Consider the following 144,179-nt stretch of genomic DNA (forward strand, 5'->3'; position numbering starts at 1 on the left):
ATTGTAGGGCAGTGTGGAGGGTGAAAATCGTAGAGGGAGACCAAGAGATGAATACACTAAGCAGATTCAGAAGGATGTTGGTTGCAGTAGGTACTGGGAGATGAAGAAGCTTGCACAAGATACACTAGCATGGAGAGTTGCGTCAAACCAGTCTTAGGATTGAAGACCACAACAACAACAACAACAACAACATGTGTTATGCTTCTGAATTTCTTTGTGAAATCCACGTATACTCTGCATCGTTGTGGATTTCCTCCTATACATTATTGTTCTATTTTTCTCGTTGCGATAGCTCTCTGCCTAGTCGGTGGCGCGTGGGGGACTACACAGCCTTGTATGTAATGGAACAGCGGTGTCTCAACGCGATGGGCTTCGGGGGAATTTACAGGGATCTGTGACTTGGCGGGGGATTCGAATGCTACATCTATATGCATACTTCGCGAGGCATTATATGGTGCGCGGTGGAGGCTACCGTGTACAGCTACTAATCATTTCAGCGACCACGATGCGGGACGACGGTGGAACGTTGTGTGTCTCAGAGAACGGGGATCTTGCCTTGACAGACCGGATCGCGAGGACGGAATAAACCTCTATAAAAAAAACCTAAACCTCAAGGTGTTTGCGCGCTGATAGGATGGATGGCTGTTTAGGTGGAACAGTCATTAGCGGGCAACCTCTGGGGAACCTGCCGCACCTCAGTTGTATAAGGCTTACCTAGGCATGCGGGGCTCCGTCTACGTGGACTTCTAGTTCCCTAGCTGCTCGTGGGACCGAGATGGAACCCTCGAAACCTTATCTTCCTCCTCCCAGCGGAAAGGGTGTGCCGCTGGTAGGTACCAACACCCCAAAAAAAAAAAAAAAAAAAAAAAAAAAAGAGCGCTCGTGTAGGCAGTCCTCCAAAAAAAAAAAGGTTCAAATGGTTCTGAGCACTATGGGACTTAACTGCTGAGGTCATCAGTCCCCTACAACTTAGAACTACTTAAACCTAACTAACCTAAGGACATCACACACATCCATGCCCGAGGCAGGATTCGAACCTGCGACCATAGCGGTCGCGCGGTTCCAGTCCTCCAGACTTGGGGTTTACACAGACTCTTTCAGGTACGAGTAACAGAACGCATGATGATGGCTACAATATGTTTCTTATTGGTATGGCGATTGCACACTCTAACCTTGCATACCAGTAACACAACCAGTTTGTAGTTGCAACACTTCTTTATTGATTACATGAATTCATCAGCAGTAATAATCAATCAACAACATTTGCATATCAAGGCCCTTTCCACAATTAGTATTTACAATATTAACCGTCACACTTGTGATAGCCGCCCCTTTACGTGCCGGTAACAACAACCAAAATAATAGATGAAATAGATAACCAAATGTTTACAATGTTGGCTATCGCCTTTCTCAATCAGTTTTACACTTACTGAAAAGGTAAAATTAATTTGATGCTATGTGACCTGAAGGGTAGTATTAGTTGTTCTGTTTACATTTAGCATTCGACTACACTCAACGTATGAAAGATTCTAGACTTTATGCAAGCTTAAGGCAAAACGTCAATTTTATGAACATGTGATGGACGCGAGCAATCGTTAATCTATTACGATTTCACAAACACACGATCGAAAGGGTGAACTTATACTCAACTTTGGGCAGTAGGAAATCTTCTGCCTAAAACAAGCCTCTCGTTGAATGGAATAGAGAAATCGGGCGTTAACGCGGTCCGTACGGCACTTAACGTGACAATCAACCATCAGATAGGTATTTGAAACTGCAATAGAAAACTAATGTCACTTCAATAGGCCGCTAATGCAATAAACACGGCCCCTATGGCCACAGACCAAAATACACACGGCCTCTATCCGACCATAAAACACAATGTGGCCTATATTCAGCATGGCCACTTGCCTTCCATACACACAAGAAATTATTAAGAAACAACAACTACCACTAATTCGTAAAACCAGAAAATTCTGAATCTATAACTAAATTAAGAAATGACGTTCAAATGAACCGGCTACCTTCAGCGTGCCACTAAGCACCAAATCCAAACTTACAAATTCAAGGCGCTATTTCTAGCCACTTTAGTAACATAATTTCATGGCCGCCTCGGCACCACTGCAGTGAATGTTCTGCTGGCCACTAGTACGAGCAACTGCAAGAGTCAACAGCCCTTAAGTACACAATAATATTCAGTATATATGGAAGGAGGAACCCAATACGAAAGCTTGGCCATTAATTTTTTATTCTTCATGTGAAATTCATACGCCATCCATCCACATAGCACTTGAGGTATTAGCAAATCCTGGTCGCCACTGGTCAGCCGTTTCAGTACAACTTTAATACTTTCCGGCAGCGGCCCATGCTTCTTCGTTGCTCCAACTCAACTGGTCCTTACGGCATACGGCCGTGCCAGGTGACATGGTGTCGCCATCTCCCCACAACAACAACAACATCGAAAGCACGTCACGTCATAGAATGACTCGGCTCATGCGCGGACCCACTCTCCTCGAACGGCACACGCGCGCCACCATAAATAGCCTGCCTCAAAGGCACAAGGACAATGATCAATGATGGAAGTAAGAATCGATATCACCGGGCGTCAGAAACCCACTGGCTCACTTATAATTAAACGGAAAGAGGGGAGCTTTAAGAAAGTTCCACCTTTTGACATTCAAAAAGGGTTAGAGGGAATCGCTGGAACTTTAAAAGCTTCAAGCGCTTGTGGAATGGGACCCTGTTGATCGAAACGTCCAATTCTCAATAGGTCAAGAACATCCAGAAAGCTCAGTGCCTCGGGGAGTATGCAGTCAAAAGTAAACTGCACAACCCCTTAAACTATACCAAAGGGATCTGGTTGACATTCCCCAAGAAGAACTGAAAGCTTGGTGGTCCCAGGAAGGAATTGTTGATGTCCAGAACATTATGAAACTGGTGGATGGTGACCTCGTGAAGTCGGACTCATTTATACTGACTTTCAGCAGCATAAAACATATTGAACACATTAAGGCTCGTTTCCTCCGTCTCAGTGTGCGGCCTTATTTTCGCTGTTTTACCTGCCAGCGCCTTGGGCACACCACTGTGGGTTGTAAGGAGGCTGCCACTTGTGGAAAATGTGGTAAGGCTGCCCATGATGGTGTTGGTAGTGTATCTCCTAAAAAGTGTGCCAACTGCTCTGGTGATCACCTTGTCTGGAGTAGGGACTGCCGTGTCTTCCTTGAAGAAAGAAAGATACAGGAAATCAAAACGACTAGACATATTTCATATAGAGAGGCCAAAAAGATCTATAAGGCCATGCAGCCCCCAGCATTTGCTACCTCTCTTTGCTTCTGCTCTTAAACAACCAGTTCCGTAGACCGACGCTGATATGCAAACAGAAGTTGCTAGTGGCAGCACTAGCACCTGCTTTTGCCAGTGCACTTGTGCTGCTGCGATCCCCTCAAAGTCCACACTAAAAACATTGGACAAGTATGTTGTTGCTGACATTGCAGAGCTCCCTGCTCCCTCAAAGTCCAGCGCTGCCACTACCCCCGCCGTGATTTTAACCCAAAACCTACCCAAGGGCAAAAAATCGAAGGCCAAGCGTCCACCCGCCGGCCGAAGTGGCCGTGCGGTTAAAGGCGCTGCAGTCTGGAACCGCAGGACCGCTACGGTCGCAGGTTCGAATCCTGCCTCGGGCATGGATGTTTGTGATGTCCTTAGGTTAGTTAGGTTTAACTAGTTCTAAGTTCTAGGGGACTAATGACCTCAGCAGTTGAGTCCCATTGTGCTCAGAGCCATTTGAACCAAGCGTCCACCACCGCCAGAATCTGGACGTAAACAGTCTGAAGATGTGGCTGTCCTCTCTGACGTCTCTCTTGACTCCTCGGTAGAACCAATGGAGCCTGATGTCGGACAGGGGCAATCATTTCGCCCAAAGACTAAGCCCCCACCCATTACATGTTCCCCACCCCGCCACAAAGACAAGGTGAAAGTACAACCCCCATGATAGATGTCTTCCACATTAATGGGTTTAGGACACATGTGGAGGAACTGAAAATCCTGGAAGGCCCTCTGTGCCTGTGTTTACAAGAAACACATTTTAAAGCCACTGACTCCCCCATGCTATGTGGCTATAACATTTACCAGAAGGATGACCTGACCAGGGACAGGGCAAAGGGGGATGCTGCTGTTTTTGTCAATGATGTGCATCACTCCTCTGCTCTCCCCCTGGCTACCAACCTGCAAGCAGCTGGTCGAAATTTATGGGTGTCAGAGGATCACTGTTTGCTCACTGTATCTCCCTCCACAATATGTAACCAACTCTGAGGCTCTTACAGCTCTCATGGAACAGCTACCTCGACCTTTTTCTTCTCCTGGGAAATTTCAATGCTCACCGTGTTTTGTGCGGTTTGACCTCTACTTGCCCTCGGGGTCGAGTTTTGCAGAGCCTCAGGACATCTCACAAGTTGTGCATCCTAAACACAGGTACTCACACTCTCTTTTGTATTTCTACTGGGCCCTTCTCCGTCATCGACCTCTCTTTCTTTTCTCCAGCAGATTTTGTTCAGTGGGCGGTCATTGACGACCTCCATTCCAGTGACCACTTCCCACTCAGCATTCACCTCTTTGACAGAGCCATACGTGAAGAGCAGCCACCAGCATGGTTTGTCAGCAGGGCTGTTCAGCCAGTTGGCTGTGTTTGAACATCGTGAAAGCGTCCAGGAATTGGTGGACCATATCATACAAGTGATCCATCATGCTGCTGACTTATCCATCCGAAAGACCTCAGGTCATCTCCAGAGGCGGCCTGTGCCTCGGTGGACGGATGAGTGCCGTTCTGCCATTCGGAACAGGTGTGCGGATCTTCGATGATTTAAAAGCTGCCCTATGGCAGACAAACTTATAGGCTTTCGAGTCGCGAGAGCAAATGCCCGACGTGTGATTAAGGAGAACAAGAAACGATCATGCCAAGAGTTCCTCGACTCCATCAATCGTTCCACTTGTTCTATGAAATTATGGGAAGCCATCAGGAGGATTTATGGCAAGCGCAGTCGTTCACCAATAGCTGCAGTGCTGACACGGGGATGTCTCCAAACAGCACGTGAAGACATCTTTCTGATGCTGGCGGAGAACTTTGCACATACTACTGCAAATGCCAGCCTTTCGTCGCTACCGTGCGAATGCAGAGAGGAGTAAATTGGACTTTGGTACCAACGATTCCGAAAGTTACAAGTCTTTCTTATCTATGTGGGAGCTGTAACCAGCAGTGTCTCAGACTCATGACATGGCACATTGGCCAGCAGTGTCGAAAACGATCCTTGAATGTTTTAATTTTATATGGCAGACGGGTCACTTCCCCAACCTGTGGAGAGAGGCAGTTTTGATACCTCTTCTTAAACCAGAAAAGGACCGCATGTCTCCTAGTAGTTATTGGAGTATCGCCTTAATGAGCTGTGTAGGAAAGACCCTGGAGCGAATGGTTAACTGGCGTCTTGCCTGGCTATTAGAGACCAGGCAACTCCTTAGCCGCTCTCAGCGTGGATTTCGTCCCACTATTGACAACCTGACTCTGCTCGAAGAGGCTACTCAGCAGTCTTTCCTATGCAGACATCACTGGATTGGAATACAATACCACTTGGCGACACTGTATTCTCTCTCAACTGCATCAATGGGGTTTTCGTGTCATGTCTACAGTACGGAGTCCACTACAGTGCTCCTTATTTGTAGACGATTTTGCTGTTTTCTGTTCCTCCTCCAGTGTTGCACCAACAAGCCGTCAGTTGCAACTTACTGTGCGGTGGTTAGAGGAGTGGGCTGCAAAGACAGGTTCCAGTTTTCTGTGGATAAGTGTGTGTGTGTATTCATTTGAATCGTTCTCGTAGTATTTTTCATGTACCTGCCTTGCATGTGAGGGACACCATCCTAAGTTTTAGAGATTCAGTGCGGTTTCTGGGCCTCATTTGTGACTCCTGATTCTCGTTGTTGCCGCACCTGCGAACACCTGAACCCCAGAACCCTGCAGGCACTGAATATCTTAGTGCCTTAATCACAGGTCCTGGGGAGCAGACAGGGCGCGTCTCCTCCAGTTTTATAGGACTTTCGTGCGTTCCTGGCTGGATTTAGGGTGCAAAGTGTATGGCTGGACGAAGTCTTCCTATTTGAAGGTCATTGATGCTAACCATCATGATAGGCTTTGGCTGGGCACAGGTGCTTATCGGACCAATCCCACACACAGCCTCTGTGATCAGCTCCTCCTGGTGCGGCAAGCGTATAAGTTTCTCGCAGCTCCACCTGCTCACCATATTGTTGCTCATCCAGCTCTGGATCATCTTTTTCCCACCATCCCCGAGCCACAATGCCATTTGGGATCCGTGTGCAACGTGTGCTGGAGTCCCTCGGTGTGGAGCCCATACAGCCCCAAATCCATGGTTTTAACTGGCTGCCACCGTGGTTACTGGAGAGGCCCAGAGTGATTATAAATTTGGTGTAGAGATTGCACCTCTGCTTCCGTTTTTAATGCTACATTTTCTGCCATTTTATTTGAGCACCATGACTATTAGCAGTTTTTACGGATGGGTCAAAACAGGAGGATTCTGTTAGTTGCTCTGTTGTTTTTCCGAATCGTGTCCTCAGGGTCCGACAGCCTCCAGCGTTTACTTTGATGCAGCATTATCTGCGATCTAGCAGGCATTGGAGTGGATGAGACGCTCTTACCATCCTAATTTCTTGTCTGTTCCGATTCACTCAGTGCCCTTCACTCGTTGCAACGTTTGTATCGAGCCGTTAAAATGGTCCAACCCATCCAGGATGCCCTCCTCCAACTACAACGACAGGGCCAGGAGGTGGCTCTCTGCTAGGGTTCCAGGGCACGTCGGCATTGCTGGGAACGAAAGGGCAGATCTCGCAGCCAAGGAGACATGTCTCGATCCGCAAGTAGTCCAGTGTGCCATAGCCCTGCACACTCTCACCTTGCTGTTGAGCTCAAGAGTCTTGCGTCGGTGGAAGGATAAGTGGCTGGAAGTGACTGACAATAAGCTCCGTGAGCTGTGCACAGCTCGTGTTTGTGCCATTTATTGTTTCTCATCTTCTTTACCTTACTGTCGCCTCATTTTCTTATCCCATTTACTGATTTCATATCTTCCTGCCTCACTTGCCCGTGAGCGGCGGCGGCAGCGCGTATCGATAAGTGCACTGTCGTACCATCTCTGAAGAGACCGATAGTATATCTGGGTCGTCGTGTGTCTGGCAGTCAGTTCAGGACGGACCAGCAGTGCAGTCGGGACGCAGCAGCAGTGAAGTTGGGGGACGGAGCGCCGGTGAGGCGCCGACAGCCACTGCTCGCCGACCGCTGGCGACACACACGAACTGTCCGACAGGGAGAGGGAGATCGGAGCGTGACGACCGTTGGTTGGTCGTTCGGTAGGTCGCCTCATCAGCCGACGTATATTTGGTCCTTTCACCGTTTCCGGGCCTGGGCAGTCGGTCGGTTGGCGTGGAGCAGCGAGGACTTCTCCGCAGGACATAGTTTGGCCGAGGCCGCTGGCGGTCTCTACGCGGTGTCAGAGTTTGTGGGGCTGTTCCCAATGGTCCGTGGTTCACCGACCCTGGACACGAAAGTTGGGTTTTGATTTAGTCTACCAGCAAGTCAAGGCTGTTCATATTGTGTCGTTTGGAGTTCATTGTCAGCTGTTGGGATGTTCCAGCGAGCAACAACGTGGTTTTCAAGTTGGAAAATTCTAGCCACCCTCCAGTGGAGTTTCACTGTATTTGGTTATTTGATCTGAAGTGCACCAGCGGAATCTTCTGCCTTGTGGCCGTTAACGTTCCGGTTACCTGCCCTGGCCGTTGACGTAATTTTCAGGCACTGTAGTTTCCTCATCGTGTTGTTGCTGTCCAGCACGGTGTGTAGTTTGACAGCTACATGTATGATTGTTTGTGGGCGCCAATATCTTCTGCGTTGTTCCGTTGAACTCTCTGTTGTGCCCGGTTCTGGTGAGGTGGAATTTATCCTGTCGGTGGATCCGTTGACTGTGTGTTTGGTTCTATTTATTTTAAATATGAATCCTGCTTATTATTTAGCGTGTATTTCATTAGAAACACCCTTTTCATTTCTAATCGAGCCTGGATTTACGAAATTTTCGATTACGTTTTGATGAAATGGATGAGAGATTTGGCGACTGTGGAAATGTTTAGCATGTTTGTCTTGCCAATGCTACAAAATTTGAAGAACACCATTCGCTTTCCTTCTACTGCTCTTGGAAACTTGCAAAATTTTGTGGGTCCGCTGTTCTGGAAGACAGAATACTAAAGAAGCTAAGCCTCTGTTTTGTACGCAGACGAGGAGTATAGAAAAATTTCTACCGGAAGAAAAATGTCAGAAATGATTAATGAATATAAAGACATTTTTACGGATACTTGTAATTTGTTCCCCCTTATTCTGTCCATCTCTTCTACTATAGGATCTGTGGTCGAACCTTTTCTAGCCCTAACAGTATAAAGACATACTTAAGGTATGCTATTTCAGAAGAGAGACTTTCTTCTTTAGCGAATATTTGAAACCGGAAAGAACATGCAGCGCAGTTAAGTAATACACAGCTATTCTATGAAGAGATCACCGGCAAATTTGCAACCTTCAAGGACGAAATGATTGATATGGTGTACAAAAAGTAGGATAGTTGAATTATTAAGATAAGCTTGGGTATTACAGGAATATTTTTCTTCCCTGTCAGCTCTTCACGGAAGTACCAAGCCATGAGCCGCCACTGACTTGGAGCAGTGAGCAAACAGACGACAGCGCGGGGAAAGAGATGTCGAAGCGTAACGTACGCTGTGTGTTGTTTTTTGGCGCTGCCGTTGAAGAGGTGAAGCTGATTACCTTACATTCCTCAGATCACATTGTAGTCGCAGAGAAGAAGAGACTCGTGCAATTTGATCTAGGGAAGGAGGAATTTAGGTGTTTCAGTGTGTATGTAGACTCGTGCAACTTGATTTAGGGAAGGAGGAATTTAGGTGTTTCAGTGTGTATGTAGACTCGTGCAACTTGATCTAGGGAAGGAGGAATTTAGGTGTTTCAGTGTGTATGTAGACTCGTGCAACTTGATCTAGGGAAGGAGGAATTTAGGTGTTTCAGTGTGTATGTAGACTAGTGCAACTTGATCTAGGGATGGAGGAATTTAGGTGTTTCAGTGTGTATGTAGACTCGTGCAACTTGATCTAGGGAAGGAGGAATTTAGGTGTTTCAGTGTGTATGTAGACTCGTGCAACTTGATCTAGGGAAGGAGGAATTTAGGTGTTTCAGTGTGTATGTAGACTAGTGCAACTTGATCTAGGGAAGGAGGAATTTAGGTGTTTCAGTGTGTATGCAGACTCGTGCAACTTGATCTAGGGAAGGAGGAATTTAGGTGTTTCAGTGTGTATGTAATTATGGGTTGCGCGCAGTGGCCGTTTAATACTGAACAGCAGCATGCCTTGTCATAAGTCCCAATCTTTGCGCGTATGGCGGTTAACGCTGCTAGCTGCGTGTTGGTGTAACTTGTCTCTTACTTATCACTGGAACGTTCAAATCTGACGCCTCAGCGCCCTTCTCTCCAGTGCGTAGTAGCCGGAGAGGCTTAAGATTATCCACATTAGCCTCAACAGTGAAAGAAATTAATACGTAAAACAACGATCAGTAGCCCTCACAAAAAAATAAATCCAAAATATATGCACGAACGAAAAAAGTGTTCTTACCTTGCTAATGCTGTGTGTGGTAAAAGAATTTGTCACGTCAGCAACAGAAAATCTCGATACAGCTAGTACTCCACAACACGCTCCTAAAAATTCTAGGCAGAACGGAATTGGGCTGTAATTGCGGCACTGTCAGTGTTGCCAGTGGCTGGGAGGATGGCGATACCAACTGCACCCTATCGCGTGTTCAGAAGAAAAAAAAATGACGTGATGGAGAACCGTAATCGCAGACCTCCAGGATCAATAAATTAAAAGAACTTTTTTATTTAACTAAACGCTGGAGCTGTGTTAGTGAGAAACGAGGCGATGAGATTTAGGAATACAAAGAGCGATCAGAAACTGAATCATGGAAAAACAATAGAACTGAAATATTCCAGAGTAAGTAGAAGGTCAGTAACAGTCGTTTCTACAGTTCAAAATACTGACGTACAGCACAGCGCAGCATTTCACGTGACGAACTGGCGGGACACGCTTCCGGCGGAGCTGCGAATAGACCAGAGTGGCGGAAAGTGTAAGAGGCAGTCTCGCAGAAGTGGGAGCGCTACATAGGCATTTGCTCTATATTCCTATTTTCGTCAATTAATTCTCCTTACTGAAATTTTGTAAGAAGACAAAAACACGATGTACCACAAAGGAATTGTCAAATGGAACGGAAATCGTCAGATGTCATGTACATGTAGACAAACAAATGATTACAGTTCCAGGAAAAATGTGTGACTTATTCAAGAGAGAGCTTCATTTCTGGCCAGAACCCTCTACCAGAGTTAGCGTTTTTGTTCCATTCCCATGTGTTTGTTTGACGTGCATGTGATCCCCCGAGACTGACTGATCCGACCAACAGACATTTTCGCTGATCAGCAAGAACATATGACCACCTACCTAATAGTCTTTATGCTCACCGTTGGTATAGATAACATCGGCGATAGGTCATGGCGTGGAAGCAATGAGGTCTTGCTAGGTGGCTGGAGGATTTGGCACCAAATCTGCCCATACAAATCACCTAATTACCGTAAATTCTGGGAAGGGTGCGATGAGCTCTAACGCCCCGTCCAATCACACCTGGATATGTTCGATCGGGTTCACATCTGGCGAGTTGGGGAGCCAGAACATCAATTGGAACACGCCACTGGTCTCCTCAAACCACTCCATCACACTCCTGGCCTTGTGACATGGCGCATTATCTTGCTGAAAAATGCCACTGCAGTCGGGAAACATGATCGTCATGAAGGGGTGTCAAGTGTGCCGCAGAATACCGTGGCAGGTACAAGTGCAGAAGTCAAGGAGCGGTAGTGGTGGGGGTTGCGGGAAGGTGCTGCATGGGAAATACAAAGCACTGGAGGGTACGTGCCATTCTAAACTGAAGCCTACATTCAGATTTTTTGTAAATATTAAGTGGGGCTCCTCCACAGCCACACTTGCATGATGACTATTCTGAAAGGTCACAGTCACCCATGCTTTGGTTAGTAACTGAAAAAGAATTCCGCCATAGATGCGGCGATTTATTTTCGCCTTGTTTCTTAACTATTTTTAATTTCAGAGGAGCATCACGAGTGGCAGATTTTGAGCAAAACCTACACATTTCTCTTGCTGCCATATTAAAATTTGTTTCTCTTGCCAAAACACAGCGGGGTTTACACAGTCTCGCCGCACTAACGTGTTGTGCACACGCGGTTGCGAGAGAATTGTGAAACAGTGGTTTATTAAGTTCATTAAGTGAGGAGCTGAGGAAATTCAATGTGAATATCTTATGAAAAAGCACATCGTCGATACAAAATAAACATGTAATGTATTCACTTACGTTGTGCCAAAACCATAGCATTTCTCGTTTCACCAGCTACCGACAGCCCTTAAAAATTTCAACTAAAAAGCCTGTAGTTAGTATGTGACTAGCCGTTATTCCTCGTCAGGTACGCTGCCGTCGCTTGGACATGTTTATATATACAGCAGGTCAGCGGTCATAATGTTCTCGCTGGGCAGTGTATGCATATATTAATGTTAAAATCACATTACATATTCTGTAAACAGACTCGTTCCACATCACTTCGATAAAAGGATCTTTCAAATATTCTGTGGCGCTAACTAACTGACGAACCAAGCCGAGTAACTGCTTACATAAGGGCCTTATTTGCCCTCACTGACTTGCTCAATTTGCGAAGCTCTTTCTCTTGAATAAATCGTCTATTTCTTTTCTGAAATTGTAATCATTTGTTTGTCTGTACATGTACGTCACATCTATCGATTTCCCTCTCATTTGGATAATTTATTCTTGGTGCGTCGTCTCTCTTTTGTCTTAATTGGCATATACCGGCGTCTACCATTCGGGTTTTTCGGCATCTCCGTGACCCTCTGCTGTGAATGAGACTCACCTTTGTTTATTCGTGCTCTCCTTCTGCGCATACGTTCAGTGTCCCGCACTGCTCCCAATTAGAACTAATCCCACAGTCTCGATCAATGTCCTACAAATGAGTCTCTTCTGTAGACTACCAGCCTCCGTAGGTCAGTGGTCGGTGTGCGGAGGGCCCGGGTTCGAGTGTCACTACTGTCAGAGAGTTTTCCTCGACGAGACGACTGGAGCGGCGTGCACTCAGCTTCGTGACGCCATCTGAGCAGCTGCTTGAGTGACAAGGAGCAGCTACGAGGTCAACAAAAGCAACAATGGCCGGGAGAGAGCTGTGCTGACCCCACGGCGATCGGTTGGTCCACATTGGCCCACCTGGCCCAGAATGCGGAGCTTGGGTTGCTTTGCTCCTTCCCACACTGACCGCATTTACGTAGTAACTTGCCAGTGAATTGAGCTCACTAAGTGCAGGAATGACTCACTATAACTCTACAGCCACAGGATGTACAACTATGCCTCTTTTTTATGTGAACAGTTTTACATTTCTCTACATTTAAAGCAAGTTGTTATTCCTTGCTTTCCTATCAAGTTTTATGAAGATCTATATAAATACTGGCTTAGCTTATTTCAGACAGTACTGCATTGCAGATAACTGCATCGTATGCAAAAAGTCTGAGGTTACTACTAATATTTTCAGCCGGTCATAAAACGTACAACATAAACAGCAAAGATCTCAACACTCTCCGTTGAGGCACACCTAAAGTTAATTCCACAACTGTCAGCATGTCTCCATCCAAGGCAACGTGTTGGATCCTACCTAAGAGGAAACGGAGATGGCTCGTGCGAGCTTCTGTAAAGTTTGGAAGGTAGGAGACGAGTTACTGGCAGAAGTAAAGCTGTGAGGACGGGGCGTGAGTCGTGCTTGGGTAGCTCAGATGGCAGAGCACTTGCCCGCGAAAGGCACAGGTCCCGAGTTCGAGTCTCGGTCCGGCAGACAGTTTTAAATCTGCCAGGAAGTTTCCTCTTGAACTTGTTCGATCAATAAAAGTGCAGTAAATGCTGTCTGTGGATGTCGCTGAAGTTGTCGTCCGACGATGTCCCATATGTACTCGACTGGAGAGGGATCTGGTGCTTGAGTAGGCCAAGGCAACATGTCGACACTCTGTTGAGCGTGTTGGGTTACAACAGCGGTATGTGGGGGAGCGTTGTTCTGTTGGAAAACACCCCCTGGAATGCTGTTCATGAATGACATCTCAACTGATCGAATCACCAGGCTGACGTCTGACGTACGATTTTGCTGCCAGGGTGCATGGGATAACCACAAGAGTCCTCCTGCTGTGATATAAAATCGCACCCCAGACAGATTGGTTGCAGGCCCTTCTGACCGACACACGGCCATCGCTGGCATCGAAGGAAGCTCAGTTTTCATCAGAATATACAACAAGCCTCCTCACTGCCTTCCAATGAGCTCTCGCTAGACACCACTGAAGTCGCAGATGATGGTGGGTTGGGTTCAGTAGATTGCACGTTGCCGGGAGTCTGGCTCGGAGCTGTCCTTGACGTAACCGATTTGTAAAAGTTGGTTAGACAGCCGTAATCTAGGGGTAGCATCTTCGATTAGTAATCAAAACATCATCGAAACCCGCCACCGCTTAAATTTTGATTAATAGCACTAGGCCGGCATAAGTAGCCAACCTCATTCCACCTTGTCACAAAAGACGGAGGAGCAGACAGAGGTTCAGTGCACTCTCTTGTCCTTGGGGTGGGAAACTGCCCCTACAGGCGGAAGAATCAGCAATGATCAACGGCATGAGGACGCAGAAGGCAATGGAAACCGCTGCATTAAAGACACACAACGTATACTCACAGGACATGTGGCCCGTAATTGAAAAAGTGTCATCATGATCTCTCCATTGACAAAAAATTCCGGAATAGACCCTCATTCGGATCTCCAAGAGGGGGACGCCAAGAGAGAGGTGACCATGAGAAAAAGATTGAATAATCAACGAAATGATAAGGTTCTACGAGTCAGGTCCTGATATGTCAGAAGCTTGAATGTGGTAGGGAAGCTAGAAAAATCTGAAAAGGGAAATACAAAGGCTCAAGCTAGATATAGCAGTGAAGTGAAATGGAAAGAAGACAAGGATTTCTGGTCAGATGAGTACGGAGTAATACCAACAGCAGCAGAAATTGTATAACGGGAGAAGGATTCGTTACGAATAGGAAGGCAGAGCAGAGAATATGTTACAGTCAACAGTTCAGTGATAGGGTTGTTCTTGTCAGAATCGACAGCAAACAAACACCGACTAAGATAGTTCGGGTATACGTGCCAACATCGCAAGCTGAAGATGAAGAGCTAGAGAAAGTATATGTGGATACTGAAAGGGTAATACAGTATACAAAGGGAGATGAAAATCTAAAATTTACAGGGGACTGGAATGCAGTTGTAGAGGAAGGAGTAGAAGAAAAGGTTACAGGAGAACATGGACTTGGGACAAGGAATGAGAGAGGGGAAAGATTAAATGAGATCTGTAACAAGTTTCAGCTAGTAATAGCGAATACTCGGTTCAAAAATCACAAGAGGAGGAGGTATACTTGGAAAAGGCCGGGTGGTACGGGAAGATTTCAGTTAGATTACATCAAGATCAAAAACAGATTCCGAGATCAGATACTGAAGTGTAAGGCTTAGCCAGGAGCAGATATACTCGTAGACTCAGATCACAATACAGTAGTGATGAACAATAGGCTGTAGTTTAAGACGTTACTCAGAAAGAATCAATACACAAAGAACTGGGATACGGAAGTACTAAGCAATGACGAGATACGCCTCAAGTTCTCTAAGGCTATAAGTACAGGAATAAGGAATAGCTCAGTAGGCAGTACAGTTGAATCGACATCTCTAAAACAGAAGCTGGAAACAACAACATACGTGCAAAGGAGGTAACTGCGAAGAAACCATGAGCAACGGAAGAAATACTTCAGTTGATCGCTGAAAGAAGAAAGTACAAAAATGTTCAGGAAAATTCAGGAATATAGAAATACAAGTCGCTGAGGTATGAAATAAATAGGAATTGCAGGGAAGATAGGACGAAATGACTGGATGAAAAATGTGAAGAAATCTAAAAAGAAATGATTTTCGGAGGGACTGACTCAGCATATAGGAAATTCAGACATTAAAAGCAAGGGTGGAAGCATAAAGAGAGAACCGGGAATCCCACTGTTAAATTCACAGCAGAGAGAAGATAGGTGGACAGATTATACTGAAAGACCCTATGAAGAGGAAGATTTGTATGATCTGATAGGAGAAGAAACGGGAGTCGATTTAGAAGAGATAGGGGATCCAGTATTAGAATAAGAATTTAAGAGAGCTTTGGAGGAATTAAGATCTAGTAAGGCAGAGGGGGTAGATAACATTCCATTAGAATTTCTAAAATCATTGGGGGAATTGGCAACAAAACGACTATTCACGTTGGCGTGTAGAATGTATGAGTCTGGCTACATACTATCTGACTTTCAGATAAATATCATCCACACAATTGCGAATACTGCAAGAGCCGACAAGTGAGAGAATTATAGCACAATCAACTTAACAGCTCATGCATCCAAGTTGCTAACAATGGTCATATACAGAAGAATGGAAAAGAAACTTGAGGATGTGCTAAATGACGATCAGTTTGGCTTCAGAAAAGGTAAAGGCACCCAGGAGGCAATTCTGACGTTGTGGTTGATAATGGAAGCAAGACTACAGAAAAATCAAGACACTTTAATAGGATTTGTCGACCTGCAAAAAGCGTTCGGCAGTTAAAATGGTGTTCGAAATTCTGAGAAAAATAGGGGTAAGCTATAGGGAGAGAGGGGTAATATACAATATGTAGAAGAGCGAAGAGGGAATAACAAGAGTGGACGACCAAGCTCTCAGATTAAAAAGCGTGTAAGGCAGGGATGTAGTCTTTCCTCCATACTGTTCAATCTATACATCGAAGATGCAATGATGGAAATGAAAGGAAGGTTCAGAGGGGAATTAAAATTCAAGGTGAAAGGATATCGATGATAGGATTCGCTGATGACATTGCTATCTTGAGTGAAAGTGAAGAAGAATTACATGATATGCTGAATGGAATGAACAATGTAATGAGTACATAATATGATTTGACTGTAAATAGAAGAAAGACTAGAGTAGAACAAGAAACTTAACATCGGGTCTGATGGTCACGAAGTGTATGAAGTTAAGGAATTCTGCTACCTAGGTAGTAAAATAACCAATGACGGACGTAACAAGGAGGACATCAGAAGCAGACTAACACTGGCAAAAAGGGCGTTCCTGGTCAAGAGAAGTCTACTAGTATCAAATATAAGCCTTAATTTGGGAATGTACGTCTGGAACACAGCATTGTGTGGTAGTGAAACATGGACTGTGGGAAAACCGGAACAGAAGAGAATCGAAGCGTTTGAGATATGGTGCTAAAGGCGAATATTGAAAATTAGGTGGACTGAAAAGGTAAAGAATGAGGAGGTTCTGCGCAGAATCGGAGAGGAAAGAAACATGTGGAAAAGACTGACAAGGAGGAGAGGATGATAGGACATCTGTCAAGACATCAGGGAATGACTTATATGTACTAGAGGGAGCTGTAGAGGGCAAAAACTGTAGAGGAAGACAGAGATTGGAATACATCCAGCAAATAACTGAGGACATAGATTACAGTGCTACTATGGGATGAAGAGGTTAGCACAGGAGAGGAATTCGTGGCGGGAACATCAAATCATTCAAAAGACTGATTACCTAAAAATAAAAAGTTCGTCTTCCCCCATGAACCATGGACCTTGCCGTTGGTGGGGAGGCTTGCGTGCCTCAGCGATACAGATGGCCGTACCGTAGGTGCAACCACAACGGAGGGGTATCTGTTGAGAGGCCAGACAAACATGTGATTCCTGAAGAGGGGCAGCAGCCTTTACAGTAGTTGCAGGGGCAACAGTCTGGATGATTGACTGATCTGGCCTTGTAACATTAACCAAAACGGCCTTGCTGTGCTGGTACTGCGAACGGCTGAAAGCAAGGGGAAACTACAGCCATAATTTTTCCCGAGGACATGCAGCTATACTGTATGATTAAATGATGATGGCGTCCTCTTGGGTAAAATATTCCGGAGGTAAAATAGTCCCCCATTCGGATCTCCGGGCGGGGACTACTCAAGAGGACGTCGTTATCAGGAGAAAGCAAACTGGCATTCTACGGATCGGAGCGTGGAATGTCAGATCCCTTAATCGGGCAGGTAGGTTATAAAATTTAAAAAGCGAAATGGATAGGTTAAAGTTAGATTTAGTGGGAATTAGTGAAGTTCGGTGGCAGGAGGAACAAGACTTTTGGTCAGGTGATTACAGGGTTATAAATACAAAATCAAATAGGGGTAATGCAGGAGTAGGTTTAATAATGAATAAAAAATAGGAGTGCGGGTTAGCTACTACAAACAGCATAGTGAACTCATTATTGTGGCCAAGATAGACACAAAGCCCATGCCTACCACAGTAGTACAAGTTTATATGCCAACTAGCTCTGCAGATGATGAAGAAATTGATGAAATGTATGACGAGATAAAAGAAATTATTCAGGTAGTGAAGGGAGACGAAAATTTAATAGTCATGGGTGAATGGAATTCGTCAGTAGGAAAAGGGAGAGAAGGAAACATAGTAGGTGAATATGGATTGGGGGGAAGAAATGAAAGAGGAAGCCGCCTTGTAGAATTTTGCACAGAGCATAACTTAATCATAGCTAACACTTGGTTCAAGAATCATAAAAGAAGGTTCTATACCTGGAAGAATCCTGGAGATACTAATAGGTATCAGATAGATTATATAATGGTAAGACAGAGATTTAGCAACCAGGTTTTAAATTGTAAGACATTTCCAGGGGCAGATGTGGATTCTGACCACAATCTATTGGTTATGAACTGCAGATTGAAACTGAAGAAACTGCAAAAAGGTGGGAATTTAAGGAGATGGGACCTGGATAAACTGAAAGAACCAGAGGTTGTAGAGAGTTTCAGGGAGAGCATAAGGGAACAATTGACAGGAATGGGGGAAAGAAATACAGTAGAAGAAGAATGGGTACCTCTGAGGGATGAAGTAGTGAAGGCAGCAGAGAATCAAGTAGGTAAAAAGACGAGGGCTAATAGAAATCCTTGGGTAACAGAAGAAATATTGAATTTAATTGATGAAAGGAGAAAATATAAAAATGCAGTAAATGAAGCAGGCAAAAGGGAATACAAACGTCTCAAAAATGAGATCGACAGAAAGTGCAAAATGGCTAAGCAGGGATGGCTAGAGGACAAATGTAAGGATGTAGAGGCTTGTCTCGCTAGGGGTAAGATAGATACTGCCTACAGGAAAATTAAAGAGACCTTTGGAGAGAAGAAAACCACTTGTATGAATATCAAGAGCTCAGATGGCAACCCAGTTCTAAGCAAAGAAGGGAAGGCAGAATGGTGGAAGGAGTATATAGAGGGTTTATACAAGGGCGATGTACTTGAGGACAATATTATGGAAATGGAAGAGGATGTAGATGAAGATGAAATGGGAGGTAAGATACTGCGTGAAGAGTTTGACAGAGCACTGAAAGACCTGAGTCGAAACAAGGCCCCGGGAGTAGACAACATTCCATTAGAACTACTGATGGCCTTGGGAGAGCCAGTCATGACAAAACTCTACCATCTGGTGAGCAAGATGTATGAGACAGGCGAAATACCCACAGACTTCAAGAAGAATATAATAATTCCAATACCAAAGAATGCAGGTGTTGACAGATGTGAAAATTACCGAACTATCAGTTTAATAAGTCACAGCTGCAAAATACTAACGCGAATTCTTTACAGACGAATGGAAAAACTGGTAGAAGCCGACCTCGGGGAAGATCAGTTTGGATTCCGTAGAAATGTTGGAACACGTGAGGCAATACTAACCTTACGACTTATCTTAGCAGAAAGATTAAGAAAAGGCAAACCTACGTTTCTAGCGTTTGTAGACTTAGAGAAAGCTTTTGACAACGTTAACTGGAATACTCTCTTTCAAATTCTGAAGGTGGCAGGGGTAAAATACAGGGACCGAAAGGCTATTTACAATTTGTACAGAAACCAGATGGCAGTTATAAGAGCCGAGGGGCATGAAAGGGAAGCAGTGGTTGGGAAAGGAGTGAGACAGGGTTGTAGCCTCTCCCCGATGTTATTCAATCTGTATATCGAGCAAGCAGTAAAGGAAACAAAAGAAAAATTCGGAGTAGGTATTAAAATTCATGGAGAAGAAGTAAAAACTTTGAGGTTCGCCGATGACATTGTAATTCTGTCAGAGACAGCAAAGGACTTGGAAGAGCAGTTGAACGGAATGGACAGTGTCTTGAAAGGAGGATATAAGATGAACATCAACAAAAGCAAAACGAGGATAATGGAATGTAGTGAAATCAAATCGGGTGATGCTGAGGGGATTAGATTAGGAAATGAGACACTTAAAGTAGTAAAGGAGTTTTGCTATTTAGGGAGTAAAATAACTGATGATGGTCGAAGCAGAGAGGATATAAAATGTAGACTGGCAATGGCAAGGAAATCGTTTCTGAAGAAGAGAAATTTGTTAATATCGAGTATAGATTTAAGTGTCAGGAAGTCGTTTCTGAAAGTATTTGTATGGAGTGTAGCCATGTATGGTAGTGAAACATGGACGATAACCAGTTTGGACAAGAAGAGAATAGAAGCTTTCGAAATGTGGTGCTACAGAAGAATTCTGAAGATAAGGTGGGTAGATCACGTAACTAATGAGGAGGTATTGAATAGGATTGGGGAGAAGAGAAGTTTGTGGCACAACTTGACTAGAAGAAGGGATCGGTTGGTAGGACATGTTTTGAGGCATCAAGGGATCACAAATTTAGCATTGGAGGGCAGCGTGGAAGGTAAAAATCATAGAGGGAGACCAAGAGATGAATACACTAAGCAGATTCAGAAGGATGTCGGTTGCAGTAGGTACCGGGAGATGAAGAAGCTTGCACAGGATAGAGTAGCATGGAGAGCTGCACCAAACCAGTCTCAGGACTGAAGACCACAACAACAACAACAAAATGTGCCTTAAAAGTTTGAACAATAAATATTTTTTTAGATAAAATTAGAGTTTCATCTCACACCTTATGTCGTTCTCCGCATCCTGTGCTTGCATTGAACCAAAAGGTACATTAAAGTAAAGTTCCCATGAATAAAGCTAATAATTTCATTTATCAGAGTAAAATAATCTATATGTCATTGCACAGTTGGCAAATTATTCAGATCAGGGCAGAATTTTTATTAAGTAACAAACAGGGCCAAAATGAGTAAAGTTATCTAGAATGACAATTTTATGCCATTGCACTACGGCTGAGTTGAATATATGTTTTATTATCGGCTAAACGGGAAGGAGTGCACGAGCTAAGTCCACAGACGCAGTCAGATGCAGGTTGGTGACTTTCATTTATTTTTACCACTAAACTTTCATGCAGTCAGATGTGTATTTTGAGTATTAATTTTCCAACAATATTTTCATGCAGTCAGATAAAGTTGAGTTCAGTTAAATACGCAGTCAGATGCATGTTTTATTAAAGACTAAAGCAGTCACATGCAGTTCAGTCTAGTTTAAATAGAGAATTTTTATTAACAACACTTTCAATATATATTGTGAAAATCAATGGTCCCATAACACTCCCCTGTGGCACGTCCCCTGTAGACGTCTCTCCATTGAGAACAACATGCTGTGTTGTGTTTGCTAAAAACTCTTCAATCCAGCCAACAGCTGGTCTGATATTCCGTCGGCTCTTACTTTGTTTATCAGGCGACAGTGCGAAACTGTATCGAACGCCTTTCGGAAGTCCTAAGTGGGTGGTCTTCTCTCTCAGTAGTACCACGTGGCCGTCTGCAGCCCCGTCTTCTTGGGACCGTACGTTCTCGTGACTATCGCTGCCAACATTCACGTACAGTGGCTACATTCCTGCCAAGGCCCTCTGCAGTATCGCAGAACAAACACCCAGCTTCTCGTATCCCTTTCACACGACGTCGTTGAAACTGAGTGAGGTGTTTATAATGGCGTCTTTGTTGGCTTAAAGGTATTCTAGACCAGTATCAACCCACTATGTCAAATCTCAAAACAAATTAACGCTCACGACCGTTAAATCGTGTATTTGAAGCAAATGTCATTCACATTCTTTCAGTGGCGTTACTATTGCCATCCTTATGCGACTCGCGTGAAATTTGAATAAACATCGTCTGTCAGATTGTAACGGAACCTATTAAAGGCTTTACTTTACCGAAGTATGCGATTCCCTCCAAATTCAACCAGTTTAACGAGTATTTATGATTATAGAAAAGTTATTGTGTATGTTAACAATGATTGCATGACAAGTCTCCATAAACAGTCAACTCATTAAATTATACTGAATGACTGACCCACACAAAAGTTAATATCACTTGATCTCTGATACAGCAAATGTCATCATGTAAAAACACTAAGTTCATCTTAAATAATTAATATGAAGTACGAAAAATAGTGGCCAACTTACGTATTTTGGATCTCGTTAAATAAAAATCACCCAGTGTAACGTATTTGTTCACTAGGACCGTTTTCACTCAGTATTCACGTAAACACTCCTATTTTGGACGAAAACCAATGCAATTGTTAATAATTCATGTTATTTACTTATTTATGCAAATTAGAGAAGTCAATTGACAAACTTCTAAAAAACGGCTTTTTTGTAACAAAGAATTATTCTGTCAAGTCAAAAAATCTGTCTGTCATTTCAATAACCTGTTAAATTATGTCACTTGATATAAATTAATAACGTTTCTGCACAAATTACGATAACAGATGTACATGTGACTTATAAACTATATCTCTTTTTGAAACTTCCTGGCAGATTAAAACTGTGTGCCCGACCGAGACTCGAACTCGGGACCTTTGCCTTTCGCGGGCAAGTGCTCTACCATCTGAGCTACCGAAGCACGACTCACGCCCGGTCCTCACAGCATTACTTCTGCCAGTATCTCGTCTCCTACCTTCCAAACTCTTTTTAGTAGCTCTTTGACAAGGTTATAAATACGAGCAGCAAGAAGGGTTGGGGGCGCAGTCGGAATGTCACTTTGGTAAAGTGTGTATGTGTGTTGTTGTTCGAGGTGGATAAACAATGCAAAGAACATGTAAAAAGAAGTACTACTTTGTGTTGTGTCATTGTCTTTGGTGGACAGTGGAATTAAGATGGCCACCAGAGTAATAAATATTTGAAGTTTAAATATTTGTTCGTTTCGCTCGTTATTTATCGTCAAAAGCACATCAAAAACCCAGGACCTCATCATTTTACGCCTAGACAACCAGATTTAGAGCCAGCATCAGCATCGAGACACAGCAGTGATCCAGCAAGCAGCAGCGATTACCACAATGCATTTTAATGGCGCCAACCTAACATCAAGTGCTAACAAGCTCCGTAAATGGGAGTGAAATAGTGCGAGTATAGCAATATCTACGACTAGGCGACCATTATAAGATGTAGAAACACGCCTATCAACATCCGCTTATGTCGCACCGATCCTTATTGGTGCTATGATTTTTTTCCGTCGGTGTAGATTCTAATTGGTGCATTGATGTTCGGGAACTGCCTGTGGTATCAACAGCAAAGCTTTCCGAGAGTGCAAGTTTTCGTGTCTCTTCGAAACCCTTCATGTTTAACGCTTCTCCCCTACTGTCCAGACATTAAAGCTAATGCACGGCTAACTAACTACCCAGGCGCGTTATTTGGGCTGCGTTGTCAGGGTCAGTGGGTTGCAGGGGGGTCACAGTTTCGTTGTTCCCATTCTGTCCTCCCTCCACCTCCCCCAAAATATAATGTGCTGTCAAACAGCTTCAACGCACGACAGTGCTTATGATTTTAGTTATAATGAACAACTGAACTCCATCCACACAGAGCTCTGCAGGCCCAACACTCCCGACCGACCGCCGTGCCGTCCTCAACCGATAGGTATCACTGAATGCGGATACGGATGCTCATGTCGTCACTACTCCCATCTCCCCGCCATTGTCATTTTTCGTAGCTCGTCAGCTGCCTCACAACGGCTGAGTGCACCCCTCTTGACAGCAACGCAACCAGACGGTGACCCACCCACGTGCTAAGCCCGAAAGAGCTTCGGTGATCTGACGGGAACTAGAGCTACCACAGCGGCAAGGCCATTGCCTTTAATTGTAATAAGGACAATAAAGTATATAAAGTGTTTTGACACAATAATTTCTAAATATTAGTATTTAATAGCCCACTTAGCATAAAATGCAAGAAATTAAAGTTCAGAGAATCACGTCATTTAAACGCATTTTACTTAAGATTTGAGGAGGTGGTATGTCTTGTTTTCGATATAAGAACTGTAATAGCAATAAACTCTCACGACTGAAATGCCGCAAGTGTAAGTGTGCGCTCTCCGTTACCAGTGTTTCATTTAGCGCTTCCAGTTAGAACACAGGTCTGGAGGCTACTGATGTGTATGCGAGGGGAAAACCGTTCCTTTCAGCCATTTTCGCCTGCGTCGGGAAAAGTCCATCGCCCCGTTATTTTCTCGTTCTTAGTTGAGGGTTGAGGACGTTTACCTTTCTGCCTCGTCACGCTCACCGTACTGTGGTCTGCTAGAGTAGTTCTACCTGTGGACTCACGGACAGCTTCAGATATGTTGTTGGCAGGAGGTATGGTGGTGATGTGAATGCCCACCTTTCCCCGCATAGCATGGTTTCTACTGTTGTCCCCTCACGTACAGGTCATTAGAGACGGAGCACAAGCTAGAGTTGTTTCAACGATGGGGAAGAAATTCTACCTTGCTTTTTGAAACGTCCCCTTAGAAAAATTATTGAATTACTGTGCTGGTAAAACCCCTTCCGTTATTTGATTTTCAAACAGCTGAGCAGAACTGAACGTACTCAGACATTTCGCTCTTTACTTATTCTGATCAACACTAAACTCACACACAATATTTTTAGCGCAACGTAATCTGACTTTCAAGAATTCCTACAAAAGAATGGCCCTGACTAACAATAACCTACACCTTTCATGAATCACTTACCTCACAAAAACCTTCGTTACTCGAACTACTGCAATACAGCGAGCGCCACTACTGCCAGCTAAATAAAAGATTCTAACTACTGAAGGGAGTAACTACTGATAGGCATAGTTAACAAATGAAAGATTTTGATAAAGAACAAACAACGTATTTACCTTAATAGTGTTCAAAAGTCATGATATATATATATATATATATATATATATATATATATATATATATATATATATATATATATATACACTCCTGGAAATTGAAATAAGAACACCGTGAATTCATTGTCCCAGGAAGGGGAAACTTTATTGACACATTCCTGGGGTCAGATACATCACATGATCACACTGACAGAACCACAGGCACATAGACACAGGCAACAGAGCATGCACAATGTCGGCACTAGTACAGTGTATATCCACCTTTCGCAGCAATGCAGGCTGCTATTCTCCCATGGAGACGATCGTAGAGATGCTGGATGTAGTCCTGTGGAACGGCTTGCCATGCCATTTCCACCTGGCGCCTCAGTTGGACCAGCGTTCGTGCTGGACGTGCAGACCGCGTGAGACGACGCTTCATCCAGTCCCAAACATGCTCAATGGGGGACAGATCCGGAGATCTTGCTGGCCAGGGTAGTTGACTTACACCTTCTAGAGCACGTTGGGTGGCACGGGATACATGCGGACGTGCATTGTCCTGTTGGAACAGCAAGTTCCCTTGCCGGTCTAGGAATGGTAGAACGATGGGTTCGATGACGGTTTGGATGTACCGTGCACTATTCAGTGTCCCCTCGACGATCACCAGTGGTGTACGGCCAGTGTAGGAGATCGCTCCCCACACCATGATGCCGGGTGTTGGCCCTGTGTGCCTCGGTCGTATGCAGTCCTGATTGTGGCGCTCACCTGCACGGCGCCAAACACGCATACGACCATCATTGGCACCAAGGCAGAAGCGACTCTCATCGCTGAAGACGACACGTCTCCATTCGTCCCTCCATTCACGCCTGTCGCGACACCACTGGAGGCGGGCTGCACGATGTTGGGGCGTGAGCGGAAGACGGCCTAACGGTGTGCGGGACCGTAGCCCAGCTTCATGGAGACGGTTGCGAATGGTCCTCGCCGATACCCCAGGAGCAACAGTGTCCCTAATTTGCTGGGAAGTGGCGGTGCGGTCCCCTACGGCACTGCGTAGGATCCTACGGTCTTGGCGTGCATCCGTGCGTCGCTGCGGTCCGGTCCCAGGTCGACGGGCACGTGCACCTTCCGCCGACCACTGGCGACAACATCGATGTACTGTGGAGACCTCACGCCCCACGTGTTGAGCAATTCGGCGGTACGTCCACCCGGCCTCCCGCATGCCCACTATACGCCCTCGCTCAAAGTCCGTCAACTGCACATACGGTTCACGTCCACGCTGTCGCGGCATGCTACCAGTGTTAAAGACTGCGATGGAGCTCCGTATGCCACGGCAAATTGACTGATACTGACGGCGGCGGTGCACAAATGCTGCGCAGCTAGCGCCATTCGACGGCCAACACCGCGGTTCCTGGTGTGTCCGCTGTGCCGTGCGTGTGATCATTGCTTGTACAGCCCTCTCGCAGTGTCCGGAGCAAGTATGGTGGGTCTGACACACCGGTGTCAATGTGTTCTTTTTTCCATTTCCAGGAGTGTATATATATATATATATATATATATATATATATATATATATATATATATATATATATATCGGTTCATGACATCCAGTCTTACAAATTTACTGTCTCTGATGGACACATGTCCAGATCATCCGCTCTCAAAACTCCGCCATCTGTCTCCCCACATCCACCACTGCTGGCGGCTCACGTCCAACTGCGCAACGCTACGCGCTGTTCACATCCAACAGCCCAACACTACAATAGCAAATTCCATCAATGCAAAACAACCACAGAATGCACACAGCACAGTCAGTGATTTTCATATAGAGCGTTACATGGCGTTACCAACATAAAAACCTAAACAGCTTACTTACACCTTTCAAATGAATCATTCCGGCATTTGCCTGGAGCGATTTAGGTAAATCATGGGAAATCTAACTCAGGATGGCGGGACACAGGTTTGAACTGTATTCCTGCTGAGTACAAATCCTGCGTGCCAACCACTGTTCCACCTCGCACGATAACACCGGTCTCTCTTCAAGCCCATCTGAGTGGGCAAGCTCGCGCACAAGTGACGGAAAACTTATCCTGCGCTACACGTACGCTGTAAATTTCTAGAATTGCTTGACACTTTGGAAACAGTTTTCGATCCACTATGTTTTCTGATAGTTAGGTGAGCACTGTGAAACTGTTATACCTGTATGTGAAAACATAATGGTGTTTCATGTGATCCTTGAAGTTTTCCCAGCAGACAGAATATTCTGTCATCTTTCGCTAGGAGGAGGGGGGAGTCATGACCTCTACAACTACGATTCGTGCCTGTAATTGTTGTGATCTTACTTTACCCTTTACCTGCTGTGGGCGGTTTAACTCGTCCTGCTCCATCGCTCGCCAAGTGCTGTACTTGGCCCTGGTTTTTCCTGAAGTGCTGTTGACGTGTTTATGCCTCCCATTCCACAAGGCTATGAGTGCTGTGAACGAGTGACTTCTGTATCTTGGCGAATAAAAACGTTTCGAGTGTTTATCTTTGTGTGCTGTCACTTGCGGAAAACCTCGTTTCGATATCTTGAATCGCTTATGAAATATGACAATTGCTATGATCCCATAATTTCTGAAGCACAAGGGCGGAAATGGGTTCCTTGTGCACAAGCGTCCATTGGATATAAAAATCAATTACTCGAGAATGAAACGAGATATCGTTCTACTGTCAATTTTAAATGAAATATCAATATCTTATCTATATTTGCATGCATGAGCTAAAATGAATCATGCGCAAAGTTTAAGAAATATGTTTTAACTTATGCAAACTCTTTCAACTTCCGAGCAACGTTTTACTTTGATGCAGCGCAGTAAATATGACGAATAACGAAAATAAATTCAATCTTTTGTTGAGACTAGATACCTGATTGTAAGACGTGCAAAAGTAAAATATTTTCACCCAATAGCTTTTTTTAAAAAAAAAATCGAATGATAAGTATTTCATAGAGGACGGAATGCCAGCACATACAGCAGCATCTGGCGAGCAGTACAGCTATAACGAAGTTACGCACAGCATGGAATGCAGAGAGCACGACTGTAGAGGCGATAGGCTTAAATAGCGATTTTTTCGATAACACAGTTAGGACCCACGACAGTGCTACGGTGCAGTCTCTAAGTCGCTAGATGGAAGGGTGTGGTTTATGGAACACTCTATAGGTGGCAACTACAGTAAGTGTGAAGCCTTTGACATGGAGAAGGCAGTTAAGGCGCAATCTAGGTTAACGATTCTATAACCTTCAAACTTTTCATTGTTGTCATACAGAGGTTTCAGCCCTGTTGCTGTCGAAACCATTTAGTGATTTGATAAAGAGGGTAAGAAGTCAACACAAACGGCTGCTGTCGCACCAGTAAGTACACATTTCTTACTTTCATAATGAGAAATGCTTCTAAAGAAAACTGCATTTCATATTTTATGGTCATTTGTAAGTCATCTACAAGTATCAAGAGAAAAAAGTATTCGACGAACGTAAACTGTTAATGGACTAATGAAAACAAGCTTGAGAAAAAAGTTTTCTCTCCGAACTAATAAAACTTTCTACCAGCAGAAAGACTACGGCAGCGTTTTACCATCGTGAATGTAAGACGTCCAGAGCCCAGGAGTCAGTCAGCCGTATTTTTGTTACACCTGGCGGCCTCGCTGGGGTGTGTGGGTAAGCAGCTCTAAATTATTTTAGGACTCTCTGACGACAGTTTTAACTCTTTGATGCAGAAAATAGAAGAGAGGTGACGAAATTGGCAAACCCTCCCAAGTTTGGTCCCTAACAGCTATTGTCTCAAACTGTAACACACAGTGTGGTTTTTCAATCAAGTGTGACATTTCCTCTTCACCGACTTAAAGCAGTCATTATACACAAGTCAGCCGAACCATACATAAGACCAGAGATAAACAACTATTGGCAGTAGAACGCGTTTGACATGGCTTGTTCCACAACGAACACTGATCAGCGAGTCCACAGCCAGGTTATAGGAAACGCAACAAGAGGCATTCGTGCCGCCGCCTTCACTCCTCAGTGACTGGCTCGTCATATAAGTCATGGCCACGAAAGAAAAAGTAACTGTGCATCGGAGAAGTTCAGGTGTAAACATAAAGAAGAGCTACATCTACGAAAAGGAGAAGTATTGCAACAGACAATCTCTAATTGGTTCACACGCCATCTGACATGTTAATGGATATGCAGCAAGCGATATTCATCCTAACGTAACTACATTCAAGCATGTTCTACAGCAGAGAGTTATCCAGATACCATCAGTGCCAGCAGATTGACGATACTGCGACCTTGTATTTGTTTTCATTTGATGTAAGTCAGTCAAAACACACGGTGCATTGAGAAGTGTTGCTCAACGAACTTGAGTCGTAATTAAGTCGAAAGTGAGTGTACGAATGAAACTGAAGAGCAATATAAAAGCACCTACTCGAGACAGACGACAAAAACAAATGCACTTGGTGGTCATTTAGCGTAAATTGCACTCTAACACGTACCTTTAGAGCAAACTGCATCGTCAGCTTTTAAAATTGTGGCTGCTTGGTGCTGTGTATAACCAACATTCTGCATTAACGTTACTTCCTTCTGTGTTTCAACAAAATGTTGGGTTTCAAGCAGAGCCATAGCTTGTTTTTAGTAGTGGGACAAGCCAGTTTCTGAGACAATTGGTTACTGCAGGTTGCGTGGATTCGAGGACAAGCTTGATTGGTTTATGACTCCCTCCTCCTCCCCTTAACCTACTGTTTTGTTAATTAGTTTATGACCTCCTACTCCCGCGCCCGGGTTCGCGGGTTCGATTCCCAGCGGGGTCAGGGATTTTCTCTGCCTCGTGATGACTGGGTTTTGTGTGATGTCCTTAGGTTAGTTAGGTTTAAGTAGTTCTAAGTTCTAGGGGACTGATGACCTCCGATGTTAAATCCCATAGTGCTCAGAGCCATTTGAACCATTTCACCTCCTGCCTATAATCTGTCTTTCTGAGAACGCCCCCACTCTTCTGCCTCCCCTCTTGCTCCCCACCCACCTGGAAAACTCCTCCCGCACCGATACAAGCACACCTTTCATATCAAATTAATTGACTAATTAATTAAATCGTTAAATTAATAAACTCGTCCCCATCTGGGAATTCCCCACCTTCCCCTCCACACCCCCCCAACTCCCCTCACCTTCCCCATCTGGACAGTGGCAGGAAAAGGACTTAGTCTGTAATGGAGAGGAAGGATCTCATGGTAGTAAATTCAAATCATTGCCAATTACATAGCAAAGTATATACGGTTTATTTGAGAAATTCAGTTCAAGGGTTGGATATCTCTCTTATTTGGTGGGAAATGCTCATTATTCTCTGCTGTTTTGGAAGGTGCAGGTCTTGCAAAATGCAAAGAAAAGAAGTAAAGAAGTAATTAAATGTATCACTTTCTTTCCAATCGCACAAGAAATACCACCACGAAACCGATGTCAACATAATTCACCACACGTAATTAGACCGTCGAAAACCTTTTGATGGCATCTTCGCACCAAGTGTAAGGCAGATGTGCTGGGAGCTACACCAGCCAGGACGTTGTGTGCCCACACGCCAGCCGCCTTGCATATTAGAACACACACAATGCTGACTCAAGCAGAGCACAGACCGGAGGTCGCACTGGTCCTCGAATAAAGTGTCAGGGGACGAGAAACCTCTGCGCAGTTGTGTCGACAAGTAAGAGCCGGCACGGAGCCACATTTCTGAAATGCTGACTAGCTTTAGTTTATATTTGGTGCTGGAGTTTGGGATTTTTTTTATTTTTTATTGTTCCCACATTCAAAGCAGACGTGTCTAAGCACAGACAGGACAATCAGAAAAATTACATACCTAAAAGTTCATTACACATTTCGAAACCCACAAAATGTCGTAAAAAAAACCGCAGACACAATTCGAAACACTGTCCTACAGACGAGAAAAATGGCTGGAATTTTCGGTCAATTCTCGATGTCCTACAACTACTGGTCACAGTGGTGTGTGGGGGACAGCATCCGACCTGTCTGAACTGTAGGCAGCTGGTCTGCCTCGACATGCCACTGAACGCCTGAACAAGGAAAAAGAAGACATCATGTGACTCTCAGACATCAGGGAACATTCCATAGATACCTTGCCTCTGTTTTGTTCGAACCATTCTGTATGGACCTCTATTCCCCCCCTCCCCACACACACAAAAGATGTGACTCTCTAACATCATGGAACTTACTGCGATTAGAGCGTTCCGATCGGTTCTTATTGAATTTACCCAACAAACTGCTGCTGCTGGTGGTGGGGGGACACTGTCCCCCGCTTCAGTCTGGAACTGCCCGACTGCTACGGTCGCAGGTTCGAATCCTGCCTCGGGCATGGATGTGTGTGATGTCCTTAGGTTATTTAGGTTTAAGTAGTTCTAAGTTCTAGGGGACTGATGACCTCAGATGTTAAGTCCCATAGTGTTAAGAGCCATTTGCACCATTGAACTGTCCGCCGCTTTCCGCTGACAGAAAATTACGAAAATTTCAGCGCAAAATTACTTCGTACAGACCGAAAACATATAGCAGTCATACTGCACTGACAGCTAAACCCTTGCAAAAGTAGTCTACAGATCATAAAACACGGAAACTATCACCCAAGACACTTCATCAATTACACTGTTCTGCTACTGTCGATGAGAGCTTGAATTTTTCGGTGTGAAACCGATGTCCAACCAGGCTATATAACCACAGAGGAATGTAACACCATGCCATATCGTTGTAGTGAACACAATTCGAAACTTATACCATACAAAATCATCACTTTTACATCCTATATGTAGGTATCGACCAACAGATGCTCATACGTGTACTGTGAAGACAGATATATCTCAAAAAACATAATCTCATGCACTGTGTATAGTCGCAGTACTAGATATTTCACATAAGGTCCATCCACCACGGCCAAAGGTCACGAGAAAACAGCCCCCCCCCCCCGCCCCCCCACCACCCACACACACGCTGGCCTGACAGGCGAGCTCCCTCCACAGACAGTGGCCACTCTCCAAACTGCTGCACAAAGGCTGGGCTGGTTCCCCCAGCACAAAGTCGTCTGCTAACAGTGTTGTTTCCGGTACGGCCTGCCTGCTGCCGTGGTTTCTGCAACGAATTGCGATCATCTCCAGACTCTGACATTACAAGAACATTTGCTTTCTGAGCTCTGTCGATGAGAAATTCTTCGTCAATCACGAATTAGTTTACCGATCTGGAAACAGATATCAGATGCAATACCCGATTTTACAAGCCAAAAAAATGGGTCTGAGCACTATGGGACTTAACATCGGAGTTCATCAGTCCCCTAGAACGTAGAACTACTTCAACCTAACTAACCTAAGGACATCACACACATCCATGCCCGAAGCAGGATTCGAACCTGCGACCGCAGCGGTCGCGCGGTTCCAGACTGAAGCGCCTAGAACCGCTCGACCACACTGGCCGGCTTACAAGCCAAAAAGGGACGTATTTATTACACTTCTAGCTGAATTTATCGAGTAACATACGAAAATTTCCGGCATTTCATGTATTTCGACATGGTTTGCCAGAATATCATACCAATTACGCGACTGTTCTCGATATCAACCACAAAGCAGTATGTTACCGATCGCTTGCACTTTATAATTCCGAATATAAAGAGTGGAAATTATATCTCTGGAAAAGTGAAACTTTAGCGAAGTCATTATATGGGACGTGCTGCAAACCACTGAATATCTAGAAACTTATCTCCTTTGCCAAGGTTTTTATGTGAAAACTCGAAAGAAGAGGAAACTGGTTGTTCCACTCGTATTTTCTAACTAATATCGATGTTAATGATGCAACAGATTCTAGATCATCCTCATACTTTACAAAGTCAACTAACGTTTTAACACTTACAATCGTTTGGTGTTTCTCATTCCTAGAGACTCAGCAAAAGGCCCCACCACCTCTTATTCATCATCTAGATGCAAACAACATATCAAAAACGATGTTCTCTCAAACAAATAAAGACGCGCAATGTGTAGAATGGCAGTACAAGCAGTCAGATGGTCAATTTACATGGGAAGGAATAGTTGTCCAGCGCAAACACTCCCCATATTGAATCTTCCCAAATGTCCACATAAAAATCGGAGAAGACTGGCAACACGTGCGATCACGAAGGCTGCCCAACCACGTACTGAGTATTATTTCGCTGTTAACCCGCCTAGAGGGCGGCAATGCTAGGTCAGCTGCACACGTGTTCCCCGACTATCCGCTTCGGGCAACTCAGCAGCAGTGCGTACCTTAAGCAGAAAATGTCCATTCATTCCCATCTCCGGCTACGTCGACCATACACCGAACGCTAGGCACAGCCGTCCTAGAAAACCAACATCATATTTATCGTTGCTATTACAATTAAATATTAAGACTGTGGCCTCAATCTAGCGACATTCGACAATGACAACCCTAATCACACTATTTTGTGTGCTAGATGTCCGTTGGACGGAGGGAGACAGTCCTTCGTGAATATCATTCTTCTGTACGAGATAGAACAGCACATTACTTGGATGGAATAGTATAACAGTGTACTCGAATGCCTCCAGTCAGTTCTAACCACATATTCTACAGTTGCTCTATTTTCTGCATGGCTGTCGTCTGTCATTCTTATGGGCCAAGAAGCTGTCTGCAGTCGACCACTGTCAACTGACGAATAGCTTATTACTGTGGTAATAAAAATAAATAGCCAAAAACTACAGTTATGAGCCGTGCGTGGCTCGTGTTCCCACCATTATGTATTTTACACCCTTTTTTTTAACGTACTTCCACCTCACTACGTTAATTTAAATTACTACTGTCACTGAGTGGCTGCTTTGACTGACCGTTAGCGGCGTTACCAGCGCGTATCGATATATCCCCTCTCATAGTATCTTTGCTTTACTGCTATGACTTCCCGGTCGTTGTCTGCCGTAAGAGAGTTCGGGTCGCGGTTCGGATAGGCGAGTTCGGGTCTGCCAGTCGTGTCTGGAGCGCAGTCCGGACCTGCCAGTCGGGAGTTCCAATGCGGAACTAGTGCAGTCGGGTTGGAGCAGTGGGGACTGAGACGTCATGGCTCGCCCGACTATTACCACCACGCATCGCTCGAGCCGGGCCACGGACTTGATGGATCGTCGGTCGGTCTTCCAAACGGACGACGCGTTTTGGCTCGTCGGTCGTTCATGAGACGGCTGTGTGTGTGTGTGTGTGTGCGTATCGACTCCCGATTCGAGTTCGTGCGTGCTTAGTTACTCTTGTATATCGTTCAGGTCTTCGGGCAAGTGTTTGTCAGGTTGTGTGTGTGGTTGGCGTGATTTCCTTTGACAAGTTATTTTAAGTGTTGACGGCATACTGGCTCTGAGAGGTCGGTCGTCTCATCGCGCGATGTGTAACTGGTTCTCCGAGCGCTTCTGGGCCCCTTCAATTACCATCTTGTGGAACTTGGGTCGGTCCTTTCCTGGTGCAGGGATGTCGTTTTGCCAGTGGGCGTGTTTCCTCTGCATGGTTGGGTCCGAGCCAGTATTTCCGCCGTCGTGTGTCTGGAAGTGAGTGGGAGACGCACCAGCAGTGCAGTCGCGACGAACCAGCGGTCGCGGACGGACCAGCAGGCAGTCGGTCGGTTGCGGTGCAGTCGCTGGGTCTGCTGCCGGTCCCTGCGCAGTGTCGGAGCGTGTGTGGAGCTGTCCGATCGCTACGAGCTTTGTGGTTCACCGAGCCAGGACGTCAGAGTTGAGTAGTAGTTTCAACTACCCAAATCACGTCGATTCATGTTGTGTGCTTCGTAACTTTGGTGTGTTTGAGTTCTCGTATACCGGTTTGTGGCAAGCAAGTCGTTTTGTCGGTCGGTCCGTGGCTGTCCCTTGGTTAGGTTCCGACGGATCAAGTATAGTTGGGCTCACCACCTGTCTGACGTAAGTGAACGAGGGCAGACCGACCTCCCTGGAGGCTTCTGAGTGCCACCGGTGTTTAATTATCTGTTGTCAGCTATTTTAAATTAAAGGCTTAGGGTTACTTTTTAATTTTCTTAAAATTATGCAAAATTAATTTTTAAATTTATCTTTCAAGCCTAATTGCGGCCTTCTGCCTTTAAAAGATTATGGTAATATATATTAAAATTTTGAAACCGAGTTGTGGCCTTCAGGCATTGGTATTGCACCTTGCATATGTATGTTCTATCTGCTTAGCCTTAAGGTTTTGCACGTAGCCGTTATACTTTCTTTTATTTATTTGATTTGCCTCTTTAGTTGAACTTTAATCTTGTTGATTTAAAGATTTCTTGTTGTTAAACATTCTGGCCTTCTGCCTTTAAAAGGCTATGGTAATATATTCTAAAAATTTGAAATTTAATTGTGGCCCTCAACCATTTTGCTGTTTTTTAATTATTTTAGTGCTGTCTTAATTGGATTTTTGTCTTGTTGATTTGTTAAGATTTCTTGTTTGGAGGCCTTCAGCCGTGAAAGAGGTGCATTTGGTAAAAGTTCGGCTATGTGCCGCTTTGGTTGTAAAAGTTATTAAAGTACAATAAATAACAATTAAAAGGAGAAACTGACCTCAAGTTTTGGCCCTTTCCTCAATCCTCTTGCCTGTTCTGCCGAGCGGGTTTAGCGGTCGAGAGGAGTTCCTGGCAAATTTCAAGTCTGTGCGCTTTCTTTTCAGGAGTCAGCATCTGGGATAACCATCATGCACAGATCTTCCGATAGCCAAGCAAAGCAATAATGTAACCCACACGATCTTGTGAAATGCCGATTGTGCTTGCAATTTCTCTCCGAGTCATACGACGATCGTTCTGAAACAATCTGTCAACATTTTGCTTGTGAAACTCGGTTATTGCTGCCACAGGACGTCCAACTCTTCTTTTGTCGTGCAGATCAGATGTTCACGTCTTAACATCTTTAAACTTACTCGCCCAACGACGCACAGTACTCATATCAACACAGTCACCATAAACTGCTTTCATTACCTGATTAATCTCCTTTGGGGTCACACCTTCTGCTGCCAAGAATGCAATGACTGCACGTTGCTTAAATCGCATTGACCGAACGTCTGCGCAGTGTTCCATACTTTACACTGTAACAACACGACCGTTCAATGGTAAGGCTTCCCGCCAACTGGGGCTGTAGAGAAGAGGCTACGGAACAAGCCAGTACCTGCCGCATACCAATGCTGCCAACAGTTGAAGAGTTACGGAGGTGGAGGCATTATTTTTCAGTCAACCCTCGTAGAACTGCTTCCTGACTTTGGGTTTCCATCAAGTACAGCACTACACGAGCCTGCAGATTGGTTCTCTGATGGCTTGGAGCAGTACAAGGAATTGTTCCCAGACTTCGAGTTTCCATTGTATCCATTATCTGCACTACTCAATGAGTCCCGTATACGTACTTTATTTTTCAAGAGCGTCCTATCCTAAACGCATACATATGGATCATCAGAAAGATGCAAGTCTTAGGTTTTTTAGAAGATTGGTGTATAAAACACAAATATTCTCGTATAAAATCAATTAGTTCATGGGTATGGCAGTAATATGACCATATTCTTATGCGTAACTATCGAAATAATACGAAAAATAGCATAAATTTGGAAAAATTCGTAGAAAACCTGGTTTAATCACAAAAAATTGACGGGAATACGATGAAATATGTAAAATGTCGAAAATCCAGGAAAATTACAGAAATTGACAGAGAGTACATAAAATTAGAGAAAACATGCCGAGAAATGAGTACTGACGGAAATCAATAAAATTGCGTGTTCTGGAGGAGTGTGAACTGATGCTGCAGATACACACCTTAATAGTGGAAAGCATTGTAGAGACGTGGTGTTAAGGCGAAATGGTCATATTATTCCGCACGTGAAAAATACAGCCTAACATCGGACCGCAACTTGTGTGTGTAAGAGGAAGGTTACCAGGGGTGGTGATAAACTGCGATAAGACTGTTACGTCTCCTCTGACTATTGCATTTTCAGTTGCGGACGATCGCTTTATAGTGCTGTTGTGAACATACCATAGTTTCTGAACCGTAATCGGGCTTAAATTTCGCGAACAGCTGGCGTCAGACGCCTCCGGAAACCTATGTAGTGTTTGTGTTACAAAGAATCGATGTTTTCTTTGGTGTGCGAGGTAGTTGTTTTATCACACAGTTTGCCACCATAGTTTATCGGAGAGTAACTGGCGGGGAGAATGTATGTCAAGCGATGGAAATCTATTTCTTACAATAGTATATTAACAGCGTTTCATTCCAAGCGACTAATAGATCGGAAACCGCACGAATCTAGTATCATAGTATGTTTATGTGCAGAACAGTGTAGCCCTTGGAATATGCTTTTGTGATGTGTGACTGTACATTTGTTTACAGGATATAAAACGACACTTTGCAGTTATGTGTATAAACCGTTTAGGTTCGTTAGAGAATACAGGGTGAATACCAGTTGATTAATGATGCTAACTTGAGAGTAGCATCTAGCAGAGGGCTATCATATCCACGAAGAGTGAGTGCTGCCTTGCATGAGAAAAATAAACAGAAATATTAGCCAGCAATGCCTGATGTGGCAACAGGTGAGGAGTCAGAACACACATGTGATGGTCCTGGTGTGAGGAACTGTAGGCAGACAAGGAGCGAGTCTAGCATTCACATATGCCATGGAGCATGAGAATTTGGCATACACCAACGAAACACTGTCATTCACCTGCAGTCAGCTTGAATTACTGCAGTGTCAGGCTCACTAACTGTGTAGATAGAGAATTCTGTCTGGGATTAAACTGTGGATAGAATGATCGGCCACAGAAATGAGATGAGTAAATCGATGCATTGGCAAAATGTGCACACACTTGAATAAAGTATACAACAGGAATGTACATGACCTTCTATATAATAGACTGAAACTGTATACAGTTTGACATGGTATAAGAAAGTTATATATTTATATTCTTACTATGCAGATGTACACTATATGATCAAAAGTATCCGGACATCTCGTTGAAAATGACTTACAAGTTCGTGGCGACCTCCATAGTTAATGCTGGAATTCAATATGGAGTTGGCTCACCCTTAGCCCTGATGAGAGCTTCCACTCTCAGAGCCATACGTTCAATAATGTGCTGGAAGGTTTCTTGGGGAGTGGCAGCCCATTCTTCATGGAGTGCTGCACTGAGGCGAGGTATCGATGTCGGTCGGTGAGGCCTGGCACGAAGTCGGCTTTCCAAAATATCCCAAAGGCGTTCTATAGGATTCAAGTCAGGACTCTGTGCAGGCCTGTCCATTACACGTATGTTATTGTCGCGTAACCACTCCGCCACAGGTCGCGCATTATGAACAGGTGCTCGATTGTGTTGAAAGATGCAATCACTATCCCCGAATTGCTTTTCAACAGTGTTCTTAAAATATCAATATATCAATATCTTAAAATATCAATGTAGGCCAGTGGTGTGATAGTGCCACACAAAACAACATGGGGTGCAACCCCCATCCATGAAAAACACGACCACACTATAACACCACCGCCTCCGAATTTTACTGTTGGCACTACACACTGGCAGATGACGTTCACTGGGCATTCGCCATTCCCCCACCCTGCGGTGATTTTCCAGCACCTAGCAGCAGAATAAGGAAGAACAGTTTATGGGACCAGATATTCAGTCACCTATGGCATGAAACTCGTTCACTGTATCAAACTGACACAAGAGATGCTAACAAATTATCATGAAGTGACGCAGAAGTGTTGGCTCACCAGAAACATAACATTCGTCTGACAGACACTGGGGGCTGTATAAATCCTCAGACAGCTATTTCCTATTATCAAAATCTGTCATTTAGTTCACCATGTACTGTACTATGTGAATATGCCTCTATACTGCGTGGCTGGTGTTCTCCTGTCGATGGTTTTCCCCTGTGGTGATTTTCCAGCACTCAGCAGCATAATAGCGAGGAACAGTTAATGGGACCAGATATTCAGTTGTCTACAGCATTAAATCTCTTCACTGTAATAAACTGAAACAGAAGAGATGCTAAAAAGCTGTGATGAAGATTGACATAGAAGTGTTGGCTCAGCAGAAAGATAACATTTGTGTCACAGTCACTGGGGGCAGTGAGGCATCCCCAGGCAGCTATTTGCTCTTATTAGTAACTTTCATGTAGTGTATACCCTCTTCTGAATTAATTATTGATGCAAATGCAAATGCAAATATTTCAACAACAATCATCGTAGTAGTATTGTAGTATCTCATTCTTCTGTAATGTGGAAGCAGTCCACTGACAGGAATTATATGACCACAAGTATTTATGAGAGTACTCATACTTTACGAAAAATACCACAGAAAAAGTATCACTGGAAGCTGCAGAAGAAGTTCTTTTACTTACTGCTACGTTAGCCTCTAAACGACAAAATATTGGCAATAATACGAAAGGAAAATGCAAACATACTGAGTGAACATTAATAAAACCGACAAACTGCAGGGACGGATGAAAATGAGTCCAGAAATGCATCGTTGCCACAGTAGATGGCGCTGATGTATGACAGTTCATATGACCATGAGTAGTGGGGCAACCTATGTACGATGACACGCTGCATTGTTGCCAAATTTATTCAAGATGGCGGAGATGGCGTCATCCAAAATGGCGGCATGTAGACTTGGCAACAGTGCATGACGTCATCCAAGATGGCGGCTTTGATGGGAAAATAGGCCAATTGAGTTACATCCACTAACCTAACCTTCAGAAAAAATGGCGGAAATACTGAATTTTAGCGGGAAAATAGGCCAATTGGGCTACGTCCACTAACCTAAGCCTCCAGAAAATAGGCACGAAATTCAAATTCCAACAGGATAACACGTGCAACACCGTACTTGTCTTTATTATCATTTATTATCATTTATTATCATTCATTATCATTTATTATCATTCATTATCATTTATTATTATTTATTATTATTGACCTGCCTCCACTAGAAAATTCCCTCCAAATTCAAATTCCAACACGATAATGGCTGCAAAACCTTACTTTTGTTTATTATTATTCATTATTATTCATTATCATTTACTAAATTTCATTATCATTCATTGTCATTTATTATCATTCATTATCATTTATTATTATTATTATTATTTTTATTATAGGCCTACCTCCACTAGAAAATTGTGCCAAATTCAAATTCCAACACTGTACTTCTATTTATTATTATCATTTATTATTTATTCAAGATGTCCGATTTTCTCGGCGAGAAAGTCCTTTCCCTTACATCCATAATAAAAATCTATCACAACTTCAAATCCCAACACCATAATCGATCACACGTACGAACTTTCTCCGTCACTTACCTTTTTTCACTGATAACCTATCAGAATCGCGTCAAATAATAAACTGCACTTATAATAACCTAATTTGATTTTGCAGGGGGGAAGGGACTGAAGACTTTATTTCAAGCAGTACGGTCACCACTTGTTCTCCAACACAATCAGCACACATCTTTGATATCGCAGTGCAGTCGCCACGACGTCCACGCTCCAACTGAATTAGTTCAAATCCTCGCAACCCCCTGCCCCGACCGCCAGCATGCGGAGCCACTGCCGACGCCTGTCATGTGAGGTGGCCCCACGCACTGGACTGCCGGTACACTGCGGGTGAGCCCAGCGATCGCTCCCACGTCGTAAACATGTTTTGCTGGACACGCTGGAACATGCCGAGTTTGACGTCACAGCAGTCCCTTGTCCACTCACCACGTGTATTCGTCGCCTCTGCACGTTTCCTGCCAAAATTGTTTGCCTCAGAGCTGAATCACACAACGGTCGGCCGTTCCCTGCCACACTTTTGGCGCCAAAGTAGCTTTCCTGGGCACGTTCAAACCTGTCAATGTCGACCGCTCACCGTCCAGCACGTGTCCTTGTGCGAGTGAGAATGCAGTGCTACACTTTTGGCGGCAAAGTTTGCTCGAGAGTGGAATCCGCCATGACTGTATAACAGCACGTTTGGTCGGCACTAGAACGCTCGCTAATTGCCTCTCTCTCGTGCGCACGTTATAAGTGGATAATCGCTGCGCCGCCACCCCGCTTACGTCATACACCCTCCATACACGTGACGGACATAGTCTTCGTAATGCCAGTAAACAAAGCTCACTAGCGCTTCCGCCACCAACATAAGAAAATTGTTGCAAACGAAGTTCATCCCCACTAAACTAAGCCACCAGCACTCAACCTCTTCCTACACGTTTCGGGTAAAAGGACTCAACCTGCACTAGGCCCATGGATGGAGGAACCAATTTACTTTATTTAGGAATGGAGTATATGTATCACACCGACATGTCCCACACCATACAGACCTGCAAAACATTCCTACATAACTCATTTATAATGCTCTAGACACACGCTTGCTAATTGTAAACAGTTAAAAATAACTCATAGCACAGCCTACAGACATGCGAACCGCTCGTAAATAATGCAAAAACAACTTCTAATTTTCGGAAATAATCTCAGTCCATAGGCTGATGGAAGGAGGAAGGAGTGTACTTTATTTATTTGGGACATATCTTTTGGAAACTTTTGCATCTCATAGGTTTCGATATGTAAGGCTGACATATGGCAGATTCTGAACTCCAGTAGTGCACTACACGTGACGACACAACCACACCCATGAAGATATTCGTTCCAATCCAGATCTCTAACTCCTCTACAAATAAATTTGTCCAGTTATTTGTTGATTCACTCACAGTCTGATCAGATTGCAGTTTTTGCGCAAAAACCGCTCAGACTGCATTGTGCTGCTCGGGGAAGTAAGGAAGGACTGCACTCTATTTATTTGGAGCCCTTTTATTTAGTCATGGAGTATATTTGTCTCAAAACACCCGCACTGATCCGACTGTGGTCATCTGACACAGGCCACAAACACATAAACAACTCCTAATTTCACTACACAATAGCAAGCAGCTCTTAAATAATGTAGTACACAATATCAGCAGACGAGCTCTGTACTCTTAAACTGTCCAAATAAAGCACAGCACAGTGCACACACATGCCCGCAAAATAGTGCAACAGACGCGCCTAAACACCCCCAGCTGCCAAACCGACCAAAAGTCTCTGCTCGGCCTCCCCCAAACATGACCTCAACACAATCGCATTCGCGCCTAACACCGGAGAAATTGATATCGCCTACGCGCCTTAGATTACGCTCCAAGGCAGGCCACGCGCGCGTGCGTTCGACGCGGGAGGGGGTTCCAGAGCCTCCAGCGAAGTTCAGCATCCGAGCGCTGGTGACAGCCGACCAGAAAGGGCACTCTCAGCCACGTTTAAATTAAAAGTGCCAACGAAATAGCCGACTATGCTGGTGGCGGAATAGCCCAATCAGTAGAGACCAAATAACGTCATATATCGGGAATAGTTCGTGTAGTCGGAAATTTTTGTCCAGTGGTAGGAGAGACTGCCACAAACGACAAACTAGAAACTGTGACGTGACAGATGAGTTTAAGTGTGGAGGCGTGATTGGAGGTCACTTTTGTACATTTTTCTTCAATAATTCGAAAACTATGGCCTCTAGCGAACCAGTATAAAATCTAACCACACTAATTTTCTTAGAAAAAATTCCTGGCCGTTTTTTCCGGAGGACCAATATCTCGCGAGCGAGAGAATATGAATATCTCACACGTCGTTTTTGGAGACAAGGTATAGTATTGAAGGTTACATAAAGCGAATCATCCTGTATAAACTTAACACACTGAATTTCCAGTCTTTCTAAATAATTGTTTCCTGATATACTAATATGAGATAGTATAAATATCACAGAAATCTTCTAGCTCAACCCTTTATCGTGAAATGATCGTAAGAACAACTTGTAACAATGAAGTGCTCTTTATGTTATTGTAAATAATTGGCAACATTCACGCTCATTTGAAGTTACTTGTACTTAATATTATAGTTTGAACGTGCTGTCGAAATATCTGGTGCAGTACCTCAACAGTGTACTGGAACAAATAATCTTAAAACTATATGTATCTAATTACGTACACACACATACATATTACTTTATTATTACATCTGTGTCGTTTACCAGCCATGACTGGACAGACTGCGTGAAGATTAATTACATATATACATTTAAAAAAATTCACAAAATTAAGACATTTATACTTGATAGAAACAATATTTGTTTGTCCATTCACTTTGGTCGCTATTAAAGAATTCACCAATGGAGTACAATGGGAGTTCTTTCAGGTCCTGTGCTACTCTCCTTCTGAATGTTCCTAGCGGCAGCGATTGCACTTCTTGAGGCAGTGAGTTGAACATCTTTAGGTAACCACTGGAAAGCTGTCTTGCATTCCCATCAGTTGACACCCGGGTATTTCGATGCTCCTCTTGTTACGAGTTTTGAGATTGTGTATATCTTGCCTTATGCTGAAGACTCCTTGGTTTTCTTTCACGCTGATGAGACATAAAAACACATACTGGCTGAAGACTGTCATAATTCCTAACTGCTTGATATAGGCATGCAGTGCTCATGTCTTTTGCTTAATGTGATTATTCTTAGAGCTTTTTTATGTAGAATTAGCACATCCTTACAACCTGCAGAATGTCCCCATAATAGTAGGAATAGGGCATAATATACTGTTATGAGATATTGGTCACTTAGTACACCTTTTAACCTTCTCAGAAGGTACATTACGCGGGAGAGCTTGGAGCACACGTACACTGTGTGTTCGTTCATTGTTAGTTTCCTGTCTATCATGAAGCTCAACAGTTTGACAGCCTCCATATTATCATGGCATCTGATGTTGTTAAGGGTGCATATCAGATGTTGTGTTTTTTCTTCATTCATGTTCATTTTATTTTTGATGAACCATTCTTTAATGTTTTGGAAGAGTTCATCTGTTTCTTGGAGTGATTCTGCAGCAGTTCTACCTTTGGCAAAAAGGGTGGTGTCATCAGCAAACTGTAACATATTGTTGTTATAACCCATATCATTGACATAAATAAGGAACAGGAGAGGCACTATGAGGGACCCTTGGGGTACTCCATGTTCCAGCTATTGTTCTTGTGATGTTGCTCCATGAATTGATACCACTTGTTCCCGGTTTTCCAAATGGTTCAAATGGCTCTGAGCACTATGGGACTCAACTGCTGAGGTCATTAGTCCCCTAGAACTTAGAACTAGTTAAACCTAAGGACATCACAAACAGCCATGCCCGAGGCAGGATTCGAACCTGCGACCGTAGCGGTCTTGCGGTTCCAGACTGCAGCGCCTTTAACCGCACGGCCACTTCGGCCGGCCCGGTTTTCCAGATAAGACTGAAAAGTTGCCAGAACAACACCTCCGACACTGTAACACTTCAATTTATTGTGCAGTATCTTGTGGGAAATGCAGTCAGATGCCTTGCTAAGATCACAAAGTGTCAGTGCCACACTTTCTCTGTCTTCAAATCCTTGCCTCATTTTTCCGGTTAAGTCCAGTGCTTCTGTAAACGTCGACTTTACCTTGCGAAAACGATGCCGTGTGTCCTGGAAGAGCTTATTTACTTCAAAATAATTCTGTAACTGGAGTTTCATAACAGACTCCATAACTTTAGCTACAATAGGAATGATAGAAATTGGTCTGTAGTTGGACACTTCACACAGGTCACCTTTTTTGTAGATTGGTACTGTCCATGCTAGTTTAAGAAATTTTGGGAAGACACCAGAGGATAAGCATTCGTTAATTGCTATAGATAATGGTTGAGCAAGCTCTAGAATAATTTTCTTCAGCATTGTGCAAGACATACCATAGATATCTTCGCTCTCTGAGTTCCTGTATGACTGAACTATTTTTAAGATATCCTTAACGTGCACTTCCTTCCAGTTTCCAAAAGTGCTACTGGTTATGTTTTTCATGTGACTTTTGTGGACCAAGCCTGAGTCAGGTATTTCACTAATAGTATCTTTCACTATCCTAACAAAGTACTGATTGAAGGTGTCGGGGCTACCAGAATTTAAGGCTGAGGTGGGCTTTTTCTGCACTCGTTTACCAGATTCCAAGCTACTTTCATGGATTGTGAGCCTCTTTAATGAACCTGTCATTGTATCTCTTTTCTCCTTCCTCCACTTGCTTTCTGTAAATTCGTTTGGCTCTTACATAGTTACAGTGAAGCAGGTCTCTAGATGGGAGATCTCTAGCTGCTTTCATACGGTCCCTGAAAATTAGCACAATGCATTTTAATCTGTTTATCTCAGGGGTATACCACATCTTCCCTGTAGGAGGTTTGTCCCTTCCTTTAGCTTTGCCTGTAGGATACTTCTTGTGAATTTCTAGAAATAAATCATCAAATTTAGTTTTAATGATTGCAACAGACATTCGAATGAGGCAATGGCCCCCATTCCTGCAATTTTTTACTGCCAGTTTACACTCGACAGGGCTATTTTAAGATCATTTAGTCTTTCTTCTTTTATGATCCTTTTACTAAATGTGTAACTGGAGTGTTATGAGCTTGGTTGCAGTTGGCTCGAGCATTTCATACTTATTTCCATTACTAATCACTATGGTCAGCAATCATTGGTTCAACTATACTGATATTATAGTCCCAGATATTGAGGTTAGTGATAACTGTGTCTAGGCAGGCATCACCTCTTGTTGGCAGTCAGTTTTATCAAAGTCACGAAGACTCTCTCTTTAGTGCTTCCATCACCTATATGTATGTTGAAATCTCCACACAGTGCAATTTTAGATTTAAGACGTGTTAGGTAGGACAAACAGGTTTCCATTTGTGCAATAAAGTTTTCAAAATTACCATCTGGTGAGTGGTACACAGAGACAATAATAAGGTCAATATCTGTTAACACTAGTGAAGCTAATTCTAGATCTAGGTGTGTGGAAAAGTTTTTTAAGTCTATTTCCTTTACACTAAGAGTCTTCCTTGCATATACAGATACACCACCATGAATTGTAGTAGTTCGATACCATGAATTTACCATGTCCAAATATTCAATGGGTCTGTAATAGTCACCTTCTGCTTCATCTAACCAGTGTTCACAGATACACAGATAGTTTGACTTCTTCTACAAAGAATGATAGAAGGTCCACCTTGGTTCTTAAACACTGTATATTAAGAAATGCTATAACTATGGGCATATATCTATCATCTCTACTGTTACATCTGTGAGATATTATGAGGCCTTGTGGTTTTATTTCAGGCACTATTTTACTGGGGCACTGGTCGATCTCCGGAATAAAAAACGCCTGACAGCAATAGTCTTTGGCCATAGTGTTGTGTCCATCACCTTGACCTTTAGATTGAAGTCCACACCAAACTTGAAGCTGCTGTTCACACCCTTTGTTTCCAGTTTTTCTACATGAAAGTTGCTATATCCTGGAAAGATTTTCTGGAGGAATTTGGTTACATTTTCAGTTGTTGTGCCGTTTTTCACTTTTCCTAAATGAAACCATGTTTTCTCGCCATATAGCATTCCTTCTTCTTCACCAGTGCCTATTATCTGATTTTTTCTTACTCTAGTACTTGAATTTCTGACTGATGCTATGGCAGATGCTTGAGGTCTTTCTTCCTCTACAGTTTTCTTTAGTGCAGTTGCATACAGCATTTGTGGTTGTGCAGATGCATTCTGCTTCGATTTGTGTATGTTGTACGTTTGTTGTTTTCGTATTGTGAATGATACTTGCTGATCGGTAGGTCGAAAAGTTCTTTTCCTACACTGTACATCACACCAATTTGTATCTGTATAGGGTGAAGGTTTCTCATCTGAAGGTCTGGCGAAGATGTAGGGACTGGTTTCATTTATACTGGCTCCAATTTTTGAATTGTTCAAAGAAGTATTGGTAACACATCGATCTTCTGTCGCTTCGTGGACTGTAAGCTCTTTATTGATAGGCCTATTTGTTTGTTCCGATTTGTTACATGCATCTATCGTTGTTGCAATGTTTTCTTGCCTTCTTTTTGTTTTGTAAGAGGAAATACTGGTAGTATTCACACACAGATTCTGGTTTACACTGTGGGTTATTGATTCACTATGGTTTATTTGTTCCAACTCGCCTATTGTGGTTAATTTTTTTTTTTTTTTCGTTTGCACACTCAGTTTGTTTTTCAAGTAATACAGGAGGTTGTGACGAACTTACATTTGCATTTCGAATAAATGGAGCAGAGCCGCGTGCTGCAGGCTCAGTAGTCGACACTAGATTTGCTATTGGACATTTAGTGTTGCTATTTTTAACAATCAGTGTGATATTTTTTCGTGGTTTTCAACTTTTTTTGCGAGGTGATGCTAGCTTTCCTAATCTACAGTTTGTGGCGATCACTATACTGAGTTGCATTCTCATTTTCGAACTGTCTTTTATTAGTTGATTTACTGTTTTTGTTAAACCTTCAACTGCACTGGTCAATCTCAGGTGGTTTTTCGTATTATTTACATCACGAGCACTGTTTTCTATTTCCAGCAGTTCAACTCCACTTCCATTACAGGTTTGTTTTTCTGAGTTGTCTTGAATATCAGAACTTTTGCATTCATCGCTGATTGTTATATCGTCACCTACCTACTGCTGCTATGACTGGTTCCAGCTGTTGATATGTTGCTGCAGACGCCATTTTCAAAGGTGTGTAAACTAACTTCACATGCACCACAGCAGAACTTAATTTTTCCTCTTGAACTATTTACTAGGCGAACCTCACTGTTGGTAAGTTCAACACATTCACTGTGAAACAAGTTCCCGCGCCATAACCCACAAATCACACTTATGTCCGTTTGTTTTACTATTTTCTTACACGTTTCACATAATCTGCTAACTTCACTTTCCGCCATATGCTGTGCTGTGCTGTGCAATCTGGTGGTGGCTAACATACACTGTATGAAACGAGTTTCGTAAAAGATCCCATTCTAGAGCAGCTTTCATGTAAATAGATGTGCTTACCAGTGCTGTAAAAGTATTACAAATGTGCTGAGTCATGTAGTTACACACTGAAGCGCCAAAGAAACTGGTATAACAAAAACAGAGATATGTAAATTGACAGAATACAGCGCTGCGGTCGGTAACGCCTGTGTAAGACAACAGGTGTCTTTCGCAGTTTTTAGATAGATTACTGCTGCTACAATGGCAGGTTATCAAGATTTAAGTGAGTTTGAACGTGCGTTAAAGTCGGTGCACGAGAAATGGAACACAGCAACTCCGAGGTAGCAATGAACTGTGAATTTTCCCGTAAGACCGTTTCAAGAGACAAGGACTACCATCTTAACGTTGGTGGGGAGGTCTGTGTGTATCAGTGATCCACTGAGCTGTGCTGGCGGGAGCTATGCACCCGGTAGGGTCACCCATGCCAGACAGGTCAATTGGTGAGATTCCAGACAAGGAGTAGCCTCGCAGGGGGCTTCTGTCTTGGGAATATGTGGGTGGCAACAACATAAGCCCTTAGCTAAGTCTGACATTACTTCCACTTACTTGTATCAGGCGTCTTCTGTTTTCTTTCATATTGGCCTCCCCTGGCCAACTATTACTCTTTCGACCCCAATGGTATTAGGTTTCGAGGCCTGGGGGTGTATTTCGTTTCTCTTTTCTATTCTCCAAAAATCAAATGTTGGCAAAGAACTCTGGTGTCTGCTCAGGCCGCCGATACCTGTTTGCAGGAACAAAACTCGGGGAAATGTCAACTGAAATTTGAGAAATCAATCAGACCTCAAGGATTTCAATGCAGCTCTGCCAACAAACGCTACTCCCACATCCTTGAAGGCATGAGTCGTGAGACCCCTAGACAGTGAATGACACACAGTGGATACTGGCTGCAAAGCCAATGGGGAGGATGAAAGGCGAACTTATTTCGAGCGCCTTTAACTATCGGGAACATATCTGCTAAGAGAGATAACCCCGAAAGAAAATCGTGGTCCTCCTAGAAGGGAGTTGAGCAAATGGTTGGTAATCAACTCTCATAAAACACGGACTACTCCCAGTACCCAAACGAGCTTCGGAAACAGCTTAGTAAATTCAGCTGGGTATGTGGAACAATTAACAGAAACCTAAAAAATAAAACCAGGAAAGACACTCAAATTAAATTTTACAAAGCTGTTGCGGTTCCCACACTGCTCTATGGAAGTGAGACCTGGGCGATTACCAAGAAGCAAGAAAGTCGGATTCAGGCACAATAAATTAAATTCCTTGGAGGTGTTAAAGGTTGCACAAGAGAAGACATGCTAAGAAATCAAGATATTAGAGAAGAACTGCAAATCTTTAGCCTCAATGATAAAATTCAAGACTACAGAAGAACATGGAACGAACATCTGCATATAATGGAGAGTGAGAGACTTCCCTTAAAGGCAAGAAATTATACATGCCGTGGGAGAAGAGACAGGGGAAGACCCCGACAGAGATGGGTACTGTAACAGGCAGTTCCTGCCTAATACCTGAAGAGAAGAAGAAGAAGAAGAAGAAGAAAAAGATTAAGATGTAGAACACCATTTAACGAGTTTACCGTGAATATCAGGAATCCAGTAAAACATAAAATTTCCGACTTCACTGCAGCCAGAAAAAGATCCTGTAAGAACAGGACCAACGACCTGTTAGAGGTTATCTGATGACTGAAGAGAATCGTTCAATGCGGCAAAAGTGCAAAAGTGCAAAAGTCCATATATGTAGAACACCATTTAACGAGTTTACCCTGAATATCAGGAATCCAGTAAAACATAAAATTTCCGACTTCACTGCAGCCAGAAAAAGATCCTGCAAGAACAGGACCAACGACCTGTTAGAGGTTATCTGATGACTGAAGAGAATCGTTCAATGCGGCAAAAGTGCAACCCTTCCGCAAATTACTGCAGATTTCGATGCTGGGCCATCGACAAGTGTCACCATACAAACCATTCAACGAAACATCATCGATATGGGCTTTCGGAGCCGAAGGCCCACTCCTTTACCCTTGATGACTGCATGACATAAAGCTTTACGCCTCGACTGGGCATGTCAGCATCGACATTTGACTGCTGATGACTGGACACATTTTACCTGGTTGGACGAGTCTCGTTTCAAATTGTATCGAGCGAATGGGCCTGCACGGGTATGGAGACAGCCTCATTAATCCATGGACCCTGCATGTCAGCAGGGAACAGTTCAAGGTTGTGGAGGCTCTGTAATGGATTAGAGCGTGTGTGGTTGGAGATATATAGGATCCCTGATTCATCTAGACGACAGGTGACACGTACATAAGCATCATGTCTGATGACCTCCATCCATATATGTCCATTGTGGTTTCCGATGAACTTGGGCAATTCCAGCAGGACAATACGACACCCCACACGTCCAGAATTGCTACTGAGTGGCTCCAGGACCACTCTTCTGAATTTAAACACCAAAATCCCCAGACTTGAACGTTATTGAGCATGTCTGGGATGCCTTGCAACGTGCTCTTCAGAAGAGATCTCCACACCCTCGTACTCTTACGGATTTATACACACCCCTGAAGGTTTCGTGTTGTCATTTCCTTCCATCACTACTTCAGACATTAGTCGAGTCTAAGCCACGTCTTGTTGCGGCACTTCCCATGCTCATGGGAGCCCTACACAGTATCAGGCAGGTGTACCAGTTTCTTTGGCTCTTCAGTGTGTAAAGAGCAGTGTGACTAATGTTAAGCGCTCACAACAACTACGTCCGATTCAAGCAGACTTATTGGTGGTTTTTGTACGTCAAATTGTAAAGTGTGTACCTTCCTACTAGTTGTAATTCTTCACTTGCTTTGTAATGAGCTAGCTCGCTATGAACTCATGAAATATTTTGTATAGAAAATATTTTCATTGACTGCTGTGAGAACAGGCTCATTGAATTAAATAAACATTACAATTTCTATCAAGAACAGAGCGTTAGAGACATGTACTTACTGTGTAGCACCATATTTGTGGCAGTATTCCTTACTATATGTGAAAATATAACATATCTATTTTTAAATACTTCAATTAGTTAGTCAACGTAGAGGAATCTTGTACGACAAAACTAGAGCAGATTAACAATCAAAGCTACACAGTTTTGGGACGTGACCATTTCAGTCGATTCGTCAACAGATTTTCGGTACTGCCACATTTGATTCGAGTGCAGACAGAGCGTGTTAACGGGCACGGGACTCCACTGGCCACCGTCAGGTTGAACGTGGGTTCTCTGCTGGGCGCGAGGAATAGGATGGTGGGAGTGTGTCCACGGATGGCTCCTGAAGACAGATTAATAACTTTAATCAACTGCAATGCGTTGGTTGTGGGTTCCCTGAGCAAGGTTTGCTTCCACTCGCAATATTCTTGCCGGCGACGGACGTGGCTGGCGGACGTTCACATGTGCGACCGCTAATGCGTCTGTATCTGCGTTGGCGTAACTCGAAACAGGACCTACAGCGGTGGCTGGAAGCACGTTCCATTGTTGTGATCGCGGTTGAGGGAGCTTGGCGGCATTGCGAAGAGTAAGTGCCCGTCTCACCGGCCATCTCAAGTGGCAGCTGCGTGGCGTCAGCAGGGGCAAGGGTCCCCGGCCCCTGCCCCGGCAGCATCCCAGAACGATGGCGACAGTGCGTTACCACCACGCACATCCAACAGCGACTCCCTTGACAGGCGGCTGCCTGTTGACGGTGTCCGTCGATGGTTACGGCGGTTGTGTCACTCTGGCGCCTCCTAGGCGATAGCCTGCATTACGACGGTGATCAGTACTAAGGTTGCGACAGCAGTGACGATTACGACCTGGTGGCGGCGCTAAATGACCGAGACTCCAATGCCCCACGACAGACGATGTTGACGACCAGGCTGCCGGTCCTTAAATACGGTTTTCTGCCTCTGATGTCTGCGGTTCTTCCCCAGTCGGTCGGTGGAATATTCTGGTGTCGCTTAGCTGGGTAACTGACCCGATTACTGCCCTGCATGTTGACACCCTGGCGTGCGGCGAGCTGGCCAGAGACGCAGTCTCCTCCCTTATGCTGCTTAAATCGGCACTCCGCTGACCCAATGACGCCACGGTATTGTAGCACTGAGCGGCTTCTGGCTCCCAGTAATCCTTCGCATTTTAACCACCGTCATTACTGCAGAATTCCTCCCTTAATCACTCTCATCCTTCGACCCTGTACACTGAGTTACACTCTTCGCCGCCCAAGGTTGGGGAATAAATCTATGCAACACACAAGAGTGTGTGTGCACAAATAGACGATGCCATATCACATCTTGACAATGCACACATCTCACATGGCTTTCTACCTACTGCGCCAAGGAATTTCGAACCTTTCCACAAAACCCTATTGTGTAAATGAAGAGAACTGGCATTAAAGGTATAACGTACAAAGTTTTGGCTAGATGCTTTGTACACCAGTGTAGAGATTTTTGCTGTAATGGAAGCCCGATAATACCACATGTAGAGACATTACAGACAATCTTTTTCGCTGGCCCAGTAGTGAAAGAAATCAGTCACAACTGGTGTGGTGTACACTCTGCCCTTTACTGTACATTACTCAGGAGGGATTCTGCATATTTCCTCATCTCTACAAACCACTCGTGCGTATGGCAAAGTGTACCTCCGTGGTAGTGTCTCTTCCACTTCCATTTGCATATGGAGCACAGCGAGAATGACTGCTCAGTTGCCTATGTGTGCACTGTAATTACCCTGACATTGTCTTTGGAGTCCCTTACGTACAATGTAATAGTATATTCCCATGACCTTCACGTAATACTAGTTTCTGAAGCCTTAAAGTGTGGGCATTTGGTAGACACCACCCGCCTGCCACTTCCACTTATTCGGCATTTGCGTGACACTCTCCCACCCACTGCCCTTTTTGATTATATTCAGTATCACCTGTTAGTTTTATTCCGTTTGGATCCAACACACCAGAATAATATTCACGTATGAGTTGCACAAATTATTTGTATGCAGTCCCCATTGTAGAATCACTGAATTTTTATGTATCCTGCTAATGTGGTCTGCCACCTGCCTTACCTATGACTGAGCCCATGTGATCACTAGTTTTATATCCCTGTCTTTTATTACCCACGTAATCATATGAGTCAACTGATTCCAATTTTGATCCACATGCATTGAAACCGTAGGATCTTTGTATTCTGTGAAATGCACACTTTTACATTTCTGACTATTTTCGAACCACACATGTACACCATGGGCTGTGTGACACTTCGGATGCATTCTTTTGTTGCTGCATGGCGCCTTCCAGAATGACGAGATGCCACGGAATGCCACAGAAACATATCCCAGGTCATAACGCTCCCTCCCCCAGCCTGGACTCTTCTGACGATTGTTGCAGGGTGGTTTCCACCTGTCTGATGGACATAAAACGTGGTTCACATGAAAATGCCACCTGTCGCCACTCAGTGGGCAGTAAGTTGCAGTACTGACGTGCAAACTGCAACCTTCATTGTCGATGAATAGCAGTCAGAATGGGTGCCTGAACCAGGCATCTGATATGGAACCACATACGCTGCAACGTTCGCTTAACAGTCGTTAAGGACGCACTGTAGGTAGCCCATTCATTCATCAGGGTGGCCAGTTGCTCAACTGTTGCACATCTATTCACATATAAATATTTCCACAGCTATCGCTAACCCATCAGCTCTGGCTCATGGTGCACCACAGTTGACTTCGCACCAAATGTGGGTGTCGTCATTTTGCCATGCACGGTATCTTTAACAACGGTGGCATGTGAATAGTTTACAAACTTCCCCATTTCAAAATGCTTCCATCTTTCACCGCAAAGCCAATGATCATGCGGTTTTGGACGTCAGATAAGTCATTCAGCTTCCGCATGATGACAACTTATCAATTTTCTGTGTGCCCGAACATGATTTATGTACCCCTCTGCCCCATACACAATTCCTACTTTTGCCAATTGCCGTTTGTGAGTAGTTATAGCATGTTGATATACGTCAAACATAGATGCTGGCCGCATTGGGGAGACTGCACAGTGCAATTTTATTGTGGGTGGTACAGGATAGAAATTTTATTTCTTACATGTGTTACCTTTTATTACTGACTGTGTTCCTGTATCTGCCACTGCATAAACTGCTTTATTGCAAAAAAAAATGGAACTGTGGTATATATTTCTTTTTAGACTGATCCACTAGCTCCTAATTTTGTAGCTGTATTTTCTAAGTTTTGAGCAGCATTACTTTGCAGTGTTCTTCTATTACAGTTTTGGAAGACAGGTTGCAGCTAGTACCCATGAGTCTGCAGCAATACCCTGTTTTGAAAATTCAGACTTTTATTATTATTTCAACACTGCCTTTGGCAAACTGCGAAGTTCATAAGATCTATATAGCCATTTAAAAAAAAAAAAAAAAGATACGAGCACCATTGCTTTATGTTTCTTCAGAGCAGCATTTACATATTGTACGTCATGTGCAGTTTTCTGATTCGGTTACCTATACAAATAACTAAGTTTTACAGCTCCTGCGGTCTATAGCTCGGCAGAATGCTGGGTCAGGCAGCGAGAGCGCTGTCAGAAGTCCCACTCGTGTGGCGTTGCACGGCGAGTTGCGTCACAGCCCCTGCAGAGTCCCTTCCAACATGACGTGAACATGAAGGAAATGCACTGAAGATGGACAGAAAGAAGATGTGGATAGAGGGAAAATCTGCTGTAGCAGTGTGATAGTACTCTGTGTATCTTGAATATTGCAGTGGTTTCAAATGCACCAAACATGCTCCTATCAAATAATTTTCAGCAATCAAAAATTTATAGGAAACTGGTGTTTACTACAAATGGAGTATTTTAGTTGAGTTTTCGCAGTAGGAGTGTTGCTCATCTTACATTATTTAGTAGATATCGATCATTGTCGCCGTTGTGCTGATACTGGAGTAATTACATGTACTACATTGTACAGATGGAAAGAATAGGTGAGAGGTGTATTTTTAATTTAAAAAGTAACGAAAAGTGAGGCAGTTGAGCTCATTTTGCCTTACTGCCGCGATGTTTGTCGGACCGCTTGCGTCACGTCAGCATGTCTACCAGCTTCTGCTTCTTGCTCTGCCTGGCCTTGTCCAGCGGTGTGTCCCCGTCGGCGTCTCTGGCCCCTCTGTCGGCGCCCGCCTCCAGAAGCGCTGCCGCCGCCTCCGCGTGGCCCCAGTACGCCGCCCAGTGCAGAGGCGTACTCGCATCGTCAGCCCTGGCGTTGGGGTCGGCAGAGGACCCAACCAGTAGCCGCACCACAGCCGCACTGCCGTTCCATACGGCGTAGTACAGAGGCGTCTCGCGCCTGTTGTTCCTGGCGTTCACAGACGCCCTGGCCTGCAGCAGAAGCCTCACAGCCTCCACACTTCCACTCGCTGCCGCCCAATGCAAGGCGGTGTTCCTGTTCTCGTCAAATGCCCGCACATATGCACCAGCTTCGAGCAGCACCCGCATCTCCTGCACTGCCCCCTTCTTAGCTGACTGGATCAGTCTCCTGTCCCTCTCTCGTTCAGGGAGCCTCCTGCGCAAAATCCATAAATGCTCAGCTTCTGCCAAAGCACACACCCCTGATGAAGAAAAGTGTCATAAATACAGAACTGTTAGCACTTCTAGAAACACATCTGCCCAGTGAATCTACAAATTCTCCCTTCTATGATACTTAACAATGGGAAATATCTGTATATTACAGTACAGGTAAACAACTGTACCATACTCAGTCACGCACATTTCTGACAGTGGAGCATGCAGACGTTAAACTCCATTGATACAGACACTTTATGCATACAACACTACTGTTTTAAGTGCAACAGTCCTTTCTTAAATAATCAGATCTCGAGGTATGTAAAGAAAATTTCCTGCCATGGCAGAAAAAAATTTTACTTAGTTATTCAGAAAGTTTCTTGATACAGTCTTATCAATCATAGAAAGCAACCATTTACCTATAAAGCAGTTATCCAAAGTATTCCAGACGTAGCAGTGACACACACCCAAACACACAAACTTCCCACCTAAATTCACGTGGCTGCTGTGTTTCTGAAGACAAGAATAAAACTTGTTGGCTATGGGAGTAAATTAATGTTTCATGCACTTGTCTAGAATACCATACAAAATACTGCACTAAGTACACCTTGGCTTCCTGAACACACTGTGCACTTCGCACCACTGATGTATGCACTGTGAAAGGCAGCGTGTCATTGGCATGTCACAGCTTCACTGCAATGAGCCTAATAAAAATACCTATTTTTATGATGAAAATTGTGTTTTGCATGTGCTCAGGAGGAACCTGAGTAAATGCTTTATCATCTAAAGACCACTGCCACCAAATTCGTTCTTTTGCTCCGCTAAGTGACATATTGCAGCTGTTAAATTCAACAATTATGAACTGATCAAGTAATTACTTCTTTTCTATTACATAAATAGTGCACATGCAGGTACTAATTTCAGTGTTTGAACTAAAACACAGACGCTTCATATACTGAAAAATCGATCACAGTGTTCTGAGAACTGTGTAAATTCCTATCAAATGATGTGACAGGAAGTGTGCTTTCTCAATGACTGTACAGAGGCCAAAAGCCTGGAAGCGCTTTTGACCAACACCGCGCCTCATTAGTAATGATACTAGTGCGGGCAGTACACCTTCGCCTGCATCTGGTGTGTGGACCCACAATCTGATGCAGACTACTGGCAATGGTGCAGGTTCAGTTATACAACACATACAGCACCTAGTGAGGTCAAAGTCACACCCACATATTAAAAAAAGTCGTACAAGTCCGAGTGAAACCCTTAGATGTAGCACAGGACACTTTAGTATGGAGCAACTACACTGACTCATGTAGAGATATTTGTCTATCACCACTGATGTTATGGTAATCACGATTAGTGACACTGTCAGACATTTACCTTACCACATGCTCTCAGTGGTATTGTACATTTTCTGGAAACCACACTTTAATTAGCAACTGGTTCCCTCATCATCAGTTCCAAGGCAACATCCTCTATGCTTCAAGACAGCTGATTTTCTTGGTGACTGAAGTACCGGAAGTCTGTATTCTGTCAGGAGAATCATATGTGCGCTTCTGCGTCTCAAGCGTTTTGGCTGTTACAAGGAGGGGAGCTATTTGCACTAAAACTATTGTTCAAGCAGACACACACGTCACGTACAGTGCGTGGAGATTCTGCTATACACGTGTGGTGTTACACCACTAATGGTGTGTCTCAGCTGCAAACCGGGTACAGGCGCATGTTACACCCAGGTGAACTGTGAAAGGACACCACACCAGGCAATTTGATGAGTCTCGTTCTTGCCACTGATGTCAATTTGTGGACCTGACGAAAAATCACATCTAAGAAACTCAATACTGTCAGCTCATAAACTTTCTTAGCATTTTTTCTGGAGTTTTTCCGAATACTATACACATATATACCTCATTAATCACGACGGATCAGTCCAAATCGTTGCAGCATTACCAACAATCTGGTTTTACATATTATTGGTTGCTTTAGCGTTCTTCCCTTATGGTACATACAAATACTAAAGAAGATGATTTAGTCAGAAAAATACCAATGACACCTTATAAACAAATAAATTTATGATAATGTAGTTTTAACTTTATGATTCTGCGAACGTTTTTCATTTATAATTTTTAGCTTTCATTTTTTCTCTAACGACTCTTGTAAAATATTATCAAAACGTTCCATCTGATCGTAGGCGGCAGCAACCAGAAGCTAACGTAAAAATATCATTCTGTTGTGGTTAGTAGTTTCGATAAAATGTACTTTGCATAAGCAAAAATGTAACTGATATCAATTTAATTCACTGAATAGAGATAATTAAATCATTCACCATAGAATGAACAAATATGCACTGACTTCATTGAAAACCGTTCTGACATGCTTAACCTGGACTATAATGTAATGTATTTGTAGTGACAGTTTGAAATTTGTACCACATCACGACTAGACTGGAGATTTGTTGTTTAGCATGATCAGATATCTTAAACTTTGTTTTAGAGCTTTCAATTTAGGAGATAGTTAAAAGTAGTTATTTATTGCTCAAGCATGAGTGTCTTTAACCATCCTATCCCTGAAATAGTGGTTTAGGGCCAGGGTGATCATTAAATTTTTTGTTTCAATTTTATGTGAATGTACGTTTCTCTGGTATTTAAAGCTATTTTTTTCCAATCATCCAGCTCGATACTGAGTTTAGCCTACTATGTGGGATTACATACATAAACTTAATACAATCCGCATAATTTCTCTCTGAGATCGGTTATTATCTGCTACCTAACAGCCTTGATTTGTGTGTTCAGCATAACATTGTTTGTTTTATTCCTTGTCAGTACCTGGTGACCTTGTAATATCATCTAAGATCATCTAGTTTGTGGGTCATCAGGCCTACGATCATAAAACTGTCCTTCCTGGGGTGGTCCAATGAAATGAAAAGCCGTATGGATCTAGGATAGATGTTGTTTTCCACTGTTTTCTTGTCTTCTATGACGTTCAGATACATTGCTTGACGTCCATGGCCTGCAACTCTCAGCAGTAGTCTTCTGCTATGGTACTAAACGCAGTCCTAAAGATCTGATCTGATCCATTATAAATGTTTTTTGAAAGCCTGCGACTGTGAAAACAATAGGTTTGTTTATAAATAAATCTTGTGCTACCTGTCACGATTGTTCTTTATTTACTTTTCGCACGACGCGTTTCGGGAAATGATTCCCATTTTCAAGTGCGATTTTTATGTGTATTAAGCCATCTTTGTAACTGTTTTGTTTATATAAGATATTTTCGATGTGTAATGTGTACAACAAATTGTGTGTGACGTTTAGTGTGTGTGAGACTCTCCACAAATGGACCATTAGAAAACTTAAAAGTCAACGAAATGAAGTAGTCTCTCACACATTGACAACATCAATAGAAATGTCTTAATGCACACAAAAAGCGCACTTGAAAATGGGAATCATTTCCCGAAATGCGTCGTGCGAAAAGTAAATAAAGAAAAATCGTGACTGGTAGCAGAAGATTTATTTATAAACAAACCTGTAGTCCTAACGATGTCGTGACGTCATATGAACTGATATAAGACTGTGTTCTGTTAACACATGTGGTGGTCAGTAGAAGGCGTGCTGATTGTAATGTCTTATTTTGCTCATGATATTCGCGGTCATGAAGGCTACCATGTGGACATGATCAGGTATTTTGTTCATGAATGTCCATCCTTATTGCACATTACTGTACAATACACAACGAGCAGTAACGGCTTACAGCCATCATCAGGGAGGTTACTAAATGCAGAAAACGCTAATGCCACAATAATAGGATTAATTGGCAGCAGAATAATCTACGAATATATAGAAAAGTTGATATGCCTCAAGCCATAACATACCATTAGGAATATTCTGATACGGATATAAACATGACGCAGTTTGTACACGTAGTTACATGAGCAAGTACTGGAGATGGCCTGAAAGCGTCCTGTAGATATACAGACACGAGCTGTAGCTGGCAGAAGTCGCTACTGAGATAGTAAAACAAATTTCCTGCGTCAGTGTCCCAGTTGTTTAAAGCAAATATGTATCGTCATTAATTAAAATGTTTCCACACAGCTAAAGTGTGTATCCAACAGTAAATTGTGAAGTATATTACAAAGCTAAAAACAAAAGAAAAAGAGAAAGAAATATGTAAAATCAAAGTAAAACCTAAAGGAAACCTTTTTAGCGAGCACTGTAAAAAAACTGACAAAATGGGACTAACTACAGTGGCCACTGGCTGCATAGAAAGCCAAATAAAACACTCCATAGAGAGGCCACGAGGTAGTGCTAGGTGGACAGTCCTCTGAATGCACTATCGAGCATTGACAATTTTAACGAAATAACTACTGTTTCGCATAATGACCTTTCATGCAGCTTCATATTTTATTTACATTCTCAGTCTAAGAGGTCATACCCGTTTCGGGATACTCCTTTTTGGTATGTTATGGCATGCAGGGGTTACTTCTTTATAAATTCTTAGATTCTTTCTAATCTTAATCTTCAGCCAGTTGAATCTATTATTGTTACAGTAGCGTTTCTTCCGTTTTGTAACAGATCGGCAATAAGCTGAAACCAGGCATTGTGAATTCTGTGATGGCTTAACTATGCTATTTACTAGCCATGCCAAAATATTTAGTCAGCATAGCGTAATATTGTCAATCTAGAACCTTGCAATTATGATCTGTTTCATTTCTCTGTCATGGACACTGCAAGCCCACAATAAATTCGCTAGGAAATATTGGTTCTGGTAAAATGTTCATAACACTCGTATGTACATGTAAACTCTCTACCAATTACAGCCAATAGCTGCTTTTAAAAAATCCACATTTATTCTATTGACACTCGTTACTTTATTTTCAAAAATGATTTCATCATCTTACATATTTCTTCCTGGTAAAAGTAAGTACGATGCTGTCTTGGCCTTCCACAGTACTTCCCCCTGTAATGATATGCTCCTGAGGATCCACTCATCTCTGGATTCACAAATAGGGTTATAGAAAGGTAAAGACAGTGCGTAATTGCTTCCCACGTCGAGGACAGCGTTCCGTCCTCGTCCATTGTCTCTTCCATTCGAGGCTACTTTGCCCTTCTGCTGCGTAATGCGTAAAGCCGTATTTCATCTTCATTGCAGTTCTTTGCCACACGTAATGGCACCGCTTGTAAGTATTACTCATATTATGCTGATTATCATAGCCTTTGTCCACTTAATCCTCTAAATATAACGTCGTTGTGTTATTTCAGTGTTTATTTATGCCTTGGAGGCACGTGGAATAACGTTTTGTGGTTTCCTACTGTCGCCCTTTTGTCACAGTGTCGTTGCTGTGTTTACATGTGTTGTCACCATTTGTGCAACGCTACTCTCAAAGTGCAGATGGAATATGTTCAGTCGCCACATGCTTCTGCCATGGCATATTTTTCCTACTGATCGGTTGATCCAAATTTTATAAGCACAGCACTGTTACGCACAGGTTACACAATTCTCATAAATTATGGATTGGTGGTTTGGGGACGTGAAACTGACTTCCAGTGGCATCCCACACGTTGCTATATCGGATTCAGATTAGGCAAATTTCGCTATGATGCTGCTCAAAATAATGTACCACTAGTCTTGCATTGTGACACAGAGTGTTGTCCTACTGAAAGACGACATCGCCGCTGCAAATCATGCAAAAAGATGTAGCTGGTCATCATTAATGTTCACGCAGTCATACGGCGTCAGCGTGCCGTAGATCCTTACCCCAGAAAGCGCTGGTGAATGTCCCCTGCATCACAATACAGCCCTCAATGTCCTGTGTCTGTGGCACGGTGCGCGTTTCGAGCAGCCCAAAACGTAATTCATCTGACCAGTAGCACGTTTACATTGCTCTCCGCTCCTATCTCAATTATCCTTTCCCCTCTGCAATTGTTGGGTCAACATAGGAAGTCGCAGTGGTCGTCTGCTACAGATTTCAATTTTCAGTGATGTGCGTTGAACTGTACACTCCAAACCACTTGTGCCTGCAGCAACTTTGTACCCTATCGTCATATCTGCGACAGATCACCGCTTATCCTACTTTACAGACTTGGCAGGCCTGAGCACACAGGCTTCACAGTCCTTCTTTTATCACTTGCTATAGATGGACTCTAGGACGTGTCTACCAGAAATGGCAAAGCTAGATGACTGTTCACATGCTACAATCCCTCAGCATGTATAGCAAGTGATAAAAGAAGGACGGTGCATCTATAGCAAGTGATACAAGGAGGACAGAGAATTATATATATATATATATATATATATATATATATATATGTGTGTGTGTGTGTGTGTGTGTGTGTGTGTGTGTGTGTGTGTGTGTGTGTGTGTGTGTGCATGGCAAAGCAAGATGCTGTTGTTGCAAAGCTAATATACTCAGTCTCCTTTCTCAAAATCGCTATGTCAGTGGAGTTCCCAGTTTGTGGTTTGCATGCACCATCGATAGAATTATTCCTTTGTTCCTGCTCCAATTATATACTTTCTTTATCACGTCACGTGCCCACGGCGTCACTGGCAAGTGTACGGTGTCAATATACTCCTACTGTGGCCTGCTGTATATGTACAGTGAGAGGTAAGTGTTGTGCATATACAAAGTTTTCTCATTTGTACTAAAATTAAAGTTTGGTTTCTGTCTTATTTTCTAATCTCACGATTTACATGTTGCCCCAAACAGAGAGCTGAATCTGTGGTGCCACCGCCAGACACCACACTTGCTAGGTGGTAGCATTTAAATCGGCCGCAGTCCGGTAGTATACGTCGGACCCGCGTGTCGCCACTGTCAGTAATTGCAGACCGAGCGCCACCACACGGCAGGTCTAGAGAGACGTCCTGGCACTCGCCCCAGTTGTACAGCCGACTTTGCCTGAGATGGATTACTGACAAATACGCTCTCATTTGCCGAGACTAGTTAGCATAGCCTTCAGCTACATTTGCTACGACCTAGCAAGGCGCCGTATTCAATTGATATTGAGATTCTATTAATGTATCATCAAAAGCGATGTTCTACAAATGTGGATTAAAGTTAAGTATTCCAGAAGCTACGTACTTTTCTTTATAGAATTCATTACGTATCCTGTTTCAGACCTCACGCCAGCCTGCGTGAGTTTAAGCGCGTGCCTTTCGGCTTCCTCTCATTGTGTCTAGGCTGTCTCGTCTAGACACAACATATTTGGGGACGAGTCTCAAAAGAGGATTTAGCGTTCGTATTGCCCTAATTTACTTGTGTCATGGCTCGCCACATTCTCCAGATGTACTGTCCGAATTTTATCGCTTGCAGAATCAGCAGACGCATTCGTTATTGGATGCCCTTGGACAGCTCGTCCGGGGTCAACATGCAATGCAAAATGATGCGGCCGCCTCCGCTCGACCGCTACCGCAGCCACAACACGCAGTTGCACCACCTTTTCGTCAATTCGATGCGGCAATGGAAAGCTGGACGGAGTGGTCACGCCAATTTGGATTCCATCTCGCCGCCTACAGAATTCAAGGTAACGAGCGGCAGCCTCACTTATTGGCGTGTGTAGGGGTGCAGACGCACCGTGTGATAGTGAAATTATTTCCCCGCCGCGACGTAGCAACTCTGTCCTACGAAGAAATTTTGTCTGCTTTAGATGCATATTTCAAGGAATCAGTCAATGTAGTTGCAAAAAGGTATACTTTCTTTCATACAAAATGTACGGCCGGTCAAACTAATCGGGAGTGGGTTGCAACTTTGCAAGGCCTTACTAGCGATTGTGCTTTTGAGTGTGAATGTGGACTCCCTTATTCAGATACTATGGTGCGTGCTGCAATTGCACAGAACGTTTCTGATGTTCGTATCAGGGAACGGATTTTGAAACTAGTCAATCCCTCCCTTCAACAAGTGATAGACATATTGGATAGGCAAGACACACTTGACTTTGCTCAGGAATCATTTGAAACTTCGCCAGCTGTGTGTCATATTAACTGGCCCGCCGGGCGCGCTGCACGAAACGGTAAACAGCCCTCGCGCCCGTCCGCGCAGCCACGTGTGCCGCGCCAGCATGCAAATGCAGTGAAATCATGCCCGTGGTGTGCAACCAGACATTCGCGTGAGAATTGCCCATCACGCCAAGCTATTTGCTTTTTCTGTAACAAACATGTTCAGAGTGTTTGCCAGAAAAAGCTCAGATCGGACATTCACAACCATTCCAGGCCCTTTGCTTCACACCTGAATCGGAATCGAACCACGAACACTCAGGCTCGTGAACCTTCGCCCATGGACATTCATGTAGTTAATTCCACTCCGCACAGTGACACTCCCTCTACAGTGACTGTGTTCGTCCCACAAACAGTGTGCGTTGAAGTTGCCGGAAATCACGTCAATTAGCAAGTGATTCTGTACCAGTGTCTGTTCACGTTGCACAAAACAGTCGCTCTTGTCGTCAGCGGGACAATAAACTTTTTGTAGACTTGGACATTCTTGGCCACGTGGTCCCATTCCAGCTCGATACCGGAGCTGCAGTTTCATTGATCAATAAAGACACGTACAAACAACTGAGCGCACCTCCGTTGCGTGCCACAAATGTTAAGCTAACTACATATTCAGGTCAGAATATCCCTGTGTTAGGACAGTGCAGCCTTCTTGCAACATACACGGGACAAACAAAACTTGTGTCATTTTACATTCTTCTTCTGCAGTGAACTTGTTTGGTTTAGATTTATTTCAGTTGTTTAACTTGTCTATAGTAAATCAGGTCCTATCAGTGAACCGGACTCTGCCTTCAGCCAGTGTATCTCGTCTATGTGAAGAATTTGCAGACATTTTTGCACCGGGCCTTGGTTGCGCTAAGAACTATGAAGCACATTTGGAACTGAAAGTTGGCGCGCAACCGAAATTTTTCAGAGCGCGCAATGTTCCCCACGCATTGCATGATGAGGTCGCAAGAACATTACACGAATTGGAATCACAAGGTGTGATTGAACGTGTGCAGGCTTCTCTCTGGGCATCACCCTTAGTAATTTTGCCAAAACCTTCCAGAAAATTGAGACTTTGTGTGGACTTCAAGGCAACAGTGAATCCACAACTAGTGATTGCAACTTTTCCTTTACCCCGCCCTGAAGATCTTTTTGACAAACTGTGCCCGGGTAAATATTTTTCGAAGTTGGACCTAGGAGATGCGTACTTGCAAATACCAGTGGACGACGAATCCCAGTGCGTCTTGGTGGTTAACACGCATCTTGGTTTGTATCGGTCCAAAAGACTGCCATTCGGGTGTGCATCCGCCCCTGCATTGTTTCAGCAATATTTGCAAACTGTTTGTGCCTCGGTCCCAACTGCAGCAAACTGTCTGAACGATATTGTGATCTTCGGAAAGACAGAAGAAGAACATTTAGCCAATCTCAGTACATTATTTCAGGTTCAAAAAATGGTTCAAATGGCTCTGAGCACTATGGGACTCAACTGCTGTGGTCATTAGTCCCCTAGAACTTAGAACTACTTAAACCTAACTAATCTAAGGACATCACACACACCCATGCCCGAGGCAAGAGTCGAACCTGCGACTGTAGCAGCAGCGCGGCTCCGGACTGGAGCGCCTAGAACCGCACGGCCACCGCGGCCGGCCATTATTTCAGGTCTTGCGACAAAATGGTCTTCGCTTGCGGAAGGACAAATGTGTGTTTTTTGCTCGTGACTTACCATATTTTGGACATGTAATCAATGCCCAAGGCATACATCCCAGTCCCGAGCACCTCCGTGCCATACAGGACTTGCCTTCGCCGCAGAATTTGAAGCAGCTACAGAGTGTGCTGGGAAAAATTAATTATTACCATAAATATATACCACATGCCTCTTCCATTTCAGCTCCGCTTCATCGCTTACGCCGTAAAGGTGTTCCGTTCGTCTGGACGACGGAATGCGAACGCGCCTTTCGCCAGTTGAAATCGGCGTTGCTTTCCAATACTTGCCTTACGCCATTCGATCCTCAGAAACCCATTTTGTTGGTGGTGGATGCATCGGATTTCGGGATCGGTGCTGTGCTTGCGCACAAAGATGGATCGCATGATCGCCCTATTGCCTTTGCGTCCAAATTGCTCTCGTCTGCGTAAAGACATTATTCACAGATTGAGAAAGAAGCTTTGGCTCTCGTATTTGGTGTTACAAAGTTTCATGATTTCTTGTATGGTCGTCACTTTACCATCATCACAGACCACAAACCTTTGACATCGCTTTTTCATCTGAACAAGCCTGTACCTCCACGTACAGCGCAGAAATTCATTCGCTGGTCAATTTTCCTCTCGCAGTACCACTACGATATCTTGTATCGGTCCACTGCTAAGCACGGCAACGCTGATGCGTTATCCCGTTTGCCTGTTGCTGAGGATAGAGCATTCGATTCTTCCGAACTTGCTTGCATGTTCATTGATTCGGAAACCGATGACGTGGTCGAATCGTTTCCGATTGATTTTCGTCGTCTAGCTACAGCTACAGCTGCAGACCCTGTCCTTGCTACCGTTTTGCGCTTTCTTGCTACGCAATGGCCCTTGTCAAAGTCACGGATCGCGGATTCGTTGGTTCGCCGATTTTTTGCTCACAAGGAGAGACTTTTTGTCCGACGTGGTGTTTTGCTGTTGCGCTCTGATAATGATCAGTCCCGGGTCGTGGTCCCACGTTCGTTACAGTCCTCTGTCTTACGGCTTCTCCACCAAGGACATTGGGGTATAGTGCGAACGAAACAACTTGCTCGTCAGCACTGTACTTGGTTCGGAGTCGATGCTGCAATTACGAATATGTGCTCTTCTTGCATGGCGTGTGCCGAACAACAATCCGCCCCACCGCGGAAATTCTTTGCATGGCCAAAAGCCACTTCCCCTTGGCAACGCTTACACATCGATTTTGCTGGTCCATTCTGGAATGCTCGATGGTTGGTTGTGGTCGATTCCTTCAGTAATTGTCCTTTTGTTGTACGGATGTCTTCCACGACGTCATCTGCCACCATCCAAGCGTTATCCGCTATCTTTTGCATTGAAGGTCTTCCACAGACTATTGTTTCCGACAATGGCCCACAATTCATGTCCGCGGAATTTCAGTCATTCTGCAAGGCCAATGGTATTCAACATCTGACATCCGCGCCGTTTTCGCCTCAGTCAAACGGTGCCGCTGAACGATTGGTCCCGACTTTCAATTCCCAGATGTTGAAGTTGAAAGAGTCACATTCTCGGGAGGACGCGTTATTGCTCTTCTTGTCTTCGTATCGCTCTCAGCCCCGAGATGGTCGCTCGCCGGCTGAGTTGCTCCACGGTCGTCCTCATCGAACCTTGATGTCTTTGCTACATCCGCTGCGTCAGGTTCCTGTGCAGCGGCAGCCACCTGCTTTTGCTCCAGGCGACGTTGTATACTATCGCCACTATCGAGGTTCACGGCGTTGGCTCGCAGGGCGCATTCTTCGCTGCCTCGGCCGCGCTATGTATCTGGTTTTGGGGGCCGCTGGTGAGGTGCGTCGGCATCTGAATCAGCTGCGCCTCTGTCGTCGCCCGGGTTCTGCCGCTCCCCGTCTGCTTTCAGCGACGGTGCCGTCCGGTCAGCGCCCTGGGGACCCATCTACTGGCTTGCCTCATCCCCAGGTGTTACCGACGATGCCTTCCATTTTGCCACATGGTGACGCGCCGCCGCCGCCGCCGCCGCCTGTTCTCCCGCCGGCGACTCCCGCAGTGGACGCTTCGCTGCAACCGCCAGGCGCCTCCCTGGGTCACGCGCCGCCGATCGCTTCCCGTGACCAGCTATCATCCGACATGGAACTCTTGCCCGCTCCAGACCAGATGTCGTATTCGCCCGTCGGGTTCCCCGACGCGATGGAGGTCGACCCTACGGCCCCTCCTGTCTCTTTACGGGCGCATACACCGCATGTTGGCGTGCACCCTGGACTAGGTTTTCAGGCGTTTCCTAGCTCCCCTCGGACCAAATGGCCGGGTGCGGGTGGCACGGCCTCGCCTGTTGTTCGGCTCCCCACCTCGTCGCATACGTGAACATGGGGTCCTCCCCACGGCGGGCGGAAGCCTTATAATACCACCGTACGCCGATTTGCGGGGAAGGAATGTGGTGTCACCGCCAGACACCACACTTGCTAGGTGGTAGCATTTAAATCAGCCGCGGTCCGGTAGTATACGTCGGACCCGCGTGTCGCCACTGTCAGTATTTGCAGACCGAGCGCCACCACACGGCAGGTCCTGCCACTCGCCCCAGTTGTACAGCCGACTTTGCCTGAGATGGATTACTGACAAATACGCTCTCATTTGCCGAGACGATAGTTAGCATAGCCTTCAGCTACATTTGCTACGACCTAGCAAGGCGCCGTATTCAATTGATATTGAGATTCTATTAATGTATCATCAAAAGCGATGTTCTACAAATGTGGATTAAAGTTAAGTATTCCAGAAGCTACGTACTTTTCTTTATAGCATTCATTATGTATCCTGTTTCAGACCTCACGCCAGCCTGCGTGAGTTTAAGCGCGTGCCTTTCGGCTTCCTCTCATTGTGTCTAGGCTGTCTTGTCTAGACACAACAGAATCAGACAAAATAGCTGTATATTCTGTAAGTAAACTCTTCTTGCTTGTTCTCTTTTACGTCACAGAGTGTAAAAAAATATCCACTAGCTACAGATCCTGTAGCTATGATTCCACTATGCAACTTACATATTTTAAAAGTACGCATGTTTTGCACATCACTGCATTTCTAAATAAAATTGCTTTCCCAATTATGTCAGCAACATTACATACCGTGTCTTAACCAACTGTATAGTGTTCATTCGTTTGTATCTAATTCTTTTGTTTCAAGATAATCTTCATAGTTTCTATTTAGACTTACGAACGGACACTCTTTACATGTACATCTACATTAATACTCCACAATCCACCGTACGGCTCTTGGCGGAGGGTACTCCGTACCACTACTAATCATTTCATTCCTCTTCCACTCGCAAATAGCGCGAGAGAAAAACGACTATCTATGTGTCTCCGTATTAGCCCTAATTTCTCATATCTTAACTTCGTGGTCGTTATGCACAACGTATGTCGGAGGAAGTACAATCATTCTGCAATTAGCTTCAGATACCTGCTCATTAAATCAGTTGTGCTCCTCCAGGCATTTCGTTTTGTTTGTAATGATACAAACATTGCAATAAATAGCAAATCAAGTGTAGTCTTAGAAAGATCAGCTACTAAAATATTTGTGGACATTAATCACTGGTTCCTAGCCAATTCTTTATCACTAAACTTTGAAAAAATACACTCATGCAGTTCAGAACTTGTAAGGGGTGTCCCACGAGTATATGCCTAACATACGATGACAAGCAGATAGAAGAAGTGGACAGTGTTAAATTCTTGGGGCTACAGGTTGGTAATAAATTCAGCTGGGAGGAGCACACCACAGAACTGCTGAAGCGTCTTAACAAATCTCCGTTTGCAACGCGAATTGTGTCGGAAATAGGGGATACAAAAATGAAAAAGCTAGCATACTATGCTTACTTTCATTCCACAGTGTCATATGGGATTATTTTTGGGGTAATTCATCAAGCCAAGCTAAAGTTTTCCTGGCACAAAAAGTTAAGTAAGAGTTGTATGTGGTGTGTACTCAAGAAAATCTTGCAGAAGCCTGTTTTGGGAACTAGGGATACTAACTACTACTTCCGAATATACTTGCTCCTTAATGAAATTTACCATTAAAAATATATCACTTTTTCAAACCAACACCTTTGTTCATGGAATCAATACTAGAAATAAGAATAATATTCACAAGGATTTAAAGTCACTTACTCTTGTACAAAAAGGTGTGGATTATTCAGGAACACACATTTTCAATAACTTTCCAGCAGCCATAAAAAGCTTAACAACCAATGAAATTCAGTTTAAGAGAAGCCTAAAGGATCTATTGGTGGCCAAATCTCTCTACTCCATTCATGAATTTCTCAGTAGAACCAACTGTAATAGTCGCAAACGTATAAGCACGTGGTATCACGTAACATTCCGCCAGTGCGGACGGTATTTGCTCCGTGATACATTACCCGTGTTAAAATGGACTGTTTACCAATTGCGGAAAAGGTCGATATCGTGTTGATGTATGGCTGTTGTGATCAAAATGCCCAACGGCCGTGTCCTACGTATGCTGCTCGGTATCCTGGACATCATCCAAGTTTCCAGACCGTTCGCCGGATAGTTACGTTATTTAAGGAAACAGGAAGAGTTCAGTCACATGTGAAACGTCAGTCACGACCCGCAACAAATGATGATGCCCAAGTAAGTGTTTTAGCTGCTGTCGCGGCTAATCCGCACATCAGTAGCAGACAAACTCCTCGAAAATCGGGAATCTCAAAAACGTCGGTGTTGAGAATGCTACATCAACATCGATTGCACCCGTACTATATTTCTGTGCACCAGGTATTGCATAGCGACGGCTTTGAACGTATACAGTTCTGCCACTGAGCACATGGGAAATTACGGGACGGACAGATTTTTTGCATGCGTTCTATTGAGCGACGAAGCGTCATTCACCAACAGCGGTAACGTAAACCGGCATAGTATGCACTATTGGGCAACGGAAAATCCACGATGGCTGCGACAAGTGGAACTTCAGCGACCTTGGCGGGTTAATGGTGCGGCATTATGGGAGGAAGGATAATTGGCCCCCATTTTTTCGATGGCAATTTGAATGGTGCAATGTATGCTGATTTCCTACGTAATGTTCTACCGATGTTACTACAAGATGTTTCACTGCATGACAGAATGGCGATGTACTTCCAACATGATGGATGTCCGGCACATAGCTCCCGTGCTATTGAAGCGGTATTGAATAGCATATTTCATGACAGGTGGAGTGGTCGTCGAAGCACCATACCATGGCCCGGACGTTCACCGTATCTGACGTCCCCGGATTTCTTTCTGTGGGGCAACTTGAAGGATATTTGCTTTCGTGATCCACCGACAACGCCTGACAACATGCGTCAGCGCATTATCAATGCATGTGTGAACATTACGGAAGGCGAACAACTCGATGTTGAGAGGAATGTCGTTACACATATTGCCAAATGCATTGAGGTTGACGGACATCATTTTGAGCATTTGTTGCATTAATGTGGTATTTACAGGTAATCACGATGTAACAGCATGCGTTCTCAGAAATGAAAAGTTCACAAATGTACATGTATCACATTGGAACAACCGAAATGAAATGTTCAAACGAATCTACGTTCTGTATTTTAATTTAAAAAACATACCTGTTACCAACTGTTCGTCTAAAATTGGGAACCATATGTTTGTGACTATTACAGCGCCATCTATCACAAAGCGAGAAAAGTGGTCCAAACAAAACATTCCAAATAAAACATACACGAATATGTAATAAAAACTGTGGGTTCCTATTTTAAAAAAGCGCATTTGCTATCCATTTGACGTATGGCAGCGCCATCTAGCGGGCCAACCATAGCGCCATCTGGTTTCCCCCTTCAAGCTAGACAAGTTTCGTTCTTTGTAGTTTTTTCGTTTGACGCTTATTTCGTGAGATATTTGGCCAGGTCACGATCAATGGACCACCCTGTATATATAACTTATGCACAATTTCAGTGCAGTAATGTGTTCATTGTAAATAAGTGTGTGTGGAATGGTACATTAGCTTATTTGTTTGAGTTGTAAATATTTGTCATGTACTATTGCTTTTCTGACATGTTGTGCATCCTGGAGGACCTCCTCACTACAGATCAATTGGAATGGAATTAAATCTAATCTAATCCCATTTGAGTTCCTGAAGCATTTCCATTGTTGTTGTTGTTGTGGTCTTCAGGCCTGAGACTGGTTTGATGCAGCTCTCCATGCTACTCTATCGTGTGCAAGCTTCTTCATTTCCCAGTACCTACTGCAACCTACATCTGTCTGAATCTGTTTAGTGTATTCATCTCTTGGGCTCCCTCTACGATTTTTACCCTCCACAGTGCCCTCCAATACTAAATTCGTGATCCCTTGATGCCTCAGAACATGTCCTACCAACCGATCCCTTCTTCTAGTTGTGCCACAAACTTCTCTTCTCCCCAATCCTATTCAATACCTCCTCATTAGTTATATGATCTACCCATCTAATCTTCAGCATTCTTCTGTAGCACCACATTTCCAAAGCTCCTATTCTCTTCTTGTCCAAACTAGTTATCGTCCATGTTTCACTTCCATACATGGCTACGCTCCATACAAATACTTTCAGAAACGACTTCCTGACACTTAAATCAATACTCGATGTTAACAAATTTCTCTTCTTCAGAAACGCTTTCCTTGCCATTGCCAGTCTACATTTTATATCATCTCTACTTCGACCATCAGTTATTTTGCTCCACAAATAGCAAAACTCCTTTACTACTTTAAGTGTCTCATTTCCTAATCTAATTCCCTCAGCATCACCCGATTTAATTCGACTACATTCCATTATCCTCGTTTTGCTTTGTTGATGTTCATCTTACATCCTCCTTTCATGACACTGTCCATTCCGTTCAACTGCTCTTCCAAGTCCTTTGCTGTCTCTGACAGAATTACAGTGTCATCGGCGAACCTCAAAGTTTTTATATCTTCTCCATGGATTTTAATACCTACTCTGAATTTTTCTTTTGTTTCCTACACTGCTTGCTCAATATACAGATTGAATAACATCGGGAATAGGCTACAACCCTGTCTCACTCCTTTCCCAACCACTGCTTCCCTTTCGTGCCCCTCGACTCTTATAACTGCCATCTGGTTTCTGTACAAATTGTAAATAGCCTTCCGCTCGCTGTAATTTTACCCCTGCCACCTTCAGAATTTGAAAGAGAGTATTCCAGTCAACATTGTCAAAAGCTTTCTCTAAGTCTGCAAATGCTAGAAACGTAGGTTTGCCTTTCCTTACTCTAGCTTCTAAGATAAGTCGTAGGGTCAGTATTGCCTCACATGTTCCAATATTTCTACGGAATCCAAACTGATCCTCCCCGAGGTCAGCTTCTAACAGTTTTTCCATTCGTCTGTAGAGAATACGCGTTAGTATTTTGCATCCGTGACTTATTAAACTGATTGTTCGGTAATTTTCACATGTCAGCACCTGCTTCCTTTGGGATCGGAATTATTATATTCTTCTTGAAGTCTGAGGGAATTTCGCCTATCTCGTACATCTTGCTCACCAAATGGTAGAGTTTTGTCAGGACTGGCTCTCGCAAGGCCGTCAGTAGTTCTAATGGAATGTTGTCTACTCCCCAGGCCCTGTTTCGACTCAGGTCTTTCAGTGCTCTGTCAAACTCTTCACGCAGTATCGTATCTCCCATTTCATCTTTATCTACATCCTCTCCCATTTCCATAATATTGTCCTCAAGTACATCGCCGTTGTATAGGCCCTCTATATACTCCCTCCACTTTTCTGCTTTCCCTTCTTTGCTTAGAACTGGGTTTCCATCTGAGCTCTTGATATTCATACATTTCCATTAACACTTATATTTGTTCGAAGCTATCAGTAACAAATCTAGCAGCCCGCCTGTGAATTGCTTCGATAGTTTCCTTTAATCCTACGTGGTAACCATCCCAAACGCTCGAGCAGGGTCCTATATGGGATCTCCTTTATAGATGAAATACACTTTACTAAAATTCTCCCAATAAGCCGAAGTCGACCACTCGGCTTCTCTTCCACAGTCCTTCATATCGCCTTGTAACGTTACGCTCAGATATTCAAACGACAGGACTGTGGCAAGCGGTACACTACTATTGCCGTGTCAGAACATTACAGATTTATCTTCTTACTCATACACACTAACTTACATTTTTCTACATTCAGAACTAGCTCCACTCATCACACCAACTAGACATCTGATCTAAGTCATTGTGTATCCTCCCACAGTTACTCAATTTCGACACCACAGCATCATCAGCAGACTACTGCCGACCCTGTCTGCCAGATCATTTACATATTAAAGAATAATATCGGTCCTATGACACCTCCCTGGGACGTTACTGACGATATCCTTGTCGCTGATGAACACTCGCCATCGAACATAACATGCTGGATCCCATTACTTAGGAAGTCTTCAAGCCACTCACATATCTGCGAATCTATTCCATATGCTCGTTACTTCTTCAACAGCCTGCAGTGAGGCACCGTGTCAAAAGCTTTCCGGAAATCTAGAAATATGGAATCTGCCTGTTGTCCTTCATCCATACTACGCAGTATATCATTTGAGAAAACAATGACCTGAGTTCTGCACAAGCGATGCTTTCAAAAGCCATGCTGACTGGTGGACATAAGTTGCTTAATCTCAAGAAAATATATTATATTGGAACTGGGAATGTGTTCGATTCTGCAGCCAACCGATGTTAGGGATATCGGTGTGTAATTTTGCGGGTCCGTTCTTTTACCTTTCTTATATATTCCATCCAGACCTTATGACCCTAGGTTTCAACTCTTTCAAATGTTTTCTCTACGCTAGGGATGCTTAGTACTACGTCGTCCATATGGAAGTCTGTCCAACGGTCAGACGGCGGTATTTTTGTACGATTCTCCTGCGTGAACGATTTTTTGAATGTGAAATTTAAAACTTCAGCTTTCGTTTTTCTATCTTCAACTTCCACACCAGATTGCTCAATAAGTGACTCACTTGCCAATTTTACATAGGACTATAATTTTCCCCGCCTCTCCGACAGATATTTTGCTAAGGTGTAACGGTGGAAGTTGTGTGTTTCATCCTTAGATCTTTTCACAGACGCACTAATCTCTACTAACCTTCGCGTGTCGCCATTTGAACCGAGAGTCACTGCTTCCTCAGCATTTTCCGAATTTCTTTATTAAACCATGGTGGGTCTTTTCCGTCCTTAATCTACTTACCAGGCACATAACTCTCCAGACCACGATTTACAATGTGATTAAACTTTGCCCATAATTCCTCTACGTCATCTTACTGGAACTAACTGATGTCAGTTCACTATCTGAGATGCTAGCAACTGCTTAAAGTAGTTCAGTTTAGTCTTCTGTAGTTTGTAATTTTTCATATAAGGTCTTTTATTATCTCCCACAACCGTCTACCGCCCAATAAAGAGCGAAATCTTCACTTTTTTGGCCTACATCGTTTTTCCTATTAGTACCTTGGCTACATATTGTTTCCCAAAACGCGCTCTGCTTCAATGTTGATTTTTTTTTCTTCACCAACTAATTTTGGTGTTGTTTTTCAAGTCTTGTCCTGGTTTGTTTTATTTCCCTCTCCATCTCTTTTATTTACTCTACCGATTGCTCTCTTATCGCTTTTTATGGTTTTTTATGACCATCCGCAGTAATTTCACTTATAATGATATCCTTCTGAAGCTTCAATTGTCTCTTGATACACGTGTAGGGTTGTAGAATGGCTAAAACGTTCTTACATTGAGAGATTCCTGACTTTTTTGGAAGTAATGTTCACTGTGAACTGTCTGTTTAATCTCTTCCGCGATACATTCTTCTCTTTTTTTGTTAGGACACACTACATCCTGTGACTGATAACTCACGATATTTGTATGCACCAAACTGTGCAAATATGTGTCGAAGTCGAGCTCTCCAATTATTTTCAGGATCAGTTTTCTGTCTGTTCAACGAACAGCAGACACCGTTGGTGAAATTCTGTTGTCTTACTGCGCTGCATTAGGCTTTTAGTCAAAGCCCGAAAGTTTTAATTCACTATGTAGGAGGGAATACTTCTTAAGTCAAATAAAAAAATTTTAATCCATTATCAATGTTAAAATTCTTGTTTTGCTGCCATTTGTCCCCTTGAATAGTTGCAGAGACTACCATATCACATAAAAGTTTGTTGTTTTCTGCTCTGATTAAGCCTAAAGACATATTGAATACTGTGTTGCTAGTCATGGTCCTCTATATCTATTTTTCAGGTACCAGTTGGACTGCCTTTGACTTTAACGTGAAATGACTGGCATTGAAGCCATGTTGCCACCATACCAATTCACTGTCATATAGCAGTTTATTTCGATAAAGACGAAGTCAAATATCAATGTCTGGTACCAGTGGCCTTTGATTTCCGAAAGGAGAAGGTATCCGTAGAATGGATTTACGCAGAAAAATACAAAAACTAGCCAGACAGGTGTGAAACTCTGTGAGCTACAAGGAGTCGTTTACAGCTGGTGGGGCGTGTGCTGTGGCATCAAAAGGACTGCATCGCTTTCCTGGCCAGCACTGACATCCCCCTTAATCAGTAGCACACCTGCAGGTCTGACTCTCGCTTTCATTGTTGGTGATGTTTTCACTGCCACCAGAGGTTCTCGCATACATCCCTCATAGTAAAATAAGCCCCAATCCACTGTGCTATTCCCACACACTGTGTATCTTCAAATCTGATTCTAGTGTTTTGAAAAAAAAAAGGAAGAAAAGAGTAACTATAAGCGACAATGGGAATTTCAGCCAGGAGTCTACGTGAGATGAGGAAGCCTAATAGTTAAAGCGGCTGCTTGTGGTGTGCAAGATATCCGCTTTTGACTAGCAATGTGGCATAAATTTTCCAATGGTCACTGCGTATGGAAGAGTCTGAACAAGTGATTTAAAGTAAAATACGCAAATTTTACATATTTAAACACATAAACTACTCAACATGTTGCTTATTGCGCTGCTGCATATTATTTTGTTTTTCTATCCATACTCATCAACGTTCCAACATTTCTTTTGAAGGCCTCCATAGACGTAAATTAACCTTTACATATTCGGATAGCATCAAAATTTTGAGGAGCTGAAGCGCGTCAAAACCGTTTTTCAGATCCATTCCCTGTAGAATTAATTCTCAAGATAGAAAAAAATCTTTGGAAACAGAAATTGCACCCAACACATGAATGTATCACGAAATAATTTAGTTTTATTGCATTTTCCACGTGCAGGTACACCGGGTGACTCATTTCTGTTCCGAACTGAATAGGCAGAAATTTATAAAAAGAATAACTGTACATGAAAACCATGACTTGCGCTTCGTCAGACTACGATTTTTATACGGTAACACTTGTCTAACGTCCCCTCACGTTGGACTGTGAGTGTGGACAATGCGTGCACAAAGCGAGGGTACCCACCACAGGAAAGAGACGGCCTCGTCAGAAAGTGGTGTACTGGCCTGGGAAGCCGTGGGCGGCGCGGCTGTGGCGGGAGTCCGTCCGCGGTCGCTGTGTGTCCGGGGGGCGGCGCTGGTGCCGCCGTCCCCAGTGGGCGGCGAGCTGAAGAGAGACACTGCTGGGGAAAGGGTGCGCACACAGAGGACAGGCAGGTGGCAGTGCTGCTGAGAGACAAATAATACACCGAAGAAAACAATGTTCAAATGTGTGTGAAATCTTATGGGACTTAACTGCAAAGGTCATCAGTCCCTAAGCTTACACACTACTTAATCTAAATTATCCTAAGGACAAACACACACACCCATGCCCGAGGGAGGACTCGAACCTCCGCCGGGACTAGCCGCACAGTCCGTGACTGCAGCGCCTTAGACCGTTCGGCTAATCCTACAGTGAAGAGCCAAAGAAACTGGAACACATGCTTAATATTGTTTAGGGACACCGCGAGCACGCGGAAGTGCCGCAACACGACGTAGCATGGACTCGACTAATGTCTGAAGTAGTGCTGCAGGCAACTGACAACATGAATCCTGCAGCGCTGCACATAAATTCGTAAGAGTGCGAGGGGGTCGAGATCTCTTCTGAAGAGCATGTTGCAAGGCATCCCAGATATGAAACTTCCTGGCAGATTAAAACTGTGTGCCGGACCGAGACTCGAACTCGGGACCTTTGCCTTTCGCGGGCAAATGCTCTACCACTGGCTAAGCCATGTCTCCGCAATATGCTTTCTTTCAGGAGTGCCAGTCGTGCAAGGTTCGCAGGAGAGCTTCTGTAAAGTTTGGAAGGTAGGAGACGAGGTACTGGCGGAAGTGAAGGTGTGAGGACGAGGCTTGAGTCGTGCTTGGGTAGCTCAGTTGGCAGAGCACTTGCCCGCGAAAGGCAAAGGTCCCGAGTTCGAGTCTCGGTCCGGCACACAGTTTTAATCTGCCAGGAAGTTTCATATCAGCGCACACTCCGCTGCAGAGTGAAAATCTCATTCTGGGGGCATCCCAGATATGCTGAATAATGCTAGTGCCTGAGGTGTTTGGTGCCCAGTGGAAGTGTTTAAACTTAGAAGGGTGTTCCTGAAGCTACTCTGTAGCAATTCTGGAAGTGAGGGGTGTCGCATTGTCCAGCTGTAATGGCCCAATGGACATGAATGGATGCAAGCGATCAGACAAAATACTTACTTACGTGTCACCTGTCAGAGTCGTATCTAGAAATATCAACTGCACATGGCCCACACTATTACAGAGACTCCACTAATTTGAACAGTCTCCTGCTGACATGCAGGGTCCATGGATCGATGAGGTCGTCTCCATACCCGTACACGCCCATCCCCTCGATACAATTTGAAACGAGACTCGTCAGACCAGGAAACAGGTTTCCAGTCGTCAACAGTGCAATGTCAGTATTGATGGGCCCAGGCGAGGCGTAATGCTTTGTGTCGTGCAGTTATCAGGCGTATGCGAGTGCGCTTTCGGCTCCGAAAGCCCATATTGATGATGTTTCGTTGAATGGTTCGCACGCTGACGCTTGTTGATGGCCCAGTACCGAAATCTGTAGCATTTTGCGGAAGGATTGCACTTCATTCGTCGCTGGTCCCGATCTATGCAGGATCTTTTGTCGGCCACGCATGTCGGGGATTTGATGTTTTACCAGATTCCTGACATTCACGGTAACTCGTGAAATGGTCGTACGTAAAAATCCACACTTCATTGCTACCTTGGAGATGCTGTGTCACCTTCACTAGTGCGGCGACTACAACACCACGTACAAACTCATTTAAATCTTGATAACCTGCCATTGTAGGAGCAGTAACCGATCTAACATCTGCGCCAGACACTTGTTGTCTTGTATAGGCGTTTCCGACCGCGGCGCCGTATGGCTATACCAGTTTCTTTGGCGCTTCAGTGTATGTACGTAATGTAACAGAAATAATTACTAAATAAGGATAACATAATACTCGAAGCCATGAAAAATCTGGCTGCTCCGAGATGTTAGTTAGCTAATCTATTTGCTAATAAACACTGTTTTACTTAGAGATTCGGTGAACTTGTCGTAGGCCCGCATCTCGTGGTCGTGCGGTAGCGTTCTCGCTTTCCACGCCCGGGTTCCCGGGTTCGATTCCCGGCGGGGTCAGGGATTTTCTCTGCCTCGTGATGGTTGGGTGTTGTGTGCTGTCCTTAGGTTAGTTAGGTTTAAGTAGTTCTAAGTTCTAGGGGACTTATGACCACAGCAGTTGAGTCCCATAGTGCTCAGAGCCATTTTTTGAACTTGTCGTAGATGTTGTAAGGTCGCACTATTTTCCACCTTACTATAATATAATAATTGTTGCAAAGACGAATTAGATATCGGTTATTATGTTATTTATCAGGCAATCACCCTGTTGAAACTAGGTAGTATCAGACGGCATAAGAAGCGTATTAACTTTAAGAAATTCGCATGTTGCATGAGGTCGGTTCAAATGGCTCTGAGCACTATGGGACTCAACATCTGTGGTCATAAGTCCCCTAGAACTTAGAACTACTTAAACCTAACTAACCTAAGGACATCACACACATCCATGCCCGTGGCAGGATTCGAACCTGCGACCGTAGCAGTCGCGCGGTTCCTGACTGAGCGCCTAGAACCGCTAGACCACCGCGGCCGGCTGCATGAGGTCGGAGTTCAGGTGATATTTTCACGGAGTTTGGCTGGAGCGGACGAGCGGCACTGCTCAAAGGCAGGGCAGAGGGTTGCGGAAGTTTACAACCGACCATTACGAGTCGGCATGCGAAAGCCTCCCACTGGGGGAGACGCGCCGCCGGAGCAGGTAGGCACCCATTGCGCCTCGCTGGCGCTGGACGTTACGCCGACGCCACTATGTCGTGATGAGCTGGCGCCTAAGGGAGCCTTCCCACGAATCTTAACGTTTTATGAGGCTTTCTAAGAAACGCGGTTAAGCTAGTGCGCTGAGCTTTTCCCGCGCGTGGGAGAACAGAGAGACACGATTGGTGGGTTCAATTTTGAACGGAGTTTCAGTTTGTTCCAGAACATTCTAGGCGCAGTAAGGCGCAGAACGTTTTAATTGGCTGGAAGAAGCCAGGAAATAATAGTGGGAGCGAACTGTGCTGGTCTAGAGCCACGGGATTGGCCAGCTCGAAAAATAGCGTGGGGGTGTTGATGTTTGCAGAGGGAAGCTTTTGGAGCTGTTATCGAGAAGCGTCTTGGCTGCTGTAGCGAGCGGACGTCGTGCTTTCGGCTCTGCTGTAGGAGAGTACATTCTTTTCAGTGTGCTGTGCAGGACTTTGAATAAGTCTGCCAGCTGCAACTGAAACTAGTATTCAGTTAGGGGAACTGTCATGTTTTGCTGTTAGAGACAGGCTGATTCCGCTAGTTACGGTTGGGAATACTGTCTCACAGGAAGCAGACAGGAGCAGAGCAATTTCCTTGAGCCACACTTTATTAAACACGTTACTGGATCCCGCCTTTGGGCTGGTGAGTCCCGTCTTAACGAGTGCGAGACGACTGGAAAGAAATCAGAATTAGCTTCTGAATAGGAGTTTACGAACAGGAAGCCTGTTCGCGAAAATAAATTCATTTTGTTGCAATTGAGGCTCCTTGACGATGCAGACGCCATCGGCAGCTTGCTGACCTGTCCACGACGCTGCATTTGGTAACGTGATGCTCAGCTTCGGCATTTAATACGATATTATGCACGCCTGTGATTACCAGAGCTCAGTTTTCCAGCCACGCTCTTATTGAAAATTTGGTAATTGAAGTAGGTTTGTCTGACGTATTTTATGCCGTCTGACAAGCTGAGGGAGTAGAAAATGACAAGTACAGATGCGTTATCCGACCTTAAGAGTTAGTTTTGGAATTTAAGGGCCATTGCCATTACTAGCTTAATTTTATCACTTATAAATGTATGTCATTGTTCAATTTGATGTTAGGAAGATTGTTGTTCAATAAATGTGTTCAATGCTATCCTTGTTTGTTTAGTAGTGATCAGTTCCCTGAACACTATTTAGTTATTAAATATTAATCAAAATTAGTGAAGGGGCAATTTTAATTAACAGGTTGGGTCTCTTAGCAGGCCTACAGCCAGAGCCAATGACCCGATCGAGTAGGCAAAGTGAACAAGTGAAAGCATTCGTGTTAAAACCCGCCGACATTTGGCTGACCGACCTACGGTCCCTAACTTTCATTTTATTGAAAGAAACCCCTTCCAATGTCAATGAAATCAGTATTAGCTACTTGTGGTGTGCGTACTGTAAGACCTTCGGTACACACACCATCAGATTATTTGACTTGTCGCTCTAACGAAACAGGCGAGTGTCAGCAATATGTCTCGTGGTCTTATCGTGGCGTGTTTGTCTTCTGCCGTTAGGTCAGACGATAGAAATGCCACTTGCACGCTTAGAGTAGCAGATTGACGGTGACCAACTTTAAACAGAACTTGATTAATTTTCACACACATTTATTAAAATAATAAAAATCATAAACCTTACTTAACTTGTTTCTGGATGCTATTAACAATTGACAATCTGAAGTTCCTTTGGTCTTGGTACGTTAATCTTATTCTCACATATCTCTGATACTTGACAATGTGTCCGTAAATTTCTCTTCATGGCTATGTACAGGAATGTGATAATCTTATTAGGCGCAGACTGAAACTTGACTACAGACTGCTACAGACTAATGCAGACTGGTGGAGACCAATGCAGACTCGTACAGACTAAAGCAGACTGACTGATCGGAGGTCTGTACACTCGTTATAATACCTCGCGCGTTCAGGTATCACTGCGCGAGTGTGATCCGCGAGGAGAAAAGGTTCTACGTTAGCAGCAATCTCATTTTTTTAAATTTTTTTCCTTTAGTGATTTTCAATTCCCCCCGAAGGGGGCGGGCTGGCAGCAGCTTAGTACACTGCTCTACAGCCTACAGACTTTTATTTTAAAAACGGAAGAAGAAAAGAAACAAGAAAAACAGGCGATAAATCGGTGACGTAAAGTGTAAAATGGCGGAAAAATGCGGAAAGTTAAAACAGAAAGCAAAAGGGTTTGGCAATGTTAATAAAAGACACAGGAATCAGACAACTCACATAGTACACACACAATTAAAAAACACGGCGACAGTCTGGTTTCTGTTCCCAAGAGATAAAAAGCACACCCAGCGACAGTATGATGGCCGTTCGCAACACTGCCCAAAAAACACAACATGGAACACTCACTGTAAAACACTCACTGTAAAACACTGCACGAAAAGGGCGGCACAAAGATGACACTCCCGAGCCAAAGGCAGATGGGGGGGGGGGGGGGGGGGACCTGAAGGAGGGGGAAGAACAAGGAGGGAGGAAGGAGAAAAAAAACGAAAATGGGGGGGAACCAAGGAGGGAGAGGACTAATAAAGGGGGAGCGGGGCAGGGCAGACGCGAGAGGGAATGAGAGGAGGCAGAGGAGGGAAATGCAAAAGGACTCTGGGGAGAGAAGGGGGCAGAGAGAGGGGTGGTGGGGAAAAAAGAGAATGGAAGGGGGGAGAGGGAGCCCGGGAAAAGGACAGAGGAAAGGAGGGGGAGTGAGGATCAGATAGGAGGGATAAATGGAGGGAGGGAGGGCATCATCCGGGAGGGGGAGTTGATGGAAGCCACCATGGGAAAGGAGATGAAGGGTGTAGAGATGGAGGGTAGGGGGGACACAACAGTGAAGGCGTGGCAGGGGGCGGGGATGGGAGAGGAGAGGAGCAACCAGGGGGTGAGGGGGATCAAGGCAGCGGGAGGTGTAGAGGATGCAGAGATGTTCGAGAAATAGGAGCAGATGGGAGAAAGGAATGAGATCATAGAGGATCCACGTGGGAGACGGGAGGCATATATGGAAGGCGAGGCGGAGTGCATGATGCTCAAGGATCTGGAGGGACTTATAGAACTTGGGGGGGGGGGGGGGGGGGGGCAGATATCCAGGCAGGACTGGCATAACAGAGGATGGGACAGCAATCTCATTGGCTGCAAGACATGTTAATACGCGGATCAGCAGAAGCAGAATTTGGTCCGTCTCTAAGAAAGCGCCATCTCGTAGAGTGGAGACGGACGAGCGATGCGCCTGCGCTGTTGTGCTTAGCGGGGCGCGCTCTAGTGGGAAAGTTGTGTACGCGCTGACTACGCGGAACTATGTACACAACAATACTAAAAACCGGATGTCAATGATGGCGTATTTCATGGCATAGGTACATCTAGCGAAAGTCAGTGACAGACACACACAGCTCTCTCGCTTACCTGGTTGCTTCTGGCAGGTCTGCAAGCAGGCGAGACAACTGTACGACGAGGTGCGGGTAGTGGAGTACAGCGATGGCCCAGCCCCGCGTGGCCATCACGGGGAGCAGGTTCTCCCTCAGGAAGGCGATGGCGGCCTCGCCGAGGCTGCGGCACGAGTAGTTGAGCGCGATGACGCCCGTGGCCGCCGCCGTCTGCACGTTGAGCGGCGCCACCCCCCGCCACCCGCACTCCAGCGGCTCTGGGTCTCCGCGCCACTCGGCAGCCCTCTGCGACCGCGCGGGGGCGGCGGCCTCGGTGCTCGCGTCAGCCAGCAGCAGGTCTGTGCCGAGCAGCGGTCGCTAAGTGCTCTCCGTCGTACGTCACCGGCAGCTGAGCCGTGCGTGGCTCGTGTTCCTGCCGTCGTGTATTTTACACCCTGTTTTTTTTTTACGTACTTGCACCTGACTCCATTAATTTAAATTTCTACTGTCACTGAGTTGCTGCCTTGCCTGACCGTGACCGGCGCTAGCAGCACGTATCGATATATCCCCTCTCGTAGTATCTTTGCTCCACTGCTATTACTTCCCGGTCGTTGTCTGTCTTAAGGGGGGTAGGACGTCAAACGGGCCGACTTGGAGCAGGAGAGTCACCACAGGACATTTTTATTTGTACTGTCTACAGGGTGTTACAAAAAGGTACGGCCAAACTTCCACGAAACATTCCTCACACACAAATAAAGAAAAGATGTTATGTGGACACGTGTCCGGAAACGCTTAATTTCCATGTTAGAGCTGTACCAACTGAGCTACCGAAGCACGACTCACGCCTGGTCGTCACAGCTTTACTTCTGCCAGTATCTCGTCTGGTAGGAGACGAGATACTGGCAGAAGTAAAGCTGTGAGGGCCTGGCCTGAGCCGTGCTTCGGTAGCTCAGTTGGTAGAGCATTTGCCTGCGAAAGGCAAAGGTCCCGAGTTCGAGTCTCGGTCGGGCACACAGTTTTAATCTGCCAGGAAGTTTCATATCAGCGCACACTCCCCTGCAGAGTGAAAATCTCATTCTGGATGACATATTTTCTTTCTTTGTGTGTGAGGAATGTTTCCTGAAAGTATGGGCGTACCTTTTTGTAACACTCTGTATACTTTTACAAATAAATTCATAAAACTTTGTGACCATGACCAGGAAGGATTGAGGACTCACACTCATCGCAGTGTAAGTTCAAAAACGTAGCTAAATACCTTTTTTTACATGTGAAATTTCATCATTTTTTCACTTATTGCTTGCTGCATTTGTTGCTATAGGTACACTTTTCTTCCTGAGTAAGAGAGATTCTTCGGCGAATTTTTCATAGCATACAAACAGTAGTTACAGGTGTATGAAACTCTAGAATTTCCCAAATCTATTAAAAAACTGTGGAAAACCTAGAGATAATTAATTATAAAACTTGATTTTTTTCTAAAAATGAAGTTTAAAATGTAACAGTTCATTCATTTCTTCATAAATTAAATAACTTCTAGAGTTTCATACGCCTGTAACTATGGTTTGTATGCTGTGCAAAAGTCATCGAAGAATCTCTCTTACTTAGGAAGAAAAGTGCACCTATAGCAACAAATGCAGCCAATAGTAAGTGAAAAAATGATGAAATTTCACATGTAAAAAAGTGTTTTTTTACGTTTTTGAGTTTCCACTGCTATGAGTATGAATCCTGAATCATCCCTGGTCATGCTGTTAAAGTTATATGAATTTATTTGTAAAAGTATAGACAGTGGAAATTAAAATGTCCTGTGGTGCCTCTCCTGCTCCAAGTCGGCCCGTTTGATGTGCTACCCCCCTTAAGGGAGCTCGGGTCGCGAGTTCGGCTCTGCCAGTCAGTTAGAACGCGTCTGGAGCGCAGTCCGGACCTGCCAGTCGGGGAGTTGCAATGCGGCACTGGTGCAGTCTGGTTGGACCAGCAGTGAGGTCTGCACTGACATGGCTCGCCTGGCCATTGCCGCCAGACATCACTTGTCCCGGGCCACGGTCTCGGTGGATCGGCGGTCGGTCGTCCTACCGGACGACGCGTTTTCGCTCGCCGATCGTTCACCAGTCGGCTGTGTGTGTGTGCATCGACTCCCGATTTGTCTTTTTGTGTGCTTAGTTACTGTTGGGTATCGTTCAGGTCTTCGTGCAAGTGTTTGTCAGGTTGTGTGTGTAGTTGGCGTTATTTCCACTGACGACTATTTTAGTTGTTGTTGGCATTCCGAGGGCAGTCGGTCGGTTCGTGCGGACCAGGCAGGATATCTCCGCGCGGTGCAGTCTGCTGGCGGTCCCTGCGCAGTGTTGGAGGGTGTGAGGAGCTGTCCGATGGCTACGAGCTTCGTGGCTCACCGACCCAGGACGTCGAACTTGAGTGTGTTTTAAGTATTCAAGCTGTGGTGTCACTGCCAGGCACCACACTTGCTAGGTGGTAGCCTTTAAATCGGCCGCGGTCCGATAGTATACGTCGGACCCGCGTGTCACCACTAGAGGCAAAGGTGGAAAAATGGGCCCCTGCTGGTATTATGGGCCCCTACATATTTGGAAGTACAGACCATGAATTCTAGCGGAGAGCACATGAGCTACTAGAACTAGTTGCCAAACTTCACTGTAGAGTATGCAGACGTACTAATTGTCAAGGTTTGTGAGTAGTTGTGCTGTGAATTTTTTCGCTGTCATCAAAAGTTTGAAAGGTTAGTGTTTATTTGAATAAAACTCAAATTTCTAACATGTTATTACTAAAACTAAGGTAACGTACGTATTTGGCTTGTTGTTGGGATCCCGTTTTACATTAATTAACGTCGGTTGCGAACCAAACTAACCGTAGGCAAAATTGTTTTTCCCAAGATGTCGAGGGTGGATATATGGGCCCCTTTTGCTGCTGGTATTATGGGCCCCTTAAAATCAATCAGATTTTATGGGACCATGTACAAATATTGCTTCTCTTTATGTTTCAGATGCCTCGAAGACATCTTGTACCATCAAAAAAATCGAAACGGCAATCGTGGGACAAAGAAAATATGTCAACTGCTATTGTAGCTATTAAAGAGAAAAAAAATGGGGTTGAAAAAAGCGGTTAAAGTGTACTCTGTCCCTCGTTCTACGCTCCAAAGGCTTTCACGAATCGATAAACCGGTCGAAGAAATAGTTAATATTAAACTGGGCCGTCCACCGGTTTTACCACAGGGACTTGAGGACGAACTGGTTAAATATCCTCTCATTATGGAATCCAAATTCTACAACCTTACCAGAAATGACGTCAGGCGCATGGCCTACCAGCTTTGCACAAGAAATAAAATCCCTCATCCATTTGTAAAGGCCGAAGTTTCTGGTCGAACTTGGTTTGACCATTTTATGTCACGGCACAAAAATATTCTGTCTATTTTGAAGCCATCCGCAACTTCGATTTCACGTGCTAATGAGTTTAATAAACAAGTTGTCGACAATTTCATCAGTTTACTTGAAGCTGCGTTCAGTAACTACAAATATCCTGCAGACAAAGTTTTTAATGTAGACGAATCAAAAAATGGCTCTGAGTACTATGGGACTTAACTGCTGAGGTCATCAGTCCCCTAGAACTTAGAACTACTTAAACCTAACTAACCTAAGGACATCACACACATCCATGCCCGAGGCAGGAATGGAACCTGCGAACGTAGCGGTCGCGCGGTTCCAGACTGTAGCGCCTAGAACCGCTCGACCACCCCAGCCGGCAGACGAGTCAGGTCTTAGTGTCGTTCAAAGAAAAATTTCTCGTGTCATCGGCCTCAGGGGAAAAAGGCAAGTTGGTGCATTATCTACAGCTGAAATAGGATCGCTTGTAACGTGTAAAAAGATGCTTATGTGTGTGACTATTGTGAATAGACTAGGCGTAGGTTGTGAAAATCATCCCACCAGTAGACTAATTAACAATGGTCAGAGTGAATCTTTCTTTCATTACATACAAAAATTAAATAAAACTATTTTTTTCAAATTTTTGTTTCTTTTTATTTCAAACTACCTTGGGGCCCATATTACCAGCACAAATTCTTGACGCAACAAAATGCAGACTATCAGGAAAAATAAAATTTTGTTTCAACTATTAAAAAGTTGAACCAAAACACGTCGTAACTATTTGCTGGACATACTAGAGAAATGCTTTATGTTAATTTCAGGTGATTATACTAAAAATAAAAGGTGTTATATAAAAAAAACAAAGTGGGGGCCCATTTATCCACCTTTACCTCTATCAGTGATTGCAGACCGACCGCCACACGGCAGGTCTAGTCTAGAGAGACTCCCTAGCACTTGCCCCAGTTGTACAGCCGACTTTCCTAGCGATGGTTCACTGTCTACACACGCTCTCATTTGCAGAGACGACAGTTTAGCATAGCCTTCAGTTACGTCATTTGCTATAACCTAGCGAGGCGCCATATTCAGTTACTATAATTACTATCTTCAGGAATGTATTCTGGACAGATAATGTGGTGTCACCGCCAGACACCACACTTGCTAGGTGGTAGCCTTTAAATCGGCCGCGGCCCGGTAGTATACGTCGGACCCGCGTGTCGCCACTATCAGTGATTGCAGACCGAGCGCCGCCACACGGCAGGACTAGAGAGACGTCCTAGCACTCGCCCAAGTTGTACAGCCGACTTTGCTAGCGATGGTTCACTGACAAATTACGCTCTCATTTGCCGAGACGATAGTTAGCATAGCCTTCAGCTACGTCATTTGCTACGACCTAGCAAGGCGCCATTATCAATTGCTATTTATCTTGTGATGCATGTACCGTCAGACCGATGTTCACCAATTATGGATTAAAGTTAAGTATTCCAGCAGCTACGTACTTTTCTTGCTAGTATAATTACTTTACCTGTTCCAGACCTCACACCATCCTGCGTGAGCGTAACGCGTGCCCTTTCGGCTTCCTCTCCTAGTGGCTTGGCTGTCTTGCCAAGTCATAACAGATAATATAATGAATCATGTACCGTCAAGAGCGACGTTCATCATTAACCGATTAAAGTTAAGTATCAAACTAATTACGTCCGCTTTCTGAATTCTCATTCCTTGTCATGTTCCAGACCTCACGTCAGTATAGTTCTTCCCTCCTCACGCCAGCCTGCGTGAGCTAAAACGCGTACATTTCGGCCTCCACTCGTAACACGGTGTTGGCTCTTCTGCTAACACGAAACAAGCCACATCCATTCATGTTGTGTGGTTCGTTTCGGTGGTTCGCTGTGGTGGAGGTTTTCCTGTGAGCGACACCGTTTGTATCACTGAAATTTAGCCGCTGTGCGGCGGAATTAACTATATTTGTTGAGTACAATTGGAGTGCACCAGCGGAATTTTCTGCCTTGTGGCCGTTAGTGTTCCGGTTACCTACCCTGGCCACTAACGTAATTTCAGGCAGTGTCCTTTCCTCACCTGTTGTCGCTGTCACACGCGGTGTGTAGTTTTGACAGCTTAATACTTATACATATTTGATTGTGGTTAATTGCGCCCGTAACATTTTGTGTGATTTCTCATATACTGATAGTTGGCTGTCCCTTCGTTGGGTTCCAACAGATCAAGTGTAGTTGGGCTCACCACCTGTCTCACCTAAGTGAACGCCGGCCGGAGTGGCCGACCGGTTCTAGGAGCTACAGTCTGGAACCGTGCGACCGCTACGGTCGCAGGTTCGCATCCTGCCTCGGGCATGGATGTGTGTGCTGTTCTTAGGTTAGTTAGGTTTAAGTAGTTCTAAGTTCTAGGGGACTTATGACCTCAGCAGTTAAGTCCCATAGTGCTCAGAGCTATTTGAACGATCTCCCTGGAGGCTTCTGAGTGCCGTTTTCTGTGTTGTCCTTCTCACCGGTGTTTAACTGTCGCTTTATAATCTATCACAGAAAATGATTTAAAGATTCCTGTTTTTACGGGAATTTCTGAATTTTGAAAAATCAATTGTGGGCCTCAAGCCGCTTAAAACCTTGTTTTTGAAATTACCCTTTAATCAAAAACATTGTGGCCTTCTGCCTTAAAAGATTACGGTAATATATTTTAAAATTTTCAAATTTAATTGTGGCCCTCAACCGCTTGTGTTGCACCTTGCATATGTTTGTTCTTTCTACTTTTGCCTCGAGGCTTTCCAGCCCAGCTGTGATACCATATATATTTTAATTATTTTATTTGCTATTTTAACTGCACTTTCTTATTTTGTTGACTTTTAAGATTTCTTGTTTGGCGGCCTTTAGCGGTGAAATAATTGCCTTTTTTCGAATCTTGTAGTTCTAAAGGTTCGGCTATGTGCAGTTTCGGTTTAAAGGTGTTATTAAATTATAATAAATTACAATTTTGAGTGAACCTGGCCAACACCTGACTTGGCCCTTTCCACAATCCTAATCACCTGTTCTGCCCCGCGGGTTTAGAGGGTGTCTCAGCAGCCATATCACATCCTAACCATGCCAAATTCATGCCACAGCTGAGTAGCCCTAAATCTCTAATTCTGTCGCTTAAGGAATTTCCTAATTTTTTTTCGTCTACATCTACACAGATACTCTGTAAATCACATTTAAGTGCCTGGCAGAGAGTACATCGAACCCCCTTTACAATTCTCTCTTAATCCAATCTCGTACAGCGCGAGGAAAGAACGGATACCTATACCTTTCCGTACGAGCTCTGATTTCCCTTATTTTATCATGGTGATCGTTTCTCCCTATGTAGGGCGGCGTCGACAAAATATTTCCGCATTCGGAGGAAAAAGTTGGTGACTGGAATTCCATGAGAAGATTGCTCCGCAACGAAAAACGCCTTTTGTTTTAATGATGTCCATCCCAAATCCTGTATGTTTAGTGCCTGTTCTTTGAACGACGATTGCCCTTTACTACGTTTCACTGAAGACGGGATTTGTAGCTCCATGTCGGACAAGAATGATGAACTACATAGCTCAAGATCTGTTTCAGTTTCACTTTCAGTTGTTAAGCACGTGTCGTCGTCACCGTACTACTCATGTACATGGTCCGCACAGTTGAACGTATACGACACCACGCATTCCACTGACTCACCTTACAGAAACGCTAACATTCATCTGCCACGCCTTTCCCACTCTCCAAAAGTCCTGACGAAGTGTCAACTTCGGCAACTGTCGTTGTAGAGATAATGCAATGTTTGTTTTGTTTATCGTTGCCATTGCTCTATTTTGTCTCAACATCACTAGCACTGTAGCACCAGCACTGTAGCACTTTAACTATGCAAAGTAGCCTCATGCTGTGCTTGCCATTGGATACCTGCAGACCCGAGCAGCCAATACTGTGGCTGCGTGGCAGACAGTATGTGAGGGTTGAATGCGGTAAACATCGCTGACCTTCTGCAACCTCGCACTCAAGGAGTTCCTTGTCAGAAATTTATCCCTCACATTAAGATCTATATTTGATAACAGCAGACTTTCCTTGGCCGGGAATGTCGTTTATAGCCGTAGTAGTCTACTTATTTATCTTCTCCTCGCTCCGTCCATCATGGACTAATTTACTGCCTACTTAGCAGAATCCCTTAATTTCATCTAATTCGTGATCCCAAATTCTGATGTTAAGTTTCTCCTTGTTCTCGTTTCTGTTACTTCTCGTTACATTCGTCTTTCTTCGATTTACTCTCAATACATATTCTGTACGCATTAGGCTGTCCATTCCATTTAACAGATCCTACAATTCTTCTTCTCTTTCGTTCAGGACAGTAACGTCATCAGAGAATCTTATCACTGATATCTCTTCACCCTAAATTTTAATCCAACTCTGGAGCCATTCTTTGATTCCCGTGATCGCTTCTTCGATACGTAGATTGAACAGTAGAGGCGAAAGGTCACATCCCTGTCTTAGACCCTTTTTAATACGAGCACTTCGTTCATGGTCTTCCAGTCTTGATTCGTGACACGTCTTTCCCTGTAGCTCAAAATTTCGATCGTTTTGCACCCTCTTAAATTATCTACCTATTTTTTCCAGGTCAACAAATCCGACGAACGTATCTTGATTTTCCCTCAGTTTTCGTTCGATTATCAACCACGACGTCAGAACTGTGTCTCTGGTGCCTTTAACTTTCTCAAAGCCAAACTAATAGTCATCTAACAGATCCTCAGTTTTCTCTTCCATTCTTCTGTACGTAATTCCTGCCAGAATTCCTGTCAACAACTTGGATGTATGAACTGTTAAGCCGATTGTGCGATTATTCTCACTCTTGTTGGCTAATGCTATCTTCAGAATCGTATGCATGATGTTTGGTAGTCTCATAGTATAACGCCAGTCTTATACATTCTACACATCAACCTGAATGGTTGTTTTGTTGCCGCTTTCCCCAATAGTCTAATAAATTACGATGAAATGTTGTCCATCCCTTTTGCCTTATTCGATCTTAAGTCTTCCAAAGGTCTTTTAAATTCTGATTACAATACTGTATCCCCCATCCCTTCCCCCTCAACTCCTTTTTCTTCTTCTACCACTTCATCAGACAAGCCCTCACCGTCATAGAGGCCTTCAGTGTACTCCTTCCATACATCCGCCCCCTCGCTGCATTTCACAGTCAAATTCCCGTTGCACTCTTAATGTTAGCGCTCTTACTTTTAATTTCACCGAATGTTGTTTTGAGTTTTCTATACGCTGGGTCAGTCCTTCCGACAATCATTTCTTTTTCGATTCATGCGGCCACTTCTCCTTAGCTTCTCTGTAGATCCTATGTATTTCGTTCCTAAGTGACTTTCATTTCTGTATTTCTCAATTTACCGGAACATTTTGTACTTCCTTCTTTGGTCGATCACCTGAAGTATTTCTTCTGTTATAAATGGTTTCTTCGTGGTTACATTCCTTGTACCTATGTTCTCCTTGCCAACTTCTGTCGAATATACTTTTTAGAGCTGTCCGTTCCTCTACAACTGAACTGGCTCCTGAGCTATTCATTATCACAGTGTTTATAGCCTCAGAGAACTTCAAGCATATCTCTTGCGCATTGATTCTTTCTGACTAGTCTCTCAAACTTCGGCCTGCCCTTCATCGTTCTGATTTGAATCTATATTACAATCCAATATCTGATTTCAGAATCCCTGTCTAACTATGATGTAATCTAAATGGAATCTTCCTGATTTTTCTAGTATAGCTCCTGCTCTTGCGATTCTTGAAATGAGTATCCGCTATTACTAACTGATACTTATGGCAGAATTTAGTCTTTCTCCTCTCTCGTTGTCAAGCCAATACTCTTCCATAATTACTTTTTCTAGTCCCTACTACTTTATCATTGGCTGTGAAGTCGAAAGAGGAAATTATAAAAGGGCTGTTAAATGATATAGACGCTTTGAAAAGTGAAATACGACTATTGACGGAAGGAAATAAAGACCTGAAGCGTCAAGTAAATTGTAATTGTATGAAAACACCTGTTGTTCTGGAGCATACACAAGAAAATGAGCGAAATATTAATAATGAACAAAGTCGCGAAAATGGGCGAAGTGATACACTTCCGCAGTCCTCGAAAGAATGTCTAACATATTTGGAACAAGTTGAAGACTTTAAATCAAGGAATAAATATAATTAACAAAAGTGACACAACTAAAGATTACACAAGCAGCGCAGTAGTGAAACGAATCCCCTTAAAGAAGAGTTCCTCGTTATTGGCAACAGTATGCTGAAAAACATCGAAGTATCAAACACATAAAATGGTGTACGTCCTCAGAAAATGAATAAACATCTGAACATCTGAGTTATTAAACTCGGAAGGAAATTCAAGAGACGAACCAGCTGGAGCTACAAAGCTAAATTCCTACATGAGGGTACGAATTCCCTTCGAAGCAGTAGCTAAGAAGAAAGTGTCACTGAGGCAAGAAACGTGATTCGAAGAGCAAGACACCTCTACAAAGCTTCTAGTATTGTAATAAGTGCCATGATATACAGAAGGTCAGTGAGCAAAACAAACATAGCAAGAATAAATTCCTGAATCAAAGAGAACTGCAACAGGTTAGGAGCTGCGTTTATAGATCCTAATAAATTATTAATAAAGGTCTGGGAAAAGATGATTTACATCTTAATAAATTGGGTTCCAAAACACTTAGCAAAATGTTTGCTGATACTTATCAAATAATAAAAAACAAGCGAAACTAAAAACTGCTGATTGGGATGTTGAAGAACCTTAACGACTTCTGAGCAATAGCAAACATAAAATTTTAAATAGAACTGAGTGTACATATAGCATGCACTGGCTTAGCGAAGGAATAGTAAAAATCTTAAGTAAAATTGAACACTTTAAGGTAGCTACCAGCTTTTCTAGGAAAAGTAAGTTTCGTGGAGCTTCATGCATACTTATTCATTCAGATCTAGATTACCATGTAAGGAGTGACTTCAACTGTTTAAAGGGGTAGTGTATTTTTTATGGTTGCTGTGTCAAATTAAGGAACCCAAATATTGTTATAATCTCGATTTATAAAATCTTAGGGAAAGTCACAATTGAGCGTTCCTATGTAAATTTCAGTTTTTTCAGCAGCACCTTAGTAAAGAAAAAAAGAAGGAAATTGTTATTGCTGTGGATTTGAATATCAATGGGTTCACCGAAAACGGTGAAGCATCAAAATTCATTGACTCAATAAAAAATACGGTTTCAAATCAAATTTTTCAAAATCAATGAGCAAAATGCTCAGTCAGCTACATGTATTGACAATATTTTAACAAATAACGTTTTTGAAGATCTGATCATTCAGTACTATTCATTGAATTGCCTGGGTCACGTAAGGAAGTTCTGTGTAAAAAGGTCTATGCAAAATGAAACTTTAATAGGGAAAACATGATTTCATTTCGTGACAAGCTGAATGAGAGAGAATGGTAGTTTGACAAAAACATTTAAAGCACTGCAAATTTTGAAACATTCTTAAGTAGTTTTTTAAATGTTTTCAATGAAACGTTTCCACCTGAAACTTATTTTAGTAAAGCTTCAAAAAAATTGAATTAGATCACTAAAGGTATAAAAATCTCCAGTGCCAAGAAAAGGCAGCTACATGATGAACTAAGATATAATAAAAGTTCTCATTTTGTTGAAATGAAATTAGATTTAAGAAAGTTGTCAAGGCAGCTAAGCAAATGGCAATCAAAGGCAGTGTGGTCAGTTGTGAAATCTGAATAAGGTATTAAAGCATCTAGTCATGAAATTTGTAAAATCAAGCCGCGCAGGATTAGCCGAGTGGTCTAAGGCGTTGCTGTCATGGACTGTGCGGCTGGTCCTGGCGGAGGTTCGAGTCCTCCCTCGGGCATGGGTGTGTGTGCTTGTCCTTAGGATAGTTTAGGTTAAGTAGTGTGTAAGCTTAGGGATTGATGACCTTAGCAGTTAAGTCCCATAAGATTTCACACACATTTGAACATTTTGTAAAATCAAGCTTGAAGATAAGGTTATTGTAAATCCAGCTCGAATTTCAAAATGCTGCAATGAATTCTTCATTAGTGTAATTAAGTCATATATCAATGTTTCAGATTATGACTATATAGTATGTCTCTTTGGACTTGATCTAATGTCTGAATGCTTCACAAAATTTAAAGTGGTGTTAGTGACAGAAGAAGAAAACATTATGTTAACACTGAAAAACAAAAAAATTTAAGATTGGTATTGGATGCCCACCAAAATTCTCAAATTTGTGCGTAAGATAATAGGACACCTGGTATCTTTTATAATAAACCAGTCTTTTGAACACAGATGTTTTCCAGAGGTACTAAAGTATGCAGAAGTAAAACTGCTGTTCAAAAAAGGGTCAAGAGAGAATATGGGAAATTATCATCCATATCTCTTCCCCCAGTACTTTTAAAAGTATTCGTAGAAGCTGCTGCCATCTCCAGAAAAAAGTTTTATTGAAGAATATGCGATTATTTTGAAAACTCAATTTGTCTTCAATGCGGAAAAACACTACAGATGGAATAAACAAGTTTGTTGATAAGATTAGCTTATCATTAGACAATCAGAATTAAGTGAGCGGGATCTTTTGTGATCCCACAAAAGTTTTTGACTCAGTAAATCGTGCATAAATCATGCACTTCTTAATCACAAACTTAACATGTGTGGAATTAGGGTTGTGCTTTACAGTGGCTTACTTCATAACTGTGCAACAGGAAACAAAGAGTGGTTGTCTCTACAAATGCAGCAAATTATCCAAATGAAAGACAGCAACGCAAGGCGTCCCTCAAGGTTCTATCCTAGGACCTATTTTGTTTCTATTCTATTTGGATATTTGTGGTATGGTCTTACGGGACCAAACTGCTGAGGTCATCAGTCCCTAAGCTTACACACTACTTGATCTAACTTAAACTAAGTTACGCTAAGGACGACACACACACCCATGCCCGAGGGAAGCGGGAGGACTCGAACCTCTGATGACGGTGGGCGGGGGTGGAGTGGGAGGAGGAAGCCGCACATACCATGACAAGATTCCTCAGAACGCGCGGCTACCTCGCGCGGCGTCTATTCTACATTAATAACCATCAATCAATATAAATACCCCATCTGTCTTATTTGCAGATGACACAACTGTATTAATTGAAGAACAGGACCCAGAAACTATTCCTGTCAGCATCATCAATACAATAGATCATTCAGAAACTTGGTTTCATCTCAATGGATCAATCCTAAACATCCCAAAAACCCATGTGGTCCAGTTCGGAACAAAACATTCAGCATCCCAGGAAATTAAAATAAATCACAAAAATCGAAATCTAGAAAAAGTGGATTCTGTGAAATTTTTAGAATTAAACCCAGATAACAATTTAAACTGGAGTAAACATGTTGAATATCTATGAAACACACTATGTAGCTTTGCATTTGCAATGCAAGTGCCACTGAAATGAACACAAAGAAAATTGCATACCATAGCTACTTACAGTCAGTTATAAGGTGTGGTATTGCTTTTTGGGGAAACTGGAGCGAGTTAAAGTGCATACTGAAATTACAGAAAAAAATTGTTGGAAACATATGTGCTCTACATTCAAGAAAATCATGTCACCCATTATTTGAAAATCTGAAATTGCTAAGAGTGCCCTCCTTTTATACCTATGATATTATAATTTTTTTACATAACAATTTAGAATTATGACAGGAGAACTGCTTTGACCACATTTATAATACAAGAAATAAAGAAAGTTTTATGCTGCCCACTCATCATTTAAAATTATATGCTCCAGCTCCCTAGTACATGGGAATGAAAATTTACAACAAACTAAAAGTCAAGAACATTCTGAGTATGAACCTAGATTGACAGAAACGAAAGCTGCACAATACCTCAGTGATGCTCCTACTCAGTTGAAGAATTTATGAACGATGAACTGAATATTTGAGCAAGATGTAGCTTATCAATTGTCTTATTATGAAAACATGTGAAAGTATCTTTTGACAAAAAATTAGATGTTTAAATCCTCTTATTAACTATAATTTTATATCAATGAAATTGTATAAATCATTCTCCCTTATCCATTAACGACCTTTTGTCACAAAAGATCTCCCAGGTGGGTCATACAATGTTGGATAATGACACATCTTCTTAAGACGTGATTGAGTAATAGAGTATATGAGATAGGCCATACACTCCAAATAAAAGTCATCAGCAACGATGGCTGAAGACTTCTGGCATAAGAAGTCGCCATCATTCTGCCAACAGCCGTGTCAATGAGGGCGGAGGAGCAGAGAGGTTCAGGGCATTCTCTTACATATGGGATTTTAAACGGAGCCCAAAAGGTGGACGAATCAGTAATGATCAACGGCATAAGAATGCAGAAGGCAATGGAAACCACTGCATTAAAGACGAATAACGTGTTTCCGCTTGAAAAGTGGCTTATAATTTAAAACCAGTCGTGTTGATCCCTCCATCGTCAAAAGATTTCAGACTGGTCGACCATTCACATCTCTGGGAGGAGACTGCCAAGTAGGAGCTGACTGAAACTTCCAGGCAGTTTAAAACTGTGTGCCGGACCGAGACTCGAACTCGGTCCAGCACACAGTTTTAATCTGCCAGGAAGTTTCATATCAGCGAAAACTCCGCTTTAGAGTGAAAATCTCACTCAGGAGCTGACTGTGAGATAGAGACTGAATAACCAACGAAACGCTAACTTTCTACAAGTTGGGATATGGAATGTCAGAAATCTGAATGTGGTAGATAAGCCTGAAAATCTGAAAAGCGAAGTTCAGATGCTGAATCTAGATATAATGGGGAGTCAGTGAAGTGAAATGGAAAGAAGGCAAGGATTTCTAGTCTGGCACATATAGGGTAATGTCAAAAGCAGCAGAAAATGGCATACTTGGATTAGGAAAGTAGGGCAGAGAATGAGTTACTGTGAAGAGTTTAATGATAGGGTTGTTCTCATCAGCATCGACAGCCAACCGATGACTATTAAGAGGGGCGGGGAGCTGGGCGAAATTTGGAACAAATTTACGGAATAATTGTCCATGCCAATAAACCAAACTATTCCCCTTTTGAAACTTCCTGGCAGATTAAAACTGTGTGCCGGACCGAGACTCGAACTTGGGACCTTTGCCTTTCGCGGGCAAGTGCTCTACCAACTGAGCTACCCAAGTACGACTCACGCCCGGTCCTCAGAGCTTTATTTCTGCCAGTAGCTCGTCTCCTACTTTCCAAAATTTACAGAAGCTCTCCTGCGAACCTTGCAGAACTAGCACTCCTGAAAGAAATGATATTGCGGAGACATGACTTAGCCACAGCCTGGGGGATGTTTCCAGATTGAGATTTTCACTCTGCAGCGGACTGTGCGCTGATATGAAACTTCCTAGCAGATTAAAACTGTGTGTCGGACCGAGACTCGAAGAAAAACTGTGAGGACGGGGCGTGAGTCGTGCTTGGGTAGCTCAGTTGGTAGAGCACTTGCCCGCGAAAGGCAATGGCCCCTACTTCGAGTCTCGGTCCGGCACACAGTTTTAATCTTCCAGGAAGTTTCATATCAGCGCACACTCCGCTGCAGAGTGAAAAACTCATTCTGGAAATATTCCCCTTTTATTCCTTGGGGATGGGAACCGTCTCAAGGCGGATGTGCGCTCTTGGTCAGTCCTGATTCCGTCTTCTGAAACAAGATGCACCAGGTAGGGGGGCAGATGTCTAGTTAGGGTGACTTTTGATGGTTTAACCATTAACCCAGCTGTCCAAAGTCGCGATAACACCACCTGAGTATGACACACTTGCTGGTGTAAAGAACTATTACAGACGAGCCTACAGGTAGTTACACATACACCTAACACATGGTCCACCAGACGAGACAAGACCGCTGCCCCACTTGATAAGCCAAAATGAACCCAACTGAACTCATACAGACCCCAGTCAGTACAAAAGTCAGTTGCCTGGAATCCTTAATAAGCGCCTTAATAAGCACATTAAAATAGCTGGCTTAAGTGAAACACTTGAAACAATCGTGCAAATCGGACAACAGCACGGATTCAAGAACTACCTTTTGATAATTGACCACTGGCCAAAAATCCTTGCCTTGTCCATGGGAACGAGAAACACTGGCAACACATAAGGTGACGTGGATAACCTCTGATAACCCAGTCCGTCAACATTTGTTTCACTTCCTGCTGCAGTATCCTCATTTTGGGGAGGGCGGGGGTTACAAACGGTGTGGAGCTTGCCACACAGAGACATCGTCCAATAAACGAATTTTATATGGAATTTCGTCCATTACGCCTAAATGTTTAGTGAGGAGATCAGGATAGTCTCCCAGCGGGGGACCTGACCTTGCTCAAGATGGTTAACGAGGAACACAGATTGGCATAAGTAATTTGACCTTGCCATTGCTATGACAAGAACAAAGGACCTTTTTTGCCCAAGGATGAAACTTGAAGGAAAAGGCCTTACTGTCGAAATCAAGCACCAACCCTTTTTTGCTGAATAAAGTCGCAACTGAGGAGTTGTTGTTGTGTGTGGTCTTCAGTCCTGAGACTGGTTTGATGCAGCTCTCCATGCTACTCTATCCTGTGCAAGCGTCTTCATCTCCCAGTACCTACTGCAACCTACATCCTTCTGAATCTGCTTAGTGTATTCATCTCTTGGTCTCCCTCTACGATTTTTACCCTCCACACTGCCCTCCAATGCTAAATTTGTGATCCCTTGATGCCTCAAAACATGTCCTACCAACCGATCCCTTCTTCTAGTCAAGTTGTGCCACAAACTTCTCTTCTCCCCAATCCTATTCAATACCTCCTCATTAGTTACGTGATCTACTGATTTACTGAGGAGTAAATGGACAAATTCTCAACGTCGACCAATTTAATTGGCCATGAAAAATTACAAATGGGAAGTTTCCTCTGCACCTCACCTACTTCAGTAATGTTCTGGGGATAAGCGCCTTGTCGCATACTCCTAGGAGCTAGACACCAGCTGAATTAAAATACTCTGTTTATGAGGTGAAGTTCTGGCCGCACTCTGTGTACTACCTGGAGCATAGCGAGTTTGATCTCGAAATTCACAATCAGGCATTAAGCTGGGTCGTGGCCTGTCTCAGGAAAACTGGTAGAACTGCTAGATGGGCGATGCGCATAGGGTGCGGCATTTAAGAGGGGCTGCCAGCCAGATGGTCGACGCACTTAGCCGAGTGTTTCGGGAGAACGGCGAGGAGATAACAGAGAGTGACAAAGCATCCAAGGAATTGGCTAGTGCTATCTTTACCCAGTGCCGGAGCTCTTTGCTGATTTCGGCGTTAAGTAGGACCAGAACCACGAACTGGGCACTATTAGGAAGTGTCTGCTCGCTGGGAAGCAAGTGCTGAGGTATTGTTGATTAAAGGAATTTTGTCTCGTCAGTTTGGGAGACCACCTCAGCCAAGAGTTTGTTTGCCTGTGGAAGTTGTTCTGTCCATTTTCCCCCATTTTCATGACTCTTTCCTAGAGGGCCATTTCGGGTTTCACCATCGCTAAAGTGAAACAACACATAACTTTGCCGTCGCTGAGTAAGAATGTCCAACGATTAGCGGTGGAGTACGAGGTATGTAAAATGAGTCGGCCTGATCAGTTTTCTCAAGGGACTTCTCCAATCAGAGAGCGAACGACACACTATGGACAAGTTATTCATTGATTACATGGGCTCCTTCTCCAGGGAATCGTTATATCTTGGTTGTTGTGGATGGCTTTTCAAGGTTCAGATGGCTTATTTCTAGTAGGAGAGTTACATCCGCAGTTACTATCTACCTACTTTCTAAGGTGTTTTCTGTATTTGGTCCACCCAGGGTCTTAAGTCAGTGACAACGCTCCAACGTCAATGGGATGTCTGTTAGCGCTAGACACACAGGAAGATGGCGTCATGTAGCGGACACTGTCGACTGTTGATGAATGCCGTACACTGGTAAGGTGCAGTATTTGTATCTAGAGAATTTTTTTTTAATGAGCAGTCAGTCTTGACGCTATTCCAGTACTGAATGGCTGAATGTAGTTTTATTAAAGCCACGTGTGATCATTTCAGCGTATGCTGACCTAGGTCCTGGTTGTCCGAACAGCCGACAAACTGTTCTGGTGCCTCACCGGCCGGCCGATTTGACGACAGGAGAGGAAGCGGGCGCTGTTCTAGGACCTCATTGGGACCACTGTCCGCCCAAATAGCTCAGTGATCAGCGTGGCGAATTGCCGTCCTACGGGCCCGGATTCGATTCCCAGATGGGTAGGAGATTTTCTCCACTCAGGGACTGGCTGTTGTCTTCATCATCATTTCATCCCCATCCGGCGCGCAGGTCGTCCAATGTGGCGGCGAATGTAATAAGACCTGCACCAAGGCGGCCGGACCTGCCCCGCAAGGGGCCTCCCAGCCAATGACGCTGAACGCTCATTTCCATTTCATTTCCATTGGGACAACTAGTCCGTGCTCAGTTGTGGTTTCGAGTCGTCAGTCAGTTCTTACGCTTATTGCGATGCTCTGTCCTGAGAATCTTCTTCGTTTTCCTTTCGTCGATAAATTAGCCCTTGCCTGCTTTCCCCTCCTAAAATCAACCCTCAAGATTGTGCAAACAGAAGGGTTTCAAGTTATCAGGCAGTTACTAAATTTCACGAAGGTAATATCTATTGCAAGTTTAGTTAAGTACAGGCATATACAATTTATCAAATATTTAGGCCGCTACAGGCCTGCTTGTTATCACTGTTTTTACATTTGTTGTATTCCTGTTAGCCACCACCATGGCCTAGTTGTTTTGAAGCGGGGCATTTACCAATTGTTTTGGAAGAACTGTAAAATATCTTTATCTATTTCTGTTGAAGGGAGTATATCTAAGGGAGTATATCTAAGCCTTTGGGGACTCTGTATTGATCTCTACTTTGTTGTATTACCTAAAAGTTTCAAGGCAAATACCAGCCCTCTAGCGCTTGGTGATTATTGATTTCGAACTTGTAAATTTTTTAAAGAGGGAAATTTAAATTCTAAGTCTTCTGGCGCTCTGTGATTATTGATGTGGATGTTGTAATTTTTCTTTAAAATAAAGTGATAAATTTCAATGTAAATTTTAAGCCCAACTGGCGCTCTATGATTGTTGGTTGTAATTAACTGGCTTTTCACTTCATTCCATTCTAAAGGAAACTTTTTGCGAAATAAAACTAGATGTTGTAAACCATAAATGATCTTCAACCTGGGGCTTGGCCCTTCAATAAATTCCTGCCGTCACTAGTGAAAGAACATTTTGTATCAGCGTTTGGGTTGCATCTGTCCAAACATGGCGGACGCTTGAACGCCACAACCACAACGTGCTCCAGCCTCAAGTATAGGCGAAACATCCATCACCAAGCGTCCCCCTTCCTCTCCACTTTCCGGTGACCATGAAGACCAGCATCACTGGCCACTAGCAGCAACTCCTCACAAGTGCCTTCTGCTACCATTGGCACAAGTGCCTTCTGCTACCATGGGAATTGCGAAAACTCTCCGGCGCCCCCACCTCCAATGATGTCATGATGGGCACCACCGGCCACCAACCCTTTGCTCATCCAGTGGTCGATGGGTCCTGGTCGTTACCCATTCCTTCTTTCCGCCCCCGCCCCCTGCATTATATGAGGTGCTTCCTCCCATAAGTGCCCGTTTCGTGGGGGAGTGACCTGGTATCTCTTGAATCCTCTGAGAAGGATCTAGAGCTCAATAGGCGATAGAGGGCACTACGGCCGTGCTACACTTGCACGGTGAACATGCCACTGTCCTGCCACGTGGGTGCGCTGGTCAGTACCACGACCGGTATTTTGGCAGCTGCACTGTGCACGGCCAGTCAGTTCAGCGTTCACACTTGGTATACTTCGCTATAGTATAACTTTTGAATAACTAACTTGCATGCCACCCAGTTGTCCTCTCTGATTCTGTCTTCGGTTGTGACTTCGCTGCTCTTGACTTTGTCATCGTTGTGCCGACTGCTTTTCTTAAGATTGTCATTGTCCTGGTATGTTATCGTGTCCGTAATCTGTCTGCCATATTTTGTTCTTCGTGCCGTTGGGTTGGATTCCTCTTCTGTAGGCAGCTGTTCCACCTGGGTGATCCCGATATCTGGCTACTGCAGATATGGGATTGAGGACGAGCAAACAGGAAGTTATTTAGTAGTTATTGGCTCGCTTGCTGGAGCAACAGCAGCAGTTAATGCAGCAGCAGCAGCAGCTCCAGCTAGATTTGTTACAAAAATCGCTTCACATCCAGGCGTACAAACTCAGAGCTCAGGAGACGCAGCTGCACCGGGCTGCAGAAACTCGTGCTACTCATACCTCTGTACTTCCTCCGTCGGCCGGCCGCGGTGGTCTCGCGGTTCTAGGCGCGCAGTCCGGAACCGTGCGACTGCTACGGTCGCAGGTTCGAATCCTGCCTCGGGCATGGATGTGTGTGATGTCCTTAGGTTAGTTAGGTTTAAGTAGTTCTAAGTTCTAGGGGACTGATAACCACAGCAGTTGAGTCCCATAGTGCTCAGAGCCATTTGAACCATTTTTTCCTCCGTCGTTCCCGCCATTCAATGTGGCTAGGGAGGACTGGGACACATCATTGCGTCGCCCGAAACAGCATTTCTCGGCCTTTCATGTCACGGATGATACACTGCAGCGGTCGTTGTTTTTGTCTAGGGGTTCGCTAGTTGTTCAAATTTTTTAGTAATATTGAAGTGCTCTGAAAACAACAGATACAAAATCAAAATATATAAATATATATATAATATATAAATATAAAAAAATAGTGACCTGGTAGAATGACATGTTCAAACATTGTCCTGAAAGTCATTCTGAGACAAGTTTCCTATCTAAAAACGGGGGATGTAAATTTTGGCCTTAAGACTGGGAAACGTTGCAGATTTACTATCCTTCAGATTAATCTACAATTTGTAGATTTGGGTCATATTCAACAAATAACGTAATGTAGCTGTGCGATGTTTTAACTTGAGATAGTTACAGAACGAGTTCAATAAGGCAATTTGGAAGCCAAGACTATTACCAGGTCTATTAAGACTTTCTGAGACTAAAGTAGTGGTTTAAGCTTATACCAGGTACACTTGATAACCACCGCCTAGTAGGACATTTCACCACCGTTTACAATCATAATTAGGAAAGTTGTGAGATATTCTAGGTTATAGTAGAAACTGTTCTTATTATGTAGGCGAGTGAGCTCTGTGTTAGGGACGACGACTGCTCCCTCTGCCGTCGGCGCCAGCGGCGGTTGCCGGGCAGCGCAGCGGTAGTACAGAGGGAAGGCCACAGCACAGCACGGCCGGCGTGCTAGTGAAGTGTCGTGTCGCACGCGGAATTACATTGTCATTTACTGATGCTGTTCTCAATTTACTTTTCGTTTAGCGACTGAATGAGACTTGAAATGACTTTATGTACAAATTTATCTCATATATCGGTATTTTGCTTCATTCTTCTGTGTGCCACCTTAGTGGAATTCTGTGTGACTAATGGAATATTGCTTGAAGTTTCCACATTAGGCGAGTATAGGCAGCACTGAACAAAACAGCCAGGAGTTAATAACATAATTAGTGAAGCTCAGACAGAAAAGTATAAAACCTAGATGACAAACAAAAGCTGAACGAGGCGAAAATGAGCGTAAGGAGAGCAATGATAGAAGCGTTCAATGATTTTGAAAGTAAGACGCTGTCAACCGACCTGAGTAAAAACACTAAGAGATTTTGGTCGTATGTAAAATCAGTAAGTGGGTCAAAATCGTCTATTCATTCTCTCAGTGACCACACCGGCACCGAAACGGAAGCTAACAGAGAGAAAGCCGAAATACTGACTTCGGTTTTCCGAAGTTGTTTCAGCGTGAATCACGGTACACAATGTGGCAATCCGATGGGAGAGTGTGGGTATGGCGAATGGCCGATGAATGTCATCTGCCAGCTTGTGTAGTGCCAACAGCAAAATTCCGAGGCGGTGATGTTATGGTGTGGTCGTGTTTTTCATGGAGGGGGCTTGCACCCCTTGTTGTTTTGCGTGGCACTATCACAGCACAGGCCTACATTGATGTTTTAAGCACCTTCTTGCTCCCAAAGTTGAAGATCAATTAGGGGATGGCGATTGCATCTTTCAACACGATCGAGCACCTGTTTATAATGCGCGGCCTGTGGCGGAGTGGTTACGTGAATTTAACATCTCTGTAATGGACTGGGCTGCACAGAGTCGTGATCTGAATCCTGTAGAACGCCTTTGGGATGTTTTGGAACGCCATCTTTGTGCCAAGCCTCACCGACCGACATCGATACCTCTCCTCAGTGTAGCACTCCGTGAAGAATAGACTGCCATTCCCCAACAAACCTTCCAGCGCCTGACTGAACATATGCCTGCGAGAGTGGAAGCTGTCATTAAGTCTAAGGCTGGGCCAACACCATATTTAATTCCAGCATTACCGATGGAGGGCGCGACGAACTTGTAAGTCATTTTCAGCCAGGTGTCTGGATACTTTTGATCGCATACTGTATAAAAGGGAACGACAGGATGTATTGTTGTTTTTCTTTTGACTGTTGTGCTAAATTTACTTTTATTTCTCCTTCACTTCAGGTGCTACTAGTCACTTCTCACGTTCACCATGTCAACAAGGACCTGAGGTTCATGTAAACAATTAACTGTAATTGGTGTTAAAACATTGCCTGTTATCTTCAGTCTCTCTTTACAGCCATCAAGTTCAAGCGGTAATAAATTAAGTATTGACAATTTTGTTTAATATGGGAATGTCGTGTACTTTAGGGTAAAAAATCACTCAATCCAATAATTCATTTAAAAGTCATTCTGATATAATTTAACGGTACTGATGAGTATTAGTCCCACATTGAAAGAAAGCTGTTTTATATTTCATTCTAAGAGTATCTGGCAGGTTTGTGTTTCTATAGTCTTCATCTACACCTACATCATACTCGGAAAGCCACCTAATGGTGTGTGGCGGTGGGTACTTTCGGTGCCACTATCTGACCCCTCCAACCCTGTTCCACTCGCGAATAGTGCGTGGGAGGAATGATTGACGGTAAGCCTCTGTATTGCCTCTAATTTCTCGAATTTTCTCCTCGTGATCAATACGCGAGATGTATGTGGCGGGGAAGTAATATGTTGTCCGACTCCTTCGGAAAATGTGCTGTCCCGAAATTTCAATAGTAAATCTCCCCGTGGTGCACAACGTCTCTCTTGTAACACCTGCCAGTGGAGTTTGTTTAGCATCTCTGTAACTCTCTCTCTCTCTCCGGCTAAACGATTCCCTGACGAAACGCACCGCCCTTCGTTGTATCTTCTCTGCCTCCTCTATAAAGCCTACCTGATAGGGATCCCAGATAGGTGTGCTCAAGAATCGGGCGAACAAGCGCCTTTTAAGCCACTTCTTTCGTGGATGAGTTCTAGGCATGTAGTACTACTCTGCAGCAAATCGCTCTGAGCACTATGGGACTTAACATCTGCGGTCATCAGTCCCCTAGAACTTAGAACTACTTAAACCTAACCAACCTAAGGACATCACACACATCCATGTCCGAGGCAGGATTCAAACCTGCGACCGTAGTGGTCGCGCGGTTCCAGACTGTAGCGCCTAGGACCGCTCGGCCACGCTGGCCGGCTATCACGCATTACAAAATCTGCCATTGATGCTAGGAGATCTTATGAACAATGGCCCCATAAATGCGAAAAAGACAGTGATGCCATTTAGTAATTTCAAGTTTTGGAGTTTGTGTTCATCAGTATGTAGACACAAGCACAAACGTGTTGACTGCAATTATCAACTTCATAATTTTAATTGTTTATATATCTCTTGTACATCAAAAGGAGTTATACATACAACTGTAACATACTGCCGTAATGCTGGAAGGGTTTCCAGGGTCGTGTATACCAACAATGTATTCGTAAAACAGTAGCTTCTCGAGTTGTCGTGTTTCGCTTATTACACTGCAGAGCCAAAGAAACTGGTACACCTGCCTAATATCGTGTAGAGGCCCCACGAGTACACAGACGTGTCACAACACAACGTGACATGGACTCGGCTAGTGTCTGAAGTAGTGCTGGAAGGAATAGACACCATGAATCCTGCAGGGCTGTCAACAAATCCGTAAGAGTACGAAGGGTAGACATCTCCTGTGAACAACGCGTTGCAAGGCATCCCACATTTGCTCAATAATGTTCGTGTATGGTGAATTTTGTGGCCAGCAGAAGTGTTTAAACTCAAAAGACTGTTCCTGGAGGCACTGTGAAGCAATCCCGGACGTGTCCCCACGCGTCCCACTGTCCTGCTGGAATTGCAGAAGTTCGTTGGAATGCGTAATGGACGTGAATGGATGCAGATGATCAAACATGATGCTTATGTACGTGTCACCTATCAGAGTAGTATCTAGACGTGTCAGGGGTCCCACATCACTCCAACTGCACACGCCCCACACTATTACCTAGGCTCCACCGGCTTGAACAGTCCCCTGCTGACATGCAAGGTTCATGAGGTTGTCTCCATGTCGGTACACGTCTATCCGCTTGACACAATCTGATACGAGTCTCATCCGACTAAGCAACATGTCTCCTGTCATCAACAGTCCAATGTCGGTGCTGTCGGGACCAGGCGAAGAGTAAAGCCTTGTGTCGTGGTGCAGTCATCAAGGGTACGCGAGTGAGCTTTCGGCTCCGAAAGCCCATATCGATGATGTTTCGTTGAATGGCTCGCACGGTGACACTTGCTGATGGCCCAGCATTGAAATGTGGATTAATTTACGGAGGGCTGCACTTCTGTCATGTTGAACGATTCTCTTCCGTCGTCGGTGGTTCCGTTCTTGCAGGATGTTTCTCCTGCAGCAGCAATGTCGAAGATTTGATGTTTTACCGGATTCCTGATATTCACGGTAGACTAGGGAAATGACCGTACGGGAAAATCCCCACTTCATCGCTGCCTCGGAGATGCCGTGTCCCCTCGCTCGCGCACCGTCTGTAAAACCATGTTCACACTCAATTAAATCTTGATAACCTGCCACTGTAGCGGCAGTAACCGATCTGACAACTGCGCGATCTTGTTGTCTTCTATAGGCGTTGTCGACCGCTGCGCCGTATTCTGCCTGTTTTCATATCTCTGTTCAAATGGTTCAAATGGCTCTGAGCACTATGGGACTTAACATTTGAGATCATCAGTCCTATAGAACTTAGAACTTCTTAAACCTAATTAACCTAAGGACATGACACATATCCATGCCCGAGGCACATATCTCTGTGTTTGAACATACGTGGTTATACCAGTTTCTTTGGCGCTGTATATTGCTCTACTTTGTACAAGTAAATCTTTGTAAAAATGACATTGAAACATTCCACAGCTTTGCTACAATTGTTGCCGTAATGATACATGGAACATCAACACATAAATAAACAAAATTCGAACTAGATTAGACTATAATACTAGCTGCATTGATATACTGGAACTCAATTATGTGGCAAACTTCATGAGTCACATTATTACAAGGCGACGGAGGGCTGTTACTATATCACGCAGTAACCCTACCAAGGTGAGGTAAGTTAGTATCAAATTAATTTCTTGGACCATGATGTGCTGAACGGAACCCGATAGTGTCACACATCTTTTGATAATTTTTGTCTTTCCCGATCCTGTTACTGATTTTTAAAATTTTCTTTTAAATGCAGTTTTGTCTCTCCCACATGCCGATGTCTACAGAAGATTTTCTACTGGACATTTAATTCTATTTTTCCTATTTTGCTATGGGTATCAGCAGCGTCAGTCCTTTTCTTTTACTAAGCCCCTGCTATAGACGAGAGCATGGCGGCGTTAGTATCAAGTGAGAGGGTGTTCCTTGCTTTCGCTCGGAACTGGGGAAAGTTCGCAAGTCTTCCGTGTTCCCAGCTGGCGGGCACACGCCTCAGCGGCACAAGCCGGGTTTCCCGCCTCTTTTGAAACCGAGTACTTTGATTGGCCCCGTCGAATACCATGCCGATGTTCCTAGAGCTTTCTGCAACTTGTCGTTGTTCAGGGAGAGCCTAGGAGCAGTGGTTGCTTATGCTGTCGCACCCGCCTTGGTTGGGCTCAGCGGCCCACGCTTTTTGGCATGAGCTGGGGTAGATCGGTTCCCGCCCCACCATAAAGAACTGACCCTGGACACGTAACCTGGGGGAAGCCTGTGAATTTTTTTCCAGAGACAGACGGACACTGGCAGCCGGTGAGCAGACACATTGCTCATTGAACGCGGTGTTCGATGTTAAATTGGTTTGAGATTTTACATGTTAGGTCACGTTCATACCTGATGGTACCAGCACTCTCAGGCGCTAGTGAGAGATTTATTTTAATTATTTCACTTTCCCGTCTCAAGTTTAAATCTTTAGTGTGGAGCTTACAATGAGGAATTCGATTCCTTGTGTAGTCTTGTAATAGGACACGTGATCACTATGAAACTTCGAGCCAGTTCCCTTTTGCCATTATAATGCAAATAGAATATAGTATCAATTCTGATAGCTCTAAATTCAGTCCTGAGTGAATTTTATGATTTTTTTTCCTAGCAATGGTATCAAACGCCACGGTGTCACCGCTCATTCCAACTTTTTACTCTGATCTCCCTCTTCAGAAGCAGTTCAAGCCCATGAGTCTATTGAACCCCAATGGTATCGAAATGGTGCCAAATTAATAATTCGTAGCTCCTGGGAATTTCCTGTAATGGGCGTTGTTAGTTGTTGTCTCTCTGTGATCCCCATGTGCGTGCATGATGGCAGGTTCATTCTAAAGTAAATCTTTCTTCCAAAGTTACGAAGAGGCTAACGGTGCTCATTGCCCGTGCAGACTTCGATATCAAATTAATATACCCGTCTTTCAATCTCTATAAGGAATAACGGGAAAATTAATACTTACCTGTAGTGTCATTTTTTAAACCGTAGACTGTGATGTCAAGATCTGCTTCTGAAAATGTAATTGATACACATATCAGTGGGAAAATTTAACACGTACTTCACTACGTACAAAGACAATTTATTCGTTATCATACTGAGGTATCTGTCATTTGAAAAAATGAAATTTTTACCTGTAATGGGGTCTTGGTCGTTGTATTCAGTAGCTACGACAACTGCCGTATAAATGCAGAGGAACCAAAAAATGCTTCTGTCGAACATAATGAGAGGCGAGAGATGCCGAGCCAGATAAAGAACTTCTTCCTTAAAGATATCTTCTTGAAATTTGCAGACAGTTGAACACCTGTAATTTTATGAATAAATGTAGTTACAAATCTAACGTTCTTTCTACAAACTATAAAGGAAAGTAACTGGAGTAAATTAATGTTTCAGTCTTTGGCGTTACTTCATTTCACAAGGCTTCGTTCTGCGCAATATACGAGGCGTGTTTTTTATGGAAGTACCGTCTTGAAATGTTAAAAAAAAAGACGTGCAAAGATATCTCAATAATTTTATTTTTACATGAAAGCCTGTACCTTAATCTACTTTTCTACATAATTTCCATCAATATTGAAGCACTTGTCATAACGTTGTACCAGTTTTTGAATACCCTCCTCATAGAAGTCTGCCGCCTGACTTGTTAACCATTGCATCACCACTGTTTTGACTTTGTCATCGTCTTGAAGACGCTGATCGCCCAGGTGTTTCTTCAAGTGCAGGAACAGATGGTAGTCATTGGACGCAAGATCGGGGCTGTACGGAGGATGATGTAGAGTTTCCCATCGAAAAGATGTGATGAGATCTTCGGTCTGATTCACCACATGCGGACGGGCATTGTCTTGCAGCAAAACGATGCCCTTGCTCAACTTCCATGGACTGTTGCTTTGATTCTGGTGTGACGTAGGCCACCCAGGTTTCATCGCCAGTAACACTTTGGCTTAAGAAATCACTTTTGGTTTTGTGCACATCCGTCAACATTTTCGGTACCCAACGTGCGCACAATTTTCGGTAATTCAAGTGCTCGGTCACAATGTCGTACAAAACACTACGAGAAACATTAGGAAAGTCATCCCGCAAGGAGGAAATCGTAAAGCGTCTGTTTTCTCTCACCTTATTGTCCACTTCCTGCACCAAGTTTCATTCACGACTGAAGGACGCCCACTCCGTTGTTCATCATGCACATTTGTGCTCTCACCCACTTCCTTACCATTCCATCACTCATAATGTTTTCTCCGTAAACTGCACAGATCTCACGATGAATATCGATCGCTTTTAGGCCTTTAGCACTAAGAAATCTTATAACAGCCCGTACTTCACAGTCGGCGGGACTCACGATTATGGAAGGCATCTTAAACACTCAGTACACAACGTAAACAAGGAAGAATAAAACTTCCTGGCAGATTAAAACTGTGTGCCTGACCGAGACTCGAACTCGGGACCTTTGCCTTTCGCGGGCAATTGCTCTTCCAACTGAGCCACCCAAGCACGACTCACGCCCCGTCTTCACAGCTTTACTTCTGCCAGTACCTCGTAAAGTTTGGAAGGTAGGAGACGAGGTACTGGCAGAAGTAAAGCTGTGAGGACTGGGCGTGAGTCCTGCTTGGGTAGCTCAGTTGGTAGAGCACTTGCCGCGAAAGGCAAAGGTCCTGAGTTAGAGTCTCGGTCCGGCACACAGTTTTAATGTGCCAGGAAGTTTCATATCAGCGCACACTCCGCTGCAGCGTGAAAATCTCATTAAGGAAGAATCAGACTGTAACGGCGTCATTGCGTACATTAAGGTATAGGCTTTCATGTAAAATAAAATTATTGGGATATCTTAGCAAGTCTTTTTTTAAGTTCAAAAGGGTACTTACTTTAAAAAAAAGAACACGCCTCGTACAAGGGCTCATTCAGCTAACTTATTTATCTCAAACATTTCCGAAAACAATTTAGATATCGCAGTTCTGTTTACTTCTCATCATGTGTGATAAAGCGCTCTCTAAAGAACACACTACCCTCTGTCACTCCGTTATTAACTGCAAGGGTGTCGCTATCAACTTCGCTTCCTCCAGTGAGACTTTAGTGAGACACATTACGGGGTGACGTTTCGCGCAGAGGGTGACGTGGGAAGGGGCTGCGTCTCGCCTACGTCAGCGGCATTAGCCGCCTAAACGAGCCTTATTACAAGCAGGCGTTGGTACTTCCCAGCGTGGAGGTGGCCGAAACCTCGGTCTTAGGGATAGGTTCTCATTTTGAGACACTAGATAGACGTCATCTGTTTGCGTCATTTGGAAGTTTGTGCTGGACGGGACCTGAACTCGGATTTCCAGCTAATCGCAAGCGGTCGCCTTCACCACTTCAGCTATCCGTGGGCCGTAGCACGGATACATCAGTGAATGGTACAGTGTCTGTCTGAAGGATACTGTAGCATGAGGATGCAGACACTGTGCACAGATATACAATGTATCAACCACAAATAGCGGCTGCTGCGCGCTGACTCCAATATGACAGGACAATCCCCTAAACACGCTGTAATGAAACCAAAGATATTACTGAGACGGCGGGAATGAAAAGAGCTCGTTATAACATAATTTTACGATAATCATCACATTTTTTAAATCGCGGATATTATAATAGGCAATAGAAAATTAGTAACTAACTAACATTTTCAGTTACCGTAGAATGTGAGATAACAGACAGCTAAACATGATAGTAAACTCTAAAGAAGATACATTTCATTTATTTTACTTGTTCGAAAAGTTACAGCCGATTTTACAGCAGTATGATTACGTAATTATGCCACTACGTTTGATTTTTCCACAGCTACAAATAACAGAAAGACTGCATGAATTAGTTCCTTTCCTGATCACCCCAGATGATGAGTTTCACATTGCTCAGTAATTATTTTGTTGATTATTGATATGGAAATTCCAAAACAATGTTAAATAAAAAATGTTCTTGGAAAGTAAACCGCAAACAGCTATTGTATGATCCTTTATTACTCGTAGTACTGCCGGTTTCACGATGTTAGAGCAGCATCTTCTTCTTCTAGGATCGTACAACAGGTGTTTGCGGTTTATTTTTCAGGAACGCATACCTTCAGCTGCCTTATTATAGTGCTTGCGGAAATAAAAAATAAATGTTGCATGCTACGGAACATCTGAAAGCACAAACGGAAAAAAAACGGGATTCACGTTTTTATTAATATCTTACGTAAAACTGTATAGCATATGCCTTGAGAGGTGACATAATGAACGTGATAAATGTAAGATTATTTTAATATTTGTGTGAGAATAGCCTTAATTTTGAATGTTGGTCAGAATTAATGTGTAATTCAGTAGTATAGAGCGTCACAGAGAAATTTCCGGGCACAAACCGGCACGCGTTGTCTTTATGCTTTTGGGTCTCTTTCGGCTTTAGGAGTTTTGTCGTTCAGGCTCCTGCCGGAGCCATTTTTGGTAATTCTTTCCGGAGACATGGAGAGGTAGTTCTGAAGGCAGTATCTGAGGTGTGAGGCAGACGCGCGGGTTGGCGCTAACTTTTTCTGGGTGCAGAACGTCGGACATGGCGTAACTTAACTGACCTGCACGTCACGCTGTAACTGCCTGAGGACCTGGAATACTCATTGATTCTGGAACACATGTTCGAACTTTCAAACAGAGCCTGTGAAAATCCTGTTATCATTTAACTTACATAGTTTTACGAACATTTGTTGACAACTTCCATTTGAATCCGCTCTGATGTGACGCCACAATTGAGTGATGTGTAAGAAATATCAATAAACTCTTATGAGACTTGAATTATAATTCTATTGTGTTAACATCATTAGGCCGACAGGGTTTTCGACGGTTGAGAGAAAAGTAATGCCTCCACCTTCGTTACTTGGGTTTGGATGGGAACATTTTAATAAACCAAACGCACAAATAATCCTTAGAGTGTGATATTTAATTATCAATATTCACTTTTCCACATAATCGCCAGGCAGTTGGATACATTCCTGCCAACGATGAACAAGTTTTCTGAAGCCGTCATGGAAGAGGTCGACACTGTGTTTCCGCAACACCAGTCTCGCAGTTCTCTCAACGTCTTCATCAGAAGCATAATGATGTCCCCTCGTTATCGAGAGGAGATGGAAGTAAGACGGTGCTAAATTTGGACCGTATGGAGGATGCCATACGATGGTGAGAGCCAGTTCTGCTGTGGTGGTAAGTGAAGTCTGGGCTTTGGCATTGTCATGCTGCAGGAAAACATTTCCCTTTTCCTTTCGGACCCTTTTTTGCCGTCGTTTTAGAGTTCGCAGCGTTGTGATCTAATGCTCTGAATTTATTGTTGTTGCACGATCAACGAAATCAACATGGATAACACCATCTGCGTCCCTGAACACTGTGGCCATGATTTTTCCAGCTGAGGGCTTCGTATTTCTTTTTCAGGGGCGAGTCTTTGTGTCGATATTCCATAGACTGACGTTTCGTTTCCGGGTCGTAATGGTGTACCCAACTGAATAGATAAAGGCGTCACCTTCAGTCTCGTAACGCGAGAGGAGTTCCTGGCAAACTTCGCGTCTGTGCGCTTACATTCCAGGAGTCAGCATCCGGGGTTCTCGTCGTGCACGGATCTGTCGATAGCCAAGCAAAGTAATAATGTGACCCACACGATCTTGTGAAATGCCGGTTGTGCTTGCAATTTCCCTCTGAGTGATACAATATCGTTCTGAATCAATCTGTCAACGTTTTGCTTGTGAAACTCGGTGGTTGCTGTCAGAGAACGTCCAACTCTTTGTTTGTCACGCAGGTCAGATGTTCCCACCTCAACATCTTTAAACATACTCGCCCAATGACACACAGTACTCACATCAACACAATCACCATAAACTGCTTTCATTCTCTGATGAATCTCCTATGGGTTGACACCTCCTGCTGTCAGGAATTCAATGACTGCACGTTGCTTAAATCGCATTGATCGACCGTCTGCGCAGGGTTCCATACTTTACACTGTAACAACACAACCGTTCAATGCTAAGGCTTCCCGCCACCTGGAGCTGTAGAGAAGAGGCTACGGAACAAGTCTACCTGACGCATACCAATGTTGCCAACTGTTGAAGAGTTACAAAGGTAGAGGCATTATTTTTCAGTTAACCCTCGTATTTTTTCGATCTATTTTTTATGCTTCGCAAACCTGCCTATAAACTGTTAGACTGATGCATCATTTGGTATTTGTAGACCAGGGCGTTAAAGCACAGGTGTTCGACCAACCTGTATGGTACACAAAGTGGAACAGTAAGTAGTGAGGGTCGTGCGTTTGCCCACCCCATCTCTGATACACAGGTCATGGTCATGCTACGCCCAGACCCTGCTTCCACCGGAAAGGGCGGCGATTCGTTTGCAGCTCAGGATTCATATGTTTTAAGCACCAAAACGATTGCTTACTTATTCGTCAATTCGTGATTTCATTCGAAAGCAAGAAAATACGAAGTTTTGTACTTTGTCCATATAGTGTTGAATAAACCGAAAAAAATTATTCACAAAGCAGCAGACATTAAATATTCTACTTCCTTAACAGACCTACGAACAAAATAGAAAAAGGTGTACGACTCAACGAATTCGAAAGTCATATCTGCTAACTTGACAGAAACTCCTGACAAGATTTGGTCTTTCGTTAAATCAGTAAACTAATCGAACATTTCTGTGTAGACACTCAGTTCATAATGGCATCCAGATGGAGGATAACGGAGAGAAGGCCGAAACACTAAACGTTTCTTTCCAAAACAGTCTCGCTAGGGGGGGGGGGGGGGGAAATCCCTCAAACAATGGTACTAGACAGTCCCCTGTTTCAACCTATATAAACGACCTTCCAATGACTTTAAAGTGCGCTTCTAAAACTATAAAGTTTATTCACGGCACAAGTGCTTTAACCATGAACCGAAAATATCCCTTGCAAGAAAAGTTCAGATGGTAGCTTAACAGGGCTACAAGTGGTTCACAGAGGACTTTTTAAATTCTAATATCACAATGATTCATATTATACGATTTTAGACAAGCAATAAGGATTTGCTTTCAGCGAAAGTGGGCTTTAATGGTCACAGACTAAATGAAACGCAATATGTAAAAAATTTTAGGGGCTAAATAGATAACAAGATAAAACGTAGTCAACGCACATAGGTAAACAACCAAGAAGTTCAGTTGGGTAGTCAGGCTTGACTTAACTCTCCCTAATGGAATTATCTCCTGCGACAGTGCACTTAATGCAAATAAATTGTTTATTCAGCAGAAGCGATCCACTGTAAACTGACGGTCTTGCAAAACTGTTTTCAAGGATATTACAATTGTTACACACATTTACTTCTTAATGGTGTTTTGTCGCTGACAAGAAACAAACTGGTTTCAGTTGATCTGTGATTTAGACAGTCACAATATAAGACGCAATAATAGACTTCATGTGGAATTTTGCTTCCTTGTCCAAGGCTAAGAACTGAGTTTTGTATTCTGGTGAGAAGATACTGAGCAAGCATCCGTCAGAACATTGGGAATCCCTACCATAAATTCAAAACAACTTTCGTTATCCACGCCTTACCGGAATAAATACATTTAGGAATTTAAAAGCAATAGCTTTCGCTACATAGCTGTGTAACAGGTAGTAACTTGCTGCACATAGCACTCAAATATTTACAAATGTCGGTACATATTTTCATTGAAAAATAAATTGAAGTGAAGTAATTATTAAGGCACCAATAGCAGATGAACAGAAGTGCCCGATGTAACAGAAGAGGCTGCAACTCTCTTCAATGTGTTAGCCTTTATCCTGTTTGACTCGGTTTATCCTGTTTGACTCGATTAAATTTGGATGGCACAACGGCGAAATCGTTAAGCAGTGCGGTGATAGCCTGTTTTTATTACGGTAGACAATCTAAGTCCCTGCAAATCCCCTGTGTTTTGGTAATGTATGTCTTCATGTCCCACACCAGTGAAGCGTCTTACCAGAATCTGTGGAACACGACGGATGAGTAAATGCGTACAAATGGTCTGAGAGTAGTTAGACATGTCTGTAAGAGTGCAAGAGGTCTGTAAGTACTGGAAGTGGACAAGTACGAGTAGGTACCTGCTGCCTGGAAGTTTCTTGACTGAAAGAGACACTGATCGGGCAGAAAATTACGACCGCCTACCTAATAGCCAGTATTGGCACAAATAATAGCGGCGATGCGCAGTGGCATGGAAGCAATGAGGCCTTGGTAGGTCGCTGGATGGATTTGGTTCCACAGGTCGCCCAATTTCCGTAAGTTCCGGGGAGGGGGGCGATGAGTTCTGACACCACCTTCAATCACATCCCAGATGTGTTCGATCGGTTCAGATCTGGAGAGATGAGGGGCCAGCACATCAATGGGAACTCGCCATTCTGTTCCTCGAACCGCTCCATCACACTCCTGGCTTTGTGACGTGGCGAATTATCTTGTTGAAAAGTGCCACTGCTGTCAGGAAACATGATCATCGTGCATGAACCACATGTTGTGTCGTACTTGTAAAGGCACATGTTTTAGCAGCACAGGCAGAATACCCAGTATCAAATCATGGAAACGTGCTCCATTGAGCGTAGATGGAAGAACGAAACTAAAATGAGCTCTAACATGGAAATTAAGCGTTTCCGGACACATGTCCACATAACATCTTTTAACTGCCCAACACTACAACAGCGAATATTGCAGCAATGCCGACCAGACACAGACTGCACACAGCACAGCCAGTGATTTTGATACAGAGCGCTACGTGGTGTTACCAACATAAAAACCTACCTACACATGATACAGGGCAATTCAAGAACATGCGGAGAAATTGAAAGAGCCTTGGCCTCGGAAGTAATCCTGAGCCAGTAAAAGCTTTCGAATGTGAGAAACAACAAACAGCCAAACGATGATGAGCCAAGATAATGCAGTTTTTACATTGTAGGTGTTCAAAACAATCAGCGCGATATTAAAAATACAGGTAAAATAACATCGTAAAAATTTCTAAGTAAGTACCCCAGGTATGGCACCAATTTTGTTAGAGGCTGCCACTCTCCTGGCACTGAGTGTCGCCCCATCCGGAACGGCGTCACGTCCACAAGTGTTCTGATACGGCCGCCATCCGAATAAAAGTGAAGAGGCGTGAGGTGAGGGGAGCGAGGTGACCGTGCAGTCCGACCTCACCCTCCAGATCTTCGCACGGGATGTGCAGCACTGTGCGTGCCACGTAGAAGAGTGCGCCTGTGCTCCGCCTGACCGCCGTTTTCGATCGAAAACGTCCTGTAATCTACAATGTCGCTCAGTAAACGATCAATTATCGTCGCTGAATTTAAGACACATGTACACTGACTGTTCTTGTTGTTAATGACTTTCTAAAGTTTTCGCTCGTTTTGGATTAATTCCAAGACCATAAATCCCTATTCCAAAGTACATTAACTGGATTCGCATTAAATTAATTCGCAACAGCCACTAGCTGCAGAATGGAATGAGGACAAAGAAAATTTGTGGCGTACCGGGACTCGAACCCGTAATTCCCGATTATGGCGAGCGATCGCCTTACCATTTCCGTATCCGCGCACGGCTCACGCCACACGAAAACTTCCATATGTCGCCAGCCATGCGTTATTTCATTACGGCTGTATTCGCCGCAGTGCATCGTAATCGGAATAACACAGGCACTACAATATCCTATTCTAAAGTTATTACACTTCCTGGCCAACCTTTTGAATCACCCTATATACTGTAACGAATTCAGCTTCCATCTCTCCTCCACATTCTTACTCGATTTACCAGAAGCATTGGTGAACCTTGGATGAAGTTTCGCCAACAGGCAAACACGACTTACATATCTGGCCATTTTACAGGCGGCTCCCTAAAAATCTCTGCTGTTGTCGTTCAGATCAGACAAACTTACAGCAAAAGTAACATTCGTTCTGGTATCTACATCTACATCTAAATCTACATGATTACTCTGCAATTCACATTTAAGTGCTTGGCAGAGGATTCATCGAACCACAATCATACTATCTCCCTACCATTCCACTCCCGAACAGCGCGCGGGAAAAACGAACACCTAAACCTTTCTGTTCGAGCTCTGATTTCTCTTTTTTTATTTTGATGATCATTCCTACCTACGTAGGTTGGGCTCAACAAAATATTTTCGCATTCGGAAGAGAAAGTTGGTGACTGAAATTTCGTAAATAGATCTCGCCGCGAGGAAAAGCGTCTTTGCCTCAATGACTTCCATCCCAACTCGCGTATCATATCTGCCACACTCTCTCCCCTATTACGTGATAATACAAAACGAGCTGCCCTTTTTTGCACCCTTTCGATGTCCTCCGTCAATCCAACCTGGTAAGGATCCCACACCGCGCAGCAGTATTCTAACAGAGGACGAACGAGTGAGTGTAAAATGTCTCTTTAGTGGACTTGTTGCATCTTCTAAGTGTCCTGCCAATGAAACGCAACCTTTGGCTCGCCTTCCCCACAATATTATCTATGTGGTCTTTCCAACTGAAGTTGTTCGTAATTTTAACACCCAGGTACTTAGTTGAATTGACAGGCTTGACAATTGTACTATTTATCGAGTAATCGAATTCCAACGGATTTCTTTTGGAACTCATGTGGATCACCTCACACTTTTCGTTATTTAGCGTCAACTTCCACTTACCACACCATACAGCAATCTTTTCTAAATCGCTTTGCAACTGATACTGGTCTTCGGATGACCTTACTAGACGGTAAATTACAGCATCTGCGAACAACCTAAGAGAACTGCCCAGATTGTCACCCACATCATTTATATAGATCAGGAACAGCAGAGGTCCCAGGACGCTTCCCTGGGGAACACCTGATATCACTTCAATTTTACTCGATAATTTGCCGTCTATTACTACGAACTGCGACCTTCCTGACAGGAAATCACGAATCCAGTCACACAACTGAGACGATATCCATAGGCCCGCAGCTTGATTAGAAGTCGCTTGTGAGGAACGGTGTCAAAAGCTTTCCGGAAATCTAAAAATACGGAATCAACTTGAGATCCCCTGTCGATAGCGGCCATTACTTCGTGCGAATAAAGAGCTAGCTGCGTTGCAAAGAACGATGTTTTCTGAAACCATGCTGATTACTTATCAATAGATCGTTGCCTTCGAGGTGATTCATAATGTTTCAATACAATATATGCTCCAAAACGCTACTGCAAACCGACGTCAATGATATAGGTCTGTAGCTCGATGGATTACTCCTACTACCCTTCTTAAACACTGGTGCGACCTGCGCAATTTTCCAATCTGTAGATACAGATCTATCGGTGAGCGAGCGGTTGTATATGATTGCTAAGTAGGGAGCTATTGTATCAGCGTAATCTGAAAGGAACCTAATCGGTATACAATCTGGACCTGAAGACTCGCCCGTATCAAGCGATTTAGTTGCTTCGCAGCCCCTGTATCAAGAAAACATAACACGTAACAAATACAAGTACTGTTAGTAACGCTAATACTTAAATTATGCTATGAGAAGCAGTAGTGTGCTAAAGTGCCTAGCTGACGCTTGTCGATACAGGATTGCATCGGAAGAGCTGTTGCGCCATAGATCGTGGAAAAGAGAGGAAACTCAGTTCTTTTTTCCTTTAGTGATGCTGACCACTTTTAAGAGCGGCGTAGAACCGAGTACAGGAGACCGTTAAGTTGAGGAAAGTGATAGGCACAGCGCAGAGTACGGTGATGGAAGAAATACGTAGAGACTTACGGAACGCGGTCTGCTCTGCCCCGCGCCGCAGCAGCCTGTGAGTCGGATCGCCACCCGTTCTGCCAGCAGTCTCCTCTCCCCTCTGCCCCCGCCCCCCCTCTCCCTCCCTCCCTCCCTCCCCCCGACACCAAGGGCACATTAATAATAGGGCCAATCGCTCTGGCCCCCTTCTCATCTCGTGGCCTCTGCCGACGCGCCTGCACGGTGCCCGCCGCGGGGTGTCCACTCCGGCGCCTTCCTCCCGTCTCCTCTTGAGGTATGCTGCCCACGAAAAGTTAGTTGCCTCAGGAGACGTCACGCACTCACCGTCAACACCGTCCCAGCCTCGACAATGGCCTAAGTTCCTGAAGAATACAGTCCACCACATTCCGAAGTACGGCATATAACTGACGATTGGATCCGAAGAGCTACTGAATAGAGAATACCGTAATTCCTAGTTTTCACACGCTGTTCCAAATGGCTTCAGAAAGCTTTTATGGCACTGAGGCGGATCGATTTAGCAGGCACTCCCCAGCCGAGCGACGACTGGGCGCCCGAGTGCTCGTCAAAGCAGGGACACGCCTGTGCGGCGCTGAGGACACGCCTATTGTCCTCTTGTCCACACCATACCCGGCATGGAGGGCAAGAGAAAGCGCAACACTTGCACAAGGTGGACGTTGAAGTAAAAATCGTACCTAAGTCAAGAGGTCATGTTTGTGTGTTGTGGTCTTCAGTCCAAAGACTGGTTTGATGCAGCTCTCCATGCTACTCTATTCTGTGCAATCTTCTTCATCTCCGAGTAACTACTACAACCTACTTCCTTTTGAATCTCCTTACTGTATTCGTCTCTCGGTTTCCCTCTACTATTTTTACCCCTAACTCTACCCTCCAGTACTAAACTGGTCATCCCCTGATGCCTCAGAACCTGTCGTACCAAACCGATCCCTTCTTCTACTCAAGTTGTGCCACAAATTCCTCTTCTCCCCAATTCTGTTTAGTACCTCCCCATTACTTACGTGATTTACCAATGTAATCTTAAGCATTCTTCTGCAGCGCCGCATTTCAAAAGCTTCTATTCTCTTCTTGTCTAAACTGCTTGTCGTCCATGTTTTACAGCCATGCATGGCTACGCTCCATACAAATACTTTCAGGAAGAACTTCCTGACGCTTACATCTATACTCGATATTAAGAAATTTCTCTTCTTCAGAAACGTTTTCCTTGCCATCGCCAGTCTACATTTTATACCCTCTCTACTTTGACCATCGCCAGTTATTTTACTGCCCAGATAGCAAAAATCGGCTACTACTTTAAGTGTCTCATTTTCTAATCTGATTCCCTGAGCATCGCCTGATTTAACTCGACTACATTCCATTATCCTCGTTTTGCTTCTGTTGATGTTCATCTTACGAGGGTGATTTGAAAAGTTACCGGAATCACCACGAGACGTCAGCACTAGCGCAACGTGTTGCTCATGTGATATTCATTGGACAGTTGCCTGTAAAAATATCGAAAATATTCAATTGCATTCAACTTCTACCAACAACAGTATACACGAAGTGGTTATTCAAATCGGAGGGAACACCACAAGCAACACACACAAACCTCCCGCAGCCTCCTGGCCACCACAAGTTCTACCACTACTGCAGCACCCATCTCTCTATGTAGGTCACTACAACAATCGTCACATCCAATGGAAATACAAAGAGAACGATTACAATGGCGAGGCACTTGCAAACTGGGCGGATGGAAACAAAATGTACCTCGTATTTGACGCAAAGGATAGAGATTCCTTCGAATCGGCAGCGTGACCACAGACAAGGAAAACATACCGTGGAAAATCTCTGGTAATACTCTACCAGATTTCCTGCACAGCCAACATCGACCCGTTCCAATAGAGATTTTAATAACTATTCCCCTAGTTCCTTTCCTCGCCTTTTCCTAACAATCTGGATGGATACCTGCTACTCTAAAGGTTTGTTGGAGTGGTCATAACCTCCGCAAAAAAGGCAATACCTACACGGTACCGTAAACCCAGGATGGAACAAAGAATGTGAAAATCAGTACCAGGCATTCCTCAACAGCAACGACCAGGAAATTGCTGACGAGCTACCGCACAATCTTGATGTGGCTCGACGAGAACGATGGATGAAAACCGTTCAAGAACTAGACTTCAAAACGTCTAGTAGAAAATCATGGTCCCTTTGAAGAAAACTAAATGACGGCAATAAGAGCATCCACAAAGAAATACCGATACATCCAAACAAGACTGCATCCCATATGGTGTCAACGTCTAAAACTCCGCGAGATAGAGCTCACTCCACTCAGATAAAGCATGAGCTCGCCACATTAAAATCTCTCGGCGACGACCAAACTGAATTTTCCCGTCCATTCTCGGCAGAAGACATAACGAGTGCCCTCGAAGACGTAAAATAGGGTAAAGCACCTGGATTTGATGGAGTCCATCCGGAGTTTCTTCTGAACTGCGGAAAATATGGGAAAAGGTGGTTAGCAAAATTCTTTACAGATATTATAACATATGACATAGTCCCTCAGCCAGGGAAGCCAAGTAAGGAACCAAAGAGCTACCGCCCAGTCGCATTATTGAGCTCTGTCTATAAACTCCTTGAAAGACTTCTTTCTCTATAACCGCATTGCCACCAAAATTCCGGAGTCAGTTCCCGTGGAGCACGCCGGGTTCCGCCCTGCGCTTAGCTGTACGGACCACCTTATGTCACTACCTACATACGTCGAGGCTGGGTACCAAAAGGAATTAAAAACATCAGCTGTTTTCATAGATCTGTCTGCTGCCTACGACACTGTCTGGAGACATGGCCTATTGTGCAAATTCATGCGAACAATCCCTTGCCTGAGAACTACCAGACTTATAGAGGCTTGCTGCCAGAACATACCAACTAGTAACAGGAGAACTAATGTCCAAAGAATCCTGAACAACGGCCTACCGAAGGACTCCGTGTTGGCTCCACTACTTTTCAGCTTATATATTGCCGATATGCCATCCACATCTTCCAGGAAGTTTGGGTACGCAGGCGATTGGGTCTTGGCAGCACAACACAGGAACTTTGAGGTCATGGAAACAACCTTCACATCTGACTTGGAGGCATTAAGTAAATGGAGATTACTGCCAAATCCTACAAAAACCGAAACTACATGTTTCCATCTCATTAATAAATTAGCAAGCAAACAACTTGACGTTCGTCTCGATGGAAATCGGCTCCGATCTAATGAGCATCCAAAGTACCTTAGAGTCGCTTTGGACAGAGAGCTCACTTATAAACGACATCTGGAAAATACTGCAGCCAAACTAAATACGAGGAATAATATTCTCCAGAAGCTGTGCGGCACTACTTGGGGCTCCCCGGCTGACACGCAACACACGCCGGCACTCGGACTGGTCTACTCGGCCGCGGAGTACTGCGCTCCGGTCTCGATAAACAGTGTCCACACAACAACAACAACAACAACAACAAAATCGACGTGCAGCTGAATAGCACGATGCGAATTGTCAGCAGAACCATGAGATCAATCCCAACACACTGGCTGCAAATTCTAAGCCAAATACCACCTGCGGCCCTACATCGGAAGAATGCTCTTCTCCGGGAATACAGGAAGATGCTCGAGAACGACCAGCTCCCTACAAACTGCGACATGCCTGATCTGGAAAGAAACAGACTTCGGCCTAGACATCCAACAATGATAACAGCCAACAAATTGCAAAGCATAAACTTTGATGCAATAAAGACCTGGAGGGAACAATGGCGAGAGGTGTGCCCTGAGCATTGTCAACCCCCCCCCCCCCCCCCCGGCATCACTGACAGACCGCCCGGATATGAACTACCACGTACAATATGGTCACCCCTTAACACAATACGACAAATCACGGTGCAGCTACCCCTTACAAATGGGGAAAAACACCAACTCCAAACGGTGACTGCGGAGCCAAAACACAGACCATCCGCCAAATCGTCTGAGACTGCGACAGAAGAGCATACATGGCACGTTCAGTGGTTTTCTGATGCCAACAGACGCCGCAAAAGACTACATATATAATTTTGATGTTTGTATTTAATTGTATTGACCATATATAATCTTGATGTCTATATTTAATTGTTGTTGTTGTGGTTTGATGCAGCTCTCCATGCTACTCTATCCTGTGCAAGATTCTTCATCCCCCACTACCTACTGCAACCTACATCCTTCTGAACCTGCTTAGTGTATTCATCTCTTGGTTTCCCTCTACGATTTTTACCCTCCACGCTGACCTCCAATACTAAATTGCTGATAACGTGATGCCTCAGAATATGCACTACCAACCGATCCCCTCTTCTAGCCAAGTTGTGCCACAAACTTCTCTTCTCCCCAATTCTATTCAATACCACCTTATGTTATGTGATCTACCCATCTAATCTTCAGCATTCTTCTGTAGCACTACATTTCGAAACCTTCTATTCTCTTCTTGTCCAAACTGTTTATCGTCCACGTTTCACTTCCATACATAGCTACACTCCATACAAATACTTTCAGAAACGACTTCTGGCACTTAAATCTATACCCGATGTTAACAAATTTCTCTTCTTCAGAAACGCTTTCCTTGCCATTGCCAGTCTACATTTTATATCTTCTCTACTTCGACCATCATCAGTTATTTTGCTCCTCAAATAGCAAAACTCCTTTACTACTTTCAGTGTCTCATTTCCTAATCTAATTCCCTCAGCATCGCCCGACTTAATTCGACTACATTCCATTATCCTCGTTTTGCTTTTGTTGATGTTCATCTTATACCCTCCTTTCAAGACACTGTCCATTCCGTTCAACTGCTCTTCCAAGTCCTTTGCTGTCTCTGACAGAATTACAATGTCATCGGCGAACCTCAAAGTTTTTACTTCTTCTCCATGAATTTTAATACCTACTCCGAATTTTTCTTTTGTTTCCTTTACTGCTTGCTCAATATACAGATTGAATAACATCGGGGAGAGGCTACAACCCTGTCTCACTCCTTTCCCAACCACTGCTTCCCTTTCATGTCCCTCGACTCTTATAACTGCCATCTGGTTTCTGTACGAACTGTAAATAGCCTTTCGCTCGCTGTATTTTACCCCTGCCACCTTCAGAATTTGAAAGAGTGTATTCCAGTCAACATAGTCAAAAGCTTCCTCTAAGTCTACAAATGCTAGAAACGTAGGTTTGGCTTTCCTTCATCTTTCTTCTAAGATAAGTCGTAAGGTCAGTATTGCCTAACGTGTTCCAATATTTCTACGGAATCCAAACTGATCTTCCCCGAGGTCGGCTTCTACCAGTTTTTCCATTCGTCTGTAAAGAATTCGTGTTAGTATTATGCACCTGTGACTTATTAAACTGATAGTTCGTTAATTTTCACATCTGTCAACACCTGCTTTCTTTGGGATTGGAATTATTATATTCTTCTTGAAGTCTCAGGGTATTTCGCCTGTCTCATACATCTTGCTCACCAGACGGTAGACTTTTGTCAGGACTGGCTCTCCCGTCAGTAGTTCTAATGGAATGTTGTCTACTCCCAGGGCCTTGCTCTGTCAAACTCTTCACGCAGTATCGTATCTCCCATTTCATCTTCATCTACATTCTCTTCCATTTCCATAATATTGTCCTCAAGTACATCGCCCCTGTATAGGCCCTCTATATACTTTGCTTAGAACTGGGTTTCCATCTGAGCTCTTGATATTCATACAAGTGGTTCTCTTTTCTCCAAAGGTCTCTTTAGTTTTCCTGTAGGCAGTATCTATCTTACCCCTAGTGATATAAGCCTCTACATCCTTACATATGTCCTCTAGCCATCCCTGCTTAGCCATTTTGCACTTCCTGTCGATCTTATTTTTGAGACGTTTGTATTCCTTTTTGCCTGCCTCATTTACTGCATTTTTATATTTTCTCGTTTTATCAATTAAATTCAATATTTCTTCTGTTACCCAAGGATTTCTACTAGCCCTCGTCTTTTTACCTACTTGATCCTCTGCTGCCTTCACTACTTCATCCCTCAGAGTTACCCATTCTTCTTCTACTGTATTTCTTTCCCCCATACCTGTCAGTTGTTCCCTTATGCTCTCCCTGAAACTCTCTACAACCTCTGGTTTAGTCAGTTTATCTGACACTTTCCAGTATCTCCAGGCTTCTTTCATGTACACAGCCTTCTTTTACGATTCTTGAACCAAGTGTTAGCTATGATTAAGTTATGCTCTGCGCAAAATTCTACCAGGTGGCTTCGTCTTTCATTTCTTCCCCCCAATCCATATTCACCTACTACATTTCCTTCTCTCCCTTTTCCTACTATCGAATTCCGGTCACCCATGACTATTAAATTTTCGTCTCCCTTCACTATCTGAATAATTTCTTTTATCTCATCATACATTTCATCAATCTCTTCGTCATCTGCGGAGCTAGTTGGCATATAAACTTGTACCACTGTGGTAGGCGTGGGCTTTGTATCTATCTTGGCTACAATAATGCGTTCACTATGCTGTTTGTAGTAGCTTAGCCGCATTCCTATTTAATTGTATTGCACATTATCTGTATGTTTTATTGTGGTTTTATGTATATATTTGTTTAATCATTTGTAAGAAGCATAAAATGATGTGCACTGCCATACGCTAAATAAATAAACTTGCCACGTCAGTGCTCTTGGAAGATGGCGGTGGCGGTGACGTGGCTCTGTTGTTCCCGCGTAGTAATTTGCGAAGACGGAAAGAATCGAGATTCGAGCAGTGATTATGCACTTCGTAAAGAAAGGTGTGAAAGCAAAGGACATTCATGCCGATTTCCAGAATACACTGGGGGACTCTGCTCCTTCGTATTCAACTGTTGCCAAGTGGATAAATCAGTTTTAATTTGATGGGGAGAGCTTAGGTGATGCTCCGCGCAGTTGTCGGCCAATGTGTGTCACTACTCCAGTAATCACTGCAAAAGTGCACAAAATGTTCATGGAGGATCGCCGATTGAAAGTGCATGAAATTGGTCACGCTTCCCAGATGTCACATGGAAGGGTATTTCACATCGTAACTGAAGAATCAGGAATGAAAAAATTATCGGCAAGCTGGGTGCCGCGACTCTTGACGCTGGAACAAAAACGCATGAGAGTGGACGTATCAGTTCAATGCACATATCGAAACAACGTTTGGCCCGTTTTAGGAGAAACGAACAAGATTTTTTTGCGCCGGTTTGTGACCACAGATGAAACTTGGGTGCACTACTACACCCCAGAGACAACATTCAAAGCAGTGGAAACATGCTGATTCTCCGCCACCAAAGGAAGCAAAGACAACTCCTTCGACAGGTCATGGCATCAATATTCTGTGATGCGAAGAAGATTCCGTTTTTTAGATTATCTCCCCAGTGGGCAAACAGTTACTGAAGAATACTATGCTAACCTCCTGGACAAATTGCAACAAAAGAAACGCGAAAAAAAGGCCAGGTTCAGCAAGAGAGAAAGTCATCTTCCATCAAGACAATGTGCGCCCGCACACATGTGCCGTTGCCATGTCAAAATTACACGAACTAAGATATTGTTGCCACACCAGCCTTATTCACCTCATAGGGCTCCTCCGTCAGACTTCCATCTCTTTCCAAAACTGAAAATTTTTCTTGGTGGACGAAGATTCACTTCAAACGAAGAATTGATAGCTGGAGTCGACAACTATTTTGCAGGCGTGGAGGAAACTCATTTCCGAGATGGGATCAAGGCACTGGAACATCGTTGGACCAACTGCATTAATCTACAAGGAGACTACATCGAAGAATAAGAAAAGGTTCAGTGATGAAGTAATGTTTCTCTATACTATTTTGAAAACTTTTCAAATCACCCTCTTATATTCTCCTTTCAAGACACTGGTCATTCAGTTCAACTGTTCTTACAAGGTCATTGCTGTCTGTGACAGGATTAGTACGCCATCGGCAAACCTCAAGGTTATTATTTCCTCTCCCCAGATTTTATTTCCTACTCCAAGTTCTTTTTTTTATTTTCTTTATTGCTTGTTCAATGGAAAAACTGCATAACACTGGGGGAAGGCTACAACCCTGTCTCACTCCCTTCCCAACCACTGCTTCCCTTTCAAGGCCCTCCACTCATATAACTGCCATCTGGTGTCCGTATATTTTACCCCTGCCACCATCACAAATTGAAAGTGAGTGTTCCAGTAAACATTGTTAAATTTCTTTAAGTCTACAAATGCTATAAACGTACGTTTGCGCCGGCCGCGGTGGCCGTGCGGTTCTGGTGCTGCAGTCCGGAACCGCGGGACTGCTACGGTCGCAGGTTCGAATCCTGCCTCGGGCATTGGTGTGTGTGATGTCCTTAGGTTAGTTAGGTTTAAGTAGTTCTAAGTTCTAGGGGACTTATGACCTAAGATGTTGAGTCCCATAGTGCTCAGAGCCATTTGAACCATTTTTTGAACGTACGTTTGCCTTCACTTAAGCTAGTTTCTAAGATAAGTCGTAGGGTCAGTATCGCCTCGCGTGTTCCTACGTATCTACGGAATCCAAACTGATCTTCCCCGAGGTCGGCTTCTATCTGTTTTCCCATTCGTCTGTACAGAATTCGTGTCAGTACATTGCAATCGTGATTTATTAAACTGATAACTCGGTAATTTTCACGCCTGTCAGCATCTGCTTTCCTTGGAATTGGAATTACTATGTGCTTCTTGATGTCTGAGGGTATTTCGCCTGTCTCATACATTTTGGCCACCAGATGGAAGAGTTTGGCAATGGCTGGCTCTCCCAAGGCTATCAGTAGTGCTAACGGAATGTGGTCTACTCCCGGAGCCTTGTTTCTAGTTAGGTCTTTCAGTGCTCTGTCAAATTCCTCACGCAGTATCACATCTCCCATCTCATCTTCATCTACGTCCTCTTCCATTTCCGTAATATTGCACTCATGTAGATCGCCTTGCATAGACCCTCTATATACTCCTTCCACCTTTCGGCTTTCCCATTTTTCCTTACAACTGGTTTACCAGCTAAGCTCTTGATATTCATATTGAGAGACCCTGCTAAACCGTCAGGACAGGTCAGGTAGTTTCAGTTGTGGAAAGGGCCCAAAATAAGCGGCTGTCAGTTACGCTCGAACATACAACCTTTTATTTGATCAAACACAACAAGAGCCAAGAATTAAAAAAAAAACACAGCTTTAGTTTTGGAACTTAATTAGTGGCTGAATACGCCATACTATCTCATGCCTTAAGGGCAAGATCAGTTTTATTTAAAAACTGCTGAAAGCCACCTTAAAGCTCAAACAAATTCATTTACAAGCCTTATCTTAAAACAGTTCCTTAATCACTCTGCAGGCCCAAAAAATCTGACGCTTTGAGAGCAAACAAATTCAAAATCGGCTGAAGGCCCAACACTTAAGGCTCAGTAACATTAATTTTAAAAATGTCAATTGCTTTACATAAAATAGTTCTTAAATTAGGCTCAAGGCCCGATCCATCTGACAGCTTAAGAGCAGAACAAGTTTAATTCAAAATCGGCTGAAGGTCCAAATGATCTGACTCATTAAGAGCAAAACAAATTCAAAATCGGCTGAAGGCCCAACACTCAATAAGATTAATTTTAAAAATGCCAAAGGCTTTACATAAAGCAGATCTTAAATTCGGCTTAAGGCCCAAACCATCTGACGCCTTGAGGGCAAAATAACCTTAATCTATAAATCTGCTAGTAGCCATACAAGTACAAAAAACAAGAACAAACAAGAAAAGGCAGTATACCCAAGAGTGCTCAGAAGTTCCGAGGGTCGGCCTGTAATTCAAACACTAACGCTTGCTTAGGTGGGACAGGCCGTCGACCCAACAGTTGTCGATCCGACGACAACGCAACTGACAGTCAACAGACCCACCGATAAGCTAACCTCTGCTTTACCCGACCAGCACACAACAGGGAGTTAAATGGAACAACATAGAAGGTATTCGCGCCCACAACCAATTATACATTGAGCTTTCAAACTACACACCGTGCTGGACAGCGACAACACGATGAGGAAAATACACTGCCTGAATTTACGTCAATGGGCAGCGCAGGTAACTGGAATATTAACGGACACAAGGCAAAAGATACCGCTGGTGCACTTTCAAATAACCAAGTACAGTTAAACTCCACCGCAGGGTGGCTAAAATATGCCAACTTGAAAACACACGTTGTTGCTCGTGGGAATATCCCAACAGCCGACAACGAACTCCAAACGACACATTGTGAACAGTCGTGACTTGCTGGTAGATTAAAACACAACATTCATGTCCAGGATCGGTGAGCCACGAACCTCATAGCAATGGGAACAGCACCTCACACTCGGGCATCGCATAGAGGCCGCCATCGGGCCCGGCCAAACTACGCGCCGAGGAGCTTTCGAACTCTGCTCCACGCCAACCGACCGACACCCAGACCCGGAAATGGTGAAACGGCCAAGTATACGTCAGCCAATGAGACGACCAACCTAACGACCAACCAATGATCGTCCCGCTTCAATCTGCCTCCGTCGGACAGTTGATGTGCGTCGTCAGTGGTCGGCGAGCACTGGCTGTCGGCGCCTCACCGGCGCTCCGTTGCCCGACTTCACTGCTGCTGCTGCGTCCCGACTGCACAGCTGGTCCGTCCTGAACTGGCTGCGAGACACACGACGTCCCGTAAATACTGTCGCTCCAGAGATGGTACGACCGTGCACTTATCGATACACGCTGCTGCTGCTACTCACGGGTCAAGTAAGGCAGGAAGTTAGTGACGCCAGTAAATGGAATAAGAAAACGAGGCGGCAGCACGGTAATAGAAGATGACAAACAATAAATGGGATAAACGTGAGCCGTGCATGGCTCTCATACAGGTGGTTCTCTTTTCTCCAAAGGTCTCTTGTTTTTCCCTGTAGGCGGCATCTACCTTGCCTGTAGTGATATATGTGTCTACATCTTTACATTTGTTTCTCCAAAGGTCTCATAAATTTTCCTGTAGGCGGCATCTATCTTGCCCGTAGTGATATATGTGTGTCTACATCTTTAAATTTGTCCTCCAGCCATTCCCGCTTAGGCGTTTTGTGCTTTCTATCGATCTCATTTTTGAGACGTTTGTATTCCTTTTTGACTGCTTCATTTACTGCATTTTTGTATTTTCTCCTTTCATCAATTAAATTCAATACTTCTTGTGTTACCCAAGGATTTCTACAAGCGCTCGTCTTTTTACCTACTTGATTCTCTGCTGCGTTTACTATTTCATATCTCAAAGCTACCCATTTATCTTCTACTGTATGCCTTTCCCCTGCTCTTGTGAATCGTTCACTAATGCTCTCTCTGAAACTCTTAACAATCTCCAGTTCTTTCAGTTTATCCATATCCCATCTCCTTAAATTCTACTTTTTGAAGTTTCTTCGGTTTTAATCTGCAGTCCATAACCAACAAATTGTGGTCAGAGTCCACATCTGCCCCTGGAAATGTCTTACAATTTAAAACGTGGTTCCTAAATCTCTGTCGTACCAATGTATATGAAACCTTCCAGTGTCTCCAGGCCTCTTCCACGTATACACCCTTCTTTCATGAGTCTTACACCAAGTGTTAGCGATGATTAAGTTACGCTCTGTGCAAAATTCTACCAGGCGGTTCCTCATTCATTCCTTACCCCAGTCGATATTCACCTACTTCTTTTCCTTCTCTTCCTTTCCTTACTATCGAATTCCAGTCCTCCGATGACTATTAAATTTTTGTCTCCCTTAACTATTTGTATAATTTCTTTTATCTCTTCATTCACTTCTTCAATCTCTTCATCTGTGGAGCTAGTTTACACGTAAACTTGTACTACATTGGTGGGCATAGGCTTCGTGTCTATCTTGGCTACAGTATAGCGTTCACTATGCTGTTCGTAGTAGCTTATCCGCGTTCCTGTTCTTTTTTTTTATTTTATTCATTATTATAGCTACTCCTGCATTACCCCTATTAGATTTTGAATTTATAACCCTGTATTCACCTGACCAAAAGTCTTGTTTCTCCTGCGCCCGAACTTCACTAATTCCCACTGTATCTAACTTTAACCTATCCGTCTCCGTTTTTAAATTTTCTAATCTACCTGCCCGATTAAGGGATCTGACATTCCACGCTCCGATCCTTAGAAAGCCGGTTTTCTTTCTCCTGGTAATGACGTCCTCCTGAGTAATCCCTGCCCGGAGATCCGAATGGGGGACTATTTTACCTCCGGAATATTTTACCCAAGAGGACGCCATCGTCTTTTAACCATACAGTGAAGCTGCATGCCCCTGGGAAAAATCATGGCTGTAATTTTCCTTTGCCCTGAGATGTTCGCGGTACAAGCACAGCAATGCTGTTTTGGCTAATGTTACAGCGCCAGTTCAGTCAATCATCCAAACCGTTGCCCCTGCAACTGCTGAAAACGCTGCTGCCCCTGTTCAGGAATCGCACGTTTATCTGGCCTCTCAACAGATACCCCTCCGTTGTGGTTGCACTTACGGTACGGCTATATGTGTCGCTGAGGCGCGCAGGTCGTATTTATGGAAAGAAAACTCCATCAAAACATCACAGAACCACGTAGACCGTGAACTGCATCTTCCATATGTAACAGGCTGCATTGTCGGTGCACTCCCCAACTCGCATCTTTTATAAGAAATACAAATGTTACTCATTAGACCGTATTACACTCCAGTAGCCAATACTGGCCAGTTATTATGTCATTTGGGGATGTGCACTGATACGTGCTGCTATGGGGAACGGCCTTTTTCGAGGAACCAGAAGGCAAATGTCCATTGCGTGTAGTTCCCTTAAAGCCCGCATCTCGTGGTGGTGCGGTAGCGTTCTCGCTTCCAACGCCCGGGTTCCCGGGTTCGATTCCCGGCGGGGTCAGGGAGTTTCTCTGCCTCGTGATGGCTGGGTGTTGTGTGCTGTCCTTAGGTTAGTTAGGTTTAAGTAGTTCTAAGTTCTAGGGGACTTATGACCACAGCAGTTGAGTCCCATAGTGCTCAGAGCCCTTTTGTAGTTCCCTTAGCAATATAGCTGGGAAACTTGCTGAACTGGGTCTGAATGCAGTGACAGCAGTAATTCCTATCTGGTTCGGAAACTGATTCTGACTGACAAGGTGTGGTAGTTCTCTACCGATCCTGTCAGTCTTTTTAAAACCAGTGCTCTTCTTGCGTCACGTTATATAGTTGTGCACCATTACTTGCAGACACGTTGCAGTCCGCGTCAATACACCCAGAAATTGGCCTAATTCATTTTCCACATAGTGAGACGCCCATACACGATAGTACTTTTCTCCCAATTTATCACTTTTCCATACCGACCTATGCTACTTTGATGGTGCCATACAAACGGCTAGTACATTCGACCACATCTTACCAATTACTGACATAGACCTTGGAGGGTCAGATGACCGCCCGGTACCAGATGTACAACATCTACCAGCACAGAACGTATCAGCAACGAAAAAATTGAGGACGATATAATCCATGGGAGTATCCAAATGGCTCTGAGCACTATGGGACATAACTGCTGAGGTCATCAGTCCCCTAGAACTACTTAAACCTAACCAACCTAAGGACATCACACACATACATGCCCGAAGCAGGATTCGAACCTGCGACCGTAGCGGTCGCGCGGTTCCAGACTGTAGCGCCTAGAACCGCGTTGGAAGTATCCAAGAAGCAGTAAGGTTACCGTCTCAATATTTTCTTACATCTTAGAATCGTCATAGTATTCCATTTTTGGTGTTGTTATACTGTTCGGTACAAAGGGTGGCTTCATGCAGCTCTCGATATTAGCCTATCCTTGGTAAGCCTCACCATGTCTGCAAAACTGCTGCGACCTACACCCATCTGAACCTGGTTACTGTATTCCAGCCTTGGTCTCCCGCTGCAGGTTTTACCTCTTACACTTCATGACATTACGTAATTGACCATTCCTGAACGCCTCAGTACATGTCCTAGCAACTGATATCTTCTTTTAGTGAAATTGTGCCAAAAAGTTCTCTTCTGCCTAATTAAATTTGGTATATCTTCATTTGTTTTTAGATTTACTCATCTAATCTTTATTTTTCTTTAGTAACACTACATTTCAAAAGCATGTCTTCTTGTTTGAGCTCGTTATTGTCCACGATACACTTCCGTGTTGGGCTATAATTCAGACAAATACCCTCGAAAAAGACTTCCTAACACTTAAGTTCGTATTAGATGTTGACAAAATACTCCTTTTCAGAAATTCTTTTCAAGTTTTACCCACTATATTTTATATCTTCTCTATTTCGGTAATTATAGTTACTTTTGGAACGTAAATAGTAGAATACATCTACAACCCTTACTGTTTCATTGCCCAGTTTAATTCTTTGAGCATCACTCGATTTAATTCGACTACATTCCATTATCCTTGTTTCAGTTCTGTTGACGCTAGTATTATAACATGTCTTCAATACAGTATTCATTACGTTCAACTGATTTTCCAAGTCTTTTGCATCACTGGCATACTTACCATTCAATCGGAAAACGTGAAGTTTTTATTTCTTCAACTTGAATTTTAGTTTCCTTAACAATTTTCTCCTTCGTTTCTTTCGGAGATATTCCCAACGCTGTCTCGCTTTCTCAACAACTGCGATTTCCGTTCCATGTCAATCGGCTGGAGTCTGGTTTTTATACGACTTGTAAATAATTTTTCGCTCGTTGTAATTTATCCCTGATACCTACAACACTCAAAGAGTGTAGCTGACTCAACAGTGTCACAAACCTTATCCCAATCTACAGAAGCTATAGACGTAGGTTTGCCTTTCTTCAACCTATCACCCAGGCTATGTCATACGACCACTGTTACCTTACTTGTTCCTAATGTTTCTGGAACCCTCATTGGTCTTCCTTGAGGTCGTCGTCTACCAGTCTTCCCATACTTCCTTAAATAATTTATGTCAATATATTGCAAGCATGTGTTGTTTAACTGATAGTTCAGTAGTATTCCAGCCTATTAGCGTCTGCTTTCTTTGGAATTGGAATTATTACATCCATCCCGAAGTATGAGAGTACTTCGTCTGTGTCAAATGTCTTCCACACCAGGTGGCATAATTTGTCCATGTGCCACTCTCCCAAGGATCTCAGTAACTCTGAGAAAATGACGTAAAAGCCATGGGCCCTTTTTTCATTAAGTCTTTCAGTGTTGCCTCAAATTCTTCTCTTAGAATATCTGCCATCTCATATATTATCCTATTTTCTCTCATATTCTTTGATTATGTACCTCTTATTCAACTGCTACATGTTCTTTCCAGCACTATTTTGTACCCAGTGCAGTCGTAATTTCTCCTTCTACTCATGCCTGTTCTGTGATACACTTTTTTGGTTTCCTGCGTCTCCCACCACTTCCCAACCTGCATCTCCCCAGGGTTTCAGTAATTCCACTGTTAAGTAACACTATTTCCTTTTCGAAGAGTTGAGTGTACATTACAGATTTTAACAGTAGTTTCAAATTGGCTCGAAAGTGTTTTCATTCTGTGTTGACGTTTAGTTGTACTAGAGAACAGCAGTAAGAAGTCTTCAACAATATGAAGGTCGTTTCTGTACATTCCTTTAACACGCATTATCTGTTCGTTTCCCGTTGTGAGAACGCGACAATTCCTCCTGCTTTTAGGGCTGCTCAGAACAGTCCTAAGCTTCTCCATGTCTGCCTGCTCTTGCTCTCTCTCCAGTTCTGCATTTCTCTCAGTCCCGATGAAATACAGCGCATACTGTGGCACTGATACTTTCGTATATTCCGCAGTGTACTAACAAAGACTGAATGAAGCCCTTCTTTCTCAAGGGTAGCCAGTACATGTTCTGTTGAAACCTGGTCTAAAGCTTCCGTAAAATCTTTGGAAGTCAAAACAAATGTTAGTTCACAATTTCTCCACAATTATACCCATGTCTTGCAAGTGCTCCTACTCGCTTCTAAACCCAGCTTGTTCCTTGGTCTGTATAAAGTCCAGCGCTTCTCGTTTTCCATGCAACGATAATAATTTTAGTGAATATGCTGTACAGTGTGGAGAGATAGGTGATATGTGAATAACTGTTTAATCGTAGTCTTGTAAAATCAAACAGTACTGACGCATTATTTAGGAACTGATCTACTGCACACTAATTCTGATCATACCGTCTGTGGTTTTACTGGTTTGTGATAGAAACATCACCATTTAGAGACGTATTTTCTTCCTCAACGCTATGAATGTCTTTATCTATACTATCTGGTCTTCCGTCTACATTTTAATTTCTTTTTTATTTTCCTCAGTCTTTTCATTGGTTATATGTTACCCGTCACAAATTCCTCTCCTCCGGCAGCCTCTTCATCTCAGAGTAGCACTTTCACCGTATAACCTCAATTATTTGAAACATTTGATGGATGTATTTGAATCTCGGTCTTAGACTACAGTTTTTGCCGTCTACAGCTCGCTCTGGTACCGTGGGACTTACCCCGTGATGGCTTAACACAAGTCCTATCACTCTGTCCGTTCATCCTTTCAGCGTTTTCCATAAGCTCCTTTCTTCACAGATTTCGTGGAGAACCTCCTCATAATTTATCAGTCGACCAAAACATTCCTCTGTAGCGCAACATCTCAAATAAATACTTCGATTCTTTTCTTTTTCGGCTTTTCCACTGCCCACGATTCAACGCCATAGACTGTTGTGCTCCAAACGCACATTCTCAGAAATTTCTGCCTCATATTAATGTGTATACTTGATACCAGCACACTTTTTTTGGCCACAACTGCCCTCTTCGTTTGTGTTATTCTGCTTTTTATGTCCTTCTTGCTTCGTCAGTCACGGGTTATTTTCCTTCCAAGGTAACAGAATTCCGTCACTTTGTCAAATTCGTTATCACTAATTTTGATGTTAAGTTTCTTACTACTCTAATTTCGCTGCCTCTCATTATTTTGGTCAAATGGTTTACTCTCGTTCCATATTCTGTTCTCATGAGACTGTTCATTCCTTTCAACAGATCTTCACTTTCACTTAAGATACCCAATGTCATCAGGTGATCTTATAAGTAATATCCTTTCACCGTAAAGTTGAAGCCACACTTGATACTTTCTTCTATTTCCGTCACTGCTTCTTCGATGTATTAATTGAACAGTAGGAGCGAAAGGCTCCATCCTCATCTTACAGAGTAACGGGCTTATTTGACCTATGTTATTGTTTGTACAACTTCTACTACTAATCGTTTAAGTCTGTAAAAATATTGATGAAGTCATTATGTACGTCTTTTTTTTGCGTGACTTTTTCTTTCTCTGTTAACATAGCTTCTCTTGTTTGTAATGATTTTTTGCGTACCGATGCAAAGTAATATGTTATGCAAAATCAATATTGTTGTTTATCATGTAACATTATTTCCGCGTATGTATGCAGTTTCCTTCTAACTTTAGGAGCTTCCATCCGGTAGGAAAATTAATATCTGCACGAAACGTTACGAACGGTGAGAGAGTTGAGGACCAGTTGACTACAGAGAAGGACGACGACGCGTGCTAAGGTTGCGCTGGTGTACGCAGAGTTAAGTTGAGAAAAGGTAAGTTAACTGCTGAGCAAGGACTGTTTACCGGTGGTAGATGCAGGAGAAGCCTTGGGGAAATTTGATCATTGAAGTTATAAGACGGAGAACGTTGTTAGAAGAAGAGGATAGGAGAAGGTGAAGGCAGAAGACTGAAAGAAAAAAGAACCCAGAAGATTCATGGCAGAAAATACCAAGAAGGTTTACGGTATGTCATAGCCACAGAACTCTTCAGAGGAAACAGCATGAAATTACTACAACTTGTTACGAACAATCTACAAAAGATGTGTACGTGTGGTTTGTGATTGGACTGAGACTATGAGCTGATTTGTATTGCAACTGCGACTGAAACAGAGCGCTTTGGGTCAAACCGACTGTCGTAATTTGGAGCAGCAAACTGTATATTATCTGGTTTAGTACCCTGAAAATTTTATCCGAATCTGTGCGAGGACTGAACTAAACAACTATATTTTGTGATATGCAAATAAACAAGCGAACGGCACGACGAAGTTAATATTCAATCATACATTCACTATTCTTACTGAAAATCGATAATCAGAACATTTAATTAATACGAATTGTCCCATCCTGTTCCGTTTTGAAAAAGTAAAAGTTTATTTTATGGTGTGTTTTGAGAGAGTAACACGTCGGAGTAGACTCGACGATTAATACACTGCTGCCCAAAATTAAAGCAACAAAAGAAAATTTCGCAAGGTTGCGTTTCTTTTGCCACAAAACAATTTAAATAGGTGATAGTAAAGTAGAAACAATGTAAATAATACAGAACGCAAACAATTGCAACATGCATAAAAATAGACAATAATTTTCTTCGTTTCTTCCAACTTAAATGACTTGCACACCGATTCCGACAAGTGGTTAATGCGCTTAGTATAGGGTGTGACCACATCTGGCAGCAATACAGGCCTGATAAACGACGCGGTATGCTGTGAATGATGTCATCAGCCTCATGTTGAGACAGTAATGCCCATTCTTCCTGCGGACCTGCGCGTAGTTTTGGAGAGTGGTCGGTGGATGGTGACGTGACGCAACCCGTGTCCCTGGTGCATCCCAGACATGCTCTATGGGACTGAAATCGGGAGAGCGAGCAGACCACGCCATGCGTGCAATATCTTCCGTTTCCAAGAAAACATCAACCATCCGTGCTCTATGAGGTCGAACATTATTGTCCATCAATACGAAGTCTCTACCCACAGCACCTCGCAACAACAGCAAACGAGGTTCCAGGATCTCTTCAAGATACATGTCAGCAGTTAAACCTTTCCGATTCACTCGTACAATTTCATGAAGAGGGGTTCGAAGGCTAAACATAATCCCTGCCCGCACCATTAAGGAACCTCCTCGATATCGGTCCCTTTCCACAATGTTTGCGTCCCTCCAGAAGCGAATCCATCGAGAATCACTCTCCAGACTAAATCGAGACTAATCTGTGAATGCAATATTGACCCACTATACGACCATCCAGGTGGCATGTTGATAACCCCACTCCAGACGTTCCTTTCTGTGAAGACGCGTCAGAGATAGACATACAGCAGGAAGGCCACTCTGCCAAAGCCTTCTGCGCACCGTTTGCCTCGATACAACACGTCCAGTGGATACTGAAAGGTCAGATGCCAGTTGCTGTGCAGTACTAATGCGGCACTGTCGTTTCCTTTCGGCCAAATAGCGGTCCCCTCTTCTAAAGTCGCACATGGTCGGGATACAGTTTCTGTCTTTATAAACTGCCGAAAAATCCAAGCAACAACAAAACTGATGTTTTGAAGAGCGCACCGCAGCCCGTAGTGTTAAGCAGTCGCCCTCCATTTCTGGCGGTGGCGCCGCTGTGGCAATCGCAGCTTTGGTGTCCCTCTGGTGGGAAAGGGGAAAGGTTGCCTGTTCACGTGCATTTAAGGGGCGCTATGAGCTCGCCAGTGGATCAGTCTGGGCTAGTCTCTCGTCCCCAGCTTGCTAGTCTGTCTCTCGTCCGCATTTGTTAGGCAGTTAGTGTCTGTCTGTCGTTCGGAGTGTTCGTATGTCTGTCGTTCGGATCAACCTTTAAAGCCGGCAAAATGAGAGTCTTTCGACTCCGCCAGTAAGAGAACTCAGCGAGTGGTCACCCTGTCGCGGCTTAGTTCCTGCATTTGAGTCTGCGCGTTAGGCCGCCAGTCTGCTCGAGAGGGTCCCTGTTTTGTTGTTTCATACATTATTTTTTCTGCTGCAACACTCTTTATACGCCGCTATACATTTTGTATTTTCCGCCGTGACTTCGAAGTCCATGTCAGATTCTAGACTGACGTTAACAGGTTTCGATCCATTAACTCGCACAGTCTACATCTACATCTACATCCACATCTACATCTATATTCCGCGAACCACCGGACGGTGTGTGGCTGGGGGTACCTTGAGTATCTCTATCGGTTCTCCCTTCTATTCCAGTCTCTTATTGTTCGTCGAAAGAAAGATTGTCGGTATGCCTCTGTGTGGGCTCTAATGTCTCTGATTTTATCCTCACGGTCTCTTCGCGAGATGTACGTAGGAGGGAGCAATATACTGCTTGACTCCTCGGTGAAGGTATGTTCTCGAAGCTTCAACAAAAGCCCGTACCGAGCTACTGAGCGGTACTCTTGCAGAGTCTTCCACTGGATTCTATCTATCATCTCCGTAACGCTTTCGCAATTACTAAATGATCCTGTGACGAATCGCCCTGCTCTCCTTTGGATCTTCTCTACCTCTTCTATCAACCCTATCTGGAATGGATACCACACCGGTGAGCAGTATTCAAGCAGTGCACGAGCAAGTGTACTGTAATCTACTTCCTTTGTTTCCGGACTGCATTTCCTTAGGATTCTTCCAATGAATCTCACACTGGCATCTGCTTTACCGACGATTAATTTTATATGGTCATTTCATTTTAGATCACTCCTAATGCCTACTCCCAGATAATTCATGGAATTAACCGCTTCCAGTTGCTGACCTGCTATATTGTAGCTAAATGATAAAGGATGTTTCTTTCTATGTATTCGCAGCACATTACACTTGTCTACATTGAGATTCAATTGCCATTCCCTGCACCACGCGTCAATTCGTTGCAGATCCACCTGCATCTCAGTACAATTTTCCATTGTTACAACCTCTCGATATACTACAGCATCATCCGCAAAAAGCCTCAGTGAACTTCTAATGTTATCCACAAGGTCATTTATACTCGTATATATTGAGAATAACAACGGTCCTACGACACTCCCCTGCGGCACACCTGAAATCACTCTTACTTCGGAAGACTTCTCTCCATTGAGAATGACATGCTGCGTTCTGTTATCTAGGAACTCCAATCCAATCACACAATTGGTCCGATAGTCCATATGCTCTTACTTTGTTCATTAAACGATTGTGGGGAACTGTGTCAAACGTAAACAGTGTAAATCATGTTGCTGCTGCTCCCACAACACACACACTGGGTGATTGAAAGACAGTCCCAACATAAGGAAACTTGAACAGTTTCGCGACATTGTGGAGCGCTTCGGAGCTACTGCCCGAAGGTGACTGACGACCTCTACATTTAAACTCATCTTCCACAGTGACGGAATAGCTGATGACTCGGTGTTCTCTTTCGACTGATTCCTCATATTGCAGTCATCTATACGATCACTGCTAGCCAACCCCAGAAGGTGTTGCCCATCCACCATGACTCTTTATCCATCTCAAACAAGCGATGTCAGTCAATCAACAGCGTACCAGTGGATGGATGAGATGGAAAAGACACCACCGAAGTACTGTAATAAGCATCACAATTGATAGTCCGATAAATTTAAGCAGTTTTACCAATTTCTTACAGCGCCGGCCAGTGACACAACAGCATGCTTCCTAATTCCTGTATCATCGCTAAACCGCCCCTCCTCTACTTTTCGGGTACCACTGCAAATGTAAATAGATGACTGTGCAGTACATTTATTCATTGTTGATTCTGGAACATATACACCAAACTAAACCAGGCAGCGATCTACATTTTTCTAGTTGTTGTTCAATAAATTCTTCTACCAGTGGTTGCAGCTGCTTTGCTATACGGTATGGCTTTGTGGTGTGCGTACTGTAAGACCTTCGGTACACACACCGTCAGATTATTTGACTTGTCGCTCTAACGAAGTAGGCGAGTGTCAGCAATATGTCTCGTGGTCTTATCGTGGCGTGTTTATCTTCTGCCGTTGGGTCAGACGATAGATATGCCACTTGCACGCTTAGAATAGCAGATTGACGGTGACTTGATTCTGGATGCTATTTACAATTGACAATCTGAAGTTCCTTTGGTCTTGGTACGTTAATCTTATTCTCACATATCTTTGATACTTGACAAAGTGTCTATACATTTCTCTTCATGGCTATGTACAGGAATATGATAATCTTATTAGGCGCAGACTGAAACTTGACTACAGACTGGTACAGACAAATGTAGACTGGTACAGACTGGTCCAGATAAATGCAGACCGGTGCAGACTAGTGCAGACAAATGCAGACTGACTAATCGGAGGTCTGTACACTCGTTATAATACCTCGCGCGTTCAGGTATCACTGTGCGAGTGTGATCCGCAAGGAGAAAAGGTTCTATGTTAGCAGCAATCTCATTGCCTGCGTTACATATTAATACGCGGATCGGCGGAAGCAGAATTTAGTCCGTCTCCAAGGCAGCGCCATGTCGCAGTGCGGAGACGGACGAGCGCTGCGCCTGCGCTGTTGTGCTTAGCGGGGCGCGCTCTAGTGGGAAAGTTGTGTACGCGCTGACTATGCGGAACCTTGTACACAACAGGCTTACCATAAACTGTTGCAGTATCCCCTGTCGGTATGTGATATTGCTTCAGTGGGGTTGCTGGTAACTCTCTGTTTGCACAAAATAAATCCCTAATCCTCAACAACAAGTTTTCTATAGCCATTTGATCACTGTCCTTCAAATGATCTACTTTCCCTCGTAACACTTCTGTATCGATGGTTTGCATGTGGCTTTCCTCTAGGCTCGACCTATCGAAGTCCTCATCTTCCAAGACTCTCAGAATGCACCCTTTGACAGAGTCACCTCCCCTACGCCAAAGTTATCCACACTAACCAGAATCATCTATTCCCCATTAATGTCACTCACATGTGCTAATTTCCTGCAGATAAAACAATGCTAACTTTCCAACTCTTCATTCCTTAAGAGCGGTTCAACCACATACAACGTTTCCCTCAGCAAATCGGTATCCACTGAAACCCACATTATCTTTCCCATACCTGCTGGTATTTTATCCTGCTGATCGAGCTTTGCTGGAAACTTACGCAGTTTAGGTGGCCGCACCTCCATGATGGGTGAACCTTGTACCATTGTCTCAGTTGCAACTATTTCCCCCAGTTGAAACAGTCTGAGCGTGATGTTTGTCGAGAAAGTCCAGCCCGATAATAACCTTCACCTACACATAGGAACACCTTCGTGCATTCGCTTAACTTAGTTTTCCCGACTGAAAACTCCAGTACTGCCGTACCCAATGATTCCACCCTGTTATCTCCAACCCCACGTAACCTATACCGTGGTGGGCCCAGTCTCCTCTTTTCCAGCCTGATAACGGACACATTCGCACCTGTGTCTACCAAAAATCTCTGGTTTCTGTTCGTCACGGAGCCAACCAAGCTATAGTCTGTCTGTGCACTAACTTGGGCCGTGTTCCGGTCTATCGGGACTGCCTTCCGACGCTTGAAGCAACCCCGTTTGCAATTAACAGCTGCTGCCCTTGCCGGTGCTTTTCACCCTCCCTACCTCTACACTTAAATGCAAAACGCATAGCTCTCTGGCTGCTTACACTCCTTCCTTACACACCCCTCCCGACCATATCTACAACATTTGGCTTCAGAAGCGAAAACGCGACGATGCCTCTCTGCTTTTTGGCCATATCCACCTCCTCTATAAGTGTTGCTATCGTGAGAGTTGACTCTAAGTCCTCTGGAGTCTCCATCCGTAACCACCGTGACACTTGAGCAGATATAACATACCTGTACCGAGTGTTCCTGTTATTTGATTGTTCCGGTGTAGTGTGTTTGATCCTTTCGTTTCGCTTTGCGGTGGGCGGGTTGGTGCGCCCTCTGGGATTCCGTGCGGGAAGCCGAAAGGGAGTCTCGGGCAGAGAGAGACGAGCGGGCCTGGGCGGAGCGAGCCGGAAGATCGCGGAATTCGCGTCGGCAAGTGGTGTGAGTGTGGCAGCATTGGGGCCGGCCGAGCAGCCGAGCTGGAGGTGCTGCAGTGGTTCAAATGGCTCTGAGCACTATGGGACTCAACTGCTGTGGTCTTAGGTCCCCTAGAACTTAGAACTACTTAAACCTAACTAACCTAAGGACATCACACACATCCATGCCCGAGGCAGGATTCGAACCCGCGACCGTAGCGGTCGTGCGGTTCCAGACTGTAGCGCCTTCAACCGCTCGGCCACTCCGGCCGGCGTGCTGCAGTGACTCGCTGCCGTTCGTCCTGTTTACGAGTTCTGTGGTGTCGCCGCCAGACACCACACGTGCTAGGTGTGTCATGGCTTCGCCCCATTCTCCAGATGTACTGTCCGAATTTTATCGCTTGCAGAATCAGCAGACGCAGGCGTTATTGGATGCCCTTGGACAGCTCGTCCAGGGTCAATGTGCACCACAAACCGATGCGGCCGCCGCCGCTTCACCGCTACCGCAGCCACACCATGCTGTTGCACCCCAGTTTCGTCCGTTTCGCACGGGCGAGGAAACCTGGACGGAGTGGTCACGCCAATTTGGATTCCATCTCGCCGCCTACAGAATTCAAGGTAATGAGCGGCAGCCGTTTTTGCTTTCGTGTGTAGGTGTGTCCACCTACCGTGTGATAGTGAAATTGTTTCCCTGACGCGACATAGCGACTCTGTCCTACGAAGAAATTTTGTCGGCGTTAGATGCCTATTTCAAACAAACAGTCAATGTCGTTGCAAAAAGGTATACGTTCTTTCGTACAAAACGTACGGCCGGTCAGACTAATAGGGAGTGGGTTGCAACATTGCAAAGGCCTTACAAGGGATTGTGCTTTTGAGTGTGAATGTGGACTTCCTTATTCAGATACTATGGTGCATGGTGCAATTGCACAGAACGTTTCTGATGTTCGCATATGGGAACAGATTTTGAAACTAGTAAATCCCTCTCTTCAACAAGTGATAGACATATTGGATAGGCAAGACACACTTGACTTTGCTCAGGAATCATTTGAAACTTCGCCGGCCGTGTGTCACATTAACCGGCCCGACGGACCCGCTGCACGGAACGCTAAACAGCCCTCGCGCTCGCCCGCGCAGCCGCCGCCTAGCTCTCCACGTGTGCCGTGTAGGTAAGCAAATGCAGTGAAATCATGCCCGCGGTGTGCAACTAGACATTCGCGTGACAATTGCCCGTCCCGCCACGCTATTTGCTTTTACTGTCATAAGAAAGGACATGTTCAAAGTGTTTGCCAGAAAAAGCTCAGACCAGACAATCACTACCATTCCAGGCCCTTTGCTTCGCGCCGGAATCGAACCAAGGACAATCAGGCTCGTGAACCTTCGCCCATGGACATTCATGTAGTTAATTCCACCCTGTCCAGTGCCACTATCTCTAACAGTGACTGTGTTCGTCCCACAAAAAGTGTGCGTAGACGTCGCCGGAAATCCCGTCAAGTCGCAAGTGCTTCTGTA

General features: G+C 43.9%; 1 protein-coding gene and 1 non-coding gene across 2 annotated transcripts; one reads left to right on the forward strand and one right to left on the reverse strand.

The window, feature by feature from the left end:
* Positions 1-53,543: 53,543 nt before the first annotated feature.
* On the reverse strand, positions 53,544-119,074 carry LOC126203191 (putative ankyrin-containing lipoprotein Lxx09580). Its single transcript, XM_049937434.1, has 6 exons — positions 119,002-119,074; positions 108,416-108,585; positions 108,247-108,294; positions 82,007-82,325; positions 75,739-75,879; positions 53,544-54,674 (listed from the first exon to the last, which is right to left on the reverse strand). The coding sequence occupies exons 2-6, from the start codon at positions 108,501-108,503 to the stop codon at positions 54,194-54,196; spliced, it is 1,077 nt and encodes a 358-aa protein (XP_049793391.1). The 5' UTR covers positions 108,504-108,585; positions 119,002-119,074; the 3' UTR covers positions 53,544-54,193.
* Positions 82,904-82,978, forward strand: Trnar-gcg (transfer RNA arginine (anticodon GCG)). The gene has a single exon. It is a non-coding gene; the product is annotated as a tRNA-Arg (tRNA).
* Positions 119,075-144,179: the final 25,105 nt, after the last annotated feature.

The sequence above is a fragment of the Schistocerca nitens genome, chromosome 9, assembly GCF_023898315.1.
Source record: "Schistocerca nitens isolate TAMUIC-IGC-003100 chromosome 9, iqSchNite1.1, whole genome shotgun sequence".
Classification (NCBI taxonomy): Eukaryota; Metazoa; Arthropoda; class Insecta; order Orthoptera; family Acrididae; genus Schistocerca; species Schistocerca nitens.

Coding starts and splice junctions, on each gene's coding strand:
- LOC126203191 (XM_049937434.1), bottom strand. CDS start 108,503: ATGTTCGACAGAAGCATTTTTTGGTTCCTCTGCATTTATACGGCAGTT. Junction 82,326..108,246: donor TTTAAAAAATGACACTACAG/GTAAGTATTAAT, acceptor TGCTCGGCACAG/ACCTGCTGCTGGCTGACGCG. Junction 54,675..75,738: donor GAGGCCGTCTCTTTCCTGTG/GTGGGTACCCTC, acceptor GATTTTGCGCAG/GAGGCTCCCTGAACGAGAGA.